Source organism: Pongo pygmaeus, chromosome 16, assembly GCF_028885625.2.
Source record: "Pongo pygmaeus isolate AG05252 chromosome 16, NHGRI_mPonPyg2-v2.0_pri, whole genome shotgun sequence".
Classification (NCBI taxonomy): domain Eukaryota; kingdom Metazoa; phylum Chordata; class Mammalia; order Primates; family Hominidae; genus Pongo; species Pongo pygmaeus.
In genome coordinates this window covers 96,039,598-96,175,069 of record NC_072389.2, presented here as the reverse complement: position 1 = coordinate 96,175,069, position 135,472 = coordinate 96,039,598, and the positions used below count along the sequence as shown (strand labels likewise).

General features: G+C 41.6%; 1 protein-coding gene across 1 annotated transcript; it reads right to left on the bottom strand.

The window, feature by feature from the left end:
- Positions 1-16,808: 16,808 nt before the first annotated feature.
- Positions 16,809-130,553, bottom strand: IQGAP1 (IQ motif containing GTPase activating protein 1). Its single transcript, XM_054450655.2, has 38 exons — positions 130,301-130,553; positions 127,815-127,914; positions 92,145-92,301; positions 88,814-88,891; positions 84,698-84,774; positions 79,010-79,077; positions 77,793-77,906; positions 76,731-76,909; positions 74,931-75,015; positions 69,632-69,795; positions 68,540-68,624; positions 65,278-65,441; positions 64,924-65,084; positions 63,652-63,776; positions 61,893-62,056; positions 53,014-53,104; positions 52,669-52,836; positions 51,511-51,653; positions 45,997-46,167; positions 45,206-45,289; positions 45,037-45,108; positions 44,871-44,940; positions 44,310-44,518; positions 42,206-42,361; positions 41,796-41,959; positions 41,137-41,361; positions 36,938-37,078; positions 36,757-36,841; positions 35,450-35,682; positions 34,692-34,824; positions 32,912-33,014; positions 31,942-32,077; positions 31,449-31,536; positions 27,469-27,681; positions 26,302-26,468; positions 24,128-24,250; positions 21,706-21,814; positions 16,809-19,055 (listed from the first exon to the last, which is right to left on the bottom strand). The coding sequence occupies exons 1-38, from the start codon at positions 130,353-130,355 to the stop codon at positions 18,942-18,944; spliced, it is 4,974 nt and encodes a 1,657-aa protein (XP_054306630.1). The 5' UTR covers positions 130,356-130,553; the 3' UTR covers positions 16,809-18,941.
- Between the last annotated feature and the right edge of the window lie 4,919 nt (positions 130,554-135,472).

The following is a 135,472-nucleotide window of genomic DNA, read 5'->3' as shown; positions in this document are numbered from 1 at the left end:
CACTACAAAGTAGCATGAGGATCATTTTTGTGTCAGTTCCCCTTGCCCACCAAGTCCCACAGAAATGATACAGATGGATGCCTACACATACAATGGGTTCTGTTCTGTTATGGGAGAGGAACAACCTACTTTTTGTCCCAGAAGAAGACATTACCTCATTACCCAAAGTTGCTCACTGCAAACACAACTCTGATAAATGGCCCAGTAAAGCATGATCAGAGCTTTGCATTTGTGGATAACTAGCAAGAATGCCCAGGAATTCTCAAGGCCCATAGAGGATTGCCTCCCCAAACACACATTTTCCTTGGGAGTATAACCTTTTGAGGGTCCTGGCTTGGGTTCCAGGTCTAACTCCCTGACTCATGCAAGTCCATCATCTCCTTTTACCAACTGGGTGTCAAAAACTGAACTCCAACTGTCACAGCAAAGAGGGGCCTAAGATGACATGATGACTAAATGTAATGTATCCTGAGTGGGATCCTAGAAGAGAAAAAGGTAAAAACTAGGGAAATCTGGACAACGTATGGATTTTAGTCCATTTAAAACGAGCAAACAAGCAAAAACCTAAAGTTCCCGGGTTGTTGGATAGATAACCGCATATTTACCATTTGATTTTCAGTCACTTGAGGGTTTCCTTGTGAACTCAACTATGCAGTTTTTTTTTTCTTTTGAGACAGAGTTTCACTTTTGTCACCCAGGCTGGAGTGCAGTGGCGTGATCTCAGCTCAATGCAACCTCCACCTCCCAGGTTCAAGTGATTCTCCTGCCTCAGCCTCCCAAGTAGCTGGGATCACAGGCACCCACCACCATGCCCAGCTAGGTTTTGTATTTTAGTAGAGACAGGGTTTCACCATGTTGGCCAGGCTGGTCTCGAACTCCTGACCTCAGGTGATCCACCCACCTTGGCCTCCCAGAGTGCTGGGATTATAGGCGTGAGCCACCGCACCCGGCCTCAACTGTGCATTTGTATTGTGTTGGAATCAGCATTATGTTGGATCCGCATTTCTAGGTGTTTCCATTTACCTTTGTCTATGACCGTGTTGGAATACAGGTGTTTGTTCAAGTTTTGTATTCCTAGTTCCCAAACCCAAAGACCATGATTTACTGATCTAGGGCACAGGATTGTGCCTTTATAACAAATGATCCTGATATAGGTGCTCTATGGGTCAAACATTAGGAAATGCTGCTGTTAAGAATGGAATCAGTCGGGCATGATGGCTCATGCCTATAATCTCAACACTTTGGGAGGCCGAGGGGGTGGATCAACTGAAGTCGGGAGTTTGAGATCAGCCTGACCAACATGGAGAAACCCCGTCTCTACTAAAAATGAATAAAACGAATTAGCCAGCCGTCGTGGTGCATGCCTGTAATCCTAGCTACTCCAGAGGCTGAGGCAGGATAATCGCTTGAACCTGGGAGGCAGAGGTTGTGGTGAGCCCAGATCGTGCCATTGCACTCCAACCTGGGCAACAAGAGCGAGACTCCGTCTCAAAAGAAAAAAAAAAAAGGAATCATAGAGGATGGGTGCAGTGGCTCACACCTGTAATCCAAGCTGAGAGGGGTGGATCAACTGAGGTCAGGAGTTTGAGACCAGCCTGGCCAACATGGTGAAACCCCATCTCTACTAAAAATACAAAAGTTGGCCAGGCATGGTGGTGGGCGCCTGTAATCCGAGCTACTTGGGAGGCTGAGGCATGAGAATGGTTTGAACCCTGGAGGCAGAAGTTGCAGTGAGTGGAGATCACGCCACTGCACTCCAGCCTGGGCAACAGAGTGATACTCTGTCTCAAAAAAAAAAAAAAGAAAAAAAAGAATGGAATCACAGACTGGGTTAAGTAACTAATATGGCCTGTACTTTTGAAATTGAAAATAATCAACTTCTTGATATGGCAAATACTCCCTATAATCTGTTGCAGAGACCATAAAGGCAGACACCACTTCTCAGCCTCACCTCACAGAGTAGGCGGTGTGACCAGCATAGTTATTGAGACTTGGGAAAGCCCATTGGAAAGCTTCTAGGAAACTTTTGGTTTTCAGATAAAAGGAACATATCCGGCCGGACGCGGTGGCTCATGCCTGTAATCCCAGCACTTTGGGAGTCCGAGGCGTGTGGATCACAAGGTCAGGAGATCGAGACCATTCTGGCTAACATGGTGAAACCCCCCCGTCTCTACTAAAAAATACAAAAAATTAGCCGGGCATGGTGGCAGGTGCCTGTAGTCCCAGCTATTCGGGAGGCTGAAGCAGGAGAATAGCGTGAACCCGGGAGGCGGAGCTTGCAGTGAGAGCTTGGAGTGAGCCGAGATCGCGCCACTGCACTCCAGCACTCCAGCCTGGGCGACAGACCCAGACTCCATCTCAAAAAAAAAAAAAAAGGAACATATCCAGCTGCAACCAGCCCCTTTCTCCTTTGTATCTTGAATGCAAATATGATGCCTGGAGCAATGGAGCCACCTTGCAACCATGAAAAGAGACAGCATAAAAACATTCAATATTCAGAATGATAGAAAACAAGCTCGATCAGTGTTCGCATTTTGAGTAGCTAAATCAACTTGTTACTGTTTTCCTGTAAACTTATTATGTAAAATAAAGATAACCCTGTTTGTTTAAACTGCTCAGTTTTCCTTTTCTTCTTTCCTTCCTTCCTTCCTTCTTTCTCTCTCTCTCTCCCACCCCCCTCCGTTTCTCCCCTTCCTCCTTCCTTTCTTCCTTCCTTTTTCTTTCTTTCTGATAGATCTCACTGTGTAGCCCAGGCTGAGAGCAGTGGCTATTCACAGGCACGATCATAGTGCACCACAGCCTCGAACTCCTGGGCTCAAGCAATTGTCCTGCCTCAGCCTCCCAAGTAGCTGGTGTGCATGACCACGCCCCACTGGTTTTTGCATTTCTTGTAGCCAAAACTATTCCTGATATGGTTAGGTAAACATCTTCATTTCTTTTTAAAAACTTTATTTGGCTGGGCGCAGTGGTTCATGCTTGTAATCCCAGCTGTTTGGGAGGCTGAAGCCGGCAGATCACTTGAGGTCAGGAGTTCGACACCAGCCTGGCCAACATGATGAAACTCCGTCTCTACTAAAAATACAAAAATAGGCCGGGCTTGGTGGCGTGTGCCTGTAATTCCAGCTACTCGGGAGGCTGAGGCAGGAGAATCACTTGAACCCAGCAGGCAGAGGTTGCAGGGAGCCAAGATTACGCCACTGCACTCCAGCCTGGATGACAGAGCGAGACTCCGTCTCAAAACAAAAACAAAATCAAAAACAAAACTTTTTATTTTTATGTAATTTCAGACTTAAAGAAAAGTTGCAATAACACAAAGAATTCCTATATACTCTTTACCCAGGTCCTCCAAATGTTAACATTTTACTGACTAGTTTTATCATTTCTCTCTCTATATGTTCATTTTTTTCTAAACCATTTAAGAGTAAGTTGATACGATGCTCCTTTATTCCTACTTTATTTCATAAAAACAAGAATATTCTTACATAATCACAGCATAATTATCAAAGTCAGGAAATTATTAACACTGTATAATACCATTATCTAGTTTATAGATATTATTAAAATTTTGACTCAGTGTCTCAATTCCCAATAATTTTTTTTTTTTTTTTTTTTTTTTTCTTGAGACGGAGTCTCCGTCACCCAGGCTGAAGTCCAGTGGCACAATCTCAGCTCACTGCAACCTTTGCCTCCTGGATTCAAACAATTCTCCTGCCTCAGCCTCCCGAGTAGCTGGGATTACAGGTGCCCACCACCATGCCCAACTAATTTTTGTATTTTTAGTAGAGACGGGATTTCACCATGTTGGCCAGGCTGGTTTCAAACTCCTAACCTCAAGTGATCTCCCGGCCTCAGCCTCCGAAAGTGCTGGGATTACAGGCGTGAGCCACCGTGCCTCATCCCAATAATATTCTTTATGGCAAATGACACTCTAGGACAACTCATTATATTCAGGTACCATGTCTCTTTAGGATAATTTAATCTGGAAGAGTTGTTCAGTCTATTTGTCTTTTATGACCAAAAATTTCTGAAGTGACAGGTCAGTTATTTTGTAGAATATTCCTTAATTAGGGTTTGTCTTATGTTTGTTCATGATTCTTTTCAGATTATGCACTTTTGGCAGGAATCACACAGGAGTAACGCTGTGTTCTCACTTTAGCCATATCAGGAAGGACACGATGTCAAGGTGTCCCATTACTGATATTAAACTTGGATCATTTGGTTAAGGTGATGTCTGCCAGGTTTCTCCAATATAGAATTTCTTTTTTTTTTGAGACAGAGTCTTGGTCTGTCTGTTGCCCAGGCTGGAGCACAGTGGCATGATCTCGGCTCACTGCAACCTCCACCTTCCGGGTTCAAGCAATTCTCCTGCCTCAGCCTCTTGAGTAGCTGGGAATACACGTGCGTGCCATCACGCCTGGCCAATTTTTTTGTATTTTTAATAGAGACAGGGTTTCACCATCTTGGCCAGGCTGGTCTTGAACTCCTGACCTCGTGATCCACCTGCCTTGGCCTCTCAAAGTGCTAGGATTACAGGTGTGAGCCCCCACGCCCAGCCCACTATAAAATTTCTATTATTTCTTTTTGTAATCAGTAAGTATCCTGAAGGGGGATAATCTGAGATGATATAAACATCCTGTTATTCGGGCTGAGGCAGGAGGATTGTTTGAGCTCAGCAGTTCAAGACGAGGCTGGGCAAGATGGCAAAACCCCGTCTCTACAAAAAATACAAAAATTAGCCAGGCATGGTGGCGTGTGCCTGTGGTCCCAGGTACTCAAGAGGCTGAGGCAGGAGGATTGCTTGATCCTGGGAGGTGGAGGTTATAGTGAGGTGAGATCACACCACTGCACTCCAGCCTGGGTGACAGAGCTAGATCCTGTCTCAAAAATAAATAAATAAAATAAAATAAAATAAAATAAAAAATCCTGTTATTCCACAAGCTTGTACCCACTAGTTTTAGTATCCATTGATAATTATTGCCCCTTTCCCATTTATTTGTTTATATCAGAATGGACTCATGAATTCTAATTTTAATGGGTTATAATTCATTACTGGTTGGGGTTCAGTCAGGCTGGTGGGAAAAATTTTAGTTATAATAGCCACAAACCCTCTTGGAAGGCCTAAGAGTTTGCATAATTTCGGTAATAGATCTGGCTGAAGGCAGCCTAGTCCCTTTACCTTTAAATAAATTAAAGTAGATACAAAGAAATGTGGGGGAGCTTATCTAACTAGCTTCTTTACTCACGTGGTCCTAAGACTAACCTTTGATCTACTGTGGTGCTTAATTGCTTTCTACTCAGGAGGTTGGCAATGTCAATTACCCTCTAGTGGTGTTGACTCAAGCCTTTGTCAATTAATCTTTACTGAACAAATGCGAGTCTCCCTGGCTGGTGGAGGCCACAGTTGCTACTCTTTATAGCACTCTTCTTGGAGTCTGTAAGTGGCCCAGATGCTCAGCTGGACTGGCAAAGCAGAATATCTGTGTCAGTGTACTTTATTCATCTGTTGTTGGGTCTGCGGGACCCCCTGCAATTACTGTTATTATTTTAGTACTTAAAATTATCCCAGATTTACCGTCTGCATCCTTTTACCATGTTTCCTTTTTTTTTTTTTTTTTTAGTATTTCTTCCTGTCTAGGCACCCAATATTTTAGGCTCATGTTGTCCTTTGTCTGCTTGGCCCCAGAATCAGCCATTTCTCCATGGAGCCCTGGTACCTTTTAGTGGAGAAGGGTGTTTGGGCACTGGTTCTCCTTTTTTCTGGGAGCTAGTTCTGAGTTAGCTTTTTTTTTTTTTGCTTTTCTTTTTTTTTCTGAGGCGGAGTCTCACTGTCACCCAGGCTGGAGTGCAATGGCATGGTCTCGGCTCACTGCAACCTCTCCCTCCCAGGTTCAAGTGATTCTCCTGCCTCAGCCTATGGAGTAGCTGGAACTACAGGCGTGCACTGCCACACCTAGCTAAGTTTTTGTATTTTTAGGACAGACGGGGTTTCATTATGCTGGCCAGGCTGGTCTCAAACTCCTGACCTCAGGTGATCCGCCTGCCTTGACGTCCCAAAGTGCTGGGATTACAGGCGTGAGCCACCGTGCCCAGCCTCTGAGTTAGCGTTAAACAGGAGGAGTTCGACTTTAATTCTCGTCACATTATTTTTTTCTGTCATGTGCCTTTTCAGCTCCCACCATACAGGTCTCTGTACCTCCGTCCCTATAAGCATTGGGAATATTTTTCTCCAGAAACAAAGGCCAGTGGCTATGAGCAACTATCATAAGTTTATCAAGTGCACATTCTTATACATCACATCAAAATTATTTTCTAGACAAGTGGGGGCAAAATTTACACAGAACACGTATCTGCAATTTAAGAACAAAAGTTTTAAACAAACTTACCAAAATTGAAATGTAGAATGGAGTCCAAAATTCTTTGACAAATGTGACATACAAATGCACATTTTTGCTTTTCTGTTTCCTAGGTAATATTTACCATTTGTTGAAAGCTTAAAGTCGGGTCCTGTTCTAGCTTCCTCTTTCCTCCAGGATTTCGAAGAATGTGTTCCATGGAACATGAGTTTCACTGATGGCTAATAGGAGCTTCCTAAAGGGTAAGAGGGAGGGGATTGTGTGGTCAGGTACATTTGGGGAAAGCTATGCTACACAAAGCTAAGCAAGTTTCTTGACTGTAGAACTTCTCAGAGCTTTTTTTTTTTTTTTTTTTGGACAGAGTCTCACTCTGTCGCCCAGGCTGGAGTGCAATGGCACGATCTTGGCTCACTGCAACATCTGCCTCCTGAGTTCAACAGATTCTCCTACCTCGGCCTCCCGCATAGCTTAGACTACAGGCGCATGCTACCATGCCCAGCTAATTTTTTGTATTTTTGGTAGAGACAAGGTCTCACCATGTTGGCCAAGCTGTTCTCAAACTCTTGACCTCAGGTGATCCACGTGCCTCAGCCTCCCAAAGTGTTGGAATTACAGGCGTGAGCCACCATACCCAGCCCTAAGAGCTTTTACATATGTGTTGTGACTTCCAAATATGACAGAATACAGCATTTCCCAAACTTCCTTGATCACAGAATACTTCTTCAGGAGTACTTGCCGGCCCCATGCCCCACTATTCCTTCCACCAATGTTCGGTGAATCCATTCTACTTCCTAAATACCTCTAAAATTCTCCCACCACCTCTTCCATCCTAACAACCACTGTCTAATTCAGGCCACCAAATCCCTGACTAATTGAGGCCTTAATTGGTCCTCTTGTGTCCAGAATTGGTGGGTTCTTGGTCTCACTGACTTCAAGAATGAAGCCGCGGACCCTCGCGGTGAGTGTTACAGCTCTTAAGGTGGCGCGGCTGGAGTTTGTTTCTTCTGATGTTTGGATGTGTTCGGAGTTTCTTCCTTCTGGTGGGTTCGTGGTCTCGCTGGCTCAGGAGTGAAGCTGCAAGACCTTCAGGGTGAGTATTACAGCTCTTAAGATGGCGCGTCTGGAGTTGTTCCTTCCTCCCGGTGGGCTCGTGGTCTCGCTGTCTTCAGGAGTGAAGCTGCAGACCTTCGCGGTGAGTATTACAGCTCATAAAAGCAGCGTGCACCCAAAGAGCAAAAGAACAAAGCTTCCGCAGTGTGGAAGGGGACCCAAGCGGGTTGCCACTGCTAGCTGGGGCAGCCTGCTTTTATTCTCTTATCTGGCCCCACCCACATCCTGTTGATTGGTAGAGCCCAGTGGTCTGTTTTGACAGGGCGCTGATTGGTGCGTTTACAATCCCTGAGCTAGATACAAAGGTTCTTCACGTCCCCACTAGATTAGCTAGATACAGAGTGTCTGCACAAAGGTTCTCCAAGTCCCCACCAGAGTAGCTAGAAAGAGTGTCGATTGGTGTATTCACAAAGCTGCTGGCCCAGGTGCTAAGCCCCTCACTGCCCGGGGCGCTCCGAACGCGGGGTCTGCTGAGCCCGCACCCACCCGGAACTCGCGCTGGCCCGCAAGCACCGCGCGCAGCCCCGGTTCCCGCCTGCGCCTCTCCCTCCACACCTCCCTGCAAGCTGAGGGAGCCGGCTCCGGCCTTGGCCAGCCCAGAAAGGGGCTCCCACAGTGCAGCGGTGGGCTGAAAGGCTCCTCAAGTGCCGCCAAAGTGGGAGCCCAGGCAGAGGAGGCGCCGAGAGCGAGCGAGGGCTGTGAGGACTGCCAGCACGCTATCACCTCTCACTCTTGTGTATCAGTCAGGGACCCTGCAGAATACAGGTGGCATAATCCAATTGAGTAATTTGAAGAGAAGTTAATAAAGAGACAGGGCGGGGTTTAGCGATATGGCAGGACCCCCTGAGGCTAGTTACAGCAGGAATCATTAGCTTTCTAGGCCTGAAGGAAGTTGGGTGGGGGATTGCTTACTGCAGTGGGGAGAGGTGGTTGTTTGAAGGTAGCTGCCTGACGGGAGCTCTGGCCTTTGGTAGAGAGAGGCAGCTGATTCCTAGTGACCTGGCAGAATTGCTTTCTTCCAGACCTCCGGTCTCCTGGTAGTGCTTCCTGTTGGCCAAACCCACCCAGAAGCTGGAGAGAGACGGTGATGCCATCCATGTCTTCCCAGGGCACAGGGGAGGGTGAGGAGTGGAGAATGGATCTCAACGGACAAAAAGGAGATATCCAGCACAACCTCGCACCTAGCCTCCCCGCCCTCATCCATCCTGCACATCTCTGACCTCTTCTTGCTCTTCTTCAAATCCATCGATTGCCCCCCTGCCCCACGTCCTTGGAATAAAATTTGGTACTCGGCCAGGCGCAGTGGCTCATGCCTGTAATCTCAGCACTTTGAGAGGCCAAGGCTGGTGGATCACCTGAGTTCAGGAGTTCGAGACCAGCCTGGCCAACATGGTGAAAACCAGTCTCTACTAGAAATACAATAATTAGCTTGGTGTGGTGGCAGTCACCTGTAATTCCAGCTACTCGGGAGGCTGAGGCAGGAGAATCTGTTGAACCTGGGAGGCGGAGGTTTTAGTGAGCCAAGATTGCGCCACTGCACTCCAGACTGGGTGACAACAGCAAAACTCCATCCCAAAAAAAAAAAAAAAAAAAATTGATACTAGCTTATGGGAGCTGATTGCAAGCGTCTCTTCTCAACTCTACTTTCTGTGACCAACAACATCAAGTTGGTAGCTTGAAATCAGCTTTGGGGAAATATTTATACCACAGAGTTGGCAAATGCTACTACTCAAGGCACTTTTTCCTTTCACTGAGCTCACGTACATTAGGTAAAAGTATTTTATATTAAAAGTTGTTTTATCATAAACTCACGAAGTGTTTTTCTCTTTTAAAAATTTTCCATTGAAAAAGCTTAGGCTGGACGTGGTGGCTCATGCCTGTAATCCCAGCACTTTAGGAGGCTGAGGCAGGCGGATCACCTGAGGTGGGGAGTTCGAGACCAGCCTGACCAACATGGAGAAACCCCCATCTCTACTAAAAAAAAAAAAAAAAATTAGCCGGGCGTGATGGCGCATGTCTGTAATCCCAGCTACTCGGGAGGCTGAAGCAGGAGAATCGCTTGAACCCGGGAGGCGGAGGTTGCTGTGAGTCGAGATCGCACCATTGCACTCCAGCTGTGGGCAACAAGAGTGAAACTCTGTCTCAAAAATAAATAAATAAATAAATAAAAATTTTAAAAAAGAAGAAAAAGCTAGAGGCCAGGTGCAGTGGCTCACAGCTATAATCCCAGCAATCCCAAGATCATCTGAGGTCAGGAGTTTGAGACCAGCCTGGCCAACATGGTGAAACCCCATCTCTACTAAAAATACAAAATTAGCTGGGCTTGGTGGTACATGCCTGTATCCCAGTTACTCGGGTGGCTAAGGCAGGAGAATCACCTGAACTTGGGAGGCAGAGGTTGCAGTGAGCTGAGATCGTGTCATTGCACTCCAGCCTAGGAGACGGAGTGAGACACCATCTAAAGAAAAAAAAATTTTTTTATGTATATGTATATCGATATACATGTCATGGAACATATTAAAAAGCCAGGGGTTCATAATGATTTTTGAAAAACAAAGGCTCCCTGGTCATTTAGAGCCCACTAGGGAAGCAGCTCATTCTGAAAACTAGTAAACAAAGGGAGAGAATCAAGCACTCATCATCTGTTCCTGAATGAATGTTCCACAAGGCAACAAAATAGTTGAAGAGAGGAAGTTTTTTTTTTTTTTTTTTTAAGGAGAATTCTGTTAAATAAAGAAAGAATGAGATTAATAGAATATCACCATTTTGCAACCCCTAATGAAACAAGAGGCTGGGCATGGTGGTTCACGCCTGTAATCCCAGGACTTTGGGAGGCCAAGGCAGGAGGATCACTTGAGCACAGGAGTCTGAGACTAGCCTGGGCAACATAGTGAGACTTCGTCTCTAAAAAAAGTGAAAAAATAGTAAAAAAAAAATAGGCCGGGTGCGGTGGCTCACGCCTGTAATCCCAGCACTTTGGGAGGCCAAGTTGGGCAGATCACGAGGTCAAGAGATTGAAACCATCCTGGTCAACGTGGTGAAGCCCTGTTTCTAATAAAAATACAAAAAATTAGCTGGGCATGGTGGCACGTGCCTGTAGTCCCAGCTACTCAGGAGGCTGAGGCAGGAGGATCACTTGAACCTGCCTCTTAGCTGAGCTCACGCCACTGCACTCCAGCCTGGCAACAACAACAACAACAAAAAAGTAAAATAAATAAATAAATAAATGTAGGCAGCCATTACCAGTGGCTGCTGAATCCATGTGATATGTGGTGAAAGCCGATGGGAAACTATAATGAATGGGTCAAGCTGGCAACATCTGAATCCAATGATCAGCCTTTACATCATAAAAACATAAGCCCTGACATGATGTAATAGGAAAACCGAAGTATTCTTGCCACAAGATTGAAACTGAGTCTGATCCACAGGATGACATGAGAAACCCAGAATGTGATTCTATAGGATTAGCATCAAATACATTGCAAGGGAAAAAAAAAAAAGCCTGGGTGCGGTGGCTCACGCCCATAATCCCGACACTTTGGGAAGCCAAGGCAGGGAGATCACTTGAGGTCAGGAGTTTGAGATCAGCCTGGACAACTTAGTGAAACCCCATCTCTACTAAAAAATACAAAAATTAGCTGGACATGGCGGCACTTGCCTGTATCCCACCTACTATGGAGTCCGAGGCAGAAGCCCAGCTACTGTGGAGTCCGAGGCAGAAGCCCAGCTACTGTGGAGTCCGAGGCAGAAGCCCAGCTACTGTGGAGTCCGAGGCAGAAGCCCAGCTACTGTGGAGTCCGAGGCAGAAGCCCAGCTACTGTGGAGTCCGAGGCAGAAGCCCAGCTACTGTGGAGTCCGAGGCAGAAGAATTGCTTGAACCCAGGAGGTGGAAGAAGCAGTGAGCCAAGATCACGCCACTGAACTCCAGCCTGGGTGACAGAACGATACCCTGTCTCAAGAAAAAAAAAAAAAAGAAAAAAGACACAATGACCAATCTAACAGTGAGGAACACCCCTAGCACCCACCCAGACTGCATCCTTGAAATACCATTACCCGCTAACAGTAACCAGGGCTCCACAGAGAAATGGTGGATTCCAGGTCTGGGGTTGAGTAATGCAACAAGATGAGCCTGGAATGTCTTATGCTAGAAATCAAGGAAACTATCAAAGATTACTAGGGTCACGTCAAAAGTACTCGACAGTCACCGTGAAGGAAATTTATTGGTCAAAGAGGGGACAATTTGAGCATTCAAAAAATTATATATGACCGGGCGTGGCGGCTCACACCTGTAAAATCCCAGCACTTTGGGAGGCTGAGGCAGGCGGATCATTTGAGGTCAGGAATTTGAGACCAGCTTGGCCAATATGGCAAAACTCCGTCTGTACTGAAAATAATAAAAAATTAGCCGGGTGTGGTGGCAGTCACCTGTAATCCCAGGTACTCGGGAGGCTGAGGCAGGAGAATCACTTGAACCTGGGAGGCTGAGGTTGCAGTGAGCTGAGATCAAGCCACTGCCCTCCAGCCTGGGCAACAGAGTGAGATTCCGTCTCAAAAAAAAAGAAAAGAAAAAGATATTTAAGAGACCTATCAACTAAACGTAATGCGTGGATCTTGTCTGGCACCCGATTCAAAAATACAAACTGAACAATGATAAGATGAATGGAGAAATTTAAACAATGACTGTGATATTTTAAAATAATTTGATATTTTAAAATAATTTGTTAGGTGTGATGATGGGATGGGGATTTTTTTTTTAAGTCCTTATCTGTAAGAGTAGCATCTCACCCCAGGCATTATTAATATTTGAGGCTGGATCATTCTTGGTTGCGGTGGGCTGTCCTGTTGCACTGAAAGATGTCAAGTGGCATCCCTCACCTCTACCCACTAGATGCCAGTAGCACCTCTTTCGTCAGGCCAATTAAAAATTATTTCCAAACAGCCAAATATCTTCTGTGATAAAAAAAAAAAAAAAACTGTGTTAGAGACATGTAGTGAAGTATTTATGCCTGAAATGATACTATACCTGGGTTTTGTCAGAATAACCCAAGAGGGTTTGGGCAGAGGTACAGGTGAAATAAGCTTAACTGTGTGTTGATAATTGTTGGGCTGGATGGTGGACACATGGGTGCTCATTACATTATTCCCCGTTTATATGTTGAAAGTTCCCTGCAATAAAAGTTAAAAAATTATAGTACCAAAGGAGTATTAAAATATTTCTGTTTTCCCAAGCATATTAACATATTGGATTAAATAAGCTATCTTTAAGTTAAAGAGCTATGAATATAGGCCGGCGCCGTGGCTCACGTCTGTAATCCCAGCACTTTGGGAGGCCGAGGCAGGCAGATCACGAGGTCAGGAGATAGAGACCATCCTGGCCAACATGGTGAAACACCATCTCTACTAAAAATACAAAAATTAGCTGGGCGTGGTGGCGGGTGTCTGTAATCCCAGCAACTCTGGAGGCTGAGGCAGGAGAATTGCTTGAACCCGGAAGGCAGACTGCAGTGAGCTGAGATTGCGCCACTGCACTCCAGCCTGGCGACAGAGCGAGACTCCGTCTCAAAAAAAAAAAAAAGAAAAAAAGAGTTATAATTGGGTCACTTTAAAAGTCTTGGTAAAGCCCCTTGTCTACTTCCCAAGTCCTGAGAAAGTGAATAATGTTTGCATGCATAATAAATTCTCCAAATTAGGTAATTATCTTTTTTTAATTTTTGCTTTCAACACAGTTGGAGAACCTATTCATGTTATAACTTATTATAAATCATTGAGTTTTTTGGATTAGTAGCTAAGGAGTCCTAAGAAATGTGTGACATTGCTGTAACGAAACAATGTTTCTCGGAGCTTACAGTTATAAAAATGAAAAATAGAAATAGAATTGGTCATGAGCCCCATCTCATTCTAGCAAGAATATTTGTCTACCATGTTTCTAAACCTTCATTTTAAAAGACTTTCATTTGTCTCATCAATAAATGCATTTCATTAGACACCAATGACAAAATAACAAAAAAAATGCATTTCAAATATCTTTTAGAATTGTCAAGATAAAATATTACGTTACTGGGCCAGGTGCGGTGGCTCACGCCTGTAATCCCAGCACTTTGGGAGGCCGAGGCGGGTGGATCACGAGGTCAGGAGTTTGAGACCAGCCTGGCCAAGAGACCAGCCTGGCCAGTATGGTGAAACCTCGTCTCTACTAAAAATACAAAAATTAGCCGGGCGTGGTGGAGGGCTCCTGTAATCCCAGCTACTCGGGTGGCTGAGGCAGGACAATTGCTTGAACCTGGGAGGCGGAGGTTGTGGTGAGCCAAGATGGTACTCCAGCCTGGGCGACAGAGCAAGACTCCAACTCAAAAAAAAAAAAAAAATTACTGCAATCAAATATGCACTAATAACTGTAACTATGCAAATGTTTTTCTGGATTGGGTTAATAGGCTTATGGTCACGAAAACAAATTTTTATTTTTGTTACAGATGACCAAAAATAAGATGTCCTTTAAAATATTTCACTAGGATAAAATTCTGAAGGAAGCAGAGTAGAGAAAAAAAAGTTAAATTTGTAAAGATTTTAAATTTCCAGGGGCAGGCATAGTGGCTCACACCTGTAATCCCAGCACTTTGGGACGCCGAGGTGGGCGGATCACTTGAGGTCAGGAGTTTGAGACCAGCCTGGCTAACATGGTGAAATTCCGTCTCTACTAAAAACAAAAAATTAGCCAGGCGTGGTGGCAGCCGCCTGTAGTCCTAGCTACTCAGGAGGCTGAGGCAGGAGAATCACTTCAACCTGGGAAGTGGAGGTTGCAGTGAGCTGAGATCACGCCACTGCACTCCAGCCTAGGCGACGGAGCAAGACTTCTGTCTCAAACAAAAATAAATAAATAAAATAAAAAAGAAATTTCCAACTAAGAGCTTTGTTCATGTACCTTTAAAAATGAGTGAAGGTGGGTTCCATTCGATATTTTTATGAGGTCATTTTTATATTGAAATTCACATGCTAGCAGGTACTCTTGATTTAAACATTAAAAATGTATTTGTCAAACTTAAAATGTGTGAAGGGATGTATATGTTTTCCCCAATTATTTTCAGGGATACACAGGCAAAAGAATGAGCAGCAGGGCTGTGACGACCCTGTCTCCCTCCCCGTTGGTGCAGTGGCACCACCAGCAGCAGCTGGGACTCCATGGCATTCACTCTGCCATTGCTCTGGGTTCCATCTTACTCTCCTACTTTTTTTTTTCTTTTTGTTTTTTGTGAGACAGGGTGTTGCTGTTACTCAGGATGGAGTGCAGTGGTGCAATCATGGCTTACCACAGCCTCAACCTCCCAGGCTCAAGCAATCCTTCTGCTTCAGCCTCCTAAGTAGTTGGGACTACAGGTGCGCACCACCATGCGGGCTAATTTTCGTATCTTTGGTAGAAACAGGGTTTCATCATGTTGGCCAGGCTTGTCTCCAACTTCTGATCCCAAGCGATCCACCCGCCTTGGCTTCCCAAAGTGTTGGGATTACAGGTGTGAGCCACCGCGCCCAGCCCCTACTCTGATTTTCCCTCTTATTTTTCTTATTTAATATTGCTGTACCTTGATAAGCTTTTTTTTTTTTTTTTTTTTTTGAGATGGAGTCTTGCTCTGTTGCCCAGGTTGGAGTGCAGTGGCACGATCTCAGCTCACTGCAAGCTCCACCTCCCGGGTTCATGCCATTCTTCTGCCTCAGCCTCCTGAGTAGCTGCGACTACAGGAACCCACTACCAAGCCCAGCTGATTTTTTGCATTTTTAGTAGAGATGGGGTTTCACCGTGTTAGCCAGGATGGTCTCGATCTCTTGACCTCGTGATCTGCCTGCCTCTGCCTCCCAAAGTGCTGGGATTACAGGTGTGAGCCACCGCGCCTGGCCGATAAGCACTTTTCTTTTTTTTTTTTTTTGAGACAGAGTCTCGCTCTGTTCCCCAGGCTGGAGTGCAGTGGCATGATCTCGGCTCACTGCAGCCTCTGTCTCCCAGGTTCAAACAATTCTCCTGCCTCAATCTCCTGAGTAGCTGGGACTACAGGCATGCGCCACCACGCCCAGTTAATTTTTTTGTATTTTTTAGTAGAGACGGGGTTTCACCATGTTGGCCAGGATGGTCTCGATCTCCAGACCTTGTGATCCACCCGCCTTGGCCTCCCAAAGTGCTGGGATTACAGGCATGAGACACCACGCCCGGTCCTGATAAGCACTTTTCTAACTCCCTTGATTTATTTGCAGGACAATATACAGCATATTATTAAAATATTTCAGGTTTCAATAACAAAGCTACCAGACAGCATCCTTTCCATTTCAGAAGGAGAAACCTGGGGCTCAGAAGGGTACCTTCCGGAGAGTCCCACCAGGAGAGCCATGCTCTTCCCCTCACTCTTCCTCAGAGGAGCATGCGGTCATCTCCAACCACTCGCACAAATCATCACCTCCAATTTTTCATTTTCCCTATTTTAGAATTATTCCGTTTCCCCCCTTATTTCAACCTGTCACTAATTTTCCAATATAGTCTGGCCACAGTTTACCAACACAACAGGATGCTTATGTACATGTTTGTATTTTTAAGTAAGGCTGCCCTCTGACAAGGAAGCCTTTTTTTTTTTTTTGAGATGGAGTCTCGCTCTGTCTCCCAGGCTGGACAGCAGTGGTGTGATCGTGGCTCACTGCAACCTCCACCTCCAGCTTCAAGTGATTCTCCTACCTCAGCCTCCTGAGTAGCTGGGATTACAGGCGCGTGCCACCACACCCAGCTAATTTTTGTATTTTTAATAGGGGTTTCGTCATGTTGGCCAGGCTGGTCTTAAAACTCCTGATCTCAGGTGATCCGGCCCACCTCGGCCTCCCAAAGTGATGGGATTACAGGTGTGGGCCACTACGCTGGCCCCTTTTCTTCTTTTTTTACTGCTGTGATTTACTTTTTCCACACTCAACATCCCCTAGTCTTTTCTGGTGACTTGCATGTAACACAGGAACCCCCTAAGGGGCACAGTCTATGTGCTCAACAACAGTGTGCTGGTCAAAAAAGGTTAAATGCTGTTGCAATTTTAAACTTTCCACCGTTAGTCAATCAGAATTAAGTGACATATAGTGTTTGCTTCCCGCAACACCCTTCTTTTTATGGTGAAGATAACTTAAGCATATTCATTAAAAAGGCTAAAGTCACACATTCACACATTAAAAGTCACTTTGAGACATTCAGTGATTTGATGGTGGACTTATGTTTTCTCCTTTAAAAGGAAGGGGTTGTCTGCTGTTGTGGTTTTAACTATTACATCTCACTCTAGTCAAGGTGTTTAGCAGGAACTGTTAACAATGAAACTGAGAAAAACACAAACATGAACAAATGACCTTTTATTTCATACAGAGATACAAAGGCAACTGTGTGCAGCAACAATCTGATGGGCAGTCCAAACTCTTGGGAGGAAGTAAATTCATGGTAAATGTCATGATGGCTGGTCGAGGAGAAGGTCAAAGGAGGAGAGAGAGGAGACAGAGAATGCTACAGCTAATAAATAACAGTAATGAGAACTGCGTGGTTTCAATGCCATGAGTTTGTTGGGGCATCCTCTATGCTACTAAAGCCACAATTCTCTATCATCATCATCAACATTCTTGAGGTGCATTTTACACTATTCTGCATTAGCAGTTGTGTTGAGGGAACTATAAACCTTAAAATTACTGACACATTTTATTAAAGGAGGTGTAAACTCTGCTCATTATTGCCTGTCTTGGATGTGGCCTTTGGGATTCACAGCCTCTTTTAAGTAAACAGGGTTGACACACTTTGGTTGGTCCGTTTTTGAGGCAATGCTAGTTGTAATAGCATCATCTTTTAATCTGAGGAAAATGTTTATTTAAAAAACCTGTCTTCCAAAATACAGCAAAAAACAAGGTCTGGGTAGTGGTGAATCCTTCCATGGCACTCCACGCCTCCCTGTGGGCTGTAACCATGCACCTGAGTAAAGAGTCTCATAAAAATACTTCTCCAATGCATTTATAATAGGGACACGCTACATAGTTTGTTATTCATTAAAGCAGTTTATTGGCTTAATGTACATCAGTGAATTTTTAAATGCTAAAAATTTATGACAAAAGAATACCGAATCAAAACATCAAAGAAAGAAAATAGAGGCTCAGCAGCATGATTTCAATATATTTTCCTGGAAAAGGTTTTTTTTTTTTTAAAGTATATGACTTTTTATCCAAGAACAAAAACTTCCTAAATTCAATGTTTAGACTTGATTTTTTTTTTAAACTAAGCCCAGAAAACTGGGGCTCATAAAACAAAGGCACAATGTGGGCAGCAAGAGAAAAAAAGGAGAAAAAATGGGAAAAAAATTGGTTTTAATCTCACGTGTAACATAGGTTGGCTGGTTTTGTTTTTGTTTTAGACAATTTAAGGCAGAATTCTCTCTCTGCAACACTGCAGATAAATCCTAGTGTTTTAGCTATAAGTTTCAAGAGTTCAGATATACAGATAAACCAATTTAAAAAAACCTTTTCTTATTCTAAGGCTTTTGATGCATTATATAAATCTTTAAAATTCCTATCACCCACATTTTAAGACATACATCTATACTTTAATAAGGCACTCTTAAGATATAAAACAGTTTTAAAAACAATGACATTCTACATTAGGGCTAACCCATTCCTCTGCCATAGGGATGGAGTGAATTGTCTCTCTGAATCAAGTCAATCTCTGTGCACCAACACAAACAGGCAGGTGTCTTGACCCATTCTGAATTTATCTGAGTAGCTGAATTTTATCAATGGGACTCTCCCATCCACTAGTCGGGGAGTTACACAAACAGAATTGCCCAAGTTTGATAATGAAATTTAAAAACAATATCTCCTTTTTTCTAGAAATGCTTCATTTGAACATATGACTGTCACTTCCATTAGCTCCTGTCCATAAAGAAAAACACAATGGAAGATAACCAATGATTCCCCATATCCTTCAATTTTCCTGATGGGACAGAATTATAAAGAAACTTTATTTTTAAATGACAACCTAATAACTGTTAATAACATGACATTTTAGTTGTGTGTCTTGTATGTATTTATGTCATTGGTGCTAATAGCTTCCACTTCTAAATGACACAAATTTGAATCCTACCATCCCTATTGCTAATTAAAACAAACACCAAAGCTTACAATATAGTAATGCAACCTCTAAGACTGTAACAACACAGAGAAATTTTAGTGGAGTTTCCACTCTTTCCTAAGTAATGGAAGAAAATGAAGAAACCAGAAAGGTCAGACTAAGCCTGAAACACAATTTCACTATGAAAAAAGGGTAACAAATGTCCCATCAGAGCAAGAGGAGTTAAAAATGTGGCATCGGGAGCGTATCAGATTGAGGCGCTGTTGTGGGCTAGGTCTTTGCTTCCAATGAGTAAAGAAGGACCTAGAAAGGAGCTGTGAGGTGCTTCTTTCCTTCATCCTTCTGGGCTGGCCGCAAACGATCAATTACTTCCCGTAGAACTTTTTGTTGAGAAGGAAGATCAGCAGGTTGACATTTACTTTAGCTCTATCAAATAATTTCATGACTGCAACTCCTTCATACTGTAGCTGCAGCAGGTCCTATTAACAAAACAAAACATTTTGACAGTTAATCAAGTCTGTGGAACAAGGAAAAAGGACACAATGTAGGGAGGGATCCAGATGGACTGAGGCCTGCCTTGTGTGCCAGATGTGAACTGGGGCGAAAGAAAAGTTCCTCACTAGGAAACTACCCACTGCACAACCAGCCTGAGAGCTGGAGCAATAGGGCACAATGGCCAAGGGAGGCTTCTGGTTGATTTGGAGTTAGGAAGTCATGTTGTTCATATCAAAATTCATCATACATGGAAAGAAAAAGAAGCATGTTCAGTTGCCACACACATCTAAGCTTTTTATTTCAGAAGGCACAATGACATTTTCCCATTTCATCCATGTTATGGGTCACTAGTTTTAATAAATCTGGAAAAGGTGAAGCATTTAAACCTATGATGAAATATACTAAGCACGGGGAAATGAGATAAGGCTAGTGATGTCACCTCAATACTATCTGCTAGATTCTTAATTTCTATTCCACATGAGAACACTTTCTATCCCGAAGGCAAGGGGAAAAGAGAGAACTTGATGTTTTATTAGGTGTCTGCCATGTGCTTGGCATTGTGTAAGCACATTACATAGCATCTTTTAAAGTCCTCACAAAAATTTTTATGAGGTGTGATTATTCTAACTTTAAAGATGAGCTATTGAGGCTCAGAGATGTTAAATGACTTGCACAACAGGACAGAGATGGAAGTGGTAAATCCAGATCTGACTACAATGCTCCCGCTTTTCCTGCTACTTTCACCATTGTCCTGAAAAAGTTTAAGAAATCTGAGTGGTCTCACTTCTGAACTTTAGAAGAGTGGTGATGAGAAAGCAAGGGTCAAAAGGCTTGAAAGGACCCCACAAGGCTGGGTGTGGTGGCTCATGCCTGTAATCCCAGCACTTAGGGAGGCCGAGGCAGGCGGATCATGAAGTCGGGAGTTAGAGACCAGCCTGGCCAACATGGTGAAACCCTGTTTCTACTAAAAATACAAAAATTAGCTGGGCGTTGGGCGTGGTGGTGCACGCCTATATTCTCAGCTACTCAGGAGGCTGAGGCAGGAGAATCACTTGAACTTGGGAGGCGGAGGTTGCAGTGAGCCGAGATTGTGCCATTGCACTGCAGTTTGGGCAATAAGAGCGAAACTCTGTCTCAAAAAAAAAAAAAATTAGCTGGGCGTGATGGTGTGCGCCTGTAATCCCAGCCACTCAGGAGGCTGAGGCAGGAGGATCACTTGAACCCACGAGGTGGAGGTTACAGTGAGTGGAGATCACGCCACTACACTCCAGTCTGGGCGACAGGGCGAGACTCTGCCCCCCCCGCCCCCCCCAAAAAAAGAAAGGACCCCACAAGTTCAATTATCTGCTGGAAAAATCCTAGCAGCTCCATGAGGGCTGCTGGGACCTGTGCCTAACAGAATACCCCACACCTGGCAGTCACCCCACATTTAATGAATTTGTACATAAATTAATAAATTACCACAGGCAGACTGGTTGGCCTAACATGATTTGGTTAAAAAATTTAAAAATAAAAATATGTTCTGATAACTCCACGTAAATAAAAAAAAATTTTAAATTTAAAAAAATAATAATTTGGTGAAACTGAGAGAATAAGAGGTTCCTTTTCTTTTGGTGGAAGTACTTTAGTTAGCTGTGTGCATCACAAAATCATTTCACATTTGTTTAGCTAACATGTTTTAATGGTCTACTGGTCATTGAGAAGGAAATGAAGATGACTAAGAAATGCTACCTGTCCTTAAGGAGTTTATGGCTTTAGCGGGGAGAGAGGAAGTAAGTCAACACCTACTGTAAACAGAGGATGTCTGCAAGGGCTACAGAAGCGAAGGGGAAACCACCTATTATGGCTTGGCTGGGGGAGGCACACACATGGAAGTACTCCATGGAGGAACAAAAGGGGTAGGGTTGGGAGGCAGGGGAGGGAAGGGAGGGCAGCATGAGCAGAAGCCCAAATGTACATTCACAGGAAGGCACCTGCCCGGGCTGGCAGGGCGTGGCTATGTGAAGCAGTGCAAGAAAGGAGAGAGGAGCAGACTAACCGGTGCCACACACACACACAAAGCTAAAGGAGTCTGGATGTCACCTAGGAATCCTCTCAATGCCCTGTTATTTTTTAACGTGTAAAAATCAGATGTTTCAAAATAAAACTTAGGGATCTTTATGCTACAAAAATGAATTACTCCCAAGTTCTTTTTGGATTTAAGATAGGATTCAGTTTACAAACATAAACTTTACACACACCTTGTCAGAAGTGCATCTAACTTTTAAGTACCTATATCAAATCAAAATCAGAAAAAAGATTTCAAGCTACTGAGTGTGCTTACAATTTTGCAATGTCAGCACGTGTACTTACGCATTTTGTTCAAGTCCAAGGGATCAGCTCAATTTAGTGGCAGCACTAAGTGGAAGCTTCAGATAAATGTTTTCTGAAGATTAACATCTGCAAAAGCTCTCCAGAGTGCACACACCAAACCAGACATGCTGAAACCCTCAGCTTCTTTCCCCACACTGTGGAGCCTAGCTCATTGCTGAATATAGACAGCTTTCCTCAGATGAGTCTCCTCTTTATCTATTTCTACTACTTGGACAAGAATCTCATCCAGAAAGTTTTTGGTTCCTGCTGGTGCATACCCACCTGATAATGTAACATAAAAGTCTCCATTTGAACTCCCATGAATTTGGCTTTCACTTCAAAGTCTCCAACTTCTTCTGTTGGACTGATTTCAAAGATAACATTTTTAAACCTGTTGAAAGATAACATCGTAAGGGTGTGGTTTTTATGTTCTCATATAAAAATATTCTGTGAAATGGGGAAAGGAGATGAACCAAGTCTTCAAGGGTGAAAAGGGGTAGAAAATACAGGTCGAAAGTACTTCTGCAGCTGAAGCAGCACGGATTGCCATGCCTAAGTACCATCTGCTCTGGGACTTGGAGAGAGGAATGGCAACCTCTCTCTGCATGCAGCACTTGCATCCTATCAAAGAGGAACCACTGACGAGTGCCACAAGTGGCGTGTGAAGGGATGACATCACAGGAATTCTCTTCACTTCCACATGGCCAGAAATGAAACCTAATGATAAAAGGAGAAAACGGAGGACACTGGGGAAGGAGAGGGTGTGCGTGTTTGAATACATGCATGTTTGAGGACTGGGATAAGTAAATAAACAAAAGGGCGTCCGTATAAAAAGCACCAAAGGAGGACGTTTTCTAGAAAGAGTAGGTGCTGTGTATATAAGCACACTCAGTATTACCAAAGATAAATTGTTATTATTAAACATACTTAAGTTATCACTCATTCACAACATGTTACATGCCAGGAAATTTTGGGGGGCCAAAAGGAAAAGGGATTATGCAGCCGGGCGTGGTGGCTCACATCTGTAATCCCAGCACTTTGGGAGACCGAGGCGGGCGGATCACGAGGTCAGGAGATCGAGGCCATCCTGGCCAACATGGTGAAATCCCGTCTCTACTAAAAATACAAAAATTAGCTGGGCGTGGTGGCATGCACCTGTAGTCCCAGCTACTCAGGAAGCTGAGGCAGGAGAACTGATTGAACCCGGGAGGCGGAGGTTGCAGTGAGCTGAGATAGTGCCACTGCAGTCCAGGCTGGTGACAGGGTGAGACTCCGTCTTAAAAAAAAAAAAAAGAAAAAGGGATTATGCTGTTCTCCAGATGATCAAAGTATAGCACCCCAGATTTCCAGAACTCAACTATGGAGCTGCCTTACCTATCACGAACAGGGCTGAGAACCGTGAAAGATGCAAAAAGGTCACTGAGAGTTAAAGGAGAAGTCACAAAAACCCATGCACTGAAACACACGTGCATTTTATTCAACTGGAATGCCTCACGGGTTATTCCTTAAAGATATTTATCTTAAGTGATAAATAATTTTACCAGATTTAGTTGGCTATTTAGTTTCTAAGCCCACAGAAGCAAATTAAAAAGAAGAAAGAAAGGCAAATAGAGGTAGGCACTTGAACAGTAGTGGAAAATAATGACCTATAATAATAAATAATAAATAAAACTAATAAAAAAATAATAATAATAAAGGCCTGTAATCCCAGCACTTTGGGAGGCTGAGGTGGGTGGATCACATGAGGTCAGGAGTTTGAGATTAGCCTGGCCAACATGGTGAAACCCCATCTCTACTAAAAATACAAAAACTTAGCTGGGTGTGGTGGTGCATGCCTGTAGTCCCACCTAATCCGGAGGCTGAGGTGGGAGAATTGCTTGAACCTGGGAGGCCAAGGCTGCAGTGAGCTTTTTATATATATATATATATATATATATATAGTAGTTAAATACATAAGTGGGTGAGTCGTGGATAATCTTTATGTGAATAGAAAAAAATACATTAAAACGATTTCAGTGGCTATCTCTGGCTTGTGGAATTACAGGTGTTTTCTTTTTTATGCTTTACTGTATTTTCAAAGTTTAATAACGAATACATATTATTTTAGAATTAGAAAAATATAAAAGGTTCTTTTTTTAAAAGTTGTTTTTTCTTCCCCCGCCCAAACAGACAAAAGAAGAGAAAGATCAGTAGCCTGAGGTCACAGGGCTGACTGAGCAGATGCTCAATAAATGCTTGCTAATGACGCTGGGCCCAGGACCTGTGGAAGGATGATGCGTCAGGGTCCATGAACCACATGCAAAGCAAGCTGATACTTCCCAGAAAAGAAAATGAAGATAAGTGCCTGGTTCCTAGCTGTAAGTGGAATAAAGCAAACTCCTCTTATTGTTACTCTTAATTTATTCTTGGTTCAGAAACAGAAGAAATCCAAGGAATGGCTTCCTGCTTTAATGAGGAAAAATTAAGATCAGACCCAAAGAAGTGAACATGACCTGAGACAAATGTTCTACAAACAAGGAAAAGAAAAACTCTTTTATGACAAATTAACTCTGAGTATGAGGCCTAATTTTACACATAAAAATATATAAATACATAAAAAATACTAAAAGTAACCATCCAGAAAAGAGAAATGAAGACAAAAAGGCGAAGATGTGATAAATGTAGAAATAAAAATCAACTTATAAAACAAAAAGCAAAGACTCACTGATTCACTTGCAGGTCCTCAATTTCCAGAAGAACTCCTTTTTCATGTAGTCTTGCTGCTGTATATTTCAGAGAAATCTTTTTGCTTTTCTTTCCTTTCATTTCCCTAGGCTTTTTGGAGACTCTGTAAAAATCACATCATGTCACTTTCTATAAAACCATCTACTCTGAATCTTCATCATTGGTAACTGAAGGAAACATGTCAGAAACCAAACTTCCAGACATAAGCATAAGTAACATACCAACTCTAAAATGGCAAACAAATGTTAGAATTAGCCTAAGCAATATCTCTGCAAAACAGGGGAAATATTACTAAATTGCTTCTATTTTTAGTTTAAATTATATTTGAGAACACTCCCACGAATTTAACAGTGTCTTAATCCTCCCATGTCCTTCTGGGAACTTAAGTACCTAACAAGTAACTACGAGAGCTTTGTATGCCAGCCTGAGGGAATGGTACTGAATCCCAGGAGTGAAGGAGTTACTCTAAGCCCCTCAGCTGTGTAGAGAAAAAATAAAAATATCATCAAATAAATACTTTTTAAAAGCGTTTAAGCCAGCACAGCAATTACAGATGAATGAGAATAAGGAAAAAGAAACAGGTTAGGAGGCTATTAGGATAATCAAGGCAAGAAGTGCTAACTTCAGAAATATGCCCACATTTGCAAAATGACATATGTACAAGAGGTTATTTGCTGCAGAATTTAAAAAATAATAACAAACAACTGGAAACAACTTAAATGTCCATCAATGGAGAACTGTTGAAGTAAATTGTTATATCTATCTGTATAATGGAATAATATGCAGCATTAAAAAAAAAAAAATGAGAACCTAGGTCTGTCTGCTTAGAAGGCCTGGAGGCCATGACAAATCTGGCAGTGAACACACCTAGTTCTAGATCTTCGTTTCTAAATACCACTCTTCATTCAAAGAAACCAGGGATGCTTGGAGAAACAGTTCATTCTGGGCCTGGGGAGGGGAAACTACAGGTTGAACATGAAACATCTTGTGTCAGAAAGTCAGGAAGTGCACAAAGAACAATGAAAACACATCAAAAGCTCACAGGAGTCAGATCTGCAAGCAGGGTTAGGTGGGCCTGTTTTTCATCCCTTCCCATCGGCCCTGCCTGAGCCCAGGGAGTCTTCCACGGAGAAAGAGAGAAACAGAGCACATGCACGGGCCAGGGAAATGGGAAGCAGATATGGCAAAATGTTAAAAATGGGTGAATCTAGGTGAAGGGCATATGGGTGCTTATTGTCCTATTCATTCAATCTTTCTGAGATTTGAAAACTCTTAAAATAAAAAGTTAGGAATAAATAATAAACTACCCTGCAAGTAAAACCTGCTCTTATCACCCACCTCTCTGGGTTTTCAGTTCCCTCCCTGTAACATGGGCATGCTGATAGTTTGTGGCCAGTGCCAAGAAGGCTGGATCAGACTTTCCTCAGCACCCAGGAAAAAAATCAGAGCCTGTGATCTTGTCCCCAGGAAATATAGAGAGATCTCTTTTTATATTTCCCCAAATACGGCAAGGGGATCCAAATTTGCATAATATTCCTTAAGTGATTTTGAGACCACCAGATGATCTCCTTTCATGATTTTAATTTCTAAGGCCAAGAAGATTTTTTTTTTTTCCCAGACGGAGTCTTGCTCTGTTGCCCAGGCTGGAGTGTAGTGATGCAATCGTGGCTCACTGCAACCTCCATCTCCCAGGTTCAGGTAATTCTCCTGCCTCAGCCTCCCAAGTAGCTGGGACTACAGGCACGTGCCACCACGCCCAGCTAATTTGTATATTTTTAGTAGAGATGGGGTTTCACCATGTTGACCAGGCTGGTCTTGAACTCCTGACCTCAAGTGACACGCCCGCCTCGGCCTCCCAAAGTGCTGGGATTATAGGTGTGAGCCACCTTGACAGGCCCCAAGAAGATATTTTGCAAAAGGAATACTTAGCGATAAGCATAAATGAAATCCCCCACCCACTATTTACATCATAACACTTACAAATGGAACTAGGCAATTATACAAATGAGTAGAGGTAAAATAAAAGACTAATGCAATAAATAGATCCAGTGTATTTTAAGTAAAAATTTCCAGTGTCATTTCAGTTGCCTCTGCTTTTTCCTCACTCTAATTCTTTTCCCTGACATTGATTCTTAAAAAAGAAAAAATACTCACTTGCCCTTGCTGGCTAAGTTATCCAAGCAGGTTTTGATATAGCTTTTATAGTAATCCACCTGCTCCCCATAAAAGGTGGCCTTAGAGTTCAGAGCAGCGTATGTCTGTTGCAGTTTCACTAGTTCGGCCTTTCTCCTCTGTCGGTACCTCCGCTGATTCCGAATATCCTGAGACATAATTATTAAAGTCAGAAAAATAATGACAGGTATCATTATCATTTCACACTAGAACCCAGCAATGCTTAACTCTGCCTTAAATATGACTACATACCTTTTGTTTTGTTTTTTTAGACACTCTGTTGCCCAGGCTGGAGTATGTAGTGGTTGAGATCATGGCTTCTTGTAGCCTCAGCCTCCCAGGCTAAAATGATCCTCCCACCTCAGCCTCCAGAGTAGCTGGGACTTACAGGCACATGCCACCATATCTGGCTAATCAAAAAACTTTCTTTTGTAGAGATGGGGTCTCAAACGATCCTCCTGCCTTGGTCTCAGAAAGTGCTGAGATTCCAGATGTGAGCCACTGTGCCTGACCTAACCATACATTCAACAGGCAGTAATTTGTTTTCACAAATTAACAGAGAAATTCAGATCTCAAATTTTCTTCCCCCATTTGTATCTTCTAGCAGGGAAATGTGTTACATTTAGACTTACACATTTTTAGAATTTACTTGCAAAGCTGGTTTGGACCTCTTAAATATTTTGTTGGGAAAGGGAGAAAAAGAGAACTATAATACCTCAACTACCAGTTCACAGGTGTGCATAATATTATCTTAGTGCAACAGCATAGAACACCTAAACTCTTAGTCCTCACCAAAGCCCCTCGCTTGAGATGATTCATACAATGCAACGATTTAATCAGCTTGATGTGAATTTATATTTCACAGTAATCATGAAAAAGATCTGGAATAATTCTTTCAGGCCGAAGACAAATTCTTTAAGGTCATAGGAGGCTCTAGTTAAGGTCCTCTCCCTAGTAATTTAGGCCATGGAATAAGCCACCTCAGGTAGGGCAAGGCCCTCATGCTGGAGAGTCAGATATGGTTTCTCAGAGAGGAGGGCACTAATTTGCCCACGAACTGAAGCTATGCTGTTATGTGAACAGCTACTGTCTCTCGAGCCTCTCAGCTTTGAACAAGGCCAGTTCCCCTCTGTCCCCCAAATGCAGTACCCTGGCAATGTCGTTGATCAGTTCCTGGTATTTGTTCTTTGGGTCCACGGTTCCAAGCTCTGTTAGCTTCTTTAAACCTGTCTGGATCTTCTCTTTCTTCTCTTGAAGAGTGAGGTTGCTGTCTTCCTTTACAGATTTTGACTTTTTCATCTTGTCAGGTGTTTTTGCATCACGGATAGCACGTCTCTGCATGGCTCTCTGATGTTCTGCTTCCTACAGATGGGAAAAAGAAGTTCTTAGCAAGTTTACCACACTAACCCTAAACTTGAATTTATATAGCACATCTGCACCTGAACTTATACAGTTCTTAAACTCCAACCTCGAAACAGAAGGAAACAAATTCTGCCCCCTGCCAAATGATAGATGAGAAACTGCATGAAGCAGAGGCACATCTCTTTCCACCTAGAAGAGATGATATCTACAAAATCACACAACTGGGCCAGGCGCAGTGGCTCACGCCTGTAATCCCAGCCCTTTGGGAGGCCGAGGTAGGCAGATCATGAGGTCAGGAGTTCAAGACCATCCTGACTAACACGGTGAAACCGTCTCTACTAAAAATACAAAAAAAATAGCCAGGCGTGGTGGCGGGCGCCTGTAGTCCCAGCTACTCAGGAGGCTGAGGCGGGAGAATGGCGTGAACCCAGGAGGTGGAGCTTGCAGTGAGCCAAGATCGTGCCACTGCACTCCAGTCTAGGCGACAGAGCGAGACTCCGTCTCAAAAAAACAAAAAACAAACAAACAAAAAAATCACACAACTGCTTAGGTGCTTAGGGCTTCTTTCCTGGACTCCAGGTACAATCACCAAGACTGGACTCTACTGGCTACAAAGTCATTTTTCTCTACCACATTTTGAGACATGGAAGCCATTTGATTTTATTAAAAACACAGCTGTATAAATGTTATAACTATACTAATACAACAAGACCAGTGCTTAGTAAATCCTTGCTAATTCTTTGTGTCACTTTGTCACAAGGTGGAATCATGCTCGAGCCTTGCCTCTGCTTTCAAACATGCTGCAGACACCACAATCTAACAGGGAAACACCTTCCCTTGATACTGCCATCCTTCATAGTCACCATCCTTCATAGTCACTGTCCACTGTCTGTCCCTGTCCAACATATGATCTACATTCACTGTTTCATTCTTTCAGCACTTTCTTCTTTACTGCTCTCATCACCAATTACCATTCCCCTGTCCAAAATCCAATGCCTTTTCTGTCACCTTGCTCATCTTCTCTGCACTGTCTTCTTGCTCTATGCATGGTTTGGTACTTCCACGTGACCTGTGACCATTTCTCTCTGTTTACTCTCAATACTTCACTGACTGCCTCTGTGTTGACAGACCCTAAATCTTTGTGACCATGGCTCTGGTGCCATATTCTGAGCTGTTTGTACTGGGATGTTTACATTCGGGATGGCTCATAGTTCAAACTTGTAATTCCCCCTAACTGGAGCAATTCCCTTTCCCAATAGTCCCCTTTTTTCTAATGTCAAGACTACTCTGCATCACATAATGTAAAGAGCATAAGCTTTGGAGGCAGACAGAACTGGATCCACCTCCGGTTCTGTCACTACAAGCTGATGATCTTAACTACAAGCTGATGATCTTAGCCAGTTAACCTGTAAGGGTCTTGGTTTTCTCATCTGCAAAATAAGGATGAAAAGACTCGACTCATGGGAATATTTTAAGGATTAAATTAAAGAACAGAGGTGAGAGCACCAAACACATACTAGGTTCTCAATAAAGACTGGCTCCTCCTTCCTTATTTCAAATTTCTTTCTAGGTTCAACATGTTTCAAGTATTGGTTTACATGTCCTTACTTGCCTTTCACACAGATCTAATCAGTAATCAGTCATAGCAACTAACAGCTGAGACTTCATTGAAAACAATGGTTTCCAAATAGTTCTCTGTGCAGCCTCAAGAGTTTGCCAGAGGCATCACAGAGTCCTATAGGGCTGGATTTCAGATGCCCTATTGCTGGCTATCAGAGTAGCTCCAGAGTAGCAGAGTACCTGCTCTATATACTGGGCTTTTAGCTAAATTGTCATTTAATGAAACAGATTACCATGCTTAAAATTTGAAAATGAATGACTTGACCTACTTTCCTTACTTGACAAATGAGAAACAGAGGTCTATGGCCGGGCGCAGTGGCTCACACCTATAATCCCAGCACTTTGAGAGGCCACGGTGGGTGGGTCACTTGAGGTCAAGACTTTGAGACCAGCCTGGCCAACATCGTGAAACCCTGTGTCTACCAAAAATACAAAAATTAGCCAGGCGTGGTGGTGCACACCTGTAGTCCAGCTACTCGGGAGGCTGAGGCAGGAGAATCGCTTGAACCCAGGAGGCAGAGGTTGCAGTGAGCCAAGATCACGCCACTGCAGTCCAGCCTGAGTGAGAGTGAGACTCCGTCTCAAATTTAAAAAAAAAAAAAAAAAAAAAAAGAAAAAGAAACAAGGGTCTTAGATACGACATGACTCATCCAACCCTACAAAATGCCAGGTCCCAACCCCCATCTGCCCACCCCACTGGACCTTATCACACACCAGATGACTCAACTACCATCTGCTCTAATAGCACTGCTGAATTAATGAACTTTTATTAAATGGTCTTCAACCTTACAGAGGCTCTTTATTCCTTATCTCTGCACTGCCAAATTCCCATCTAGTTTGTGAGTTCTAAATAATTTGGTCTCATGTTTTATTTCTCACTACTCACCTCCACCCACAGCTCCATTCTAGACATGTAGTCTAGTCGCGTCATGCTCTTCCCTCCTTTGTACCTTTGTTCACATCGCTCTCCTGCCTCGAATGCCCTCTCTTGTCTTACATGCACACCCAAATCCTTTCCACCTTTATACATCTGGCTCCGGTTCCACTTCTTTTAGGAAGCTTCCTAATGCACTGCTCCACTGGCCTCTTTCCTGAAACTTCTCTTATGTTTTAGTCAGTAACACAGTTAATTTTGAATGGTTTCATCACTGTTTCAGGTATATATGTCACATTTCCCCAACAAGACCATGAGTTCACTGAGTTTAGGAGCCACATTCTGTACTTTTCTTCTATCTACCAAGGCATGTAACAGATTCAAAATATATAATATTCAATAAATTGCAGTGAACCCTACACATTCATGGTTTCAACCAACCCTGAAACTATTTGAAAAAAAAAAAAATACAATACAAAATAATACAAATTTTAAAAATACAGTAACAACTATTTACATAGCATTTATATTGTAGTAGGTATTATAAGTAGTCTAGAGATGATTTAAAGTATATGGGAGAATGTAAGTATATGCAAATACTACAACATTTTATTTATTTATTATTATTTTTTGAGACGGAGTCTCGCTCTGCCGCCCAGGCTGGAGTGCAGTGGTGCGATCTTGGCTCACTGCAAGCTCCGCCTCCCGGGTACACGCCATTCTCCTGCCTCAGCCTCCCGAGTAGCTGGGACTACAGGTGTCCACCACCTGGCCTGGCTAATTTTTTGTATTTTTAGTAGAGACGGGGTTTCACGTGTTAGCCAGGATGGTCTCGATCTCCTGACCTCATGATCCACCCGCCTCAGCCTCCCAAAGTGCTGGGATTACAGGCGTGAGCCACCGCGCCCGGCCAAATATTACACCATTTTATATAAGGGACTTGAACATCTATAGATTTTGGTATTGGCCGGGGGTGGGGAGAATGGGTGCTGGAAAGAATCCCCTGTGGATACCAAGGGACAGATATACTGGATGGACACACTGATTCTGCATGCAAGTGCCAGTGAGCTTCCTGCCCAAAGGACATCACCTCCTGGACTCAGGAACCAAAAACTTTCTCAGACGAGCCATAACTACCACTGTCCCCCAGTTACATTCATGCTCACCCCTAGGTTACCAGCTGTTATTTGTGTCTCCCCTCCTTTCTCTGACATGCGCCTATTGGGAGAGCTTATCTACCAAACAAAGGAGTATGTTAGACCCTAAATTTTACCTGTTCACTGGTGGCTGGTGTTTCTAGGATTTCAGTCAAGGTCTCTCCTGGCTGGAACCGGATGACATCCACAATTAAACGTTTTGTACTGAAACGAGATGGGGGAAGCATTTAAATATTACCAGTGTTCTAGTTCCTCTCAAGTGGACCAAAGCAGCAGCAGCAGCAGCAGCACAAACAGTACCTCACAGAAGTCCCAAGCGGCAGCTGCCAGTACACAGTACTCAAGGCACAAGGCTTATTTACCCAGCCATTCCATAAGTAGGTACGACGGTTAGGATTTCCAAGATTTACATTTCACTGTAGCATATTAGCAAAATAAGGCAGATAAGTCCTGTGCCAAGTACAATACGCGAGGTGATTGGTGACTGGGATTATGACAAGTATGAGAGGTCAGGATGGTCATTTCAGGTAGGACCCAGCAGGTTCCTCTCCAAAGGCCAAGAAACCTTTGGATTACATTCATTTCATTCTTCCTTCTTTTGATACTCACTTCAGTAAGATGGTTCGAGCATCCATTTCTGCATTCTCATCTCCAGGCACATCGAACTTGTTGGTCAGGGTGAGAGACACTTCTGTCTTAGCCAGTGCCTCCTTACTTGGGTCATTTAAATTGCCAGAGGATTCCCCTGAAGTTTTGGGAGGGTGGAAAGAGTCAGCATAATAAAGAGAGGAGATATTGGGGGGAAATAATACAAATATGAGATAATGCAAGTCTAAGATAATACTTGAATCACCTAACACATACAGCGTGACGAGAACAACTTTTACTGAGAAATAAAATGTTATGCCAAATGATAAAAGCAAGGGATCCATAATAACTCCATAAATGTTTGAGAAATCATTTCAATACTACAATATCACAACTCTCTCTGAAAACATTCTTTCTGGCTGGGTGCAGTGGCTCAGGCCTGCAATCCCAGCACTTTGGAAGGCTAAAGGAGGAGGATGGCTTGAGGCCAGGAGTTCGAGACCAGCCTGGGCAACATAGTGAGACCCCATCTCTATTTAAAAAACAAAAACAAAAACAAAAACTCAGGAGGATCGCTTGAGCCTAGGATTTTGAGGCTGCAGTGAGCTATGACTGCACCACTGTACTTCAGCCTGGGCAACAGAGGGAGACCCTGTCTCATAACAAACAAACAAAAAAATTCTTTCCTTTAGAGGACTTTTAATTTATGTATCTGCAATTTTTTTAAAAAAAAACACAAGCTGGCAGTATGTATCTGCATTTAAAATGATCTTTTCCTCTGACTCCAGTTCCTTATAGATAGTGATCACATCTGGGCTTTTGTTGTTGTTGTTTTTGTTTTGTCTCTTATGAAACTATCAGGATCACATCTATTTTATTTCTCAATGTATATCCAGAGTTTGGTATAGTGCAAAAAACAGAGGAGGTGACAATTACAACACTTTTCTGTCACATTCCCTTTTGATCTTCCAGGCAAAAGTTAGAACTTTACCTATCAGGGACTCGATGGTGGGCACCTCGCCGAGGTCGTCCAGCAGCTCGTGGATTGGATCATTGTGCTCCGGAGCAATGGCATCCTGGTGATCCAACAGGAGCTGCAAACACCAATGATCAACTCCATTTATACATTCAACTCTCCAGCCCATCCCTCCCTAGAACGCCTAACAATGATCTGCACAAAGAGGTTCCAACGAAGTTCCTATATTCAAAGAAACAACAAGCAAATCCTCAGCAAACTAACCCAAATAAACAATATGATACATAAAGCACCACACCAGGCTCTGTTGAATGACTTATGTTATGATGTAAGAAGAGGAAATACTGGTATTCTCATAACCTCATGGCCATAAAGGATTCAATGTGCCCTGTGTAAGAAAGAACACTGGCTGGGCACAGTGGCTCACGTCTGTAATTCTAGCATTTTGGGAAGCCAAGGCGGGTGGATCACCTGAGGTCAGGAGTTCAAGACCAGCCTGGACAACATGATGAAACCCTGTCTCCACTAAAAATACAAAAATTAGCTGGGCGTGGTGGTGTGCGCCTGTAATCCCAGCTACTAAGGAGGCTGATGCAGAAAAATTGCTTGAACCCAGTAGGCGGAGGTTGCAGTGACCCAAGATTGCGCCATTGCACTCCAGCCTGAGTGACAGAGGAAGACTCCATCTCAAAAAAACAAAACAAAACAAAACACAAAAAACCCACAAAACATTGAAACTCAAAGTTCAATACTCAAAGTCATCAATGTACCCTACTGCCAGTTCAAATAAGTCACATGCAGACTTTTACTTAATGTTTCCAGTGTATGACATGATTTAATTCAGAGAAAAGCATACCAAATCAATGTTATAATTATTGTAGGGGCACTCAACAAGGTCTTCTAGGTGCCATTATCTCCAGTGATGCCCTCAGAAATGACAGTAACCTGAAATTTCATTTACATTTTTACATATGTCCTTGTTCCTGTTTTACATGTCCATGTCCCCAGAGGGGAAAAAATGATTTGAAAAATCTGAAGAAACATGGAGCTCCAGCTTCCAAGGGAAAAATCCACTCCAAGGCTACACAGAGAAAGCTAGTATTCTAGATCATGTTAGAAAAATAACGCAGAAGGCTAGGATAAAAAGAAAGAAGAGTAAAAGCACTATTTTATTAAGGCAATAGATCAATTTAGTGGGATTCTGATTCAGTAGGCCTGGGGCGGTGTCCAGGAAACTTCATTTTTAACTATCAGCCCATAGGATTCTGATGTAGGTGGCCTGGGAAGACCTTTTAGAAACTTAGCAGTAGATACTGTTAAGAATAACAAGCAAAAGGCCAGGCGTGGTGGCTCACGCCTGTAATCCCAGCACTTTGGGAGGCCGAGGTGGGCAGATCATGAGGTCAGGATGTCGACACCATGCTGGCTAACACAGTGAAACCCCGTCTCTACTAAAAATTCAAAAAATTTAGCCACACACGGTGGCGGGTGCCTGTAGTCCCAGCTACTCGGGAGGCTGAGGCAGGAGAATGGTGTGAACCCAGGAGGTGGAGCTTGCAGTGAGCCGAGATCGCGCCACTGCACTCCAGCCTGGGTGACACAGTGAGACTCTGTCTCAAAAAATAAATAAATAAATAAACAAAAAAGAATAACAAGCAAAAAAAGAGACATCAAGGAGATGCACTGTCAGTTAGATCACAGGAAGGTTAGACACCTGGCTACCACAGATGATAAGCAGCAGCCAGGGATAATAATTAAGGACAATGAAATTAAGTAATTAAAGAAAAATACTTACAGTGTGGGTGTTGATGATTTCACCAATGGAAATGTAGATTACTGGTTTGGTGAGGGTTACTAAATCAGAGTACTCATCCACATTAAATTTATCCTGAAGCTCTGGGACATCACAAGCAGTTTGGAAAAACCGTCTGAAATAAGCACAGGAGGCAGCCCCCCAAAAAGGGACATACACATGAAGTTGGCAAGAGGACATTTCACAAACCTCTCACACAATGAGTGCAAACAGAAGCCAGTCAACAGTTACTTCAAGAGAAAGTGCTGTGTGTTTGCTGTGCTTGACAACCTTGGGATAGCAGTTCGAATAACTTCTTTCTCCACCTAGTTTGTAGATTTAGTTTTACCCATGAGAACCATTGCACCATGATTTAAGTTTCCAGACACCATTAGGAGAACCAATTCTATCTCTAAGACAGTGCTCTGAAGCACTGAATTCAAAACTAGATGTTAATTTACAAAAATTAAAAGCATTCTCCAACTCTTCTCTGATTACAAGGTAACATGTACTAAATGCATAATCATCATTACTTTTATGTTAACTACTATCTATTTCCTAAGTGTTAACTACTATCTATTTCATATGAAAATTCTCTTCAAAGTAAATGGATCATCTTCTGGAGTCCTGGGCACATCAAACATGTCTTCTACAATATGGCAGTCCGGGGAAAGTGAGAGGTGGTTTTTAATCTTATTTTTCCCCTCAACAATAAAAATACATCCACAGACTCTCTTAAGCACTTGTGCCTTTCCCCTTACCTGAATTTCTGGTAGGACTGGGAAAGATACTCATTAATGATGCTTAAGTGGGCATTATCTCCCAGAAACATCTTATTGGAAGCAGCATGCTGAAGCATTTTTGCAATGGAGCCCAGATTTCGGCGTTGGTCTGTGGTAAGCTGGCCTCCTGCTGACAGGTCAATGATGTCAAAGGCATCAGGAGCAACAATGGCTGGATTCATGTATCGATAATAAAGCAAGTTACCAATAATCTGGAACAGACGAAACAGAAAGATGGGTATTAAAAGACATACCACCAAGGAAGCCATAAATGACTTTGCTAGCAAAGAAAAGCAGAAAATGCAGTCCTATGAGGAAAAAATAAAGAAAAAATACATATACACATGCATGCATGCACACATACACACTCGCTCATGGCCTGGAACTAAATGAAATATCCCTTTGTTCAATACAGGAAAACAATGAGAACAGAACTGAAAACTACTGCCAGTAGTTAATGAAAGAGCAGATTCAGAAGGTAAAAATGACACACTTAAAGTCTGTTATTAAGTATCTCAGGGCATCTTTTGTTCACATATCATGGTAGCAAATAAGGTTGCTGTCACCCACATGCACTTGGTACTTTCATGTAGATGGGCTTTCCTTATAAAAAGCTAACAAACATAGCTAAATTCCTTAACATGACCCAATCAGCATAGAGTAACCCCACCTCCCAACATTCTCATGCTGCAGACTTCAAAGGCCAAGTTCATGCCTCTGAAATTAAATTCACTTAACACACATCTCTTCCACAGAAGAATTCAGGGACAGTCACAGCATTTCCCCTAGAGTTTCATTCAGAAGAAATAAAATTAATTCACCTGAACAGAAAGTCTAGAATCGAGGCCTCACTGTAGGAAAGCACAGAACTAGGAGAGAGAAGAAAAAAGCATTCAGATTAAAAAAAAAGAAAAGAGAAGAGCATAGCTGAGTAAGAAAGAGTTATCAGCAACAGCCTTAGCAGAAACAATTGTGCCGCTACTATTCGCCAGATCACCAGCAGAGGGAACAATACTAAAGGGAAAAGATAGGACTCAAAGAAACTCATCTGAAAACAGGAAAAATCCATCTTTCTACTTGTTTGATGTTTGTGCGCCAAACTATAGGAAGTGTTTCATCCTAAGAGAGGTACCATTTACCAATTACAACTGCTTTCAAAAGCTCACAATCAATGGTAAGCTACTGCCAGAACCTACACTTAGGCAGTCAGTAATGATCTATGGTCAGCCCTGGTTTTATTGCTTTGTCCTCAAAGGGCAGGAGTCTGCCGGCTATGAGATTCTTACCTTCAGCAGCTCATCCTCACCAGCATCAGGGAACTTCTCATGCAACGAGTCCTTCAGCACTTTGGCAATGAAGCGCATCCCATAACTGCGGGATGGACAAAACTTAGTGAGAAGGGCCAAGGAGCAGAAAGGCACTTAGTGCTGGGTTCTACTGGGTGTCATGACAACTGATGGCACTCACGGGATTTTGTCCACAGAGCTGACAATGGCTGAGAGAAACTTGTCTGTCACAGCCCGCATGTTCCTGATGGAGCTGTCTAGTCGTGTCTTCACCTCTTCATGAGCTAGCGCCTGCTCAGGGGTCACATCATAGGGCAGTTTGCTGGGAAGACAGAAATTATACCCAACTATGTTAGACTAACAGCCAGGAACAGCCTGAAGCAAGTGTCTTATCTTTCATAAACTGAAAGACCCAGAAATATTAGATAGCTTAAGCTCATCCTCACAGGGCTGGTAAGTGATAAGTCTAGAATCTGAACTCAGGTTTTTAACTGTGAATCAGGTGCCTGAATTGTGTGCCAGGCACAATAATAGGCAATTGGGAATAAAAGTTATCCAAGACATGATACCTTCTCTTCAGTCTTTTACAGTCTGGTGGGAGCGACACGCAAACAGATGATTATAAACCTATTGTGCTGTAAATCAGTTCACCAAAAGTGCTACAGGACCACAGGCAAAGGGCTTCAACTCAGAATGGAAAAAGCAAGGAAAGCTTCCAAAAGGAAGGGATGCTTGAACTCAGGAAAACAGGAGAGGAAGAGTCTTCTAGGAAGGAAGGGGAAACAGGAGAAATGAGAGTGGAAAAGCAGACAGGGAGCAGGCCATGACAGACCCTGCATATGATACTGACAAATCTGGACTTTGTTAGAAACCAGAAGGAGGTCTTCAAAGATAGGAGTGCTATGCCAGGCACAGCAGCACATGCTAGCATTCCCAGCTACTAGGAAGGCTGAGGTGGGAGGATTGCTTGAGCAAGACCTTGTCTTAAAAAAAAAAAAAAAAAGAGGCAGAGAGAGCTTTGGTACACTCAGAAGGGGAAGAGAAGGAAATGTGACCACAAAGGCAGAGGTTGGAACCACACAGCCACAAGTTGAGGGATGTCAACAGTCACCACAAGCTCTAAGAGTCAAGAAACAGAGTTTCCACTAGAGCCTCTGCAGGGAGCGTGGCTCTTCCAGCACCTCGACTTCATAATAATGGTTTCAGATTTCTGGCCTCCACAATTGTGAGACAATGACTTTTGGTTGTTTTAAGCCACCCAATTGGAGGTGATTTGTTATGGCAGACTTAGAAAATACAAGTAGAGGCTGGGTGTGGTGGCTCACGCCTGTCATCCTAGCACTTTGGGAGGCCGAGGCGGGTGGATCACCTGAGGTCAGGAGTTTGAGACCAGCCTGGCCAACGTGGAGAAACCCCATCTTTACTATAAATACAAAAATTAGCCAGGCGTTGTGGCGCATGCCTGTAATCCCAGCTATTCGGGAGGCTGAGGCAGCAGAATCACTTGAACCAGGGAGGCAGAGGTTGCAGTGAGCTGAGATTACACCATTGCACTCCAGCCTGAGGAACAGAACAAGACTCTGTCTCAACAACAACAACAAAAAGAAAAATACAAGTAGATAGGGATACCCCTCTTCATTTGTCATAGCATGGCTAAATTAAAATAGGTAGACTATGAACACAAGAATTCTGCAAAAATCAACAGAAACATTCTATGAGAAATAAATAAATACATGGAACTTAATAATAAAGACTATTGTATATTTTATTATTTATATGAGTTTTAAAAGTAGTAACCAGCAAGAGAATCAATATGCTAAAAAACATTGGTGATAGAACAGAACATTAACTTTGAGATTTTAGGAAAGAACATTCCCAAGAGGTGACAAGATTCCAGTTTGCTACGTGTATGGTGGCTGAAGTAAAAGAAGAAAGCTAAGGGACCTGTGACGCTTACCTGCAGGACAGATCCCCACCACACCACCATACCTCACAGTCACTGGTATCTTAAAAAGAGTTCGAATCAATTTCCTTTTTTTTTTTTTTTTAGATATGGGGTCTATGTTGCCCAGGCAGTGCTCAAACTCCTGGGCTCAAGCAATCTTCCTGTCTTGGCCTCCTGAGCAACTGGGACTACTGGTGCATGCCACCATGCCCGGCTCAATTTCCATTTTATGAAAGGCAAAATAAGACACCAGTTTCTTATAGGTACCCACAAGAAAACCAATCCTGAAATGTCCAGCGGGCTTTGGATCTAAAAATGACTGACTCATGGACCATCAGAGGAAATAACTGAGAAGCCCGGAGCCAGTGTACATGGGGCTATCGGCAAGGAATGCCCTGGGTTGCAGGCAAAACTTCCCAGACGAGTATTGCACTTGGCTGACCACATTCCTAGATGTGGGCCTCAGGTATGCAGGCAAAAAAATTAAAAAGACTTTTGCAATGATCTGAGTCCTGATAACAGACCTACATGGTACTGAGAACCAATGAGATGCCAAATGATTCCTAATAAGGAAACGCCCTTTCTTTCTTTGTCAACCAGGATGGAGTACAGTGGCGCCATCAAGGCACACTGCAGCCTCAACCTCCCATGCTCAACCGATCCTCCTGCCTCAGCCTCTGGAATAGATGGAACTACAGGTGTGCACAACCACACCCAGCTAATTTTTTTTTTTTTTTTTTTTTAAAGTAGGGACAAGGTATCCCTATGTTGCCCAGGCTGGTCTCAAACTCCTGAGCTCAAGCAATCCTCCCACCTCAGCCTCCCAAAGAGCTGGGATTACAGGCGTGAGCTACCATGCCTGGCGAGATAAGCCCTTTCAAGGAGTCAGCAGAATGTTTGGTTCTCCACCCAGCGTAAAACTCCGTTTGCCTGGCATCCAGGTACATGGAAAGTAGAATGATGTAGAATAGTGTTATTCAAAGTGTGGACCAATGCCAGTCTACAAACTGATCAAAGACAAGATAAAGACAATGAGTCAGAATGTAAATCAATACATTGCTTCCTTCATTAAGAAAATCTTGCTATGAAAAAAAAGTATCAGTTGAACTAAACAGTGTGCACAGATGATTTTCCATTACTGGTGTGCAAACCACACTTTGAATAGCAATGGTGTGGAGAGCTGCTACTCCACCTATGCCCAGAGAGCTTCATGCATGATCTAACTCTACTCCACAGCAAGAAAAAACCACAACAGACCATGCTGCTCACACCTCCATCTCCCACCCCTCTGGGTCCTCACCCAAGACAAATAAAACCAGAAACGTTTTGGCATTCTGAATTCCCTTTCCCCAGCATTACCAATATTTGACTGGCACACTTTTGCTTCAGACAAATGAACGTTGGTGGTTACGCTATGGCCCTGGCTCAGTTATCTCCTGTAATATGTTAATTTAATTAGCCCAACTCACGATATTTCAGGGCAGCTCACTTCACACCATTTTCTTTTTCCTTTAATGAAACACAGTGATCTCACCCAATCTATATGAACCTTCTCATTCAACTGTATCCCTAGTTATGCCAGGGTCCATTTAAGTCCTACACCCTCCAGCTTAATGTTCAGACATGAATACTCCGCACCTAGCTCTTATTAAGGCTGGGTTCATCTTAGCCTTTGGGCCTCAGCTAAATGAAATTTTATCTTCTGGGATAGGCTTTCCCTAACCACCTTATGTTAGCTCCCTCTTATAAAGTCTCCATTAAAGAACCCTACATAAAACTTCATAAAACTTTCTTCAATGTTTAATTATGCTTTTATTTTTATGTACCTGGTTGGTGTCTCTTCCACCCAATGAACTATGAAGAGAGGGCAGGGAGCATGTCTGTTTCACTCATTATTGCATTACTGTACACATCTCTAACACAATGCCTGGCACACAGTAATACTCAATAAATATTTGCTAAATAAGTGAATTTATTACTAGGTCAACAACTTAGAAAGCACAGTTTTCTAAAGAAAAACTATTTGAGGCTTGGTGTGGTGGCTCACAGCTGTAATCCCAGCACTTTGGGAGGCCGAGGCAGATGGATTGCCTGAGGTCAGGAGTTCAAGACCAGTCTGGCCAACATGGTGAAACCCTGTCTCTACTAAAAATACAAAAATTAGACAGGTGTGGTAGCGCGCAACTGTAATCCCAGCTACTCGGGAGGCTGGGGCATGAGAATCGCTTAGACCTGGGAGGTGGAGGCTGCAGTGAGCTGAGATTATGCCACTGTACTCCAGCCTGGACGACAAGAGTGAAACTCTGTCTCAAAAAAAAAAAAGAAAAGAAAAGAAAAACTATTTGAACTAATATTAGTTTATAAATAAAGAGAGGGGAAAAAAGAGGGAAAGAATATAACAATATGAAAGAAAAGTGTTATTATGGTTAACATACCTTGCCTCTCCTGTCTGAGACTCCATCTGATTAACCCAAGATTTGTAAATATCCACAGGGTCAGTTTTGATGTTGAGAGATTTGTCATCCATAATTTCCTTCACGACTGGGGCCAAGATCTGTCTCAGGGCATTCTGGCCACGGGCACCACGGTTGAAACTTACAACCATTTTAATAACCGTAGGATTTCCTGTCACAATCTCTTGAATCTGATCTACCTTCGACCTATAAAACATCAGATAAAAATTTAAACTTGTCACAAAATCCATCAACTTAAAAGATCCTTCCTGCTTAAAGATCCTATCTCCCTGAAACAGTTTCTCTCCAAACATTCCCCGGCCCTCACAGAACGTTCCTGCAGCTGCACGCTCAATCATGGTCATGACTGGGTCCGCTACTAGACAAAAATGTGAAATATTTCTGTTCAGATTACTTTTTGAAATTATACCTTAATACAGAATGTTCCTGAAGTTAATTTATCCCTTCCCTAGAAGCAGCAAGATTTTATATCAGTTATTTAAAAATTAGATGCTTCTTTAGAGTAAGTATTTTCCATAACTTAATTGAGATCAAGAAAAGATCAGGAAGGCATCAACCTCCAACTGGGAGCCCCTGTGATAGTGGGAAGGGGCCTGTGCCCTGAGGAAATCTGTTCATACTTGATTTCCTCTTGGAGCGCTGTCTTAAAGAGCCGCAGGAGCAGGTACTCCTCTCGCTGGTTGGACGCGTAGTTGTAGAGTGTGAAGATTACAGAGTCCATGAACTTGGTGGACTTGTTCTGGGGCATCTGAAAAATTAGCTTGGCCAGATAGGTGGGATTGGTCTGAAATAAAACCAAGAGATAAGTCATTTGTAGGTTATATAAAGGCTGGCAAGATATATTCAATTATTTAAAATTGAAGGACTACAATACATATGAGAAAAAATTAATAAATTAACATGTTACAGTGCCCGTCACTCACCCCTCAGTGGAAGTCAAAAATACTTCCAGAAAGATCGATGGTAAGGCTTTCTTGTGGAAAAATAAATTCACTAAATTTTTATAACACTGATTCCAGGAGCCACTTACTTGCAATAAATAAAACAGGTGCTGGTAAGCTTCCAACTTCTCTCTCTTCTCCTTGCTCAAAGCCTTGAGACCTCCCTTCTGTTTATTTATCATCATCATGTCAGACAACTGTTCCTTATTTTTTTTGGTAAGTTTTTTACTGTGGGAAACCACATCCTATAAACAAAAACCAATAAATAGATCAGAAAGCTTTCAAAGATGAACCTCTGGGCATTGAGGAAAGGTTTTGTAGCACGTGCAAACTCACAAGAAGGTCTACTGCACTGGCAGATTCCCACTGAATATTTAAAAACCACTACACTTTATCCTGTTTTCAGTACACCAGTCAAATCCATTCCTATGTTCCAACAAAGAATCTGAGCCATAAGAATGTCCACTGAATTGGGAAACCAACTTCTAGCAATCTATTATAAAAATAAGTCTTAAATACAATAAAAGCTACATATATACAGAAACATTAATTACAATGTCATTTATAATAAACGCTTGGAAAACAACCTAAATGTCAAATACTAGGGGAAAAAGAGGTAAATCATAGTATATCTTCTAAAAATCTATTATGCTACTGCTAAAAATAATATTTACGGCTGGGTGCAGCGGCTCACACCTGTAATCCCAGCACTTTGGGAGGCTGAGGCAAGAGGATCACTCGAGCCCAGGAGTCTGATACCAGCCTGGGCAATACAAAGATACCCTATCTCTTATAAAAATATAATTTGCCAGACGTGGTAGCGTGCACCTGTCGTCCTGGCTACTTGAGAGGCTGAAGCGGGAGAATCACTTGAGCCTAGGAGGTCGAGGTTGCAGTGAGTCATGATCATGCCACTGCACTCCAGCCTGGGGTACAGAGGGAAACACTGTTTCAAAAAAGAAAATAAAAAAAAAAATTATGACTACTTATCATAAAGAAAGAGTCTTATCCTTTAATATGAAGTAAGAATGTAAGATACAAAATGACTGGGGTAGGTGAAATTAGGGGAAGACATTTATCTTCTCTATCAAAATTTTGTCTATTAAGTTGTTTTATGTCTTAAATAATTTTTTTTTTTTTTTGGAGATAGAGTTTCACTCTGTCACCCAGTCCGGAGTGCAGTGGTGCCATCTTGGCTCACTGCAACCTCTGCCTCCCAGGTTCAAGCGATTCTTCCACCTCAGCCTCCTGAGTAGCTGAAATTACAGGCATGTACTACCATGTCCAGCTAATTTTTTGTATTTTTAGTAGAGACAGGGTTTCACCATGTTGGCCTGGCTGGTCTCAAACTCCTGGCTTCAAGTGATCCACCCTCCTCGGCCTCCCAAAGTGCTGGGATTATAGGTGTGAACCATCATGCCTGACCTGTCTTACATAACTTCTTAAAAAGCTTATGATGGCTGGGCACGGTGGCTCATGCCTGTAATCCCAGCACTTTGGGAAGCCAAGGTGAGTGGATCAGTCACTTGAGGCCAGGAGTTCCAGACCAGCCTGGCCTATATGGTGAAACCCCGTCTCTACTAAAAATGCAAAAAAGCTGGGTGTCGTGGCTCACGCCTGTAATCCCAGCACTTTGGGAGGCTGAGGCGGGTGGATCAACTGAGGTCAGGACTTCAAGACCAGCCTGGCCAACATGGCGAAACGCCATCTCCACTAAAAATACAAAAATTAGCAGGGTGTAGTGGCATGCACCTGTAATCCCAGCTACTTGGGAGGCTGAGGCAGGAGAATCGCTGAACCTGCGAGGCAGAGAGTGCAGTGAGCCAAGATCACGCCACTGCACTCCAGCCTGAGCGACAAGAGGGAAACTCCGTCAGAAAAAAAAAAAAAAAAGCCAAAAAACAAAAAACATTAGCCAGGTATAGTGTCACGTGCCTGTAATCCCAGCTACTTAGGAGGCTGAGGGCGGAGAATTGCTTGAACCTGGAAGGCAGAGGTTGCAGTGAGCTGAGATCACATCGCACTACAACCTGGGCAACAGAGTGAGACTCAGTCAAAAGAAAAAAAAAAGCTCTTATGGCAGTAGCTGAGAAGAAAGTCAGCCTCCATCCTCCCCACCAGTCAGAAAGGGGAATGCAGGGGTTACAAAACAGGATGAAGTGTTCCAAGGCCCCCGCTGGCACTGGGCCATACCTGCAATGTAATCTTATTTTTCACTAGCAGTCCAATTTTGATATCCATGAGATTGAGGTCATTCTCCAGCTGCTGGTTAGAACGAATGAGGGTGATAACCTCTTCCCGCATCTTCATAAGGTCAAGCTCCTCCTGAAAATCCTGGTCACTTTGGTCCAGCAGGTGGACAAATTTTCGGACCACAACCATAGGAGGATCCTCAGCATTGACTGACAGAAAGTATGCATCAAAGAATGGAGTTAGCAGAAAAAGTACTACGTCTCAGGAGATAGCATTGTCTTGAAAAAGTAGTTCTATTCACACACATTTAATTTTGAGATGTGCTAAGACAACTATCAGGTGCAGTCTTCTGTGTCAGGCTATTGCTATGTTATGATAAAGGTTAATGCAACAAGCCAACAAGACACCTAGTCACATGTTAGCAAAGGGGCTTATGTCACAGGTCACACCCTCTTCCCCAAGCCTTGCCTTCAGGATAACAAAAGAGGTCTGTGGAGAACACCCTGAACTTGGTGGCTCCCAGCCACTGCCTCAACTCTTCACGCAGAGCCAGTTACTCACTGAGAGTCTTGTAGTCATCCCGAGCTTTGTTTGCCCGAATAAAAGCCTGGATTTTGATAATGTCATTTATCTAAGGAATAAAAAAGAAGAAATTTCTCTGTTCATCTGTCTACCAAAAATATGGCAAAATTGCTCCTAATGGCCTATATGATCCAAGGGTGCTTACGTGGTCCCGGAAGTACTGCAGGCGATCTCGATAGCGCTTTCGAGCTTGGTGCATCCTTGCCAGGGACTGAATCTGTGGAAAAGGGATCCTGGAAATTAGAAGAGTCCTTCATCTCAACACGTGTTATACCTGTGCCCCTCATGGAGAAACCCTGCTCAGGCTGCCATACCTTTACAACTTCATCTTTGTGGGAATGCAGGTAAGCTAACCGATCTTGATATGCCTTCTTCTGCTTGTATCCTCTCCACTGCGACTGAAACAATCAAATGTTACAGAAGACATATTACTTCCCAAGCATCAATGGAAGTTAAAAAAAAAAAACTTTCATCTTGATACATGATCCAAGTGCAATTTCATGATGAAGTTTTAGGAAGGACCACTTTCAGCAGTGACAGGGGAACAAGGGCACGGGCCATCCCTCCACTGGAAGAACACGACGGCTACATTGTACTTCCCCAACGTCAGCACAGCCCTGCACACCTTTTACAGTGCAGCCATACAGATTCATTTACTGGCTTCTTACAACAAATCAGGCGAGGAAGATAAGATACAATGGGGCATTCCCCTTTTACAGATGGGGACACAGACTTGGAGATTCACCACTGTCTGGCAGCAGTGCAGCCATCATTCCTAACTCAGAATTCTTTCCAGGACATTGTGCTACCTTATCATTGAAGCAAAACCACAGTTGTTTCCCTCAAGGTTCAAATCTTACAGAAAGGTACAGTCTTAGAAGAAGAGAGGAAGAGGTACCCAAGAACTGCCATAGTGCCAGCATTAAACACCTGTAGGCACACTACGGTTATATGGTAGTAAAGAGGAGGTACCTGTCAAAGGAAAGAGAAGACTAAGAGTCCAGCACTCAAAAAACACACTCAGACAGTCAATGGTGACAGCTGACCGTTTATTACCCCTGCTCTAGATGCCCGCTTGCTGTCTGTGTGATAGGTTCTGAAATACCTGAATGCAGGTGATGGCAGGGATTTGTTTCTTCAGGAAATTCATCCTGGATCGGAATTCCTGTCGAACTAAGTATCCACGGCAGCGAGCCTGCAGCCTGGTGATCAGGCCTTCATTGGCCAGCCACAGCTGTTCTCGGTTATATGCAGCAGTCACCCCAGAGATAGAACTCTGAAAAAGCAGTGGTCACATTCAAAGACATTCACAGGCAAGAACGGATGCAGGTTTTCACGAAGTATCATCCACAGCACACAAGCTAACACCTCCTGCTTCCTAAGTCTATACTAGATCATTAGCTACACAACAGGAATAAAGCCCTCAGGTCTGTTTTTTAGGACCAGGTTGTTCTCACATGCGTCCTCCCACCTAGAAAACATTTCATAAACAAAAACTTGATCTTCTTTTACTTCATATGTCATCTCACTTATCCACCTATCCAACACGGACTAGGCTGGGCACTGTGCTGGCTGATCTGGGGTCACTGCAGACAAGAATAGAGTGACAGGTACCCAACAGGGCTGTGTGCCAAGTACCAAGGGACCCCTAGAATGTTACAATGCAGGACATCTCAGGGGGAGAGACCAGAGGTGAGGACTGAAAATTGCTTCTCCAGGCAGATTGCAAATGGTCTTGAAAAGTAGCCTAGAGGGTTTGGACTGTTACTAAAGATACTGGAGAGCCAGGAAACTTTGTCAAGCAAAGGAATAAAACAATCAGATGTTTATTATTTATTTTAGAGACGAGGTTTCGTTCTGTCATCCAGGCTGGAGTGCAGTGGTACAATCTCAGCTCGCTGCAGCCTCAAATTCCTGGGCTCAAGCAATCCTCCCACCTCACCTCCTGAGTAGCTGGGGCTACAAGCGTACCACCACACCTGGCTAATTTTAATTTTTTAAAAAAATATTTTTTGTAGAGATGAGTCCTCATTATATTGCCCAGGGTGGAGATTATTTTTAGAAAAACAATACTATTAGGAAAACAGCTGACAGATTAGAGTGAGAAGAGACTTCAACCAAGTGGGTGAATTACAATGCTGCTATTGTGATCCAAGTGAGAGATGGCCCGGGCTTGAACAAGGGCAGCAGCAGTAAGAATGGTTAGGAACATCTAGTTACTTATCCAACATCTACCTTCTCCTTTCTCCTTGGTACCAGAGCCTCGATTTTTTTTTTTTCTGGGCAACACTGTATGCACTTAAAAGACCCTACGAGTGGCTGGGCATGGTGGCTCACGCCTGTAATCCCAGCACTTTGGGAGGCTGAGGTGGGTGGATCACCTGAGGTCAGGAGTTCGAGACCAGCCTGACCGACATGGAGAAACCCCGTCTCTACTAAAAATACAAAAATTAGCCAGGTGTGGTGGCGCATGCCTGTAATCCCAGCTACTCGGGAGGCTGAAGCAGGAGAATCGCTTGAACCTGGGAGGCAGAAGTTGTGGTGAGCCAAGATTGTGCCATTGCACTCCAGCCTGGGCAACAAGAGAGAAACTCTGTCTCAAAAAAAAAAAAGACTCCATGAGGTAGAGCGAGGTCATGCGCTGTGAGCAGTAGTAGTATGGCAAGACCTTTGAGAAAGCTCCTTGAGAAAAACAGACAGCTGGCAGCACATCTTTTTTGCTCTCCTTCCCCTTCTTCCTACTTCCTGCTTGGACTGCTAACTTGATGGTCAAAGCTCCAAACTGTCATTATACGTGACAAGGTGACCTTGAGAATGGAAGCCACATGCTAAGAATGACAGAGCACAAAGATGAAGGATCCTGGGACAGGATCCTTGAGAATGGAAGCCACATGCTAAGAATGACAGAGCACAAAGATGAAGGATCCTGGGACAGATGATACCACGAAGCCACATTTTCCCTGGACTGCTGAACTGCAGAATCATTTCATGTGAGATAAAAATACAACTTTATACACTATTGCAGACTCTGGTTTTTTCCTGTTAAACTGTGTTTGAGGTGTCTGCTGGACTTCTGGACTGCAAAAGGAAGGGCAAAAGCCTGGTGGTGGGGAAAAGGGCTAACGTCTGGAGGTACAGATTTAGGAGTCACAAGCACAAGGGTAAGGGCTGGAGCCACAGGCTTGAAAGAGATCACTCAGGAAAAATGTGTAGAAGAGAAGAGAAGAGAAGAGAAGAGAAGAGAAGAGGGCCAATGGAATCTTCATATAATTCAAGCAGAGGTAGAGAAAGGAAAGTAGCAAGAGAGATTAAGAAGGAACATTCAGAAGTAGGAAAATCAGAAGAGAATTGTATGGGAGAAGCCAAAGGAATTGAGGGTTTGAGGAAGAGACTTTTGACAAGTCAAATATGATAAGTGCTCAGAAATGAATTTGGCAATTAAAAGGTTATTGATGAATTCTAAAATAAGAGTTTTACTAAGTAAAAGCTGGACAGGAAACCATACTGCTGTGAGCTAAGAAGTGGATGGTAACACAGAGTTAATTAGTGACGAGTAGACTAACTTTCAAGGGCTTTAGCAAGAGTATGAATGTAGGTGAGGCCAGATCAGGGAAATTCCATGGGCTTTAAAAAAATTTTGTATTATTATTTTTTCAAAGATGTGGGAAATAAAGATACTTAAGTATGTAAGCTGCTACTTAAAATACAGGTCTTGGGCCAGCAGCATCAACATCATCTGAAAGCTTGTCAGAAATGTAGATTTTCTCAGACCTCGCACTAGAATCAGAGCCTTCATTTTAACAAGATCCCAGGTGATTCAGACAGACATTAAATCCTGACAAGCAATGGAGGAAGAGCACAAAAAGTACAAGGTCTGCAAGGAACTGGGAGAGGATGAAATCAAGCAGTAAGATAAATAATGAGCTTTAGAAAGGATAGCTGTTTCCTCCGGAGAGAAAATGAAGAAGGAATCAGTGAAAATCCAAGTAAGTTGAAAGTACAGAGAGTGGTGAGTAGAGAGTGGGAGGATCTACATGTGATGGCCACTATTGTTGGCAGGGGAGGTAAGGGGTCAGGTCACATGCTGAAAATGAGGTAGCATCCCTTCCCTGTTTAAATTCTTAGGTCCATATATGCAAAACACTATTCAAACATGAGTGTTTCTGTGGAGGTTAATAAGATTCTCAAAGGTGTCCCTGAACTAACAAGAGTTAAAAATCACTCTGCTAGAAGTTGTACCCTGAATTCCTTAGCACAGCACATTAGGCCCTCAAGCTTCAACCTGGGCCTCTTGTCCTGCCACTCCTACCACGTGCCAGGTAATACACCATTCATCTCTCCTTCAGGGGTCCATGTCCTTTCAGTACTCTCTGCTTTTTCCTTTTCTATTTTCTCTCCTACTTCCTTTTTATAACTTCAGCAAAGTCATTCTTAACTTTCCCTTTCTGTCTAGAACAGACTTTTCTTTTTTTCTCAGCTGCTAAAATATTATCTATGCTACGTTACTCCAGGACAGAATGAAAAATTCCCTTAAGACTTCCCTTATTGTGCTGTGATTAGAGCACCACCTCTCTCTGCCTTACATCACGGTACTCAGTTTTGTGTCTGCTGTTTTCACAACACTGTGAAACACTGGAAGGTAGAGACTCTCTGATACATATTTCTATCTTCTCAATGCCCAGAACAGAGTTCAATGAATTTAAATTTCATCACCTGTGAAATCATTAGCAATGAAGATGAAACACTGGAAAGATAAGAGACTGTAACCCACCATATAAAGAGAACTTTAACCACAAGGTAGAAATCACCCATCTGATGTTAACTCCTAAATAAAGGGACTATTTCACCTTTTCCACAGGTGTATTTTTGACTTGTTCCACACAGGATTTGGGAAATATTGCCAAAGGGAAGTAAATGACCTTTTGAAAATCTTTTACTGTCCTTTTTCTCTAGGAATCTTGAATGTCTATTAGTAATATGTCTAATCATGACCTACAGGAGCTTACTGAGCATCTTCCCTCAGTATATATTCCTCCCCTTTAACATTCATTAAACAACTCTGGTTTAATTAACAGGAGTGCAGCACCAAATTAAAACTTAAAAGTCCTCAACAGTCCATCAATGACAATGTAACTCCCCCTTTGAGAAAGTACTGCAAACTTAGCAGCTCACCTTAAAAACTACTAGGGGGCATAGACAAGCACAAATGTGACTAAAATTCAAATCCAAGTACATTAAATTCTGAATGAATACCAAGTTCTTTGGGAACTTCAAAGGAAGATGAAGGGGGTAAGGTAAGGAAATTTTAAAAAGATTCATAGAGGAGGTGACTTGAGACGGGTGTGCTTGGAGGACTGAATTTTTAAACTAAATATTACTTTTTCTGAGACAGGGTCTTGCTCTGTTGCCCAGGCTGGAGTGCAGTGCTGTGATCATGGCTCATTTACAGCCTTGACCTCCCAGGCTCAACTGATCCTTCCGCCTCATCCTCCAAAGTAGCTGGAATCACACACACACACACCACTATGCCCAGCTAATTTTTGTATTTTTTGTAGAGATGAGGTTTCACCATGTTGCCCAGGCTTGTCTTCAACTCCTGGGCTCAAGCAGTCTTTTTGCCTTAGCCTCTCAAAATGCTGGGATTACAGGTGTGAGCCACCACGCCCAGCCTGAATTTTTTTCTTTTTTTATACCAAGAATCAGTACAAAGGGAAGGATAGAATTTTGACAGGTATAGATGGCAGGGGAGAGACATCTCATGACAGCAGAGACTTTGTTTGGTTCATGACTATATCCCATTCCTTAGGAGAGTACCTGCTACATTTGAGGTATTCAACAAATAACTGTTGAATGGGCTGGGTGCGCTGGCTCACGCCTGTAATCCCAGTACTTTGGGAGGCTGAGGCAGGTGGACCACTAGAGGCCAGGAGTTCAAGACCAGCCTGGCCAACAGGGCAAAACCTCGTCTCTACTAAAATTACAAAATTAGCCAGGTGTGGTGCATGCCCGTAATCCCAGGTATTCGGGAGGCTGAGGCGGGAGAATAGCTTGAACCCAGGGAGGTGGAGGTTGCAGTGAGGTGAGACTGCACCACTGCACTCCAGCCTAGGTGACACAGTGAGACTCTGTCTCAAAAAAAACCAAAAAACAAACAAACAAACAAAACTGTTAAATGGAACAGCATAAGCAAAGACACAAAGACACAGAAGATGAAAAAGTACTTTAAAAGCTCTATGAAAATGCTAACTTTATTTGAAATTGCAGGTTGTAGCTAATATAATTTGTGGAACATTCAGAAGAGAGACTGAAAATATAAACTGAGAGAGATTAAAATAGTTGCATTTAATGGAGTCAGCAACTTTTCATTTTTCTTTTATAGATCATCTAACTTTTCTTAGCACATGGTTTATATCACTTAATTGTATAATTCAGATGTTTTACAAATTCAGGCCTTAGTCGCTCCCCCAACTACTACAAAAAGATTATCCCAAAACAGCTCATTACATAACCTCAATTTTAGTCTAGGGCTTCTGACCACATGCCCTGTTCCTCTTAATTAATATTATAGCTTGAAAACACTTTCTCTCAGCTTCTTCCTATGTGAAGAAAGGTGACCTACCTGGATCTCCTCCCGAGAAAGCTGCATAGAATTTTGCACAAAATTTGGGGGTTCGTCCCATCCTCCTTCCTGGGTCTCCAGATTGTGGTAATAATAATATCCACCTTTTACCCAGTGCTTCACCCACTTGCTGTTATTATCTCCTGGCAGAAAATAAAGGAAAGATAGAAGACATCCAGAGCCACACTCCCCAGCTGTATGTCCAGAACTGCAGGATTATTACAGTCACGTCTCACAGTCTAAATGAAGACCACTCCAAAAGCTGCTCCTTGGATCTGTGAGAGTAAAGGGGCATCCTAAGCCCCCATTAAATTATGGCTTTGTAATGACTAATTTAGTTCATTTATGTCTATAAGAAGAAAATACCTATGAAGTCCAATTTATAGAATTAACCATGATTAACTTTGTTCACTCCAAAGCCAAAGTTTAAGGCCTGTCTGTCTTAAAAAATGTGCAACCATTTAGCCTCTCCAGTTTTTCAATTTTTTTTTTTTTTTTTTTTTAGACAGAGTCTTGCTCTGTTGCCCAGGCTGGAGTGCAGTGGCATGATCTTGGCTCAATGCAGCCTCTGCCTCCCGGGTTCAGGCAATTCTCCGGCCTCAGCCTCCCGGGTACCTGGGATTACAGGCACATGCCACCACACTCAGCTAATTTTTGTATTTTTAGTGGAGGGTTTTACCATGTTGGCCAGGCTAGTCTTGAACTCCTGACCTCAGGCGATCCACCCGCCTTGGCCTCCCAAAGTGCTGTGATTACAGGCATGAGCCACCACACCCGGCCCAGTTTTTCAATTTTTAAAAGTCCATAAAATGGGATAAGAAATCTTATTTCTTTCCCTCTTTTTACAGACAAACTACTTTTAATTGCCTATAGGCTTGCTTAATCAGAGCTACTGCTACCCTGTGAAAGATAAACAAGTTAAATATTTTAATCTTTCCCACATTCTCAGAAAATTGGCCTTGTTAACACAGCTGTCCACAAAGGGGGGGAAAAGAATATTTTCAAAAATAGGGATTTTATCTCCTTTAGAATGAGCCTAAGTACTGCACATCTATGCTAAAAGGTCTTTCCCTATAGCTTATCCCTTTCCTCTACATCTGTCCCCTCATATACTCAAGGGTTAGCTTCAGGGCACATATGTATTATCCCAGAACTCACCTACTGCCAGTTTCTTCTTCTTGGCTTCAGCAAGGTCACTCTGGTAAGTTTCACCACATTCAGGGATGACTCCATATAAGCCAACATCAGGGGAACGAAGGGCACTCAGTGTTTTGCCAACATCACCACTTTCTACTGCCTCATTAATGGCAAAGATTCCTAAGGCAACTATTCCGGGAAAGAATTGTTACCAGAATAGTTTAGAGAGTGTCTAATTCACATACTGGTTCACCTAACTATATCTACTGGCAAATTGTTCCCCCACACCTATCTTGGTCAAGCTGTATGGAGCATCTTGTCACCCCCAGCCTCCATCAAAACAGAAATAAAACAGGTGATACATACACTTCTGTGCTTCTTGGGTGTCTTTGTTGGACTGCCAGATTCCACCTTGAATTTCATCCAACCATAACACAGCTGACTCATCCTGGATTTCCTACATATCATTAAAAGCAAAATATTAAAGTCATGAAATCGGGGTGCATGTAACATACATGTGAAGAGGGGGGCTTCCTAGACTCAATTAAATATGGAAGAACAGGCTTAAAAAATATGAGACACGTGGGTTAGTCAAATGGAAGAAGTAGGCATCAAAAAACTGGTAAAAAGTTGGGTGCAGTGACTCACACCTGTAATCCAACACTTTGGGGGGGCTGAGGCAGAAGGAATGCTTGAGCCCAGGAGCTCGAGACCAGCCTGGGCAACATAGTGAGACCCCGTCTCTCTAAAAACAAACAAACAAACAAACAAACAAAAATAACTTGGCCAGGCATGGTGGTGCACGCCTATAGTCCCAGCTACTAGGGAGGCTGAGGCAGAAGGATTGCTTGAGCCCAGGAGGTTAGGCTGCAGTCAGCCGTGTTCTTACCACTGCACTCCAGCCAGAGTGCAGACCTGTCTCCAAAAACAAACAAGCTGGTAAAGGTCATAAGATAAGGGAAATGGCTCACATGTAGGTGAAGATTATATGAAGATGAATTTAAGTGGTTCCGGAGGTTGTGAACAGCTAGAAGGGGCAAGAGGCCCAGATAGACTGGGAAGGGGTCCAGAGACTTTAACAGGGTGACAAGGGCCAGGGTATATATATGAATATGCAGTACTTATTTGAAAGCTCCTTTGCCAACAATGTTCAGAGGAAGTTAACGTTCTCTATGACTACTAATGTTTTTAAGACTGTCAAGTCTTACTTTAACCAGAACCTTTGAATTATCACATTTAAAGCCAGAAGTCACTACAGGCAATCTACATTTCTCACCAGTTGATATCCTAAAACTTGAATGTTAAATCAGTTGCTGGGAACTTAAAAGCAAATTTTCACACAGAAATATAATGAATGTTGTGATTACTTTCCTTAGTACAGCTAACAAAAGCCTCACAGCATAGTCTGAGTTGACTATTGTGGATAGAGATGATGTATGATCTAGTGGAGGTGACTTACTTTCCTCTTCCTAAATTCGTTAAGACAATTTTCTTTGTTAAAGGAGCTTGTTGGTGACCATTTGCTCTGAACGGCATTTTAAACAGAATTAGATTAGTAGAAATACCTTCCTCTAGTATCTCCCAATTTTTTTTTTTTTTATTTTTGAGACAGAGTCTCACTCTGTCACTCAGACTGGAGTGCAATGGCACAATCTCGGCTCACTGAAAGCTCTGCCTCTCGGGTTCACACCACTCTCCTGCCTCAGCCTCCCGAGTAGCTGGGACTATGTGCACCTGCCACCCAGCCCAGCTAATTTTTTGTATTTTTTTAGTAGAGACGGGGTTTCACCATGTTAGCCAGGATGGTCTCGATCTCCTGACCTTGTGATCTGCACGTCTCGGCCTCCCAAAGTGCTGGGATTACAGGTGTGAGCCACTGCGCCTGGCCGTATCTTCCAATTTTCAAGAATGTGGCTGCCATATTCCAATTTGGGGAAGTAGCTTATGGATTAGCCCCACTACTGTTACTGAGAGTTAGCACAATAGGATTCTACTTCTACCTACTCTCAGTGTGAGAGTCAGAATCAGAAACCACTGCTGATACCCCGTTAGATTTCCATGGTCATACTGAGGTTATGTAAACTTCAACTATCTCAAAGGAGTGGGGGTCCTTTGTTAAGATGCCTGTAAGGTCTTTACAGAAAGCATCAATTCAGCAGATTACTGGGGCACTCTTCTCTAGAAAAGACAAGACACTTCAGGTTTTAAAGTGGCCAGGTTGTGAGAGTCATGTTTGTGGTGATCTAGGCAGACCCAACAAAATTAACATACTCCTGAGGCTTGAGCTAACAGCAATTGGTATAAATAGCAGCTCAAAATTCATTTAGATTGCTTGATGTGAATATAATTTGCCAAGGCATGAATGAGGCAGAATAAAGAACTTAGTAAATCACCATAACTATGTGTCCAAATGAGGCAGGGTCTGAGCTTTGAGGCAAAGTGAAACATTTCACTGCCCAACAGCTGAAGTCACAAAACCTTAGGGAAGGCTTGGCTTTCCTCCTGTTTTATTAGAGAAAGACACAACATTTCACTCCATATAGTGAAGCAGCCACAATCCCCGCAATTTATAAAGAGTGCAGGTGACAGGATAAGGCCAGAGGAAAGCATCTGAAATTGAAAGCAGTGATTTCTCTTAAATGCAGTCTTTTAGAAAGATCATTTAACCTAATTATGGTAGGTGCTGGCCTTACAATTCTAAGAGGCACTGTCCCAATTTTAAGAAGCTCAGTCTTCAGAAAGGAAAAGAGTAAACAGATAAATAGAATGCAAGAACAAATATATCACTTAAAAGCTGCAGAACCTAGTACCTTCCTACCACTAGTCGCTTTCTATTACTGAAAATAGAAAATGACCACACACAATCCCCTAGAGTCCTAAGAATAACTACTGGAAATACTAGGCAATAGTTCCAATATGAGACAATACAATGAGTCAGCTGCAGGCTTGTGACAACTTAAATTGTGAAGTCATAAGCGAGAGGGCTGATGGTCTAGCCTCCAAGAGAAGCAGCATAAAAATCCTTGTATCATAAAAACAGAAGCATTTCCACAGAATCAAGCCATTTTTGGTTCACTTCTGGGATAATCATACAACAGATATCTGAGCAGAATCTGCTGTAAGCAAAGTTATGAGACTTAGCACAACCTCTCTTGCATTGAGAGAGAAAGGCAGAACCTTTCTGGGCATTCAGAATTCTTTCTTCCCTGCCCCATGCAGATTAAAGTAAAACCTTTCATACATACTCCTTAAGAAATAAGCAATAGCGCAACAGTATGAAAGGCAATAAAAAGTGAATGGATGGGTGTCTCAGGTGTTTCAGGGAAACATTAATATAGAAAAGCCCCTCACCAGAATGAAGAAGGAAAGAGAGACAGCATACACTACCTCATCCCAGTGTAAGAAGAAAGAACAGGTTCTTTCTGCTCCAATTAGACTGAATAAAATGACAAAACCCAAATCCTTCTGGTAAAACTTGTTTTAAAGAGATCACCTAAGATTAACTCAAATCACTGAGCAGAGTGTTAAAACCCAGGCTAGATATTATGGAGAGAAAACAGATTTGCTGTAAAAATGCTATCCAAGATATAGTCAAGTACAGCTCCCTAACAACTCTGACACTTAGAAACACACTGATTGCATTTCAGAAGAGGTAAAGAGATAGGGACCAGAAGTCAGAATTTAAAAAAAGAGTGGGCAATGATTGGAGTCAGAAGAGGTGAAGAAGCCACAAAACACAGGAAAAGGGAGAAGAGGCAAAAGAATGACTATGTTATGTACATGTATATATGGAAAGCACACACTCACACACCCCTCTAAAGGGCACTTCTCACCACTCAAAACTTTTTAAAAAGACTTTACTTACTATGTGGCTTGGTTTGCATGTGTGATGATAGACCCAATATTACATATATAAATATATAACCACATATATACGACATAAACACATAAACACACATACACAAATCTGTGCAACACGTTTATCAACTACACAACACAAGCACTGACCAATCAGGACGGAGCAGAGTCCTTATGGCCACTGCTGGTTTAGTTGCCATATAGTGGGATTTCAATTAGAGTTGGGGAGCGATGGCACAGATATGGGAGGGTTGGGACAGTAACAATGTACCAGACAAAATAAAAGAATTTCAATGTCCTAACAACTGGTACAGCTGTGCTGGTGTGAACCAGCTGATTACCAGCTACATGTATATAAGCATGTGTGTATAAGTGCATATACACACATGGAGGTCAGAGAGAGATTTAAGTCATTCTTTTTTTTGAGACAGAGTCTCGCTCTGTTGCCCAGGCTGGAGTGCAGTGGCCTGATCTCGGCTCACTGCAAGCTCCACCTCTGGGTTCAAGTGATTCTCCTGCCTCAGCCTCCCGGGTAGCTGGGATTACAGGTGCCCGCCACCACACCTGGCTAATTTTTTGTATTTTTAGTAGAGATGGGGTTTCACCATGTTGGCCAGGCTGGTCTCGAACTTCTGACCTCAGGCGATCTGCCCGCCTGGGACTCCCAAAGTGCTGGGATTACAGGCATGAGGCACTGCGCCCAGCCCTTTTTTTTTTTTTTTTTTTTTTTTTAAAAGACAGGGTCTTGCTTTGTCACTGAGGCTGGAGTGCAGTGGTGCAATCTTGGCTCACCACAACCTCAGCCCCCCAGGCCCAAGTGATCCTTCCATTTCAACCTCCCAAGTGCCTCGGACCACAGGTGCACACCACCATGTCCAGCTAATATTTTTATTTTTTGTAAAGACGGGGTTTTACCATCTTGCCCAGCCTGGTCTCAAATTCCTGGGCTCAAACCATTCACCCACCTCGGCATCCCAATGTGCTGGGATTACAAGCATGAGCCACTGCACCCGGCCAGTTTTTTCAATACGGTAGAAATTAACCAAAGGCTTGCAGAAATTGGACTGTGCATTCAAGAAAAACAGCTGAAACTCAGTAAGAATAGTGAGTTCTGTGGTGCTTTAAACTCCCCATTCCAATCTGCCCCTCCTACCACCCCTTCAAAGCCCCATTCCCAGAGAACTGTCATTAGCTGACCTGTTCAGAGGTCACACTCGCAAGGCTGTCTTTATTTGACCTGACCAAGAGCTCATCCAGTGCAAACAGCCTTTTCTCCAGAAGCAATCGTAAAAAACATTAAGGATAACAGTTTAGGCAAACAAGAGACTAACTAAAAACCTTATAAGGAAGAGCTGGAGAATGAGATGTTCATGGAGAGCTCTGACAACTTGACATATTCCTGGATGGGATCTAGGAGGCCACAGTGCATGTGTGGGCTGTGCACATGCTCAGAAAAGATCTGATAAAGCTCTTGTTTAGCATATCGCCAAGAAATATAAAATGGGCAACCAGTGGCCCTCAGGGCTGCTCTGTCTATGGAGTAGCGATTCTTTTATTCCTTTACTTTCTTAATAAACTTGCTTCCACTTTACTCCATGGACTCTCCCTGAATTCTTTCTTGTGTGAGATCCAAGAACCATCTCTTGAAGGGGTCTGGATCGGGACCCCTTCCCTACACAGTACTGCAGCTCAAAACAAAACAAAAAATATCCCCCACACAAAAAACTCCAGACCATGTGGCCTCACTGGTGACTTGTACCAAATGTTTAAAGAACTAGCTAATCCTTTACAAACTCTTTGAAAATATAAAAGGAACACTTCAAGTCATGAGGCCAGTATTACCCTGATACCAAAACCAAACACAAAGATATTAGAAGAAAATAAAACTACAGACCAAATTTAAATTAAGATCTTTTGTGCGCTAAATTTGTAACTCAGTGATAAATATTTTTAAAAACACTCCCAAATGGCTGATGGAGACTTAGATGCTCAGGTGATGCCAAAAACAAAAACAAAACAAAACAAAAAAAACTCAAACCAAAAACAAACAAACAAAAAACAATTCCACCCAATGTGTAGTTCACCCAGCTGGGCCTGGCAATGTTAAGCAATTTTTCCTTTAACTCCCCCAACTTCCTCTGCCTTTGATGAAGTCTGAAAAGTTATTCCACAGCAAAGGAAATGCTTCAAACTCTATACTCACATCCTCAAAAAGTTTAACTCCGATGACCCAAACAAAAGGCACACACAGCCTTTTGAATTATTTACACTTTATCTATTCCTGACTTGATAGACATACTGTTTTTTTTTCCACCGTGGCTATCAGGAATAATGCTACTATGAAGATAAAGTTGTTAAAGTAATTGTAACATAAACTCATCTTTTAAAATGTTTGTCTTACCTGCTACCTAGTTTGCTGAGGAAATTGACAAGGTTTATGCCTCTTTTTATGCTGTTGCTGTCTAGGAAGTTGCCTTGTATGTAGTAGGCCCTCAAATAATTGTTGATTAAAGCATAATTAACATCTGTTTTCTAATTGTGATTGATCTCCTTTTCAGTGCTTACTAAGTAACAACAACTGGATAGAACCATAGCCTTCAGAAGATTCCTGAAGTGAGGCAGCAAGCGGAAGGGCTAAAAGAAATTTTTAATTCTGAGTAGCCAGACGTATAAAAACAGACCAAGTCTTTAGTGTATTGGAGCTTTTTGCACACTGACACTCGTGTGGGCTCTGTAAGTTTTGGTGAAGGGTAGAGGAGTGGGTAATTTTATATGTTGGTAATATTATGATGTTGACTGATCTCCTTTGATTACACTGCCATGGCAGTAGTTGACATTACCATGTCCTAATCATGTAAATGTAGTATCTGATAGATACTACCAGGTTTCATTTAAGAGACATAATTATGCAGAATGTCACTTGATGCTGTGGAGAGGGTTGAATCACAACTGCTATTTCATAGCCAGGAAATTGAGATCAACTGATTTTACTTACTCGGATAAGAAGTAGTTGGCTCTAGGGAAGCTAGAAATGGAAGTCTCTGTCTTTGATTCATTTTATTGGATTAGTGTTTCCCAAACTTGGATGGTCATCAGAACAATGAAAAAGTCATTTTTAAAATACAGATTCCTAAGCTTAAAGTCTAATTCTACTAATTCAGAATCTCTAATGTGTCAGGCTGCAATGATTCTATGTATGCTAGTGGTAGTAATGTTTGTTTTTGCTGCTAAGAAAGTCCAAAGGGAGCCTTATATCTGACTGTCAGAGGAGTGGGGTTTCGGAGAATAAGCTAGGTCGGCTTCCATATCTAAAAAGGGAAGTAGATTGAAGATACAACTTGTATAGCTGTCACTCATGCTAAGTGTCTATCAAATCACGAATAGATAAAGTGCAAATAATTCATATGTCATCAACTCACGAATGGATAAATAAAATGTGGTAAAGTGGAAATAATCCATGTGTCATCAACTCATGAATAAATAAATAAAATGTGGTACAGTCATACAATGGAATATTATTCAGCAACAAAAAGAAATGAAGTGCTGCTGCTACAACTTGGATAAACTAAGCAAAAAGAAGCCAGTCACAAAGGACCATACATTGCATAATTCCATTTACATGAAATGTTCAGAATAGACAAACCCATAGACAAAGCAGCAGTCTGAAGGTTGCCCAGGGCTGAGGGAGATTAAGGGAAAATGAGTGACTATTAATGGGTACTGAGTTTCTCTTGGGGTGATGAAATGTTCAAAAATTGACTGTGGTGATGACTGCACAATTCTATCAACATACTAAAGTCCACTCACGCTGAATTGTATGATACGTGAATTACATTTCAATTAAGTTGTCACAAAAAAACTTCAGGACATTATCTATTAAAGCTTCATATATGTGTTCCCTATGGCCATACCTCCTCTCTAAAATGTATATCTAACAGAAATGCATATATATGTTTTTAACCAAAATTAAAAATTCATAGAAGTTCTACAAAATTAAAAATTCATAGAAGCACTATTTACAGGCCATGGGCGGTGGCTCATGCCTGTAATTCCCAACACTTTGGGAGGCTGAGGCGGGCAGATCACTTGAGGTCAGGAGTTCGAGACCAAACTGGCCAACATGGTGAAACCCCGATTCTACAAAAAATACAAAAAAAAAAAAAAAAAAAAAATTTTAGCCGGGCATGGTGGCTCTCGCCTGTAATCCTAGGTAGTGGGGAGGCTGAGGCAGGAGAATTGCTTGAACCTGGGAGGCAGAAGTTGCAGTGAGCTGAGATTGCGCCATTGCACTCTAGCCTGGGTGACAAAGCAAGACTTCGTCTCAAAAAAAACAAAGAAGCCCTATTTACAACAGTCTGAAAAAAACAAACAAAACAACAACAAAAAACTTCACCAATAATATATAACCACACAATGAAATAGTACACAACAATGAGAATGAGCAAAGGATGGCTCCATGCAACCACATGGATGCATATCATTAACATTATTTAGGGCAACAGAAGCCAGACACAAAAGAGCACATAAGGTACGATCCCACTTAAATACAGCTCAAAAGTGGACAGAAATGAACTGTGGTGTTATTAATAGAAATCAGAGTAGTGGTTACCACCAAATGGAGGGTGGCTAAGGGTGGAAGGGGATATGAGGAAGGTCTCTGTGGTGCTGGTAATGGGTTCTACAATCTGAATGCCAAATACACAGGTGTGCCCCCTTTTGAAAATTTATGCAACTGCATACCCATCTACCTTGTTCATTTTTCTGGATTATATATATATATTTTTTGTTGTTGTTGTTGTTTTTTGTTTTTTTTGTTTTTGAGACAGAGTCTTACTCTGTCCCCCAGACCGGCATGCAGTGGCGAAATCTCGGCTCACTGCAACCTCCACCTCTCAGGCTCAAGTAATTCCTGTGCCTCAGCCTACCAAGTAGCTGGGATTACAGGCATGCACCACCACGCCCAGCTAATTTTTGCATTTTTTTTTTTTTAGTAGAGATGAGGCTTCACCATGTTGGCCAGGCTGGTCTTGAACTCCTGGCCTCAAGTGATCTGCCCGCCTTGGCCTCTCAAAGTGCTGTGGGATTACAACGCGTGAGCCACCGTGCCCAGCCCTGGATCTTATATTTCGATAAAGAATTTACTGAAAGAGATACAAAAGACTGTCAACAACAAACAAAAGAACAAAAACCCAAATGTGTAAAACAGCATGAGCTCCTAGAAGGTGGAGCCTATGTCTCTCACATTTTTGTGTCCCTCCAGTGCTTTGAATCTAAGGGTGCCCAGAAGGCATTCACTGAATGAATCAAGGAAGATATTCCTACCTCAGTCTTTGTTCTAGGAGGGCTGAGGTGCTCTGAACATAAAGAACAATTCCGATGCCACTCACCTGGGCTTTCTCTCTCTTTGCTCTAATCAGTGTGTCTTGGTAATGCTGGGCCACCTCCGCAAGGACTCCCTCAAGTTTAGCTGCAGGAATCTGTAGGGCCTGCAGAGTCTTTTGGGCATCACCTTCATCCAGGGCTTCATTAATTAAACCAATGGCTAAAATCCCTAAATATAAAGAGACAGAAGGTTTTTTTTTTTTTCTAATTAAGGAAGAATATAAACAAATCAATCATGAAACATGCTAACTAATCATAAATCCACCTAAGAGTAACCGTGATTCAAACTGCAACTTACCATCCATTAAGCAGCACTGTTTTAATTTTTTAATTAGTGTTTATTTCAACTAAACTCGCTTGTATTCATATTCCTATTGAATGCTCAAGTCCTTTTGTTTCATTTTTAATTGCTCTAACTTAAAAGTGATGAGGATTTTTATGAAACTGGCCTTCCTGTATAGCTTTCAGGTACACTGGAATGTGTAATCAAAAACATTCTTGAGTCACAAAGGATTCACAAAGAGTCTTAAAAAGGTTCAAGGGTTCTTAAAAAGTCACCTAATTCAACACTTTTATAGAAGAAATAACAAGGCTTAGCAATCTCTTCTCCAAGATTACACAGCAAACAAATGGCAGAAGAAGATCCAAGCACAGGGCTCCCAAATGCAAGGCAAGGCTCTTCCCACTAAGTCAGATGAATATTTCTCACAGGAAATACAAATTAAAATTAGAAACGTTCACTCCCCAGGTATCTTAGGCAGCCGTACTGCTTTTGTAAGGACTCTGCTGTATAATAACAAGTCTGGCTGGTCTTTGTCTCTGGGGGAGCATCTAAGACCCTTGGGATATCCTGAGTGATAGGTATGTTTCTGTTATTCATGGTGGGCCCCTCCGCCCACACCTGTATTTATGTCAACCAATGACTCCTGGTTAGCCTCTTGAGAGTTTAAGGATGGAGGCTGGCCATGCTGGAAAGATCAATCATGGAGGTTTAGAGTCATGTGATACCAGCCTGGCCTCCCAATCTCCAGGGAGCAGAGGTCAAATGAAAATTGAGTTTAATCGCAAAACTAATACTATCAATCACGCATATGTAACGAAGCCCAAATAAAAACTCTGGACACCCAAAACTCAGGTGAGTTTCCCTGGCTGGTGATACACATCAATGTGCCAGGAAAGTGACACATCCTGAGAACACAGAAGCTTCATATTAGGGACTCTCACAGATATTGCTTGATGATTCTCTTCTTTCAGCTGATCCTGATTTACGTATTTTATAATAAAATTTTAATCATTAAGTCTAGCATTTTCTTGAGTTCTGTGAGTCATTCTAGCAAATTATTAAACCTGAGGGGGTAGAAGGATCCTCCAAATTTGCAGCCAATTGTTCAGAAATACAGTGGCCTGGGAACCCTGCAGCTTTCAGCTTGTGTCTGAAGTGAGAGGAGTCTTGTGGAGGACCATGCCTACAACCTGTGCAATTTGACCTAATTCGATGTAGTGTACTTGTTATAACAGCATTTAAAAATAACAGATCAGGTTCAATTCACCTCCCCCAAAATTCAGTTCTTATTGGACATATACCTAATTATAGCAATTGCCTGGTGTTCTCAAAACAATATCCGACTTCAGCTTTTTGTGTTATATAGGTATTTTCCATCTCTCACCCAAAAATCCTTCTAGGAGTAGTATTTTGAACCACTTCATGGAATCACATCATCATTAATGGTGACATTATTTGGGGAGGACAGGAAGATAACTCACTCTCATGTTCCTCTTGCACCACCAGGTTCACATGGTCCACGCAAGCTTGGATATCATTCCATGTAATGAATTCATTATTCTCTGCATGTGCCTGAGCCTTCAGTTTCATCAACTCATCGAGATACCTGCCCCAGACCCCCAAGTAAAAAGAGCATTAAGCACAGCATGTTTAAATATTCAAGGAACAAAGATTGCTAGGATATCCCAACCATTTGATATATTCTCAAGGCCAGTTTTGGAACTGCATAGTTACTTTAAACAAAGTGCAAAAATGCAACAGAAATCACTTATTCTCAATGTCCTGTTACATATTCTACATTCCACGTTAAGACTAACTCTAGAATCAAAGGCAGCAGTTCAAGCAATTCCTCCATAGACAAGAAAAAAAGGCTACACATGAGCTAATAAATGCAGAAGGAATGACAGAGCAACAAATCATCATGCAGCAACTTTTACTGAAGGTACTGATACAGGAAAGATTATCAATTGGGTTAAAAATATCAGGTGAATGCTTAATGGAAAACTGGATATTTTGACGGTGCAAAAGAGATGATGTTCCAGTGATGAGGGAAAAACGTAAATACGCGATGGAAGTATAAGCGGTCTCCCTAATCCAGGGATCAATCTTAGTATCTCTAATGGTGGGAAAAGTGGGTTTTATATGCCTATTGATATGAGGCAATATGAAATACACATCATCAAAAATGTTGAACTGAATCGTGACAAGCCTATAAATTTAATTTCCAATTTACAGGAATAAGGCAAATATGAGAAAGCAACTAGAACTATCCATAAAATAGGACGTCTTATATGGCAATTGGTTCCATCCCTTTAACAAGTCAGTCTCATGAAGAAAGGGACAATTCTAGATTAAAAGATACTCAAGGGACACAACAGCCAGATATAATACATGTTCCTAGGCTAGATCTTGTTTTCAACAAAACAGCTATAAAGGACAGTTTGGGAACAACTGAAGAAGAATGAAAATGAACTAGCTAGGGTTAGATGATATTTAAAAAGTATTATTTAACTTTGTCAGAGATAGGGTTATTTTGACTATGTAACATATTTCAATAAGCCTACTTATATATTTAGGAATGGAATGTCATATTTTTCAGCATAACAAAGAATTAAATGAATCAAAGTGGAACCAAACAAAAGTATGACCCTGATAAAGTAATAATGCCTGGAAAGAAAATCGGAGCACTGACATACAAAAGACAGAGTTAACAGCTACGTAACGGATTTATTCCCTTCACTCTGGACACCCACCTCTGACAGTTTTCTTCCTCAATATTGGTAAGACCAGTAACTGAACTGCTCAACTGCTTCCACACTGTATTCACATCTCCTGATTCCAATGCCCTGTTGATCAGGGCCACCGATGACAACATCTCCACTGCGACAGACAGCTCTGGGTGGGTGAGATTATGCTGTACAGAAAGGGACAGAAGGGAAAACAGTGAGGAAAGACATTCTCCAAGACCCAGGGAGTTGTAAGTTTAATAAAACCATAAGAAAACCAAGTTTATGCAAAAAAGTTCTACCCAACCACAGGAAGAAGTGGGTATTACACTCACGTCCACCCAACTTTGCTCACAAACAGGACAGGTTTAGTGAACTCACTTCAGGACTCTGTTGCTGCAGGGTAGCCAGCTCCTTCTGATAGAGATCGGCGGCAAATGGATACACCTGGGGCAGCTGGGCTTCGGGATTCATCAGTTCCAAAACAGTCTTCTCAGCAACACCCTTCTGGATTGCAGCATTAATCAGTGCTACGGCTGCCAATCCTGTGTAAAAAACAGAAGTCAGAAACGCAGTGGGCTTAGAGAGCCCTCAGGGGAAGAAGGTGCCAATCTTCACGGGAAAAAAAAATCACATTCTGTGGCTATCAGCCATGAAGTTTGAAGTGGAACTTTTGTCTTTAAAAAAGCAGCCTCCTTTGTATGAAGAAGGGTGAACTGTACGGTATGTGAACCATATCTCAATAAAGATGTTTTCTTCGAAAAGCAGCCTCCTAACTGTTCTCCTCATCCCTATTTTCTTCCCGTTCAATTCATCCTGTATGCTACCCCTACTTCCCACCTAAACCACCTCTTCCTTCTCCTACTGCCTGGCTTAAGCTACCATTCAAAGCTTTCTAAAATCTTTCCACCCCTTGATCTTACACAACTCAGCCCAAAACATTTACAAAATTTGTATTCTAACCACCATTCCTCAAAGACGTCTTTCACTACCTGTACTTCAGCTCCCACCTCCTTTTTCCCTCATTGTCCTGCACTAGGAACGTTCTTTTCTCTCCTCTTTCACCATCCAAATCTTAGCAATCCCTTAAGTCTCACCTCCTCCAGATATTTCCCTAACAAACCATGAAGTGTGTGTGAGACAAAGTGAGCCTATATTGACTCCAGTTCTACCTTTAAAACTGGAGTAACTTGGCCAGGCACGGTGGCTCACGCTTGTAATCCCAGCACTTTGGGAGGCCAAGGCAGGGGGATCAAGAGGTCAGGAGATTGAGACCATCCTGGTCAACATAGTGAAACCCCGTCTCTACTAAAAATACAAAAATTAGCTGGGTGTGGTGGTGCATGCCTGTAATCCCAGCTCCTCGGGAGGCTGAGGGAGGAGAATCGCTCGAATCAGGGAGTCGGAGGTTGCAGTGAGCTGAAATCGTGCCACTGCACTCCAGCCTGGCAACAGAGTGAGACTCTGTCTCAAAAAAGAAAAAAAAAAAAGGCACACAGACCAATGCAACACCATAGAGAACTCAGAAACAAAGCCACACATTTACAGCCATGAGGAGAACATTTTTTGACAAAGGCACCAAGAACACACATTAGGGAAAACACAGTGCCATGGTTTGGATTGGTTTATTTGTTCCTACCAAATCTCACATTGAAATGTGATCCCTGACATCACCCCGAGGGTATGAAAAAGAAAGAAACCTGATCCCCAGTGTGGTGGTGGCAGGCAGGGCCTAGTGGGAGCTGTGTGGGTCATAGGAGCAAAAGTCTCATCGATGGCTTTGTGTCATTGTCATGGTAGTGAGCTCTTGCAAGACTGGATTGGTTCTTGGGGAGAATGGATTAGTTCTCATTAGAATGGGTTGTTATAAAGCCAGGACCCCTACTTACTACCCCAGGGATCGGTCTCTCTTCACATGAGCCCACTTGCCCTTTGATCTTCTCCTTCATATTGTGATGCAGCACAAAAGCCCTCACCAGAAGCTGAGCAGATGCTGGTGCCTTGCTTCTTGTACAGCCTGCAGAGCTGTGAGCTAATAAATTACCCCGCCTCAAGTATTCCTTTATAGCAACATAAAATGGACTGAGACAGACAGTCTCTTCAATAAATGGTGTTGAGAAAACTGGATAACCATATGCAGAAGAATAAAGCTAGATCCCTATCTCTCATCTATACAAAAATAAATCAAAATAGATTAAAGACTTAAATCTAAGACCTGAAACTATGAAACGACTGGAAGAAAACATTGAGGAAATGCTTCAGGACACTGGTCTGAGCAAAGCCATTTAGCTAAGACCTTAAAAGCATAAGCAACGAAAGCAAAAATAGACAAACAGGACTATGTCAAGCTAAAAAGCTTCTGCACAGCAAAGGAAACCAACAACAAAGTGAAGAGACAACATACAGAACGGGAGAAAATGTTTGCAAACGATCCATCTGAGAAGAGAACAATAACCAGAATATATAAGAAATTCAAACAACAGCCAAAAAAAAAAAAAAAAAACACCTCACAAATAATCCAATTTTTACATGGGCAAATAAGCTGAATAGACTTTTATGAAAAGAAGACACACAAATGGCCAACAGGTATACGAAAAAATGCTCAACATCATCAATCATCAGGGAAATACACATCAAAACCACAATGAGATACTTTCTCACTCCAATTAAAATGGCTTTTATCAAAGACAAAAAATAACAAATGCTGGGAAGGCTGCAGAGAAAGGGCGCATACACTGTTGATGGGAATGTAAATTACTATAGCCACTATGGAAAACAGTATGGAGAGTCCTTAAAAAATTAAAATAAAACTACATATGATTCAGCAATCCCATTGCTAGGTATATGGCCAAAAGAAAGGAAATCAGCACTCCCATGTTTATTGCAGCTGTAGTCACAATAGCCAAGATATGAAATCAACCCAAGTGTCCATCAATGAATAAATGGTTTAAAAAAAAGTAGTGTATACACATAATGGAATATTATTCAGCCATAAAAACTGAAGGTTATCATGTTAAGTGAAATAAGCCAGACACAGAAAGGCAAATACCTCCTGATCTCACTCATATATGAGAGCTAAAAAAGTGGATCTCATGGAGGCAGAGTTGACTGGTGGTTCCCAGAAGCTGGGAAGGGTTTGGGGAGGAGGAGATAGAGAGGTTGGCTAATGGGTACAAATTTACCATTAGATACAAGGAATAGGTCTAGTGTTAGATAGCACAGTAGGATGATGATAGTTAACAATAATGTATAGTTCAAAACAGAAGAACTGGAATGTCCCCAAAATCAACAAAAGATAAATGTGTTAGGTGACAAATATTCCAATTACCCTGATTTGATCATAACACATTGTATGCATGTATCAAAATATCATACGTCAGTGCTTCTTGGTTGGTGTCAGTGCTTCTTGGTTGGTTTAAAAAACAAAACACATGTACCCTCAAAATATGTACAACTATTAACATAGCAATTAAAACCACCACAACAACAAACTGGAGGAACCCTCCTGCCACCAAAAGTACCTTGCAGTTGGTTATGGCTAGTAGGCTCAGGGTGGGGGATGAGGGTGACAGAAGCTAACTTTAGACCCTTCAATAACACAAAGCCACAACCTTCCTCCCATACTATTTCAATGGACTCTTACTTCTCTGATATTGCTGGGCAGCACTGTTTGCAGCATCCACTCCAGACTGCAGCTCCTCCTTCTGCAGGGGGTCAGTCTGACCACTCTGAGAAAAGCAAAGAAAATTATGTAAAGATTACTCATTCCTACGACTCCAGGCCTTAAGGTTCTCATCTCTCAAAAGCAGTCACTAGGGACAGAGAGCCATAGTCATAAGTGACAGCTCAGGCTACATGCAGCCAAGGTGGCAGCCCCAGCTAGAGCCAAATGCCTTTGCCAAAGCTGGGGCAGAGTGACTTTACAGATACCAGTACATTCTTCAACATATTACGTGAAAAGCCTCAAAACGTTCTAAGGAAAAAGTGTTTGTAGAATCTTAAGCACGTTAACGCTACTTACTTTGACCAACGTACGCTGAATATTTGTAAAATGTATACTTGCCCTTATTTAGACAAAAAAGAAAGCCCCTCGTGTTTGTTCTAAAAAAAAAAACCCCACAAAACACAATCCCACACAATCTACCCTGACTGCACAGTAAGTACTTTTCCAGTGTTGGCCAGAGCAAACTAATAAGGTGCAGTATTTTTTTTAAAGTGCAAATTCCTGACGTAAGAATGCAAAAATATTCAGGTTTTCCCCAATGTCTTTTAGTTGGAGAGAGAGACAGCTGAAGTGAAGGAGTAGTTAGACTGGGGATGGGTAGGTATTGTCTGTTTATTTTAAAAGAGGATTCATAACTCTAAAAGCAAAAGTGAGCTGAAGACAATGTGTATTTTACCTGAGGATTTTTTTTTCTTTTTTTATTTATTTATTATTATTATACTTTAGGTTTTAGGGTACATGTGCGCAATGTGCAGGTTAGTTACATATGTATACATGTGCCACGCTGGTGCACTGCACCCACTAACTCGTCATCTAGCATTAGGTATATCTCCCAATGCTATCCCTCCCCCCTCCCCCCTCCTGAGGATTTTTTTTTAAACTAATTTATATGCAGAGGAAAAAGTTGTATTAGGGGGAAAAACAAAGGCAGCATATATATCTTTAAATGACAGCATGGGATTCGAATGGATATATACAAACTCTTGCAGCTTCAATCCAGACTATGTTTACCTGTCTCTTCTGCTGTTTATCACTCAGGAGCTGCTTCAAGTACCAGTCGCTATTCTGTTGCTGCAGTCCTCGAAGACCCAGGGCTGGTGACTGTAGAGCCTTGAACAAGGCCAGTGTATCTCCTTGTTCTAAAGCCAGGTCGATATTTGCTAATGCAGAAAATGCTGAGGAAAAAAGGCAAAAGCTTATGAAAGGACTATGTTAACAGAATAGCCTAGGATAGTTTTCCTTCCCCAGAACCAATCTCAGTTCCAGATAAGGAAATATAACTCAGAGAGCCTTTACTCTGTGGTTCTCAGAAGCATAAGCTCTTGGGATTGGAAAAGAACCTTAGAGTCATCAAGTCCAGGGGTTCCCAACAAGCTGTTCTGTTCATTGGATTTCATACAGATTCCTGGGCCACACTCCCAGCCTACTTAAAAACTTCCAAATGTAGACAGCTCAGCACCAATATGGAGACACCAATCCAGACCAACATGACGCTTAAATTCCCTTAAAATGCCAAGTAGTTGTCCAGATTATACTTACAGACTACCAAACAGGAGAAAGTATCTCCCATGGCCATTTATTACATCTTTGGACAATTTTGTTTCAAAAATATTTTTAAAGCTCCAACCCTAAAGTTCACACTGAATACATTCCACTGCCCCTCCCTATGACAGCAAATGCCTTACTAGCAGCCTTATTTCCTTTAACCATGTCTTACATAGCATCATTTTGAATCCTCTCATTACCCTGATACTTCCTGAACACACTCCACCCACAACAGTCAGTGCCCAGATATCAAGGGTGGTCCAACCTGTGCAGAGTGAAAGGGGTCATCTTCCCCCTTTCCACATTCTCTCTTCTAATCATAGAACCTGAGGTCACACAAGCTCTATAATACAATACATGACAATGAAAACTCAGATGTTCCTTCATCTGAAAATGATAATGAAGATACCTTCCCTCATAGGAATATTTTTAAGATTAAATAAAATCATGCACATAAAAGCACTTTATATATTGTAAAAAAAAAAACCAAAAAGGTATTCTTAGCCTGAAAGATAGAATAAGATAATTTCTGATTTCAGAAATTATAGCCACTAAGGAATCATAATTACTTTTTTACTTTCCATTTCCTTATTTTTTGAAGAGAAAATGCCTGTCCCTACCACCCCTCACAAATAAACATCTGATTTTATCAAAGTAGCAAAAAGAAATCAATAAAATACCAAAAATAAAAATACCTGGGGCATAATAGTACTTACTAATTGCAAATGTTTTCATTAGCAAAAAACAAAATAAAATTAATAAGCTGTTATAAAGAAAATCAAAACAGCCCAAGGGAAAATAAAGTCTCAAACTAGAAAATGGGAAGTACGGGCAATGAGGAGACTAGAACTATTAAAAAAAAAGGGGGGAAGAAAAGGTTAAAACATTGGTATGGATGTGAGGTCTCACTGTAAGCTCCTAAGATACTGTTTATTTCTTCCTAATATTTATACCTGACGTTCAACTGAGCACCATACCAAGGTGGTGGCTTCTCAAGCCATGTCTGCAGGTCTGTGTGGCTGTTAGCCAACCAATCATCCATTCCTTCAATGATATTTACCGAGGATCTGCTTATGCTGCAAATATAATAGTGAAACAAACAAATATCCCTGTCTTCAAGGAGCTTTCACAGTAGCTAGGGACAGAAAATAAAATCAATCTGGATAACAAACTAGACTTTCTCTAGGTATATGGCATAGAATCTTACATTATCTTTCTACAAAAGCATCTAGTAAATTTTGCTTTTTCTAGAAGTGTACACATACTACTTCAATATGTAAATATTAAATGACTATCTATAAACATTTATATTGCAAAGATAATAAAGTGTGGAACATTACTTAAATACTTTCTCTCACTGAACTTTAGTTACATAACTCTAATTTTCCTTAGTCTACTTAACAAAAAATAAAATAAAAACTTTTTCTCATTTTTAACCGTTTGGCCTGCAGCTTTCTCCTGGGGCAGCATCAGTGGCCTCATTGCTGTTTCAAATGCTCTAGGCAAAGAATCTTATCTATAATTACATTAATTCCTGGAACCCGAAGTCCCTATATCCTCCTGGCATCTAACTTTCCTTTGCCTCAAGACTTTCTCTACAATTAGGAAAAGACTGTCCTTTTATAGGGAATTCTGCCTTATCCCTCACCCTCTTATCTATCCTAAGGATCCCTGTGAAGATCCATGTACACTGAAAACCTGCTCAAACTTCTAAGCAGAAGTCATCACTCTCTTCTTTATTCTATGACTACACCACATGCGCTCTTGGCATCTTGCTCTAATCAAGCTGCCCTAAAAGCACTCATTTGCATGTCTATCTTCCCCACTATAATGAAAGGTATTTGAGGGAATTTTTATTATTTTGCTCCTCTGACTATATAATATGAATAGGACATTTTAAGAACATATACATGTTATTATTTCCTTACATGTGCTCACAACTGATTCTTATATAATTAGCAAGGTAAAACTATAAAGGTTATAAAATACCAAACAGTAAGGTAGAGAAAAATCCCTTAGTAAAACAAAAAATATTTTATGTACTCTATGCAACAGGAAACATCCTGGACTTTCTTCTCACAGAGAACCAACCATAAGGACACTCCAGTTTATATTTGCTGACTTAAGGATTAATACAGATTCAGCACAAGATACCATCCACACTTGAATGAATTATTCTGCTAGGAAGGTCATTATCCTAAATGAACCAGAAGGTAGCAGAATACAAAGAATGCTGGTCATCTACTCAGGAGGCTGAGGCAGAAGAATCTCTTGAACCCAGGAGGCGGAGGTTGCAGTGAGCCGAGATCGCGCCACTGCACTCCAGCCTGGGCTGTCTCCAAAAATAAATAAATAAATAAATAAATAAATAAACCCAAAAAACAAGAATGCTGGTCAGGACTTAGAACTCCAATCCTATGGAATTGGTAAAATCTTCTAAATCCTCTCTAGTTATTAGTGTTAGTTCAAATGAGAAATTTGGTCCTCCAAATGAACAATGAGAACAATTACTATTATTATTGTTATGAATATCTTGAGCAAAACAAGATTAAGCCTGACCTAGTTGGCTGAAATCAAACCTTTTAGTTTTTTTGGTGAGTCTAAACCTATGCTAGGAATTAGGAGGACTTCAAAAGAAGCAGAATATATAATCTCTACTTTAAGGAGTTTACAAAGATGTCAGAAATAAAGATCAAGCAATACAAGACAATATATAATTAAGTGCAAATTTATAGGGATGAGCCTGTGTACGACACAGGAGATTTTAAAGTCAAGCATATTGAACTGTGATAGGCACTGAAGTGAAAATTGAACTGGATCTTGAATGATGGATACAATTTGGATTAGGAAGAGATGAGGCATGAAGGCATTACAGTAGGGAGATTACATGACAAAGTGATAATACCAATGTTCATTGAGTACTTACTAAATAGTAGGCAATTTACATACGCTATCTCATATTATATGCCTAACAACTCTACTGCAGGTGCCCAATGTTACACAGCTTTTAACAGGAGAACAAGAGTTCAAATACCAGGTCAGTACCACTTCAGAGCCAGATTCTTTTAAAAAAATTTTTTTTAATTAATTAATTTTTTGAGGCAGGGTCTCACTCTGTTGCCCAGGCTACAGTGCAGTGGTGCGAACACAGCTCACTGTAGCCTCAACCTTCTGGGCTCAAGCGATCCTCCTGCTTCGGCCCCCAAGTAGCTGGGACTACAGGCGCATGTCACCACATCCAGCTAGTTTTTGTATTTTTTGTAGAGACAGGGTTTCGCCACATTGCCCAGGCTGGTCTCAAACTCCTAAGCTCAGGCAATCCACCTGCCTTGGCCTTCCAAAATGCTGGAATTGCCTGGCCCAGATTCTTTTTAAGTCATAAAATGTACAGAATGAGTATGGGAGGTAATTACGCAAATGAGCTTCTACAAAGAGCTGTATGCATGAAATATTGCATAAAGAACTTCACTAGGCTAGGGATCTGCATTTTGTCTGGCAAGTATGAAGTAGTCATGGTGAGTTCTTTAGCAGAGTAGTGACAAAATGATAATTTCAATAAATTAATTTCCCAAAAGTAACACATATATAAAAGTCAATATTAAAAGTATAACCTCATTTTTGTTTAAATATGTTTCAGAGGCTGGGCAAGGTGGCTCACACCTGTAATCCCAGCACTTTGGGAGGCCAAGGTGGCAGGATGACTTGAGATCAGGAGTTTGGGACCAACCTGGGCAACAGAGCGAGACCCTGTCTCTTCAAAAAAATTTAAAAAATTAGCTGGGTGTGGCAGCGCATGACTGTAGTCCTAGCTACTAGGGAATTTGAAGCAGAAGGACGGCTTGAGCCCAGGAGTTTGAGGCTGCAGTAAACCATAATCGCAACTGCAGCCTAAACAACAAAGCGTAACTCTGTCTCTTAAAGAAAAAAAAAAAAAAAAAAAAAAAAAAAAAATATATATATATATATATATATATGCACACACACACATACATACACACACAGTTTTGAAGGACATATAAAAAAATGCCAGTAATAATTATTCCTAAGTGATGATTATTTCTAAGTGAAGGAGTCTAATTTTTGTGGTTTATTTTTTATTTCTAGACAGCTTGCATTATTCTTTAAAGGAAAAACAAAAATATAATGTTACTTTAAAAAAATAGAAAAATAATTTTTTTTTTGAGACAGAGTCTCACTGTTGCCCAGTCTGGAGTACAGTGGCACCATTTCAGCTCACTGCAACCTATGCCTCCCAGGTTCAAGCAATTCTCCTGCCTCAGCCTCCCGAGTAGCTGGGACTACAGGAGCAAGCCACCATGCCCGGCTAATTTTTGTATTTTTAGTAGAGATGGGGTTTCACCATATTGGCTAGGCTGGTCTCAAAACTCCTGATCTCAGGTGATCCACCCGCCTTAGCCTCCCAAAGTCCTGGGATTACAGATATGTAAGTGCTGGGATTAATCAGCCACTGTGCCTGGCCAGGAAAATAATATTTAAAAGCATGTAATAGGGTGAAAGAGTGAAACTGTAGCCAAAAAGACTACTATGATGCTACTGTCAGTGTAGGAACTAGGGGCTGACTGAAGATAAATAATTAAAATGGAGGCATAGAAACACACAAGATTGTTAATAAGCAATTATTGCTAAACAAATCCACGAATGTCTAAAGTAAGTAAATTAAACTATGTTGTAAGTCCCAGAATAGATCAACATTCACATTATATTATAATATCCCTTTAAGTGCCTGATTCAGGAACATACTTACTATTGACTTTGTTTATATTGCCTTGAATTTCAGCTTGCGTGAGCAGCTCCTCATAAACATCTCTTTCTCTCTCTGAGTTTTCTGTCTGAGGATGAGTAAAAAGCGTAATTAAGTTAGCTTAAGGTGTCTAAGAAGACCACATAAATACATGTGTGCTCCTCCTGCACCATAACACTACCAAGAATATGGGTGTAGCTTAAGACCCTTTATAAAGAACAAAGCAGGCACAGTACTTCCAATGCCTGTACTCCCAGTGCTTTGGAAGGCCAAGGTGGGAAGATGCCTTGAAGCCAAGAGTTTGAGATCAGCCTGGCCAATACAGCAAGACCCCATTTCTACAAAAATTTTTTTTTATTAGCCCAATGTGGTGGCACATGCCTGTAGTCCCAGCTACTCAGGAGGCTGTGACAGGAAGATTGCTTTCCCCATAAGTTCAAGGCTGCAGTGAGTTATGACTGCACCACTGCACTCCAGCCTGGGCGACTGAGCGAGATTCTGTCTTTTTTTTGAGATAGAGTCTCGCTCTGTCACCCAGGCTGCAGTGCAATGGCACCATCTTGGCTCATTACAAACTCTGCCTCCTGGGTTCATGTGATTCTCTTGCTTCAGCCTCACGAATAGCTGGGACTACAGGTGTGCACCGTCATGCCCAGTTAATTTTTTTGGTATTTTTAGTAGAGACGGGGTTTCACCATATTGGCCAGGCTGGTCTCGAACTCCTAACCTCAAGTGATCTGCCCGCCTCAGCCTCCCAAAGTGCTGGGATTAGAGGCAGCACATCCTTGCCTCAGATCTGAGCTGAATGGGCACATACAGATCCACAATCTTGGAGTCTCACTGGTGACGCAGGCAGGAGCATGGCAGCAGCTACTTGCCTGCAGGCCAGTTTGGCACCTAACAGGGAAACTGAAATCCCTGCTCTATGATAAGAGATATAAAGAATGTTCTGAGAGCAGGACTGTGTTCGTTTTGTCATCAACCACTAATTTTAACAAGGGGTGGATAAATTTGTGTGAATTTTTTTTTTTTTTTTTTTCCCCCAAGACAGAGTCTCGCTCTGTCTCCTGGCTGGTGCGATCTTGGCTCACTGCAGCCTCCACCTCCCAGGTTCAAGCGATTCTCCTGCCTCAGCCTCCCAAGTAGCTGGGATTACAGGAGCCCACCACAACGCCGGGCTAATTTTTGGACTTTTAGTATAGATGGGATTTCGCCACGTTGGCCAGGCTGGCCTCAAACTCCTGACCTCAGGAAATGAGATCCTTAGATTCAGTTTTTTCAAGTCAGAATCATTTAACTAACTTCCAAATACCCATAACAATTGTACACAAACATTTTACCCCAGAGAATCTGGGAAAGAGGAAAGACTGTTAATATTTAGAGATAATCTTTCCAAAGGGCACTATTAATTTTAATGGCTACGCTCTAGAATTTTATTTATATAAAATTCAAGTAGCAGAAGTCAAAATGGAGTCTCACACCAAAAGATTAGATACTGCATCATTCCATTTGTATAAAATTCTTAAAAAGGTCAATGGCAGCAATAAAAAACAGACTGGTAGTTGCCTGGGCTCAGCGGTGTGGGTGAGGTGGAAACTGACTGCAAAAGTGCACAAAGGAACTTTTTGGGGGTGATGGTTAAATGATCACATATATTTTTCAAAACTCAAACTGTACATTTAAAATTCGGTGAATTTTGTTGTATGTAAACTGCATATCAATAAAATTAATGTTTAAACTGGAGCCATATCAAATTACGGAATAATATAAATTAATTAGAAAGAATAGATGTTGCATTTTTACCCTGTTTTTAGCATTTGTCATTTTGTCCTGCTTAGCCTGGTAAAGTATATCCTGGTAAGTGGATGCCAAGGGCTCTTCAAGATTTACAAGCATGGCATTGGGATTTTTCAAAGCTGCAAATGTGTCGGCTGGAATTCTACGGTCAATAGCTTCATTGATAGCAATAACAGCAGCATGTACTAAAAAAAAAAAACAAAAAAACAAACCAACAAAAACACTGAGATTATATAGATTACAGGATGTATATCACAATAGAAAGCAACATTGCACCCCCCATTAGAGACAGAGGCTCCTTTTCACAGAGAAATAACAACTGGGGTTCGAAGACTGGCTCCCTGGGCCAGGCTATGAGCCTAGCCTCTTCCTTACAGTATGCAAAGCCACAGCTCCATCTGTGATCCATGTTTGGGATAGTGAATTTGGAATCTCACAGAGAAATACTCATAAGAGAGCCTTGCAAGGAACACTTGCTCTGGAGATATTTGCCTTAATTACCAAGTAAACACCATAAAACAATAAGAAACTCAATGAGCCACGGAAATGTAGGACTTCCTTTTTTTTTTTTTTTTTGAGACAGAGTTTCACTCTCGTTGCCCAGTCTGGAGTGCAATGGCGTGATCTCGGCTCACTGCAACCTCCGCCTCTTGGGTTCAAGTGATTCTCCCACCTCAGCCTCCCGAGTAGCTGGGATTACAGGCGCACACCACCATGTCCAGCTAAATTTTTGTATTTTTAGTAGAGACGGGGTTTCACCATGGCCAGGCTGGTCTTGAACTCCTGACCTCAGGTGATTCGCCCGCTTTGGCCTCCCAAAGTGCTGGGATTACAGGCGTGAGCCACCGCGCCCAGCCAGGACTTCCTTTCTAAATGCTTTCACTTTAATCAGAATTAATCATGTATTTCCAAATAACAACAGCATGGAAGACTATGTGTTTACAACTACATCTGTGGACTTAAACTTGCTAGCAAGATTCATACTGTCCTAGATCATCACTGTAAAATTAATTACTGGAAATGGTGGCAACAATCCCAGTTGAACCCACAAAATTTCTCTCTTCTTACATGCGGCTTCATCCACTGACAGTTCATTAGCCAAGATGCCCCCAATCTTGCTAAAGGCAGGCATCTGGATGCCATACTTCTCCAACTCAGTCTTCATGTTGTTGATTTCTTCTTCTATAGGAGGGAATTAATAACCAGTCAATCAAGCTAAGCACCTTTCCATAACCAAGAGAATGAAACACATTCCTCAACTATGCAATGGGATAAAATGTCATCTACCTTTTAGGGTTTTATAAGGATATAAAGATACAATGTATGGGAAGCACTTAACACAGTAACTGGTATATAAAATGCAGTCAAACATTATTATTATCAAGAGCATCAAAAATAACTATAAAGTGAGAAGGTCCTACAGGAAATAGTTTTTCAAAATTGCTACTTATGGCATTTCCTACAATGAACTTATAAATGGAACAGCTTTAACGTGAGCTCAACAATAAGTGAATCACAAACTAAGTCAGTTATCTCAGTCTTTACAATCATTAGCTGCTATTCAACAATTTCATTTCTAAGGCAGAAAGCCAAATGATAAAGAAAACATGTAAGGTCTGGTCCTTTCCCCAGGTCTGGTGAATAACTTCCCTGGAAGAAAAAAATATCATGGACAAAAACTTTCTTACCAGTTTTTAAACTTTCAAGCCTACAAAATAATCACCACTTTGAACGACTTGAATCTATCTTACCCTTAAACAGTATTACCACTGCCCTTTTCTTCCCCAACCCCTCATCTCTTCAAGCATCTGGCTATAGCAAATACACATAGAAACACCCACCCAAATAAGCTTAAATCTTAAAATTACTAAATTGGCATCTTTGTGTCATCTCACTCCCCACTTTCCCTCTTGCTTTGCCCACAACAGATGCTTGCTGGAATGGAAAGGGAAAGATAGTTATAAAGCTTTTTTCAACATACCCGAACATTTAATGTTATGTGTTAACATTATCATATGTTTTATATATGTTAATGTTATCCCCAATTTACATATAAGAAAACTGAGACTCACTAATCATGTTCACATTATAAGTGAGAGAACAGAGCTTGAAATTCCACGTTTAGTGTTCTTTACCCCACATTAGAGAAGCAAGTTATTCATATTTTTTTCACCTCCATTGCCAGAGTATTTTTAAAGCCCTAGGTCTTTAAAATTGGTACTGCTGGCTCTCCAGGCTATTTCCACATAATTCAAGCATTTCCTGCCAAGTATGTAACTCCTTACCTGTAAAGTCAACCTTTCCATATAGGTCTTGAATCTGAGGGGCCAGGCCTAGCTTGAACAGGTACAAACTAGAAGATACAATAAGCAAAAGGTTAGGCCTCCCAACTGTGCCTAGCTGCCACCCTTAAAAGGGGAAATTCAGCATGAAGAATAAAATAGAAGCATTCTGAACACTGAGACTCCCAGTACCTACAACAGTCTCCTTTGTAGTTACAATATGCTATTTACCTCAGAGTTTTCTTTTTTAGTTTAAATGACAACATTGTCCTAAAAAGTCACATAACACAACGCAAAGAGCACTGGACTGGGAGAAACCAGTAGGCACAAATTCAAGTCCCGGTTCTGGCACAAACTCAATGTATAATTAGATGTTAATGGCCAGGCACAGTGGCTCATGCTTGTAATCCCAGCACTTTGGGAGGCTGAGGTGGGTGGATCACCTGACATCAGGAGCTCGAGACCAGCCTGGGCAACATGGCAAAACCCTGCCTCTACTAAAAATTAGCTAGGCGTGGTGGCATGTGCCTGTAATCCCAGTTATTCAGGAGGCTGAGGCAGGAGAATTGCTTGAACCTGGGAGGCAAAAGCTGCAGTGAGTCGAGATAACACCACTGTACTCCAGCCTGGGCAACAGTGCAAGACTCCGTCTCAAAAAAAAAAAAAAAAAAAGATGTTAACATTAATGTTAATATAATGTGAAGTGTCTCTTCATTTGTTTGCCTTCCTGTAATCAATAAGTTTTAAATAACAAGACATTTTAGAAAAGCTTCATAAAAATGATTCAGATGGCAAATCTTACTTAAACTGAATTCATATTACTGATGGAAAAGTTTAATTCAGGTAATTTAACAGTTTTAGATAAAGAATATTTCATATATTTTTACTTTTTAATTATCAGGTTGGTGAAAATTATTTTTACTTTTTAAACTTAAAAAAAAAATCAACTAGACTCTAAGCTTCATGAAAGCAGGGACAATACAGGGCTCATTCACTAATGTCTACCCAGAGCCTAGCATATATTAATAAACATTAATCAATATTTGACAGATGGACGGACGGATAAATTAATGTCCATAAGCCTGTGTTAAGTGGATTCTAAAGCCCTAACTGATCAGAACCAATAAATTAGAAGAGATCAGAAGGGTACTTTACAGATACTGACAAAAGCAAGATATTGACAGTTTAAAGTAAGCAGGGAAATAAGAAATATGTAAGAAATAAATCATAGAAACTTTAAGTGGTATACAGTTTTTGTAAATAATCTATAAACCTCAATATCATCTAAATACAAACACGCATCACGTACACTGCAATCACAGAACTGATCAAAATTTAAATTGTATAAAATAAACCCAAATGTATAATAGAAAAACAAAAAAACAAATCAAGTATTCTCAAAACACACTAGAATTTATACATCCACAGAAGCTAATTATTTTCTCAGAGAAGTGCAAGTATAAGTCATATGTATATGATTAAATGCTTTTCTTTCAGGTAAAAGACTCAAGATGGATATATAAAGCGCCTCTCTCAGATTTTAAACGTATTCAAAAAATTCTCCAGACTGGGTGTAGTGGCTCACACCTGTAATTCCAGTACTTTGAGAAGGAGAGGCAGGAAGATAGCTTGAGGTCAGGAATTCAAAACAGCTTGAGCAACATAGCAAGACCTTGTCTCTACAAAAAAAATTTTTTAATTAGCCAGGTATGGTGGTGCATGCCTGTAGTCCTAGCTATTTGGGAGGCTAAGGCAAGAGGATAGCTTGTGCCTGGGAGGTTGTTACAATGAGTCAAGATCACACCTCTGCGTTCCAGCCTAGGCAAAAGAGTAAGACCCTGCCTCTTTAAAAAAGAAATTCCAAAGCAAAATAACTAATAACTTTCTATACATGTAATATGTTCCCTTATATATTTTTCTCACTAATACATCACATCTGCATTCTTAATTAAGAGAATATTTTTCTCCAAGAATTTCTTTCTCATTTATTCCTACTTGGAAATAGGGAACAAGAAATTTTAAGAAAGTTCAAGAATGTTGTTGATATGGTTTGGGTCTGTGTCCCTGTCCAAATCTCATGTCAAATTGTAATCCCCAGGTGGGGGCCTGGTGAGAGGTGATTGGATCAATGGGGGCAGATTTCCCCCTTGGTGCTATTCTCCTCACAGTGAGTGAGTTATTGCTAGATTTGGTTTTTTAAAAGTATGTAAGCACCTCCCCACCTCTCTCTTCCTCTTGTTCCTGCCATGTGAGACATGACTGCTTCCTCTTTGTCTTCTGCCATCATTATAAGTTTCCTGAGGTCTCCCCAGCCATGCTTCCTGTACAGGCTGTGGAACCTTAAGCCAATTAAACCTCTTTTCTTTATGAATTACCCAGTCTCAGATATCTCTTTATAGCAGTACAAGAACGGACTAATAACAGTTGCTTTCACAGTACCAGGAACACTGAATTAGCTTTTAATGTCTTTCAATGGTAAATCAAAGGTGCCAGAACCGTATCACTGTCTGATATAAAAAGTAGACATGGGCACCATCTTTAACTCTCTTTAATTATTACGAGTATTTTATGGAGATACTGGAGCTATGAAAGGATTCAAAATGGCCAGTTAAGACCTCTTACCCACAATCAAAAGTACTTAGCTTCACACTGAAACTTATAAACCCTAATGGTGAACAGCACTTTCCAATCTTTGCTCCTGCTCTCCCATGCCTACGTCTACAAATATACTGTTAGGCACCTATAATGGGTCAGCCTGTAACTGCACTTAGATTTATTTTTCTTATTTCCTACTTAAGCTGTACTTTGTAGCAATGGGCAGAAGGAAGCTATGTTAACCTATCTGGATTCTAATTATCTTTTCTGTGAATGGTGAGTAACCTAGAAGTCGCTATGCCAATCTCAAAGACTATTAATAAAGACCCTGGAACACAGCAGGTGATTAGGAAACAGAATCTACTACAGGTCCACAGTCCCTTATCCAAGTTTTTAGAGCCAGATATGTCTGAATGTTGAATTTCTGAGATATTAGAAAGTGTATTTCTATTTACAGTGTATATGGTATTATAAAGTATCCCCAGCAAGCCCTGGGGCAGCATCCTCAATCCAACACATTACTTTCTGCAGAGAAACACACAAACATAATCATACTAAGGAGACAAATGAGCTTACACAAAACTTAAAATCAATTTTCAGATAGTTTAGGGTTTTAAATTAGGGTAAGAGATTACGGACCTGTTTAACCCCAAAATCAGTTATTAGAATAACAGAACAGGGGAAACAGGAAGAAAGTATACAAGTATTTTGAGAATGGAAAATTGGGGTCTTATCTGAGAGTGGAATGTTATCTACAAAAGTAATTTAATTTAGTATGATTAAAGTACAGTGACTATCTCTGGAATAATGCCAATCAAGACTTCAGAGGAAAAAAAGCAAGCAGGGAGGAGACAGAGAGGTAGTACTTTTCTGTCACTGTTGATCCAAAGGGAGATGGAGCCTTATCCAATACAGCGAGGTGAGGACTCTGCTTTGAACATGGTTGTGTTTTGTGGTAAAAGAAGGCACTTTCAGCAATTATAAATACTTCCTACATATTATCAAATGTTGCCAATCCACCCTTCAGGAAAAACACCATAAAAAAGAATCCATAAATCACGAAACACACTGCTCTATATATACTTTCTAAGCACAGACTGCATATTCAAGAGAAATGGAAAACAATAGCAGACTTCCTCTCTTTCTCATTCTGACTCTACCACTAGGAAGGCATAGTTAATTCTTTAGGCTCTACTACGGAGAATGTGAGGGCCTGGAACTCAGGTTACACTGCAGAGTAGTGGCTACACAACTAGCAGAGAGGAATTCTGCTTCCACGTTCAGATATCCACTGCAGGTACGGCCTTCACAAGATTATCAACATGGACAAATCTCATGCAACACTAAGCCAAACACAATACCCAGAATTAATCTGATCTGGACTCAGACACACATATTTGGTAATGTTTTGTTTTGTTTTTTAGAGACAGAGTCTCGCTCTGTCATCCAGGCTGGAGTGCAATAGCACAATCATAGCTCACTGCAAACTCAAACTCCTGGGCTTAAGTGATCCTCCCACCTCAGCCTCCAGAGTAGCTAGGACTACAGGTGTATGCCACCATGCCCAGCTAATTTTTTATTTCTTGTAGAAATGGGGTCTCGCTACGTTGCCCAGGATGGTCTCTAACTCCTGGCTTCAAGCAATCCTCCCGCCTTGGTCTCCCAAAGCATTGGGATTACAGGTATGAGCCACTGTACCTACCCAGCCTCAGACTCATATTTGAAATTGCTACATTCTCAACACGAGATCCACAAGTTCTCAGCTATATTCATTCTTTTGTATGTTTCACACTGATTCCAATGATACCACAGATCTAGTACGTGTTTGATCAAGAAACTGGAGACAAAAGTCTTCTTATAGATCCGTATTATATACCCACTCCAATGTAATTAACACTTAGCAAGCACACATAGAGGATGCCATATAAGAAGTGCAGCCCAAGCAAATATCTTACTCATGTCCCACTTGCTCTGCCATCTTCTTCTTTAGTCCTGTGGCCATCAAGTAAATCTGCTAAAATACTACACTACTGTACCACAGGTTGAGTATACCAAATCTGAAAATCCAAAATCCAAAATGCTCCAAAATCTAAAAATTTTTGAGCACCAACATGACCCTCAATGCTATAATTGGAGCATTCTGCATTTCAGATTTGGCATGCTCAACTGGTAAGTATAACGCAAATACTTCAAAATCCAAAACACTTCTGGTCCCAAGCATTTCAGATAAGGATATTCAACCTGTATAAGCATCTACTAATATGCCATCCCACCATCCTTCCAGACTTGTATCTTTTCCTTCCAATTTAATTTAGTATTCTGGGGACCTGAAAATTAAGTCACATTCCAAATTTACCATGACATTATGGGAAAAAAATATATTTTGTATCATTTCTTACTATCATGTTTGTGTTGGTATAAAAATTATTATTATTTTTTTTATTTTTATTTTTTGAGATGGAGTTTCGTTCTTGTTGCCCAGGCTGGAGTGCAATGGTGCAATCTTGGCTCACTGCAACCTCTGCCTCCCGGGTTCAAGCAATTCTCCTGCCTCAGCCTCCCGAGTAGCTGGGATTACAGGCACCCGCCACCATGCCCAGCTAATTTTTTGTATTTTTAGTAGAGATGGGGTTTCACTATGTTGGCCAGGCTGGTCTTGAACTCCTGACCTCAGGTGATCCACCCGCCTCGGCCTCCCAAAATGCTGGGATTACAGGTGTAAGCCACCGCACCCGGCCTATAAAAATTATTGAATGAATGAACAAATGGCTTAACAATGGCAAGGACCTAGATAACTGAACAACAGACTGCACTCCAAGTGAATGCATAGTTCACAGAAATACTAGATCAGTTATGAAAGATTTCATGTTTTTGGAACAAATTATCTGCTATTAAATAAATAAATCCCTTCTCCAAACTCCCTAGAAAAACACAGCTGTTTCTCACCATTTTGTTCGGATAACAGTATTTTATCCTATTTGGAACTTTTGAAACTAATGAAAACACTTCTTCATTCTTACCTCAAGGATAAAAAACTACACACTCAATTCAGATGTTATTCATAATTTCCTTATTTTGCCAAGAAAATTTGATTACCTGAGTGCATGGATACAGTAGATACATCTTGGCATGTTCTTTCGATCATAGATATCTGTAGTTTCTGGGTAAAAAATCTAGGGAGAAATAAAAGAAACAGAGTAAGATATCCATTCACTGTGTTCATCTGACATTCACCAACCATCAATAATACAAATCAAACTATGGACAGTTAGAAAACATTGGTGGCATTCAGCAAATAACTTCATTGGGGTGAACAGACATTTCATCGTAAGAATTGCAAGGAATAAAATGCTATAATACAGAATAAAGGTACTACTTGGAATAAAAGTTGACCTATTTGGTCAACCCACTGAATTTCATTAGGTGTGAGAAGGTGATTTACTTATTTCAGACCCAGACACAGGCATATGAAGACCAAGTTCTAGTCCAGTTTAAATCACTGGACTGATCTGAGTGTGAGGCTTTCAGAACTACAATGCTCCTAGTTACTATCTACCATGCCTAGATGGAGAAACAACTCAACAATGAACATTTACTAAGTGCTTTAGTTCATGAAACCTGCTACATTTAGACATTGAAAAAAACTATAAAATATTAAAATGTGTTTAATGCTTAGGAGAAATGGGAAGCTACACAGATGAAGTAGCTAGAATAGAGCATGTATGAGAGAATTTGAAAGACAAGTACTTTTCCATGGTAGCACTTACCAAAATCAATCATTTGTGTTTATCTGTTTGGCTACTCCAACAGACTATAAGCCACATGAAGGCAGAGCTAGATCTATGTTATTTATTAACTGCCATATCTTTGATATCAAGCCCAGAGCCAGGGTCATGGAAGCCCTACATTCGATGAGTTAGTGAATGAGGTAGGATAGGAACAGAGTAGATTTAGACTGGGAATAGCCTTGAATTTCAAGACCTATTCTCACAGTCATGTGGCACCATACAATTCAATCTGTAATTTAGGGAAATAAGGGGTGACAGTGGTTTGGAGAAGTAAAAGACTGAATAATGAGGTGAGAAGAATTTGGATAAGCATTAAAGGCCTATATTAAGACTGTGAAATCATAAACTAAAGAAATGAGTGAATCATGATAGAGAGCAAAAGGCCTTCCAAATAAGAGAAATAGCCAGAATAAATAAAGCAAAAATAATCATGATGTGTTTGTGAGACAGTAAGGCAATATACCCTGTTGTTTTTTAAAATCTACAGAATACGTTCTGGAAAATAACAGAAAAATAAGGTTGGATAGGTAGGATAAAATCAGATTATTATAAGCAACTTGAAAGTCAGACAAGTCTGAACTTGATAAGCAGTACATAAAGAAGTAGCCTAGCTTTGGAGCTAAGGATAAAAATAGAGCCCTGGGGAGATCCGACTGGAGACAGGACATAGCATATGTTGAATAATGGGAGATGGGAGCTGGGGAGGTAAGCTGGGAGGCTGTTGTAACAGTGGATGGATAAAAGAGATATTTCAAATAAATGGAGAAGGCTTAGGGAATGACCAGATTTAGAAGTTCAAGGTATCTCCAAGGTTTTGAGACTGGATGACTGGGAAAATGATGACATGGTACCATTTATTATAGAGGAAGGGAAGTTCAGTTGGGGAAAAGGTAGATTTAGTTTTAGATATGAAAAATTCTAGGTGACAGAAAGCTATCCAAGGAGAAATGTCCAGCAGCCAACTGAAGATACTGTGTTTACCTTATGTCAGCAAGTCTTGAGAATAAATGAAACGATGAAAATGGGAAAATGTATCTAACAAGGATTGCATCTTAAAGAATGTCCATCACTAGGACATGGAAGGTAGAATAATTAAAGAAAACAGGACTAGATGAGCAGATTAAAAACAATTTCAAAAATCAAACTAAGAAATATCTCAGGGAAAAGGCAGCCAACAGTACCAATTATAATAGTCAAAAAGGGTAAGAACCAAAAAATTACTGCATTAAGTTTCTATAATAGGCCAGCATGTACCATATAAAAAGATTAGAAAAGACATCCCAATAAACACCATGTATGTATTGTCAATTACATATTATACATTATATTAAGGACAACAATACATTTTTAGGTTATCATTAGTTCTTATTACTCAGAGGTCTTCTGGGCCTAAATGTAGGGTGGACAATTCAAGGCTTACAACCATGATTATCAAGTTGTCCCTGAAAGCCTTTAATACATTCTGTGTTTGTTGCAATTGTAGTCCAGGACAATATACTACTGTTAGTAAACCAAAAAAGGTAATAAAATTACATCATTAAAAAAGCATCTCGTAGTAACACTACTACTAGCAATTGCAAATATTAACAAAGCTCTTAGTATCATTCAAATGAGGTTATTGTCATTGCCCACTGGCAATATACTATATAAAAAACAGAAACAGGAAGTTACAGGTGCACAGTGTAATATTTTACACTATATAGTACAGTATTTTATACTGTATTATATTAAAAAACAGGGAAAGAAAGTTACAGGTGCACAGACAGGCCACGTAGCTATAAGAACTTGACGTATTGCATTTCCTAACATTTGTGGGGCCTAATTCTCAAACATACCAGTGGCAAGGAAGAGAACTTCAGAACTTTCTCTGAAAAAAAGAGGAGAAAAGGTAGTCTTCTGCAAAGACTCAGTTCTGATTTAACACAATTCGACAGGTATGTATGCAACAATACATATCTGTTGTATATTGTATACATATCCATACACAATATATATATAATATATAATTACATATTGTAATATATTGTGTATATATAATATATATAGTATATATGATTATATATTATTACAATATGTAATTATATATTGTATATTATATAATATTGTAAAATTATATATTATTACAATATATTATATATTGTAATATACTGTATAAGTTATATATTTATACAATATACATATTTGTATACAATATTTATATATTGCACAAAATACAAAATATAAAATGTATACAATATTTATATATTGCACAAAATACAAAATATAAAATGGTTTTAGCCACCTTCTGATACCCTACACCTCACTGTTTTAAAATAAATTTTCCTTTGGTTACAAAAATTTGAACTCTACAGGAAAGTATAAGGAAAATAAAAACCACCCTTAATCCCATCGCACAGAAATGAAAACCGTTTTATCTCCTTACAAATTTTTCCCAAGAACACTCACTTTATTTTTACACAAAAATAGTGATCTGATCTTAGCTAGAACACAAACTCTTACAACCTTCAACTGTTTTTCCCCACTTAATACATCAAAGGCCCTTCATTTGGGTTTATATCCTTTTTAATGGCACTAGTATTTGGCTGTAACACAATTAATACCCCTTGTAAAGAAACATGTACTTTGCTATCAATTTTTTCTATCATAATCAATGCTAAAAAATCCTTCTGTATACATTTTTTTTTGGTGCTTTCTGATTATTTATTTGGGATAACTTCCCAGAAGCGGAATTCTTATGTCAAAGGATATAAACAGAAACAAACGAGAACAAAAGAAAGAATGAAATCAATCAATCCATTCATGTCTCTAAGAGTGACCATACAGTGTGGCAGTTACAGATTCAGGCAGGACTGGGATGGCAATTTCACTGAAAGCAACACTAAATAAACTCCTGAGCAAAACACCCAGAAGATGTACACTCCAATCAAAACTGCAGCCATGACCAAAAACAGACCCAGGAAGTAAACGTCATTCTACCACCTGTACAATTTAAAATATAAAATGACCCTTCATACTCCCTACAGATTTCTAAAATATTTCCTTGTATTTCCAAAGGTCAAGTTTTAATGTTAACAACTTTGTGAATAAATAAAAACCGCTGATTTGGTATTCTTTAAAATGGTGAATCTCACAGCATGTGAATTCTATCTAAGGAAAAATAGTAAAATCTAAGTCTACAATTTCATGTAGTAAAAGTAGATATCATCACAGGGAATTTCTCTAGGGTAAGGTGAAACAGGTATGAGGATTATAAAAGAAAAAGAGCAAAACTATTTCCTAAGTCAAAAAGAAAGACATCTTTTAGTATTTAAAAAAACACCAAAGATTCTGAGAATAATTTTACAGGCAGAATGAGAACAGGTTGTTTGGCGGTTATGCCACAACAGTTGGAACAAAGCCTAAACTATTATCTCAGGTAAGTTACCTTAGGCAATCCAATCTCATCCATGGCATTCAACCACTGGATCACATTATCAGTGTGTCTAAAGTGGAGGCCAGTTGCCTAGAAAAAAAAAAAGAAAAGTAGGTATTGTTGGCTGTATTGAAGCAAATGTTAAATAAAAACTCTCTTCGCAAAAGTTTCCTCAAGAGATTCGACAAATTCTCCTTAATTTTGAGGTCATTATGCTCACATTCCAATACCAAAAAGCCAAATCCACATCTCAGCTCCTCTCACTTAGGAACTAACTGGAGAGCCTTCCTGTGTATAGTGTGCTCAACAGAACATGCGGTCTTTGCAGTTAAATTATCTTGGATTCAATTACTGGCTTAGTAATCTACTGGTGACACTGGACAAGCCACTTCATCCTTTAGGGACAGAGTTTTACCATCTAGAACAGCTGCTTTGTATGTATAAAAACTAAGTGAGATAATGCACATAAACAAATTAGTATGGTGTCTGAATACATAGAAGGTGTTCACAAAATGCTGTATAAAAATGCCACGCTGGGACGGTGGCTCATTCCTGTAATCCCAGCACACTGGGAGGCCGAGGTGGACGGATCACCTGAGGTCAGGAGTTTGAGATCAGCCTGGCCAACATGGTGAAACCCCATCTCTACAAAAATACAAAAATAGCTGGGTGTGGTGGTGCGCATCTGTAATCCCAGCTACTCGGGAGGCTGAGGCAAGAGAATCGCTTGAATCTAGGAGGCAGAGGTTGCAGTGAGAGCCAAGACGGCGCCACTGCACTCCAGCCTAGGCGACAGGATGAAACTCCGTCTCAAAAAAAATCAATCAGGGCTTTCATTCTATATATATAGATATCCCCTCTAAACTTTAATGTCTCCTTTTTTTTTTTGAAACAGGGCTCCACTTTGTTGTCCAGGCTGCAGTGCACTGGCACAATCGGCTCACTGGCACAATACACTCACTGGAGCCTCACCTCCTGGGCTCAAGTGATCTTCTCACCTTTGCCTCCTGAGTAGCTGGGACTACAGATGCATGTCACCACGCCCATCTAATTGTTTTTCTATTTTTTGTGGAGCGGAGGTTTCACTTTGTTGCCCAGGCTGATCTCAAACTCCTAGACTCAAGTGAGGGCTCCCACCTCAGCCTCCCAAAGTGCTGGGATTACAGGCATGAGCCACTGCACCCAGCCATTTTTTTTTAATTGTTGCTGCAGAGTCTCCACTCTCCTTTTACACTATCTGCAAAGTCCACTCTCCTTTTACACTATCTTCCCATTCTGCCTATAGAATAGCTCCAGAGTTGTCTTCAGAATAACTGTGTATTCAAAACTGAGCATAGGGCTGGGCACAGTGGCTCATGCCTGTAATCCTGGCACTTTGAGAGGCCAAGGCGAGAGGATAACTTAAGCCCAGGAGTTGGAGACCAGCCTGGGCAACATAGTGAGACCCCCATCTCTACGCTAAAATTTGTTTAAATTAGCCTGGTGTAGTAGCATGCTCCCATAGTCCCAACTACTAGGGGGGCTGAGGTGGGAGGATTGCTTGAGCCTAGGTAGGTCAAGCCTGCGGTGAGCCATGATGGCACTTTTGATTAAGGAAAGTTTCTGTTTATGGTATTAATTTTGGCTGAGTACCTATACTGTTCCTTGTTTTCCCTTGAATTTAAACATAAAACATAAAAAATCTCTTTGACATTGTAGCCTTACTCATTCTGAGTTTGAACCCAATTATTACAGCTGACCACGCTTACATTTGGTCTTGGTAATGCAATTCTCCACTATCTTTCATAGTCATCCTTTTTCAAATAAGGGTTCACAGGTAACCTCTGTAGACAACAAAATTTGGTCCTTGTCAACATCCCCATTTTTTGGGGGGGGGAGACAGAGTCTTGCTCTGTTGCCCAGGCTGGAGTGCAGTGGCACTATCTCAGCTCACTATAACCTCCACCTCCTGGGTTCAAGTGATTCTCCTGCCTCAGCCTCCTGAGTGGCTGGGATTACAGGTGTGCGCCACGAAGCCTGGCTAATTTTTATATTTTTAGTAGAGATGGGGTTTCACCAAGTTGGCCAGGTTTGTCTTGAACTCCTGACCTCAAGTGATCCGCCTGCCTCAACCTCCCAAAGTGCTGGGATTACAGGCATGAACCACTGGGCCAGGCCTAACATTCCAACTTAAGCAGTCTTCTTTTTTACAGCACCTTGAGACACAGGTATCAAGCCCTCTCACTTATCTCAATTTTCTGAAACTGAATCACTTTCCCATTGTACCTTGAACTCCAGTATCGCAGGGTGATGTTTTTTCATGAAGTTACTTTTGCATTCAATTTGCCAACAAATCTCAGTGCTTAAAATTCATTTTTTTTTTTTTAAGAGACAGGCGGGAGTGCAGTGGCGCAATATTAACTCCCTACAGCCTCAACCTCCTAGGCTCAAGCAATCCTCTTGCCTCAGTCTCCCAAGTAGCCAGGACTACAGCATGTGTGACCATGTCTGGCTAATTTTTTTTTTTTGTAAGACAGGGTCTCATTATATTGCCCAGGCTACTCTCAAACTCCTGGTCTTAAGTGATCCTACCACCTTGGCCTTCCAAGTACTGGGATTACAGGTGAGAATCAATGTGCCTAGCCTAAAATTAGGTGGGTTTTTTTGTTTTTTTTTTTTGAGATGGAGTCTCACTCTGTCACCCAGGCTGGAGTGCAGTCGCATGATCTTGGCTCACTGCAACCTCCGCCTCCTGGGTTCAAGCAATTCTCCTGCTTCAGCCTCCTGAGTAGCTGGGATTACAGGCATGCACCACTACGCCCGGCTAAATTTTATATTTTTGGTAGAGACGGGGTTTCACCATGTTGGTCAGGCTGGTCTCGAACTCCTGATCTTGTGATCCACCCGACTCAGCCTCCCAAAGTGCTGGGAATATAGACGTGAGCCGCCGCACCCAGCCCCAAAACTAGATTTAAAGTAGTAATTCCCCTAGTTACTTCTTCTACCTTCTAAAGAATTAAAAAATTCATCTACAACTAGGAAAACTTCTAGATATATAACATCATAAGAATTCTACCAGAAACAAAGACAGCTAAAGTTCTTTTCCTAGTACATATTTTTTTGTGGGGGACAGGGTAGCAGGGAGGCGGGCTTTCCAGATAAATTCTAAAAGAGATGTAGTAATATTTTCCTAGTCCATATTGCCTTTGCACAAATTTCTCCATTCTGCCAGGCATTTTAAAGGCTATAATTTGTTGAAACAAACACACCTTACACATACTTCTCAATAACTCTTACACAAAATAAAACATGCTAACTTTCTCAAGTTGACAGAAATCTAAGCACAAAACAAGGAAGGACTCACCTTGTATCTGGTCTGTTCTCGATCATAGATTTTTTTCAGGGACACTACTTTGGGAGAGAAGAAGTTCCCCAGCTTGGCAAGGTAGACCCCATTCCTAAGCCCCTCCTCCAGTTCCGTGGTGGGAGGCAGATCTTCCCCTAGGCATGCTTCCATCCACCTGCACAAAAGGAGAGAGGATGCAAAAAAGAAAGGGAAGGTCAGAACTTTTCCTTAGAGATTTTAAGCTCAATTTCCATTCTCCCTGGAGAAGCTTAAACTGAACATAATAGCACTCTTTTACAATGAGTTCCACACACATCCTTACCCTGCCTGGCCCAGTCAGATCTCAGAGGCGGGGAACTTAGGAAAATTCCTGAGCATGAATGCCACTTTCTTCTCCACCCCACTTTCCTCTGCTGCAGCAACACAGCCGGCTGGCTCCCCAGATCCTGACTGCTCCCAGAACCTCAGACCCTTTCCCTCAGTCCTTAAGTTGCTCTTTAACAAATCCTAAGAAAAGCCATTTGTAACTGAAGCCACCGTTTCAACTGTTCAGAAGCTTAAATTTGTTGCTGACATTCTCTTCCAGTTTCAGAACTCAGAATCCACAGTGAATTTCTAGGTCCAAGTTTTAAGGTTGCTTGGGGGTTATCAAAACAGACTCAATTATTTCCGCTAAAATATTAAAAGAAACTCCTATGGAAGCAGTAAATAATGAATTCTCAGATTTTTGGAGGCAGGGAGGAGGTTGTAAAAAGGATAGGAAAAGAAAACTATTTTCCAGAAAGAAAAAGAATAAAACAAAGAAAAAAAGAAAACTGTATTTTCCCCTTCAAATATCTCTTAGGAAATTTCAGGAAAGCCTAAGATAAAACAAAGGAAAGTTTAGTTACATGTATTTTCTACCAACAGAAACATAGGTAACTAAAAATCATTTATGGCAATGGTTTTCTTTTCCTCTTCTTCTTTTTTCTTTTGAGACAAAGTCTCACTCTATTGCCCAGGCTAGAGTGCAGTGGTGTGATCTCAGCTCACTGCAACCTCCGCCTCCTGGGTTCAAGGAATTCTCCTACCTCAACTTCCTGAGTAGCTGGGTATCCAGGTGTGCACCACCATGCCCAGCTAATTTTTGTATTTTTAGTAGAGACGGGGTTTCGTCATATTGACCAGGCTGGTCTCAAACTCCTGACCTCAAGTGATCCACCCACCTCAGCCTCCCAAAGTGCTGGGATTACAGGTGTGAGCCACTGGACCCGGACCACGGCAACAGTTTTCAACCACTGAGCCACAGAATCCTGTGAACATCTACGGAAAGCCATAGAACCTTCCCCCAGAAAAATATACATATACTTAAATTTTACATGTAATTTCAGAGACTTCATTGACTCTAGGAACCCGAGATTTAAAACTCCTAATTTAAAATTATTCCACTCAATTTTTTTTTTTTTTTTTTTTTTTTTTAGATGGAGTCTCGCTCTGTTGCCCAGGCTGGAGTGCAATGGCACAATCTCAGCTCACTGCAACCTCCGCCTCCTGGGTTCAAGCAATTCTCCTGCCTCAGCCTCCCAAGTAGCTGGGATTACAGGCCTGTGCCACCACACCCACCTAATTTTTTGGTATTTTTAGTAGAGATGGGGTTTCACCATATTGGTCAGGCTGGTCTTGAACTCCTGACCTCAGGTGATTCACCCACCTCGGCCACCCAAAGGGCTGGGATTACAGGCGTAAGCCACCGTTCCCAGCTCAGTCTTGCTTTTAAATCTACTCTACCTTTAAATTAGCCAGCGTACTCTCTAACACATGAAGCCTGATGGGTATATGAATGGGCCATATAATTTTCTGGTTGTTTCCTATACTCGATGATAAGCTTCTCTGCTGTCTTTTCTTTCTTTCAAATAGTAGAACCTAAATTGTCAGAAAGGGGAAAAATGAAACAAATGAGTTTTCCAGAAGAGTTGTCATAATAAATTAGATACCAATTTGAAATGGCTACAAAAATCTAAACTATACCTCTATTGAGCCTAAAGACGCAAAGGGCAATGTGGATAAGAATGGCAGTTGTCGGTACGGAAAATAGTGTAGTTCAAGGACACATCTCATCTTTTTACTGCTAAAAAGGATGCTGATAAAATCATTCTGGCAAACAACTACTGGCAACTCCAGCTCTCAGGGGACAATCTAACTTGGGTTCTCATTAACAGGGAAAACCTAACAACCTCAGCCTAAGCCAAAAATGGCCCTCAAGCACGTAACAGTACCAAAAAAAAAGTTACTTATTTTTCTTTTTAAAATGAAGTAAACACACAGGGGAAATTATGGATAAAGAGCACAGTAGATACTTTTGCTTTGAATCAGAGCCAGTTACCAGAGAGGTATTTAGGTTTTCCTCTTTTCTGAGATTTCTAGACAAAAATAAAAGGAGAGCCCATGGTAACATCTCCCAGCATTCTTTATATTTCCTTTCCCTAGTCCAACTGCTATAAAACAGTCCTGACTTAGATGTTTCCTACAGCTGGGTAGAATACTCTTCATATAATACAGGTGTCAGGTCGGAGAAGAAAGGCCAACTATGATTTGGTGAAAGTGATTAAGTAGAAAGAATGAGCTAGAAGAAATAGGAAGGCAAAATACAGTGTTTCTAAACAACTGCTCAAACCTGAAGCTGCCCTCCAAGTCACCTCACCACACGTGTGCCTTGCCCACCAATCTGAGCTATTTCACAATGGAGTATCACCTGGTTTGTTTATAAAATAAGTCAGGACTAGGTAGGACGCGGTAGCTCACACCTGTAATCCCAGCACTTTGGGAGGCCAAGGCGGGCCGAACACTTGAGGTCAGGAGTTCCAGACCAGCCTGGACAACATAGCGAAACCCCATCTCTACTAAAAATACAAAAATTAGCCAGCGTGGTGGTGTGCACCTATAGTCTCAGATACTTGGGAGGCTAAGACAGGAGGATCACTTTAACCTGGGAGGTAGAAGCTGCAGTGAGTTGAGATGGTGGCACTGCACTCTAGCTGGGGTGACAAAGTGAAACCCTGTCACAAACGAACAAATCAGGACCAAACTGCTTTGAAAAGTAAAGTGCCATGTTAAGATTTTTAATGTTAGCAGAAGTTTAGATTCTACTCGAATTCCAAGATGACACAACAAACACTTATTTCAGTCTTTCTCTATAGCTCACATGAGATTTCCCCTTATTCCACTAAATCACAGAATCAGAAAATGTGAGAGCCAGGAAGCAAATGCACTTCTAGGGAAAATCCCTTTGTTTGTTTTTGATATAATATATCTAAAAATGGCCAGGCACAGTAGCTCACGCCTGTAATCCCAGCACTTTGGGAGGCCAAGGCAGGAGGATTGCTTGAGCCCAAGAGTTCAGGACCAGCCTGGCAACACAGCCAGACCCTGTCTCTACAAAAAATTTAAAAATTAGCCAGGCGTGGTGGCATGTGCCTGTAGTCCCAGCTACTTGAGAGGCTACAGCAGGAGGACTGTTTGAGCCCAGAGGAGGTCAAGGCTGCAGTGAGTTATGATTGTGCCACCGTACTCCAACCTGGGCAACAGAGCAAAACTCTGTCTCAAAAATTATATATAGTGTATATATATTATATACACTATAATATAATATATATATATATACACACACATATAATATATATACACACACATATATATATATACACACACTATAATATATATACACACACATATATATGAATGAGACAATTATTAAACATTGCTGAAATGTTTATATTTTCCATGTTATTATATAGTTTCTGAAGACTTTAAGTTTACATAAAAATTTAACCAAGTCCTTAATCAGTCACCTATGTTAGACATTTATGTCATTTCTAAATGTTTTCAACCATTAAATAATAGTGCAAGGAATATCTTTGTGCACAGTGTTCTTCTTTATTTAGAATTAATTCCTCAGGAAAGGTCCTTAGAAGTACAACTCCAAAATTAAAAATATAAACATTGAAAAAGAATCTAACTGGCCATAAGCCTGCTCAGAGGCTAATAATCTATTTGCACTTCCCCCCATTTACAAATAAGAATGAGGCTGATCCAAGGTCATCCAATAGCTAGTGGCAAAGATGGAATAACAAGACTGATTCTTAGGTTTAGAATCCTCCTCACAGTATCACTGTTGCTCTCACTATATCACCTGAAAAGCCAAAAGGGATTGAGCTCCACAGGCTGTCTAAAAAGGGAAAAATCTCAGAAATACCAAGAAGGAAAAAGGCTGGTTATCTCTCCACATTCTGCCTACTATTTAATAATTAAAGGTATTTTAGCTTAACTAAATCCACCAGTGACTCTCAACTTAGACACAAAACTTTTCTTATAAAACTTAAATATTTAGAACTGGTTAAGTTTGGCACGGTGCGGTGGTTCACACCTGTAATCCCAGCACTTTGGGAGGCCAACGCGGGTGGATCACTTGAGGTCAGGAATTGGAGAACAACCTGGCCAACAGGGTGAAACCCCGTCTCTACAGAAAATACAAAAATTAGCCAGGTGTGGTGGAGTATGCCTGTAATCCCAGCCACTACTTGGAAAACTGAGGCATGAGCTGAGATTGCATCACTGCACTCCAGCCTGAGCAACAGCAGAGCAAGTCTCTGTCTTAAAAGACAAACAAACAAACCTGGTTGAATTCATTCTCCTACTGAATACTGTGTTCCAAGTAAGGTCTGACCAGCCTGAAATGGAACAGGACTATCACCTTCTTCATTATGACACTCCGTAACCACAAAGCCTCAGCTTAAATTATTTTATTACACTTTTTCAATCAACAGAGACTCCTTTTTTCCCCATATATAGAGCTGCTAAACCATATCTCTAGCTTTTTTTTTTTTGAAACGGAGTCTCGCTCTGTTGCCCAGGCTGAAGTGCAGTGGCATGATCTCAGCTCACTGCAACCTCCGTCTCCCAAGTTCAAGCAATTCTCCTTCCTCAGCCTCCCAAGTGGCTGGGATTACAGGCTTGTGCCACCACAACCAGCTAATTTTTATATTTTTAGTAGAGATGGAGTTTAGTAGAGATGGGGTTTCACCATGTTGGCCAGGTTGGTCCTGAACTCCTGACCTCAGGTGATCCACCAGCCTCGGCCTCCCAAAGCGCTGGGATTACAGGCATGAGCCACCACGCCCGGCCTCTAGCTTTTTTATAAATTTAGCTTTATGAAGACTTTATTAAAAAAAAATTTTTTTTTGAGATGGAGTCTCACTTTGTCGCCCAGGCTAGAGTGCAATGGCACAATCTCAGCTCACTGCAACCTCCGCCTCCCGGGTTCAAGCAATTCTCCTGTCTCCTCCGGGTAGCTGCGATTACAGGCGTGCATCAGCACGCCCGGCTAGTTTTTGTATTTCTTAGTAGAGACGGGGTTTCACCATGTTGGCCAGGCTGGCCTTGAACTCCTGACCTCAAGTGATCCGCCCACCTTGGCCTCCCAAAGTGCTGAGATTATAGGCGTGAGCCACTGTGCCCGGCCTATAAAGACATTGAAAAATAAAACTATGGCTGAGGTGGGAGGGTTGCCTGAGTCTGTGAGTTTGAGGATGCAGTGAGCAGTGATCATACCACTGCATTCCCAGCCTGGGCGACAGAGTGAAACTCTTGTCTCAAAATCAATCAATCTATGCACAAAAGAAAAATCACTGGCCAACACAACTTTTTACCAATTCTCATGTTTAACCCTGTCCTAGCAATAATCATAGAATCTCAAGGATGGAAGGCTCATTAAAGATCTTTCAGCCCATCTCAATTCCTCCACTCCCCTCACATGTTCTACTCCATCCCCAATTTGATGTTCCCAAAACATCTCAGCCAAATCAGGAAGCAGGCTGAGCCTGAACACTGACAGAGAATCAAACATTCAAGGTAACCTAGTTCATTTCCGGACTTCAGTAGTCAGAAAGTTTTTGTTAAGCTGGCATCAATTCTCTACTAGCACCCTAAGCTGCCTCCTAGAGCAAGAGAACGTAAAAATAAAAGCATAATATGAGTAGCACTGGCGATGGACTTGGAAAGATCTGGTTCTATGTCCTGTCTCTGGCACTTTCCGAGAAAGACAGCAAGCCACTTAACCAGTTCTTTCACTTGTTAAAAAAGGCTAACAGTATCTTCCAAGGTTTGTCACTGAGGATTAAATGAGATTGCAAGTGAAATATAGAGCTAGCACAGTGCTTGGCTGAATATTGAAAAAAATATTTGTGCCTTTCCTCCTATCCCCTCATGATGAGTCACATGCTGACAATTCCGTAAGTAAAATGATTCCAGCTCCTTCAAGCACTAGTCATAAAAACAGAATAATAATAGCACCTACCCACAGAACGTTTATGAGGATTAAAGAGATGATAGTACATATAAAATACTAAGAACAGTGCCTGGCACAGAGTAAGTACTCAAAACGTTACCAGGTATTATATTAGCAGTGTTAGACATCATCTCTGCCCCCTCACGTCTTTTGCTCATCTCTGAACATTCTCCAACTGAACACTGTGTTCCAGGTATGGTCTGACCAGCCTGAAATGGAACAGGACTATCATCTTCTTCATTCTGACACTGCATAACCACAAAGCCTCAGAATAAATTATTTTATTATGCTTTTTCAATCAACAGAGACTCGTTTTTCCCCGAATACAGAGCTGCTAAACTTTATCTCTACAATTCCATATTTAAATCATTATTTGCACTCATCTCCACAACATACCTTCATGATAGACTCGACCAAAACCACAAGTAGAGTTCAGCAACAAAACTCTTATGTTTTTTGTTTTTCACAAGAGGTGTAACAAGCAGACAGCAGGGTTCTTAATCTCTCCTCTCACATGGGATATTAAATATAAATATTCGATATTTTCTCTTCAAGTTTAACCCCAGAACTGCTTTAGCAAACCTCACTCAAATGCAAAATTTTTAAAAAGGTGATGTCAGATCTGAAACACAATTACTAAACAGGAAAGAAGTAACATAAAATGACCCATTTTCAATATAAATGACACTTAAAAAATAATATTCACACCATGTGGCAGACATGAAGCCAAATACTTTACATGCATTATTATCTCAATCTTTGCAACAACCTCTGAAGTATTATTGTAATTATTTTACAGATAAACTGTGGGTTCCAAAAAGTATATTCCAAGATTATCTGGCAAGTAAGCTCTCACTTGAACCCAAGTTGCTGTGATTCTGAAGCCCTTACTCTGGTGTTTTTTTTTTCTGAGACAGGTTCTGTGCAGTGGTGTGATCATGGCTCACTGCAGCCTTGACTTCCAGGGTTCAAGCGATCCTCTGGATCCTCCTACCTAGCCTCTCAAGAAGCTGGGGTCACAAGCACGTGCCACAACACCCGGCTAATTTTTGCCTTTTTTTGTAGAGAAAGGGTTTCACCATGTTACCCAGGGTGGTCCAAACTCCTCGGCTCAAGCCATCCACCTGCCTTACCCTCCCAAAGTGCTGGGATTACAGGTGTGAACCACAGATCCAGCATGAAGCTAATACTCTTAATTGCTACAGGATACTTCCTCCTTCAACAATAACAACAGCTACCACCTACTGAACATTCCCTTACAAATGCTCAAGTTCTGAAACTGGGCTTCCTGAAGTCTCCCACACCACAATATATAACCTCATTAACAACCCTTACTTCTAACAAGCACTAAGGGAGAGGCCTAGTATTACACGTTGGTGAAGCTGATACAATTAGTACAAAAATAAATGCTTATACAAAAGGCTATCTTTAATTACACAGTCTTTTTATTTTTTTTTGAGACAGCATCTCGCTCTGCCACCCAGTCTGAGTTCAATGGCCCAATCACGGCTCACTGTGGCCTCAACCTCCTGAGCTCAGTGATCCTCGCACCTCAGCCTCCTGAGTAGCTGGGACCACAGGTGTGTACCACCACACGAGGCTAATTTTTAAAATTATTTGTAGAGACAGCAACTCCCTATGTTGCTCAGGCTGGTCTCGAACTCCTGGGCTCAAGGGATCCTTCCACCTCAGCCTCCCAAAGTGCAAGGATTATAAGCTTGAGCCACTGTGCTCAGCCTACATAGTAATTCTTATAACCTTTCATATTTATTCTATTTTTTAAAGTTTTGTTTTCTAAGTATTTTAAGTCAATTCCTCAAAAAAAAAAAAAGTGTCTATTCTGACACCCACGTATTCATTCAAGAAACATTTCGAACTGACTACTCTGTGCAACACTTATCAGTGGTATAACCTTGTGCTGAATACCAGTGCCCACCTTCAAGGGAATTACTTTCTGGTAACAGTTACGATTAAACAGCTAGCTACAACAGGAGATGATATTTGAACTAGGCTTTGCTCAAATGAATTCTATTTAGAGTAGTGAAAAATGGGAAAAGGAGACATGTAACATAAAGGAACGGCATAAAAATACCTAGGAATCCAACTTACAAGGGATGTGAAGGACCTCTTCAAGGAGAACTACAAACCACTGCTCAATGAAATAAAAGAGGACACAAACAAATGGAAGAACATTCCACACTCATGGATAGGAAGAACCAATATGGCGAAAATGGCCATACTGCCCAAGGTAATTTATAGATTTAATGCCATCCCCATCAAGCTACCCGTTTCATGGTGAAGTTTACTTTCTTCACAGAATTGGAAAAAACTACTTTAAACTTCATATGGAACCAAAAAAGAGCCCACATTGCCAAGACAATCCTAAGCCAAAAGAACAAAGCTGGAGGCATCACGCTACCTGACTTCAAACTACACTACAAGGCTACAGTAACCGAAACAGCATGGTACTGGTACCAAAACAGAGATATAGACCAATGGAACAGAATAGAGCCCCCAGAAATAATAGCACATATCCACAACCATCTGATCTTTGACACACCTGACAAAAACAAGAAATGCGGAAACAATTCCTCATTTAATAAATGGTGCTGGGAAAACTGGCTAGCCATATGCAGAAAGCTGAAACTGGATCCCTTCCTTACACCTTATACAAAAATTAATTCAAGATGGATGAAAGACTTAAATGTTAGACCTAAAACCATAAAAACCCTAGAAGAAAACCTAGGCAATACCATTCAGGACACAGGCATGGGCAAGGACTTCATGTCTAAAACACCAAAAGCAATAGCAACAAAAGCCAAAATTGACAAATGGGATCTAATTAAACTAAAGAGCTTCTGCACAGCAAAAGAAACTACCATCAAGAGTGAACAAGCAACCTACAGAATGGGAGAAAATTTCTGCAATCTACTCATCTGACAAAGGGCTAATATCCAGAATCTACAAAGAACTCAAACAAATTTACAAGAAACAAACAACCCCATCACAAAGTAGGTGAAGAATATGAACAGACACTTTGCAAAAGAAGACATTTATGCAGCCAACAGACACATGAAAAAATGCTCATCATCACTGGCCATCAGAGAAATGCAAATCAAAACCACAATGAGATACCATCTCACACCAGTTAGAATGGTGATCATTAAAAAGTAAGGAAACAGCCTGGGCGCGGTGGCTCACGCCTGTAATCCCAGCACTTTAGGAGGCCGAGGCCAGTGGATCATGAGGTCAGGACATCGAGACCATCCTGGCTAACACAGTGAAACCCCGTCTCTACTAAAAATAGAAAAAATTAGCTGGGCATGGTGGCGGGCGCCTGTAATCCCAGCTACTCGGGAGGCTGAGGCAGGAGAATGGCGTGAACCCGGGAGGTGGAGCTTGCAGTGAGCCAAGATTGCACCACTGCACTCCAGCCTGGGTGACAGAGCAAGACTCCGTCTCAAAAAAAAAAAAAAAAAAAAAAAAAAAAGTCAGGAAACAACAGGTGCTAGAGAGGATGTGGAGAAATAGGAACACTTTTACACTGTTGGGACTGTAAAATGGTTCAACCATTGTGGAAGAAAGTGTGGCGATTCCTCAAGGATCTAGAACTAGAAATACCATTTGACCCAGCCATCCCATGACTGGGTACGTACCCAAAGGATTATAAATCATGCTGCTATAAAAACACATGCACACGTATGTTTATTGTGGCACTATTCACAATAGCAAAGACTTGGCACCAACCCAAATGTCCATCAATGATAGAATGGATTAAGAAAATGTGGCTCATATACACCATGGAATACTATGAAGCCATAAAGAAGGATGAGTTCATGTCCTTTGTAGGGACATGGATGAAGCTGGAAACTATCATTCTCAGCAAACTATTGCAGGGACAAAAAACCAAACACCGCATGTTCTCACTCATAGGTGGGAACTGAACAATGAGAACACTTGGACACAGGAAGGGGAACATCACACACCGGGGCCTGTTGTGGGGTGGGGGGAGGGGGGAGAGGGGAGGGATAGCATTAGGAGATATACCTAATGTAAATGATGAGTTAATGGGTGCAGCACACCAACATGGTACATGTATACATATGTAACAAACCTGCACGTTGTGCACATGTACCCTGGAACTTAAAGTACAATAAATAAAAAAAATTAAAAAAAAAAAAAAGGAACGGCATAAACAAAGGACAAAAAAAGGCTGAAAACAAAGGGCACGCTCAGGGAGCGGTGAGTCACTGTGGTAGAGGAGTGGGTGTAGAAGTATCTGGATTAGTAATCTAACCTGCACAAATGGGAGCCATGGGAGGCGTTCAAGTAGACTCAGAAGGAGAACTTGGACAGCAGCATGGACGACAGATTCAAGGGAGAAATATTAGGCAAACATTTCAGTAATCCAGGTGAGTGGTAATACAGTCTTTAACTGGGACAATGGTGGAAAGAGAATGATTAACAATTACAAAGGTAGAATTAACCCCATTTGACAATCTGTTAGATGAGGGACGGGGATTAGAAGGGCAGTGGGAAAGATGTGAAATCTCACAGATGACTGAAAAGGCGGGGGGCACGGAGGGTGGGGAAGCAGTTAGCTCCAGACCTTACGGTTCACAACTAACATTAAACACCAAATGGTACAGAGAATTTTTTAAAAAAGAAAAAATAGTTATATACTCTTAAAATGCGAAAGAAGTTTACAAACACTACTACAGAAGCAGAAATCAGAAAGGAAAAGATAAATTGGCTAGTATTTAAACTTCTGTAAGGCCATTTTTAAAAAACTAAATAAAACTTTAACAGGAAAGGTTACTGGAGGAAAAAAATCACAACATATAACAAAGAGCTAACAATATTCCATAATCTTTATATGTATATACATTTTAAACACTTGAAATAAAATGGCAAACATTTCCCTGGAAAAATATGCTAGAATCACAAATAAAAAAATTCATAAAATATACATATAGCCAGTAATTTATAAGAAAATTTATCAATCTTACTACTAACCAGAGAAATGCAAAGTAACAATATCACCATCTTCAGCTATCAAACTAGCAAAGATTTTAAAAAATAACTTATTGTTGTCCAGTGTGTCAGGAAGCCCCACATTCTGACACACAATTCTAGGAGAAAATCTGGCACCATATACCATCTACAGCAAACTTACAAACACTTCTATAAAAGGAAAAAAGAGAAGGTTTTTTTCTTATTTTTTAAAAGATGATTTGGTGACTTGCAGCATGGATGACTACATAAAAGATGATGCCATTAAACAAGACTGGGGACACCCACAAAAGCCGGAGAGGATGAGCAATTCATGGTTGAAACATGTTCAGCTTGAAATGTCAACGGGACATCCAGACAGTGGCATCTTGTGGGCAGTTGGAAACACAGGTCTCAGGAGGGAGACCTGTTGCTGAAGACCTAAATCTGGAAAATGGCACCACAAGAGTAGATAAGCCCACAGAGAAAGAGGCTGTGGAGAAAAATGTAAAAGCTGAAGCACTGTGCCTCAGAGAACACCAACATTTAAGAGGTGAAAGAGACAAAGATAGTGTCTAGTTAAGAACCAGGAGAGAATCACACAATGGCAATCAAGGAAGGAAAAAATCAGCAAACTGGTAGAGGTCACCAGCTTTCAATGCTGCAGAGAGGCGGGTGGTGAAGAGAAAAGGATGTGGCACACAAGCAAGAAGGTCATCTTTGGCTCCTGTAAGGGGAGTCTCAGTGGAGTGGTGACACAGGAGTCCAATTAAAATAACTGGAAAAGTAACTAAAAGTAGGAAGGAGAGGTAGCAAATGTAGGCTTCTTTTTCTAATTTTTATTTTATTAGTATTACTTTTTTTATAGCGGAGACAAGGTTTCACTATGTTGTCCAGGCTGGTATGGAACTCCTGAACTCAAGAGATTCTTGACTTCCAACCCCCAACTCCCTCCCTGCCCCCTTCTCCATCTCCCAAAGTACTGGGATTACAGGCATGAGTCACTGCACCCAGCCAACTTCTTTTTCTAGAAGTATAAGAAAGGAAGAGGAAAAACTAGGGGGAATGGAGAAGGAGTTAGTCTGAGATGGTGACATGTCCTGGGAAAGTATCTTTTTTTTTTTTAAATGATTGTGGAAAAAGCACATTTTTATAGTCTGCAAGAAAAGAACACGTGAAGGAGGGGCTAAAGATACAGGAATAAGAACAAAAGAAAGCAAGGTTCTGAAGAGCAGAGGCAGCAGCCAGCTACAGAAAGGAATATACCCCACTTCTTCCCTGAGATAAGAGGGAAGGACATAAGAAAAACCAAGAATGACATGTTATCCCGCTAACTTCTCTGAACTTCCATTTCCCATATATAAAGCAGGATTAGCAACACACCAAACTTCATAAGGTTGTTGTAAGGATTAAATGATATATATATTTGGTATATAATGATACATACCAAGCACTTGTGATCACCTGGAGTCCACTAAGGAGACCATCCAGAGGCAAAACTTCTTATCTGAGGAATTTAGAAGTAATTAGACTTCCCTATTATCTAAAACTGGCACCTGGTTCCAGCTCTCTTTTCAACCTAAAATTTGTAAGCAACTAGACTTTCTACACATCTCTGGAATGCCATGCCGAAACTCACTGTCCAGCCCTTGCTGACGTTACGTCTAAGAATGTAATCATTTATCGTGACCTATGTGGCTAATATGGTCCAAACTACCCTTAAGCTCCTGCTTTAAGTTCCATAAATACCCTAAAGAAAAATCCACCGCGAGCTCCGTTTTCTCTTGCTGAGGCATTCTTCTGCAGAGTTCCTTCTTTCTAATAAAACTTTCCTTTTTCAAACCTATACTGCTGTCAGTAAATTCTTCCTACCAACCTGTGAGTTGACTACTTTCCAATGCCGGGACTCTGACACCTCACCCAGCAACTAGTAGTAGGCTCTAAATAATGATAGCTATGTATATGTGTATGTATACATGAGTGTGGGTGTGAAATGGTTAGATCCACAGAAATAAACCTACTAATGGAGTCTGACACTCCATGATTTACGTAATACCTGTCTATCTTGTCTTACTGATAACATTTTTCAAAGGGAGTAAATACTTGGCCCTACCCACTCTACACTCAGCAAGACAAATAAATAACTATACTGAGAACTCTACTGTGGTAAACCTTAAAACAAGCCCAGACTAAGAGCATATGCAGAAAAGAATAAGGGTGGAAATCTGAATTAGGGGTCTGTGGAGAGGAAACCAGTTGAACAAGTTCTGCAGAGCACATGACTTCAGTGGTTTTCCAGCTCTGTGCAATACAGAAGGGGAACATACCAATGCCGGAACTGACCACTTCAAGCCATTGAGATTCAGTTCCTCCAGGAACAGCTCCTCTGGTACCACACCCATCTTGCACAGCAAACATCCCCAAATGCCAGGGTTACTGTATGCTAAAAGCCTCCCAAATTTGGCTGTCTTTCTCCACAATTAGGATTCTACTAAACCACTAACACTTCTGAGCACCACCTAGGCATTGGAAACAGCCTAGAAATTTCCGTATGGTAATGGTAAATCTAAGTCTTAAGGGAAAGGAATGCAGAGTATTCCATAAAGCATTCTTCACCATACACAGAAAGAGGGGAATCAGGATGACTTCCCAGAGAAAATGGTATTGATTTTATAGGTCTTGAAAGACTTGTGGTATGTGCTGATAAAGGAGAATACGTCAGGCCAAGGGCAGAGAATGTGCAGACCCTTGGAAGGATGTACACAGGAATTAAAGAGTAAGATTTAATTCAAAAGACCATTCTGAGCAGTTGTAGATTAGGAGAAGGGGCTAGAGAGAAGTGAGGAGACACTAAAGAAAGTATTGCAGTAATCCAGCCAAGGAGCAAAAAAGGCTTGTTTTCCAAATCATACAAGCAAAATGAGAAATCTTGATAGTATCTGTTTTAAAGGAAACTTGAGTATAAATTAGGCCAATCTGAAAAGCTATAGGAATAAGTGAAAAACAGGGAAATGTTTTTGCTTCAAGTTACATATTTAACTTCTGTGTGTATTTGTATCTAATATAGACCCCTGAGCAAATCACTTCATTCTTAGCATAATCAGATAGAGTAGGTCAAGTCTACTTGTCAAAATTACATGTCTAATTGTTTTATTTCAGTAGAGTCCCTGGTCTTATTGGAGCAATGGAAGCTAGATCATACTGATGGGTTGCACAACTCAGCACATTTACTAAATATTATTGAATTGTTCATTAAAAAACAGGTGGATTTTGTGGGATGTGTATTAAACTCCAATAAAGTTTTTTGTTTGTTTAAGTCTCGGCTAATAGATTACTTACTCCTTGATCAAGTCTTCAGATCCAGAGTCTGGTGAGACATTACCATGGTCAGCTGTCTATCTATCCATCCATCCCTAGTTTACCACTTATGGAGCATGAAAGGCCTTTTAATCTTAAATGAAATGAAATTCCAAAACTGAGTTATATCTAGATGATAGCTAAGTCTCAGAAGCTACAGCCTAATCATTACTAACCTGTGAGCAGCTCTTGAGAAGAAAAAAACAGGTAAGAGTCCTCTACAAAGTAGAAGACAGGTACCTATTTCTCTGTAAAAGCAATCCTCTGCTAGAGCCATATATGTCAAAAATTTAATTTTCACACCTATTATTTGGTAAGAAAATAAGGGAGTGGGGGTTAACTATGATATACATTAAGAACATAGTACTGCCAGGTGAGGTGGCTCACACCTGTAATCCCAGCACTTTGGGAGGCTGAGACAAGGAGGATCATCTGAGCCTGGGGGTGTTGTGGCTGCAGTGAGCCCAGATCGCACCACTGCATTCCAGCCTGGGTAACAGAGTGAGACCCTGTCTCCAAAAAAAAAAAAAAAAAAAAAAAAGGAAAGAAAAGAAAGAAAAAAAGAACATAGTACTTGCCTTCTAAGGCTAACAGTGCATTAGGGAAGAGAAAAGTTATAATAAAGATACATGAGAGAGGAACATCTAACTTAGACCTGGTGTAAGGATGGATGGCCAAGTGAGTTTCCCAGAGGAATGCTAACTGATTTTCTTAGATAGGCAATATATTTTTTACACAGGTCAATACTTCAATACACAGTTCGAAATTCAAAAAGTATAAAAAAGATACCCAATTAAAAGGAAGAAAACTCCATGAAGTGAACAGGCAAGAGTGACATATGCTGCAGAGATTAAGTACTAGAAAAATTTCCATGGGACATAGCAATTAGGCCATTGGTGATATGAGCAAGAGAAATTTCTTTTCTTTTTTTTTTTTGAGGGAATCTTGGGGATGTTTTTTTTTTTTTATTATACTTTAAGTTCTAGGGTACATGTGCACAACATGCAGGTTTGTTACATATGTATACACGTGCCATGTTGGTGTGCTGCACCCATTAATTCATCATTTAGCATTAGGTATATCTCCTAATGCTGTCTCTCCCCCCTCCCCCTACCCCATGACAGGCCCCGGTGTGTGATGTTCCCCTTCCTGTGTCCAAGTGTTCTCATTGTTCAATTCCCACCTATGAGTGAGAACATGCAGTGTTTGGTTTTCTGTCCTTGCAATAGTTTGCTGAGAATCATAGTTTCCAGCTTCATCCATGTCCCTATAAAGGACATGAACTCATCCTTTTTTATGGCTTCATAGTATTCCATGGTGTATATGTGCCACATTTTCTTAATCCATTCTATCATTGATGGACATTTGGGTTGGTTCCAAGTGTTTGCTATTGTGAATAGTGCTGCAGTAAACATACATGCGCATGTGTCTTCATAGCAGCATGATTTATAATCCTTTGGGTACATACCCAGTAATGGGATGGCTGGGTCAAATGGTATTTCTAGTTCTAGATCCTTGAGGAATTGCCACTGTCTTCCACAATGGTTGAACTAGGCAATACCATTCAGGACATAGGCGTCCGCAAGGACTTCATGTCTAAAACACCAAAAGCAACAGCAACAAAAGCCAAAATTGAGAAATGGGATCTAATTAAACTAGAGCTTCTGCACAGCAAAAGAAACTACCATCAGAGTGAACAGGCAACCTACAGAATGGGAGAAAATTTTTGCAATCTACTCATCTGACAAAGGGCTAATATCCAGAACCTACAAAGAACTCAAACAAATTTACAAGAAAAAAACAAACAACCCTATCAAAAAGTGGGTGAAGGATATGAACAGACACTTCTCAAAGGAAGACATTTATGCAGCCAACAGACACATGAAAAAATGCTCATCATCACTGGCCATCAGAGAAATGCAAATCAAAACCACAATGAGATGCCATCTCACACCAGTCAGAATGGCAATCATTACAAAGTCAGGAAACAACAGGTGCTGGAGAGGATGTGGAGAAATAGGAACACTTTTACACTGCTGGTGGGACTGAGCAAGAGAAATTTCAATGGGGAAAAGGAAGGCACAGGAATTACATCCAAATGAGAAATTTCAATGCGGAAAAGGAAGGCACAGGAGTTAAGATAAGGAAGTGAATATAGGGGCAGGGCACAGTGGCTCACACTTGCAATCCCAGCACTTTGGGAAGCCAAGGTGAGTGGAACACTTGAGTTCATGAGTTCGAGGCCAGGATGGGCAACCCAGTGAAACCTGTTTCTACAAAAAAATGTAAAAATTAAGGCCTGGTGCAGTGGCTCACGTCTGTAATCCCAGCACTTTGGGAGGCCAAGGCAGGTGGATCGTTTGAGGTCACGAGTTCAAGACCAGCCTGGCCAACATGGTAAGACCCCCATCTCTACTAAAAATATAAAAATTAGCTGGGTGTTGTGGCGGGCACCCATAATCTCAGCTACTCAGGAGGCTGAGGCAGGAGAATCGCTTGAACCCGGGAGGTGGAGGTTGCAATGAGCCGAGATCGGGCCACTGCACTCCAGCCTGAGTGATAGAGCCAGACCTTATCTAAAAAAAAAAAAAAAAAAAAAAAAAGTGAATATAGGAAATTTTCCTTGAAAGAACAAAGAGGGGACAACAATCAGGGTATCTAGGATTAAGGAAGTGTATCTTGAATGGGTGAGGATGTTCATGTGCTAAAGAGAAAGAAGCAGCAGGAAAAAAAGTGCAAGTTGTAGTTGGGAAAATAATATTGGAATAAGAACCCTAGAAGACAAGAAGGGATAGGATCTAGATCACAGATAGAAGGTTAAGTGTTAGGAGAAAAATATGTTTTTCCCACTGCTACAGGGAAAGAGGTCAAGATGGCATGTTAAGCCAGCATGGTGGCATGCATCTGCAGTCCCAGCTACTCACAAGGCTGAGGTCTGGGGATGGCTGGAGCCCAAGAGTTCCCGGCTGCCATGAGCTATGATTGCACCACTGCACTCCAACCTGGGCAAGAGAACAAGACCCTTTCTCTAAAAATTAATTAATTAATTTTTTAAGAGATAGCATGTTAAATGAGATGGGGTAAATTTGTTAGGGCCAAAATGTGAAGAAGTTTTGAGAGAAAATGGATGTCATCAAGCCATGATGCAGGAAGGTAGAGACAGGGATGCCCACAAAGAATAAAAGGTTTAGTATAACTTTTAGGTGATCATCCCCACCCATCCCTGCCAATTCAAATGTTACCTTCAAAAGTCATCTCTCCTCCACGAACCTTTTCATGACCTACCATCAGAAATAATCTCTTCTCGTTCCAAACTTCCTCTAAACTTTCTTATGGCACTTTATACCTCTTTATCGCCTAATAGTTATTTATGTACATAAGGGTAGAATCCTTTTCTAATTTATCTTTGAATAAATTAGAAAGACTCTACTGAAAGACACACACTGCTCTTTCTCTCTTGCTTAGGGACCGTATCACTCCTGGTCTCAATTATAACCAAATAATAAAAGAAAAACAAAAACAAAAACAGAAAATTACCCCAAGCTCTTATCACCATAATACTGAAATTCTTTTTCCTACCACAACCCCCACATCCCACACAACTCTGTACTCATTCAACTTAACAATATCCCCAAGCACCTACTTTGTAAAAAGCACTGTGGTGAGAGGTGCCACTGGGTACCAGGAAGTGGAAAGAGCTTCAACTCTAAAGGAGCACAGAGAACAAGACAAGTATACATAGTGTTATGCTTTCCCTTGAAAGGGAAACGCCTGACCATACAATGTCAGCTTATCTTGCAAAACCCAGCCATAAAATAATCTTTCCCTGCCTAAACTCTCACACATTAACTATTTGCATCATTTCCTCAGCAATTACATATTGCCTTGCGACACTGAGACCTCTCATTCTCTGATGTTGGGTAACTTTTCAAATGTTTATGCTCTGTCTGTTCAATTAATCCGTAACCCCCTAAGGGCAGGACTGTTTTATACTTTCACATCTTCTTCAGTTCTCCCAGAGTGTCCTGAACAATGGAGGAGCTAAAAACGTGTTTTACTTGCTTTAAAGTAATTATTTTATTGGAGGAATTTTCCCAACTTCTTAGCCATGTTAGAAAAAATGAGCAATGGAATAGTATCAAGTCATTCAAAGTAAAAATAGTTTTTAATAACACAGGAAATGAAATAAAAATTGTTTTTAAATAACAAGAGAAAATACTTAGGTTAGAACATAACAATCTTCCATTAAACTGTTACACAGTCTAAGCCTGAAAATCTGCAACATGGGTTTTCCCAAAGCAGCTCAGACACTGTTTGGAAATTTCTTATTGTTATATAAGAAACTATCCTCCTATTAAGCAGATTTCCATTATCTAGTTCTGTTCCCCTGGCACCACATCTGACAAAATGAACCCCCCTCCCATCTCTCAGGAATTTTTTAGTAAAGTAGGTAAAATGTTAATATAACAGTTGACTGAATTCCTAAACTGGATGAAAGGCTGAGCTTCTGAGATTCTGATTTTATATTTCTTCTAAATCTTGTTTCCATGTTATATAGCCTCAGTATTCTCAATTATTCTTCATACATCATAACTGGTAGACCCTTTATCATCCTGGTCACGCTCATCAAACATGCTCTCATCCTGGAGCAATAACCAAGTCTCAATTAACGGACGACCAACACCCACTGACTGGGAGTGCACACCCACTGACTGGGAGTGCTTCCTTGGCTTCTATTTTGAAAAGGATTCCGATCTATCAGCAGTGCTTGCTATGGGTGTAAAATAACCTACCACAAATCTAACATCCTTGCTCTAGACTACGAGATCCATCTTAAAGTATGGTCTCCAGAACTAAACACCAATTTCAGGAAGCCTCTGATTAGTCCAGAAGACAGTGGAACCATCTTTTCCTTGGCTGCATATACCATATATCTACTAATGAGTTAATGAACTTCTCAGGTTTCTTTCATTTTGTTTTTGTTTCCCACTAACGCTATTCCCACTAATGCTACTTCTCTCCCTTATCCTATACACTTTTTGAACTCCAATGTAGGACATCACACTTATCACTATTGAATTTCATTATTAGATTCACGGTATATTGAAAGCAAAATGTATCTTACAATATATTAACTATCTCTCCAGAAACAAGTAAAATCCAAACTTCATTGACACATCACGGACGCCCTAGTAAGTCCCAATAAAAATGTTTACAAATAACACGCCCTAAAAGTGCTTTCTCTGAACTAAAGATCTGCAGCTCTTTTTGCTGAGAGACGATTCGTAATGTAAAACTCATTTTAAATATACAATTCAGTTGCTTTTAGAATATTCACAATGTTGTACAACTGTCATCACTACCTAATTCCAAAACACTTTCACCAACCAAAAACAAACTCTGGCCGGGCACGGTGGCTCACGCCTGTAATCCCAGCACTTTGGGAGGCCGAGGCGGGTGGATCACCAGGTCAGGAGATCGAGACTATCCTGGCTAACACGGTGAAACCCCGTCTCTACTAAAAATACAAAAAATTGCCAGGCATGTGTTTTTCTCTGATTCACCAATCTGGTAACCCTGTCCAAAAGGAAATGATGTTAATGTGACAGGGCTTTTTTTAGGGAGCCCATGTTGACTCACAAGCATCACTTTTCTCGCTAAGTGTTCATAAGTTATCCATCTGACAATGTGCTCTGGAATTTTTCTGGTCCAATGTTTTGCTAGAAACTAGTTTACTAGACCAGAATTTGTGATATTTATCTTTTCCTTTTTAATAATTAGTACATTTGCACCCCTCATTTTTAAAAACCACACTACCGTCCTTCGCAATGCCTTAAAGATCACTGAGCAATTATACCTATCCAATTAGTACAATTATGGCTTTAATTTAAGCTCTATAAGCCAAGAACAGGGTAACTCAATGGAGAATGTAAACAAACCACCATAAAACACAATAGCTGAGAAGTGACCATGAACATTTCCCAAATTCTTATTTGAAATAGTCTCTGAAGAAAGTCTTAGAGTCCAAAAATAAAAAATAAAGTAAAAGAAAGAAAAATAGTCCCTCAAATCCATAACTCTGATAGAAAAAAAGTGTTCGCAAACCAGAAAAAAAAAAAAAAAAAAAAACCTGGAACACTATTGATAAAGTAGGTTTGAGGAATATTGCATACACTATCCTTTGCCTTGGAGACTCAGAATTTACAAGTCTATGATAAAGATTCCAAATAATTTGCCACTTGAGTAATATTTGGCTTGGTTTAACTCAGTATTTCTGAAACCTATTTCACCACTAAACCTTTTCTTTAATGTCACAGCACAATATACCTCAAAAAATACTGATCTAGAAAGTCAGCCACACAGTTTTTCAAACTCTAAATTTGCACTCTCCTTTACACAAAGAATAAATTATGTTAGTTTGGCAAGTCTAGTCATCTCTTCACAGTCTTTATGTCAAAGCTGTTAGTTCCAAAACCTGTTTTCTCAATGCCAACTTTACTACACTCTATTACTCTGTTTAGCATTACAATATAACTTGCTTGAAAGCACTCTGGAAAATCCTAACCAAATTCCCTAAAAGGATGGTTAAGCCATATGTTTCAAAAAGCTCAACAGTTGAAGCTGCCTTGTTCTGAAAAAAATTAAGATATCAGTTCATAAACTAGAGCAAAAGACACCCTCCAGAGCACATTTCCTGACACTGCTTAGACTCAAAATGTAAAATACGATCCAACAGTCAAAAAAGCAGGATCTCTATCTTACTCCTCACACCAAAATAAATTCCAAATGGATCAAAGAGTTAAATATTAAAACACTTTACATCCTAAACATACTAGAGGAAAACATGGGAGAATGTTTTTATATAATCTCAGTACAGATAAGGACTCTTTAAAAATCATGCAAAAAATTCAAAAGCTAAAAGTAAAATATTAGTAAGTTCAAATATGTTTTAAAACTTTATTTGAAATACAAACTCAAAATTTAAAGGACAATGGCCAGGTGAGGTGGCTCATGCCTGTAATCCCAGCACTTTGGGAGGTCGAGGCGGGTGGATCACCCAAGATTAGGAGTTCAAGACCAGCCTGGCCAACATGGCAAAACCCTGTCTCTACTAAAAAATACAAAAATTAGCCGAGTGTGGTGGTACGCGCCTGTAATCCCAGTTCCTCGGGAGGATGAGGCACAAGAATTGCTTGAACCTGGCCGAGATCTGGCCACTGCACGCCAGGCTGGGCAACAGAATGAGACTTTCTCAAAAAAAAAAAAAAAAAAAAAAATTAAAGGACAAAGTGGAATGAATATTTATAACACCCATGGTGTACAATGAGCCAATTTCCTCAATATATAAAGAGCTCTTACCAATATATAAAGAGCTCTTACCAATATATAAAGAGCTCTTACCAATGAATAAGAAAAAGATGAATAATCCAATTTAAAAATGAGCAAAGGATTCTGCCAAAACAGTTCACAGAAAAGAACATACAAATGGCTTTTAAACACATGTAAAGATGCTCATCTTCACTCATAATTAGATAATCCAAAATAGCTACAATGAAATACCATTTTCACCTATGAAACTGGCAAATGTAAAAAATCTGTAATACTCTGGCTTGGTAAAATTAAAGGGGAAACAGCCTTCTTCTATGTACATTATTGACAGGCAGATGTGCAAACTGGTACAACCTCTTAGGAGAGCAAATTGGCAATATTTTTGAGAACTAAATATGCATATTCCCTTTGACCCAGAAATTACACTTTTGGAAATTTATCCTGCAAGAATACGCATACATGCACAATGGCATACCTACAAAGTGACTAACCACAACACTTTTTATAACAGCAAAAGCTGAGGAGAATATGTCCATTGACAGGTTAACTCCAAAACCGAAAACTAAGCAACTGTGAAAGAAAAAAAGGCACTTCATTCCACATTCACTCATATGGGATGAATTTTAAGATGCAAAGCAAAACGGTGGCTCATGCCTGTAAGCCCAACATTTAGGGAGGCCAAGGCGGGCAGATAACCTGAGGTCAGGAGTTCAAGACCAGCCTGGCCAACATGGTGAAACCCTGTCTCTACTAAAAATACAAAAATTAGCCAGGCCTGATGGCGGATGCCTGTAGTCCCATCTACTTGGGAGGCTGAGGTGGGACAATCGCTTGAACCCCGGAGGTGGAGGTTGTAATGAGCCGAGATCACACCACTGCACTCCAGCCTGAGCAACAGAGGAAGACTCCATCTCAAAAAACAACAATAAAAAGATGAAAAGCAAAATGTACAGTGTGCTACCACTTCTAAACAAATCAAAGTGATTTGTATTTACACGCAGAGTATCTCTGGAAAGAGACACAATCATGATAGCAGTTCCATGTGGGGAAAATAACTGAATAGCTAGAGAAAGAAGACTAAGGGTATAGACTTTTTTTCAGTGTTATATACTTGCATAGTCTCTGAATTATGTATCACGTCTGTGTATTACCTATTTCTAAGAAAAAAATGTTGTAAATTTAAAAATTTTAAATTAAGACCAAATCTATCTAAAAAACATTTCTATGGGGATTCTCAAATTTTTAAGGAAAACCCCAAAGTCAAGCCATTGTCAAACACTACCTTTTCAAACTATCAATTATGAAAAGGTATTGCCCAAACTAATGACACAGCATGTCTTCAGGAAAGAAACACATTTTTGTGCAGCAGTGTGATCGTAGCTCACTGCAGCCTCGAACTCTTGGGCTCAAGTGATCCTCCCACCTCAGCCTCCCAAGTAGCTGGAACTACAGGTGTGTGCCACCACGTTTGGCTTTTTTTTATTTCTTATATTTTGTAGAGACAGGCTCTCAATATGTTGCCCAGGCTGGTCATGAACTCCTGGCCTGATGCTATCCTCCCTCCTCGGCCTCCGTAAGTGTTGGGATTACTGGTGTGAATCACAGGGCCCAGCCCCAAAAAACATTTTGTTATAATAGTCATTTAAATAAAAGACAAATTTTGTTTACTTTTAGCTGTTTTAAAGGTCATCTGAGATGTATGTTATTTATAGTAAAATGACCTGCTGATTAATGCCCACTGCATATCTGCGAGACTTTTTCTATTTAAATGTTATCTTTTTCCTATTTTTAATGATTCTAAGGTTTTTTTTTTCTCTTCTTTTCAACTTTTTCTTTTCTAATTTTGCCCCATTCCCTCTTGTATTCCTCAGTTTATTCTGTTTTTAGGATCACCAGTTAATTCTATTCAAGCAAATATTTTTAGTTTCTTATGTTGCTCATCAATAATCCCAAGCAATAGTCTGACACTTTTTAACCTTATGAATAAATACCTATCAGAGTAATACTATTTCCTTCTACTGCAGAAACCTCACAGTTCTTAGAGCCCAGTGTGTCTCAATTCCCAAACAGCTGCCCCAACAGAAGCCAAGCCCTGGGCTGGCAGCTGCCTCTCCAATGTTCCTTCTGCTTTTTGTTATGATTTCCAATGAGTCAACAGGAAGGTATTCCGAGTAAAGAAGAAATAGAGCTTTTAGACAGGCCTCTCCTCCTCCCACAACTCCAAAAATACGGTTCTTGCCAAATGATCCAAGGCAATTTCCAATCCAATTTGCCACTCCTGTCTGTATGAGGTAACTCTTTAACAAACAAGAAAGTGGTAGGAAGGAACACCTTTCTAAGCTGAATCCAAAGCAGATACCAGGTTATGAAGAAGAGAAGCAATTAGGAAGGGTCCAACAAGCTAGTTAGACACAAAAATACATAAGACAACTGGAGACTTTCCCTCAGGTGGCAGGTGGAAGAGACTCCAAAATAAGTGGCAGGAAACTGATGGAGTTCCCTCACTGATTTGAAAACTACACAAGTTACTTATTGTCTCTGGGCACCAGTTAAAGAGGTTGGACTTAAATGTTGCCACTTCAGCGTCTGCAGAAGTTAAGAGCACCAGCTTTGGTGTCACAAACCTGGACTTGAATTCCAATATATGACCTTGGGAAAAGTGTTATCAACTCTATTTTTTTCCCTCTTTAAAATAAAAATAATGCCTATCTCACAATAATGTTATATGTAAATTTCATCATCATTCCGCTTAATTAACAGTAGTTACTACTGTTGTCATTATTTTTAGAACCAGAAGTATAGCAGCAGCAGACTAACATGGCAGTTAAAAGAAAGGACTTCAGAGTCCTTGCCAAACCTGAAATCTGGATCAACCACTTATTAGATGAATGAGTTAACCTCTCTGAGCCTTGCTTTCTTATCTGTTAAATGTAGATAATAAGCACCTCACAGGGCTTCAAGAATAGCTAATTAGATAAAGCATATAAAGTGCTTAGCACAGTGCCTTGCACGTAGAAAGTATGCAATAAACGGTACTGATCATGACAATGAGGAAGAGGGGGAGAGGCAAGGGGAATACACTGACTTTGGGACAGACAGAAAATATTTTAGACTATGATTGCCTCACAAATTGCAGGTTTTTGGTTTTTTGTTTTGGGGGATTATTTTGGCTTTCCTTTAGCTGCCTTAAAAGTACTGAGGTTTCTAGAATAAAATGCCTTATTGAAATAACTAATTCTTCCCAACATAGAACTATTTTTTAAAAAAATTTTAACCCAACATTCAAACTTAAGCAAGTAAACTCTTACTCTTCAAAATAAACCATTAACCAGATCTTTCTTAAACATTTATATGTTTAAGATTTTTTTAATTCACACACTGTCAAACCACAGAGATCAATCAGATTACTAGGAGACTTCTAGAAGAAAAATGAAGGAGCAGAGCCCTGATTTGATCCGGTAGGCCCTCCAGGTTCCACTGGCACTTCACTTGGCTAGCTCAAAGATATGGTCTCTAGGCAACCAAGTCCTGAATTAAGCAAACAACCACAGTAATATGAATCACTTCCGGATGTTCTCACTTTGCCTACCAGCGCTTTCTTACACAAATACTTCTTGTCAAGGGGTTTATTTAGCACCAGCTAGAAACAACCAAGAGTCCATCAGATACCACAAGGCTTAAAAATGTTCAAAACAGGTTCCACTACCAACTGGTATCCCCAGATGTGACACTGTGAAGCAGAAGGAATTGTACAGCAATCAGAGGCAGGTCATCATAATAAGCTGGAAAATGAAATTCCTAGAACATGCCAACTTGGATCCTCAAATGTATTTTTACTATTTTATCATTAGGGACATTAAAATATATAAAAACAGTTGCTCTGACCTGTAAGACCAGAAGAAATACATGCCAAATGAGGTCAAACTAACGGGCCACACTTAGCCCAGCCAGATTTTTTTCCCCAACCTTAACTGGTGGACAATCCATACACTCAGCTGCCCGATTAACACTGGTGTTTCATGGTCACATCTATTTCAACACCTACTGATTATAAGGGGAAGTGATAAACTATGTAACCCAACTCTCTTGGCTACCTGCTCCTTTTTTTCACCTTGAAAGGATCTTTTGTGCCACACTCTTCTTCGTGAACTAAAAAGAGATCATTTAAGCTATTAACAAGAATGAAGACGGAAAAGGAATTAATTAAAAATATAAACTACAATAGGACAAAGCAACTACCATTAACAGAACCAAGGAAAAAATATCAAGACTGTAGAAAATCAAGTCAGTGCAACAAAAGATGTATGTGAGACACATACCTAGAATGCTTATTTAACGTAAACCAAATGAAGAAGAGTCATAAAGCAGACTACACAGATCTAACTAATCATTACAGGCATAATGGACAATTTCCTAGAGCTAAAATAAACAAACAAGAGACATTATAAACCAAGAAGAGTCTCCACATTGCAGACAAAATTGCTAAGCTAATAGCAACCCTAACATGTTAACTGGGGAAATGTTTATACCTCAAGGAACAACAATTCTACAAATTTCAAGTCACGAAAAAAGGAAAAAAAAAAATCAAGTTACTAGTCATAGAGTTAAAATTAAGCTAGCTTCAGATGTTGTTTCTCAATAATAATAAGTAAACAGTCATATATTTTTCTCAAAAAAATGAAATATGGTTCACCATAATTTAAAAGTCCAGAACTAGAAATATATATACACATAATATTTGACAAAATAGACATCAATTGCTAATAGGTAATAAACAGCTGGTTTTTAAATGATTTTAGAGGCCTGTAATTCCATCGCTTTGGGAGGCTGAGGCAGGAGGATCACTTAAGGCCAGAAGTTCGAGATAAGTTCCCCTTACAATCAACATAACAAGACCCCATCTCTACAAATATATAAAAAGTAAGCCAACAGATTATTAAACTGAAAATTTTGGCAAGGTTTTACAGAAATTAAACTATCTAGACTTCAAGTTGATAGAAGAAATTACAAATCGAAAGACTGACATTTAAACTCAATAAAATTTAAAACTACAATGAAGAAAACAAATACAATGAAACATCAAGGGAAAATGTTTGTAGCAAATACGAGAGAAAGTCAAGTCCATGTTATAAAAGAGCTCACAAAAGTTAACATGATGACCCTAGAAGCCAGGCACATAACAAAAACAGAAAATTTGCATAAGAAAATAATACTGATAAACAAATATGTAAGAAAATGTTTAAACTCTCCAGCAATCAAAGCAATAGAACTTTAAACAGGAATAAACCTAAATAAATTATGAACATTAGATGGCCACTGAAAATAGTAAATTAAGACAATACAGGCCAGGTGTGGCTGCTCACGCCTGTATCCCAGCACTTTAGCAGAAGGATGGCTTAAGCCCCAGAAGATGAAGACCAGCCTGGCAACATAGAGAAACCCCATCTCTACAAAAAAAAACAAATTTTTTTAATTAGTTAGGTGAGGTGAAGTGGGCCTATAGTCCCAGGTACTTGAGAAGCTGAGGTAGGAGTATCTTTGTTTTTTCAAGGAAAATTTCCTATATTTACTTTTTTTTTTTTTTTTTTTTTTTTTTGAGACAACGTCTGGTTCTATCACCCAGGCTGCAGTACAGTGGCATGATCTCGGCTCACTGCAACCTCCCACGTCCAGTGATTCTTGTGCCTCAGCTTCCAGAGTAGCTGGGATTACAAGCACACGCCACCATTCACAGCTAATGTTTTTTGTATTTTTAGTACAGATGAGGTTTCACCATGTTGGCCAGGCTAGTCTCAAACTCTTGGCATCAAGGGATCCACCTGCCTTGGCCTCCCAAAGTGCTGAGATTACAGGTGTGAGCCATCGCGCCCAGCCAAGATACTCGATACTTTATTGTAATATAGGTTTTGTGCTAGATAATTTTGTCCAACTGTAAGCTAACATCAGTATTCTCAGCACAATTAAGGTGGACTGGGCTATGATAGGTTAGGTGTATTAAATGCATTTTGACTTACAATATTTTCAACTTTCAATGGGTTTATTGGGATATAACCCCCTCCTAAATCAAGGAACATCTGTGTAGTAACTTAAAAATCCGAATTTGTGATTATATCTAAAAATTATATACACAGTTTTTCCTTTTACTTAATCCCTTCTTTCCCTTTATTATAAAATTATCACTGTAAAAAGCATTTTAAATATATAGTACAGTATTAAGTAAAAAGGAAATCTCACACCCTCTACCCCCACTCCACTCCCTAGAAGTATCCTCTGTTTCTGGTGTTTTCCTTCAGACAAAAGCTAAGGTCTGAAGTGAAAAAACTAGGGCTACCAACCTTAGGGCCTTGAAAGTGCCCAGAAAATTCCTGTCATCTTCACATTAAATCTGCTTTTCCTTTTGCAGATTTAATGTGAAAATTCAGGAGGCCGGGCACAGTGGCTCATGCCTGTAATCCCAGCACTTTAGGAGGCCAAGGCGGGTGGATCACCTGAGGTCAGGAGTTCGAGACCAGTCTGGCCAACACGGTGAAACCCCCGTCTCCACTAAAAAATACAAAAATTAGCTGGGTATGGTGGTAGGCACCCGTAATCCCAGCTACTTGGGAGGCTGAGGCAGGAGAATCGCTTGAACCCAGAAGGCGGAGGTTACAGTGAGCCAAGATAGTGCCACTGCACTCTAGCCTGGGCGACAAGAGTGAGACTCCATCTCCAAAAAAAAAAAAAAGAAAGAAAGAAAAGAAAAAATTCAGGATATCCTTTATCCAGGTGCTTGGATAAAAGTTTATTGAGTTCAGGCCGGGTGCGGTGGCTCACGCCTGTAATCCCAGCACTTTGGGAGGCCCAGGCAGGTGGATCACGAGGTCAGGAGATCGAGACCATCCTGGCTAACATAGTGAAACCCCGTCTCTACTAAAAATATAAAAAATTAGCCAGGTGTGGTGGCAGGCGCCTGTAGTCCCAGCTACTCGGGAGGCTGAGGCAAGAGAATAGCGAGAACCCGGGAGGCAGAGGTTGCAGTGAGCCGAGATTGTACCACTGCACTCCAGCCTGGGCGACAGAGCAAGACTCCGTCTCAAAAAAAAAAAAAAAAGTTTATTGAATGCCTACTGTATTTCACTGTGCCAAGCAATTAACCATCACAGCAACTCTGTAAGATGCATAGTGTTTCCATTCTGCAAAGGACAAATTTGGGCTCACTCCTTGAGGTTAAGCAACTTGCAAAACCAGAATCAGAACTCACACCTGCCAAAACAGAAAGTCTGATTCTTTTCACTGTGGCAAGACATCTCAACATTCAAGATTTTCAAAGAAATTTTATTCATACTTTTGAATTTCTATTTTACTTAATTATTCGTACTAAGAGAATACAGAGTCACATGACTTTTCTTAGTAATAATAATGGGTACTAACTAGTTCGACTCTACATTTCTTAATTTTAAATTTTGCCAGGCTGGGTGCAGTGGCTCACGCCTATAATCCCAGCACTTTGGGGGGCCGAGGCGGGTGGATCACTTGAGGTCAGGAGTTGGAGATCAGCCTGGCCAACATGGTCAAACCCCATCTCTACTAAAAATACAAAAATTAGCCAGGCATGGCAGTGGGCACCTGTAATCCCAGCTACTTGGGAGGTTGAGGAAGGAGAATCGTTTGAACCTGGGAGGCAGAGGTTGCTGTGAGCCCAGATCACACCACTGCACTCCAGCCTGGGCAACAGAGAGAGACTCCGTCTCCAAAAAAAAAAATTTTTTTTTGCTAAATTTTCAGCTACATGGTAGGGTAAAAAGCTTTTGGCAGCCACATTAGGAATGAATACTCCCCATTTGCAACAGTGTTACAATACAGAAAAGCACTCAGCTTCAACCACTTTTAATAAATACACTTTTAAACGCAACCCACTTCTTATGGTGGAGCCTGTCCAAGGCCGTTGCACTAAATTAATATCCGAAAAAAGAATGGAGGTTTATTCTTAAAATAGTCTATGTCACCATTTTAAGAGTTAAGAATAAATCTCACCCCATACTTCTTCCCCTTGGTAATTATAAATAAATGAATGGATCAGCTCCTAGTGCCACCATGCTATTACGCAGCTACATGCTATGGTCCCTTAGTCACACTGGGTCTCATGAGATAACTAGACTTCTCATCTGTACAAAGAGAGCTTGGGTCACCGTCCTAAAAATGATCCCCCTCAACATTTAAGCGATGCTCCTCATTTTGAGAATTCTAGAAGTGCTGGGCATGATATTCTTCCTAGTCATCTCACCTACCCATTTTGTTTTCTTGCTTCTTAAATGTCTTAACTTCTATTTTCATGATCACAGGATGCCAGCCTGGACATATCCCAACATTCATGGAATTCTGGTATCACTTACAGGGAGAAGAGATCTGAAGAGCCCATCCCAGAAAATGCTCTATGCCAACAGTAAAGACATATGCACAAAAAGGACTTTGTTCCCAAGAACTAATTTCTTTCCAAGATACCTTTTCAATTCCTCTAAATTACAGAAAGTGACATACTTCTACTTAGTGCTAAGCTCGACTTATCACCATGGAGTTGCTGACAGTCTCCAACCAGCCAGCGTTCCTACTTTCCCTTCTACAAGACGGGTGTGCCCTACTCCTTGAGCTGGGGTATGGGCACTCAGCAGCAGAAAGGTGGCCCATGACAGACTTGAAAGCGCACACCAGGAATTGTCTGAAACTCAGAGAATGCTGGAATTAACTTTCTTCCTGTGACTTTTAACCTAGCTGAATTTTCTTCCATTTCCAGTACTAATCGTACTTTCTTCTCACTTGCAGACTTCCCTGTTGTGTCCTGCCTGACGTGTTCTCTTCTTGGTTCTTTTCACCTGAACCTTATTCTGATCTATTACTTCCTCCTGTCCAAGAGCTAAGCACTGAACATACCTCACATATTTAAATGCTACCTCCTTCAACTGAGTGAAATGGTATTCATTGCTCCTATACAACTGCTCCTTAGCCGGCCGGGCGTGGTGGCTCACGCCTGTAATCCCAGCACTTTGGGAGGCCAAGGCGGGCGGATCACGAGGTCAGGAGATCGAGACTATCCTGGCTAACACGGTGAAACCCCGTCTCTACTAAAAATACAAAAAATTAGCCGGGCGTGGTAGCGGGCGCCTGTAGTCCCAGCTACTCGGGAAGCTGAGGCAGGAGAATGGCGTTAACCTGGGAGGCGGAGCTTGCAGTGAGCCGAGACAGTGCCATTGCACTCTGGCCCGGGCGAAAAAACAACTGCTCCTTAGCCTAAACAAATGTAAAACTCAATAAGAACAGGCAAAAGGATAAAAATAAGCTTTGACTTAAGCATAAATAATAATTTAAGATGTATCCTTGATCTACTGTGCTGCCCTTAGCAAAAAGCCTTGAATCGTTAGGTGATATCTCATTAGAACAGTGGCTTAATTTCAATATTGAAGCTGCTCTCCAAACAATGAAGAAAAGCAGAAATCTCTACATTTTCTATTTCTCAACCACTCCCACTGCTCATTCATAGGAATCACCCCTAAATTTTCCCACTTAACCTTTCACAGGGAAACACAAACCCACAGCCACAGAAAACTCTCGTCTCTCTACACTTATACTCTCTTATACTCACTGCCTCTACACAGTCATATTCACTCTCTACACACTCCTCTCTTTTCCCAAGAAAGAGCTCTGTTTCAGGCAGAGGAGAAAATGGAGTGCCCTAGGATACACAATGGGGCCACTGTACTAAAAGGTGGAGCTTTTAGTAGGAGGAGTAGAGGTATTATAAATAGAACTGAAGAGGGGAACCTTTTCTCCCTCCGAGCTCCATGATCTTTATTCCTGGCCTTAGAGTTACTGTAAATCCCAGATATTGGGGCTCCTCCAACTTGGGAGGGGTGGAGGTTATGAAGGAAACAGGATGGAACCAAACCAAAAAGGCAAACAGGGCCTAGAGCTAGAGGGGAAAGAGGGGCGCTAGGAACACACAAGATACAGCCCGGCTCACCAAGGTAGGAGAAAGAACTGGAAGAGGTTAATAGCTAACTAATAATGAAGAGCATGCCATTTGTCCTTGGTGCACTCACAACACTTTTTAGGGGTGGCAGCAGCCACATAGGTGGCTCACAGGGATTCTAGTCCTCTTTTCTCACCACAACATTCCCAGGCTTCTTTCCTTTGTCCTGTCTAGTTTACAATCTAAATAAGTGCTTCCAACCTTGATTTTTTAAAATCAAAGCCTTAAACAACAACAAAAATCACCACACCCAGTTTTATGATTGCCTCCATAAAACTGACCAGGCACCTTTCCATGATGCCAGGCAAATGGGCAGGGTGTGCTAGGGTAATATGCCACTATTATGCCCTCCCTTAAAAAAAAAAAAAAAAAAAAAACCTGAAGATCATCACAAATGTCTCCACTGCCTTACTTTTTTTTTTTTTTTTGAGACAGAGTTTCACTCTTGATGCCCAGGCTGGAGTGCAATGGCACTGTCTCAGCTTACCGCAACCTCTGCCTCCCGGGTTCAAGCACTTCTCCTGCCTCTGCCTCCCGAGTAGCTGGAATTACAGGCACCCACCACCACGCCCGGCTAATTTTGTATTTTTAGTAGAGACGGGGGTTTCTCCATGTTGGTCAAGCTGGTCTTGAACTCCCAACCTCCAGGTGATCCACCTGCCTCAGCTTCCCAAAGTGCTGGGATTACAGGCGTGAGCCATGGGGCCGGGTCAGTTACTCCTTAAGTATGCAAAAGCACTCAACTAAAAAACACCTCAGGGGATCATGCCCCCGGGTGGTCTTTAAAGGAAATGGGCTACTTTCCTATACTGGAAAAAAACATCTGACAGAAAAAAAGATGCTCTAGAGTAGCTGAAAATAAAATGCCTTGCTAATGCAGCACCTGATGAAGAAATAAGATGAAGTGTAACATTTTACTGAGGCCATGATATCCCAGCATAAGGCAGAGTTTTAAATCATGTTTCTCAACAGAGGGAGGAGTCGGGGGCAAGGAAGGACCATCGGAATCACTAGAGACATTTAAAATACAGTCGGCCCTCCTTATCCATGGGTTCTGCATCCATGGATTCAACAAACTATGGATCAAAAATAGTCAGAAAAAAAATAAAGATACAAATAAAACAATACAGTGTAACAACTATTTATGTAGCATTTACATTGGATCAGGTAAGATAAGTAATCTAGAGATATGATTAGAGGTATGATAAGTAATCTAGAGATATTTTCAAGTATATATTATGCAATGTGCTAAGGTTATATGCAAATACTATGCCATTTTATATAAGGAAGTTGAGCAACTGTGGATTCTGGTATCTGCAGGTGTCCTGGAACCAAACTCCCACAGATACCAAGGGACTACTATATATGTGTCTGGATCTCCCACCCAGACCTACTGAACCACAATCTCTATGGTAAGGCCCAGATAGCTGTATTTTTTTTTTAAGTTCCCCAGGTGATTCTAATGCACACACCTGGTTAACAACCATAGTTAAAAAAATGATGAGGCCAGGCGCAGTGGCTCACGTTTGTAATCCCAGCACTTTGGGAGGCTGAGGCGGGCGGATCACCTGAGGTCAGGAGTTTGAGACCCTCCTGGCCATTATGGTGAAACCCAGTCTCTACTAAAAATACAAAAATTAGCCAGGCGTAGTGGCGGGTGCCTGTAATTCCAGCTACTCAGGAGGCTGAGGGAGAAGAATCGCTTGAACCCAGGAGGTGGAGGTTGCAGTGAGCCAAGATTGCGCCACTGCACTCCAGCCTGGGCAACAGAGCGAGCGAGACTGTACAAAAAAAAAAAAAAAAAAAAGATGGAAACTATTCTTCAATCAAGAAAACTACAAGTAGACCAAAAAACTCAGGCTTCAGTTTCTTCATTAAATGAGATGGTTGAACTAGATTAGCAGTTGAACTAGATTAGTGGTAGTGTTTGGGGGAGGGGAGGTATTAGCCAAAACACCCTCTGTAAAAAGTGAATTTTATTCAAGAAATTCAACAGTAAAATAAAAGCAGAGCTACTTTGGATGGGGGAAGGAAGGTGTGTTGAGGCTCTTCCCTCTCACCCCCAGGTCACCTCAGTGGAATCACCAAAGCTCCACAGAGCACAAGATGGTCTCTTAGAACAGCTGCAGCTTTCAAATTCTTTGACCTTCCAAACCTAGAAATCCACAATTTAAATGACAGAGATCTTACAATTTTTGTTTTCTTATAAACTTCATATGAGAAAATGCCCCCTTTTCTAGTGATATAGCATGCCTTGCTATGTCATCTTCTATTATTTAGAAAGACAAGTGTTATCCTCCTCACTTAAGTCATCACTGAAACCCAAGCTCCAGTTTCCTGGAAGTTTTAAGCTCAGAAAAGAAGCCTAGATACAAGAGGGCATGCCAAATACAGGTTAGTGTTTGTCCCGGGAGAAGGAAGAATGGGACCAGAGGGGCACAAAAGAGACTTTAAATGTAGCGATGTTGGTTTTGTTTTGTTTTGTTTTTAGAGGAAAGGGAAATATCTCAAATGTTAACATTTGTTAGTTCTGGAATACAATGATGTTTGTTGTACCGTTCTCTGGATTTTCTTGTAGCATTTTAAGATTTTCAGAATTAAAATACACACATACACACACACTTGTTTATTAGCACCACTTCAAACACCCTTTTTATTAAATGTTAATCACAAATATTTCATTATCCCTCACTTGCCTTTTCCACCAAAGCTCACTTATAGAATACATGATCTATAATTACATCTACCCTGGGACTCTGCAAAAGAACACAAGCACCAGAACAAAAGAAATGAATCACTGATAACAAAATGACACTCTAAAATTAAGACCACAAGGTTGTGGGGCATCTGAAAAAGGAAAAGAGCAGCTTTACATTCACTTCACAAAGAATGCAGAGTATGCTGCCTCTGAATATTGCCAAACAGATGGACCTACACCAACAGCACTACACTTCTAAGTTCCCCAAACCAAGCACCCACTCCACAGGTCATAGGAGGAGGAGACTCAATTCATATATAAATCAAAATTCATGAAGAACAAGTGAAACATTAAAGCCAATAACTTCACACCCTAAAAATGCTATTTCCACCCCACAGTTGGTAATGCTCAAAACATGCACAATAAGCATAAAACTGAACAATACAAACCTGGAAAATTGTTCACTACACTTAAATGCCCATCACAGTGATTCATGATAAACTCTCATCAAGGCTACTTATTGCCATAAATAAATACCCTACCTATACTTATTCCCTCAACCACCAGCTTCCCAGTTACATCTATAACATATTGAAATAAATCTTTTCTTGTTTTCTCCCCCCACCAAAAACAGGAGTTTTGTCACCCAGGCTAGAGCACAGTGGTGAGAACACGACTCACTGCTGCCTCGACCTCCTGGACTCAAGTGATCCTCCCTCCTCAGGCTCCCGAGTAGCTAGGACTACCGGCGTGCACCACCATGCCTGACTAATTTTTTAAATTTTTTTGTAGAGATGGGGTCTCACCATGTTGTCCAATCTGGTCTCAAACAGCTGGGTTCAAGTGATCCCCCCCCACCTCGGCCTCCCAACGTGTTGGGATTACAGGCATGGACCACTGCGCTCAGCCTCAAAGAAATCTTTATTTGTATTCACACTATTATCAGTTCCCGTCTCTTAATCTTCTCTCCAGCCAGCCAATCTTTACCTCTTTGCTTCTTCCAAATGACAAAGGTACTCATAAGCCACGTTCTGACGTCTCCTTTCATCCATCTCCTCTGCAGTAAGTCTTTCATTATCCAAGACAGCTAAAACATAAAAGAAAGAATGTAAACACCAGGATCTGTAGCCTTCCTGAGTGATAAAAGATTGCCACAGAATCAATTTCCTGCTACTCACCTAGAAAGTCAGGGTAACTAATGAGTGTGTAGCTAGCCCGGTGTACTACAATGACTTTCTTAAAAAAAGAACTATGTGGTTTCAACTATAATCATCTTGACCTTTTTAAAAATGTATGATAATATAAATATGTACTAAGTTTCAGTGTAATCTTGAAAAATACTGGCTTGAGATTTTGGCCCAAATCTGTCCCTATCTGCCAGAACTCCTTCTAAACACAGATCTGATAATGTTGTTTCCCTCTTTTATTAATGACCAAAGCCAGCAGTTATTGAGAAGTAAGTGGCAGTGATTGTACGAAGCATTTTACACGCATTCTCTCATTGAAACCCCACAACAATCCTGTGATTATCACTCCTATTTTACAAATGAAGAAACTGAGGCTGGGTGAACTCAGCCCTATGGCCAATAAGCGGCAGGGCCTGAATCCAAACTCGGACAGTCTGTCTCCAAAGCCTGAGCTTAACGTTGAAGCAATCTGCTTCCTTCATGGGCACCAGGTATGGAATAAATTCCTAACTCCTTGGGAAGGCATTCAAGGCTTTTCCCAGTCTGGTCCCAACTATTTTTTGGAAACTCTCGTCTTCCCTTCCTTCCACCAGTGTGCACCCCACACCACTCAGTTCCCAACACACAGTGTCCCTCTACTTTCAATACCTTCGTTCATGCTCCTCCCTCAGGTCTGTCTCTTGTTCCACATGCCCTATCAAACTTTTTTTTTTTTTTTTTTTTTGAGACAGGGTCTTGTTCTGTCACTCCGACTGGAGTGCAGTGGCACAATCATGGCTTATTGCAGCCTAGACTTTCTGGGCTCAAATGATCCTCCTAACTCGGCCCGGAGCAGCTGGGACCACAGGCATGGGCAACCACGCCTGGCTAATTTTTTTTTTTTTTTTTAAGAGATGGAGCCTCACTATGCTGCCCAGGCTGGTCTCAAACTCCAGGCCTCAAACGATCCCCTCACCTCGGACTCCCAAAGTGCTGGGATTACACGCAGGAGCCACTATGCCTGGCCACCTGTCAAACTTTCTACACAGCATTCTTCAAGGCTCTGTTCAAATGTCACCTTCAGGCCAGGTGCAGTGGCTCACACTTTGGGAGGCCCAGGCGTGGGGATCATTTGAGATCAGGAGTTTGAGACCACCTGACCAACACGGTGAAACCCCGTCTCTACTAAAAATACAAAAATTAGCCAGTGTGGTGGCCGACGCCTGTGCTCGGGAGACTGCAGGAGAATCACTTGAACCTGGGAGGTGGAGTTTGCAGTGAGCTGAGATTGCACCACTGCACTCCAGGCTGGGCGACAGAGCAAGACTGTCTCAAAAAAAAAAAAAAAAAAAAGAGTCACCTCCCGTGCTCATACTGTCCTCCCCAGGCCCCTTCTCCTTACCTACATTACTCTGTATGGCTAGTAAGTTCAGCATCTTTTATCATTATTGCACCTTATAATCATTAGCTTGCACACCTGTCTGACTCTCTGATTAAAACGCTCTTCGGAGGCAGGGCCCGATCTTACTCATCTTTAATTTCACAAACGTGGCACAATACCTCACATATAACTGTTGATGCGGGAAATGTTGATCCTTTAAAAAAGAACATTATTCCCAGAATATAAAATAAAACCGAAAACCTCAAAATCCCAAAGGGTCCTCCTTTAGCCAATCCTGCCTGCAGTTCAATGACGTCCAGGGCCGACAACAGAAAATGAGGAAGTCAGAGGATTTTCTGCTTCTTTTTTTTTTTTTTATTACTATTTTACTTTTGAAAACTTGAGGAGGGAACTAAGCCCGAGAAAACTGAAGTGACTTGCCCAGGACGGCACCTCTTAGCTAGCCTGGGGCCGGACAGGTCTGGACCCTGGTCTATATCCCTTGGGTCTACCCCGCAGGCAACACTAGGGCAGCGCCTTTCCACGAAACGGGCAGAGCCCGCGTACCCAGACCCCAGTCCCCGGGACACGCCCTGCGCGGTCATCCTGCCACCTCACTCTAGGCCGTCTTCCCCAATCTCGACCGAGCCTGGGCGGCGAGAGGCGCTGGGTGGGGCTCCCCCTACCGCGGCCCCAGCTAAGGCGGGAGGCCTCGGGGGTCCTCTCCGCCGCCTCGGACCCCGAGGGGGCGCGCACCAGGGGCCTCCCCGTCCGCCGACCGCTGCCCCACCGGGACGGCTCTTCCGGGTCCGAGCTGCCGGCAGCCGCCCTGCCCCACCCGCCCGGCCGAGCCCCCAGGAAAATCGCGCCTCGTCTGCAATTAGCCCAGCCCGAAGCCCCCCCGCGCCGCGGAGCCCCGCACTCACAGCCATAGTGCGGCCGGGCCACGCCTTGCCCGTCAACCTCGTCTGCGGCGGACATGGCGGCCGAGCCCGAGTCTCTGCTGAGGAAGCCGTGAAACCTTGGAGGCGCGGACGGCGACAGCTACAGCTCCTGCCAAGTGCGCGGGCTTGCCGGGGTCCCCGAGGCCCCGCCCCATGCCGTCAGCCCCACCCCTCAGGCCCCGCCCCAGCGGCACCGCCCCAGCGACACCACCCTGAGCGGCCGGAAAGAGGCGGGGCCAGAGTCTCCATGCCCCGCCCCTACCTCCGCCCCCTCAGCCCGGCCCCGCCCTGCATTCCGCTATGGTCTCCGTAGGCGGAAGGAAGAAGATAGAGCCCATCCTCCAGTCGGGCTCACGCTGAGCTTGCCCTGCCGGGAATGCCCGCCCAGGTTTATAGCCCCGCCCCCAGGGCCACTGCGCTATCCGCAACCCTAACCGAAAGGCTGCCGGTGTCTGCTGCCTGAAATCAAAATAGTGGGTCATCTCCCTTCTCTTGCCAGCCCAGCTAACCTCGACACCAATATTCGGAGAAGGCACCCTTTGAGGTGACCCAGGGTGTCTTGTTGGACACAAGCAGGCCCCAAACTGCCATGAAAGCCCTCCAACCCCACTCTCCGCAGTTTGGCAACCTGGCCTCAGTCCTCTTAGATTCGGCAGCAGTCACCAGATTACCCAGGTACCCAGGTATTTGAGATGCGGATGCTAAAGCCGAACTCTGTCCAAACTCCCTACCTTTAGATCCCTTGATATTGTTCTTTGCAAGTTCTTTTTAAAATAACTCTTTTCCCGTATCAGGGATGCCTCTGCCCCCTGCACCTTGTGGCTTGCCCTTCAGATATTTGTATTCAACGGTATTCTGTCCGCAGCCCTCTTCTGTTTATTCTTTTTTCTTTTCTTTCTTTTTCTTTTTTTTTTATTTTCTTTTTTTTTTTTGAGACGGAGTCTCGCTCTGTCGCCCAGTCTGGAGTGCAGTGGCGCGATCCCGGCTCACTGCAAGCTCCGCCTCCCGGTTTCGCGCCATTCTCCTGCCTCAGCCTCCCGAGTAGCTGGGTCTACAGGCACCCGCCACCGCGCCCGGCTAATTTTTTGTATTTTTAGTAGAGATGGGGTTTCACCGTGTTAGCCAGGATGGTCTCGATCTCCTGACCTCGTGATCCGCCCACCTTGGCCTCCCAAAGTGCTGGGATTACAGGCGTGAGCCACCGCGCCCGCCCTTTTTTTTTTTTTTTTTTTTTTTGAGACGGAGTCTTGCTCAGTCGTTCAGGCTGGAGTGCAGTGGCGCGATCTCGGCTCACTGCAACCTCCGCCTCCCGGGTTCAAGCGACTCTCCTGCCTCAGCCTCCCAAGTAGCTGGGATTACAGATGCCAGCCACCACACCCAACTACTTTTTTTGTATTTTTAGTAGAGACAAGGTTTCACCTTGTTGGTCAGGCTGGTCTCGAACTCCTGACCTCAGGTAATCCACCCGCCTCTGCCTCCCAAAGTGCTGAGATTACAGGTGTGAGCCACCGCGCCCGGCCCTCTTCCGTTTATTCTTTGCCCATTCAGTAAATCTTTTCTACACTCCCCTATAACTGCTGAGGACCACTCGATATGTATCACCAGACCAGATCGTCTGGAAGTCCCTCAGTATTTTCAGCTAATGAACACTTTCACCTGTGTATAGGGCAGACACTTCAAATCCCACGTGTCAAATACTGACCCTGCTCCTGCTATATTCTCTATTCACAGAAGTACTCAATTCCCAGTGGGAATACCCCATGCTCCTTGCCTCACACCCTACATCCAATCTGTGTTTATTTCTGAGGTGTCTACTTTTGTCTCCATCCCCGTTGTGATTACACTGTAGTCTCCCTTCTGCCAACCAGATCCTCACAGTTACCAGGGTGTTCTCTCTAAAGTGCAAATGCAATTGTGTTTCTCTTTTTAAATTTTTTTTTCTGTTACTCCCTTCAAGATAATGGGCCAAGTTCAGCATGATTTAGCATGCCAAATCATAGCCTGACTACAGATGTTTTGCTCCAGCTATTTTCAATGTATTCACTCTTCCTTCAAACTATTAAAGATACTTGAAAACCTGTACATTTTTCTACACCCCTGTAGAAAAATGGGCAAGGGTTTCATTTATTAAGCCTACCAAGTAAAAAGTTATTTCATTCTTAAGCTTTTAAGTTCACTTTACAAATCGTGTTATTCTATTTATAAGTCTAGCACATTTTACCAAACACTTTTCAGAAACCGAATGATTGATTTATTTGGGAGGCGGGAGGTCACATTTTTATTGGGGGCCACAGGGGACACGGTCTTCTCCATGTCAATGGAAGTGCTTGCAGTTTCTTCAGCCGCTCCAAGCTTGGGCCTTGGGGGTGGCGTGGCCTGGTTGATCCTGGTGGAGTACATGGTACAGGGGCAGACTGGGGTCAGATTTATAGCTAGGCCCCCGGTGGTGAGGAACAGGACCAGCAACCGCTCCTTAGGCCAGGCATTCTTGAGGAAGGCAGCCGCAATGGCAGCGAGGACATGGAGCATTCTGAAATTTCCTGAAATTTTTTTTTTAAGTCTCACTCAGTTAATTCAACATCTTCAAATATTTAAAATTATGCCTACTAGGGCAGGTACAGTGGCTCACACCTGTAATCCCAGCACTTTGGGAGGCCAAGGCGGGTGGATCACCTTAGGTCGGGAGTTCGAGATCAGCCTGGCCAACATGGTGAAACCCCCGTCTCTACTAAAATACAAAAAAATTAGCTGAGTATGGTGACACACGCCTGTAGTCCCAGCTACTCGGGAGGCTAAGGCAGGAGGATCACTTGAACCCAGGAGGCAGAGGTTGCAGTGAACCGAGATTGTGCTCCTGTAATCCAGCCTGGTTGACGGAGCGAGACTGTCTTTTAAAAAATAATAATAATAATAATTGCCGGGCATGGTGGCTCACGCCTGTAATCCTAGCACTTTCGGAGGCCGAGGTGGGCGAATCACGAGGTCAGGAGATTGAGACCATCCAGGCTAACACGGTGAAACCCCATCTCTATTAAAAATACCAAAAAAAAAAAAAATTAGCCGGGCATGGTGGCGGGCACCTGTAGTCCAGCTACTGGAGAGGCTGAGGCAGGAGAATGTCGTGAACCCGGGAGGCGGAGCGTGCAGTGACCCAAGATCACGCCACTGCACTCCAGCCTGGGCAACAGAGCGAGACTCCATCTCAAAAAAATAAATAAATAAAAATAAAAAATAATAATAAATAATAAATTGTGCCTATTATATTGTCTATATTAGATTCGCTATTACATTTTCTTTTTTTTTTTTTTTTTTCTTTTGAGACGGAGTTTCACTCTTGTCGCCCAGGTTGGAGTGCAATGGTGCAATCTCGGCTCACTGCAACCTCCACCTTCCGGGTTCAAGGGATTCTTCTGCCTCAGCCTCCCAAGTGGCTGGAATTACAGGCACCCGCCACCACGCCTGGCTATTTTTTTTTTTTTTTTTGTATTTTTATTAGAGATGGGGTTTCACTATGTTGGCCAGGCTGGTCTCAAACTCCTGACCTTGTGATCCACTGGCCTCGGCCTCCCAAAGTGCTAAGATTACAGGCATGAGCCACCGCACCTAGCCTAGATTTCTTTTTAGTTCATTCAATTGTTTAAAACTTTTCCAAAACTTTTTTTTTTTTTTGGAGAGGGAGTCTCGCTCTGTCGCCCGGGCTGGAGTGAGCTCGGCTCACTGCAACCTCTGCCTCCTGGGCTCAAGCGATTATCCTGCCTCAGCCTCCTGAGTAGCTGGGATTACAGGCAGGTGCCACTGCGCCCAGCTAATTTTTGTATTTTTAGTAGAGACGGGATTTCACCATGTTGCCCAGGCTGATCTTGAACTCCTGACCTCAGGTGATCCACCCACCTCTGCCTCCCAAAGTGCTGGGATTACAGGCGTGAACCACTGCGCCCGGCCTAGATTTTCTTTTTAATTCATTCGATTGTTTAAAACTTTTTCAAAACTTAGTAATTCCTATAGATAAACATACAAGCATAACGAAGCTAACATTCTCTTAGATGGCCTCATTCCATGTGTAAACTTAGTAAGCGTTCAACTCAAAAACCTAAGTCTAAAACTAACTCAATTACACATTTAAAATGATTTACAAAAAAGCTATCATTCAAATCGGCCAAATTTTCTTAAACATTGCGAATACATAAAATGTGAAATATTTCTTCTTCTTTTTTTCTTTCTTTTTTTTTTTTTGCGACGGAGTCTCGCTCTGTCGCCCAGGCTGGAGTGCAGTGGCGCAATTTCGGCTCACTGCAACCTCAGCCTCCCAAGTTCAAGTGATTATCCTGCCTCAGCATCCCAAGTAGCTGGGCTTACAGGCACACACCACCACACCCGGCTAATTTTTGTATTTTTACTGGAGGTGAGGTTTTGCCATGTTGGCCAGGCTGGTCTTGAATTCTTGACCTCAGGTGATCTGCCCACCTTGGCCTCCCAATGTGCTGGGGTTATAGACGTGAGCCACCATGCCCAGCCAAAATATTTCTTCTTAACTCCAACATATTAATCCGATTGTTTATTCCATAAAGGCTTTCTTTACTTAATTACAAAGTTTGTCTGAGGTGAAAGCCACAGAGATGTTAAGACAGTTACCAACTGCACTGATACCTTACTATACTAAGTGTTGCATATTTATTTTCTCAGCTGATCCTTGTAATAATTCCATTATGTCCATTTTACACTTGGGAAAATGGAGAACTGGGTTACTTACCTGAAGCCACACAGCAAGAGGCAGAGCTGGAACTCAAACCCAGGCCTGTCTAATGACAAAGCCCAATTCCTAGTCAATAAACTCAAGATTCAGAGAAATAGACATTAAGATAATAACATGCTGGCCAGGCACGACGGCTCACGCCTATACCCCCCAGCACTTTGGGAGGCAGAGGCGAGAGGATTGCTTGAGGCCAGGAGTTCAAGACCAGCCTGGGCAACATGAAAAACCCCGTCTCTATAGAAAATACAAAAAATTAGCCCGGTGTGGTGGCATGCTACCCAAAAGGCTGAGGTGGGAGGATCGCTTGAGCCTGGGAGTTGAGGCTGCAGTGAGCTGTGATCCCACCACTGTGCTCCAGCCCAGGTAGACAGAGTGAGACCCCATCACCAAAAAAAAAAAAA

Coding starts and splice junctions, on each gene's coding strand:
- IQGAP1 (XM_054450655.2), bottom strand. CDS start 130,355: ATGTCCGCCGCAGACGAGGTTGACGGGCAAGGCGTGGCCCGGCCGCAC. Junction 44,519..44,870: donor GGATGACTACAAGACTCTCA/GTGAGTAACTGG, acceptor ACTTTCTGTCAG/TCAATGCTGAGGATCCTCCT. Junction 33,015..34,691: donor AAATCATCAACACCCACACT/GTAAGTATTTTT, acceptor TGGTGTTTGCAG/CTCCTGTTGGATCACCAGGA.